This window comes from Artibeus jamaicensis, unplaced genomic scaffold (genome assembly GCF_021234435.1).
Source record: "Artibeus jamaicensis isolate MK-2021 breed Jamaican fruit bat unplaced genomic scaffold, CSHL_Jam_final scaffold_754, whole genome shotgun sequence".
NCBI classification, from domain to species: Eukaryota; Metazoa; Chordata; class Mammalia; order Chiroptera; family Phyllostomidae; genus Artibeus; species Artibeus jamaicensis.
The window spans coordinates 803,702-923,489 of record NW_026522054.1 but is presented as its reverse complement, the minus strand read 5'-3'; the positions used below and the strand labels follow the sequence as shown (position 1 = coordinate 923,489).

The window sequence follows — 119,788 nt, the reverse complement described above, 5'->3', positions numbered from 1 at the left end:
CAGTTCCGGCCAGTTTTTTTGTCGAGTGTCCCTGAACTTGGGTCCGTCTGATGTTCCCTCGCGGCAGTGCTCAGACCACACGCTGTTGGCAGTAACTGCAGGTAGGTGGCGCTGTGTTCTCCGTGCGGTGGACCAGGTGGTCCACGCTGTCCCTTTGTGTCAGGACAGGTGACGCTAGCTTTTGGTGAGAGTGGAATGGGCCAGATTTCTCCAGTGGCAGCTCCTTTTTTCCCTTTGTAAAGTTTCTTTGTAGTGAGGAAGTATCTTGTGGGGAAATGCTTGGTGATGATAAATGCACTCCAGTTTCATGTGCTAGTTTGAGCATCCACTGCTGGTCCTGGCCTGAATTGATGATGGTGATGGTGGTGATACTGATGAGGGTTGCCAAATGCTGGTGTTCTGAGTTCCTTGTTCCCTTTACAGTTATTTGTTGGTTATCCACGGGAAGGAAGCAGTTTCTTGTGTCCCGCCCCCGTCCCTGTGTACACACGTGTAGACGTGTACACGCATGTGTCTCTATGTATTTCATTATCTCCGTTTTTCTAAAGCAAAACTGTCAGCCACAAAATTAGTCATGTTAACTTAAAAAAAAATGAAGTATTTCTGCTTGTGGGTGCCCTTCCTTGGGTTCTCAGAGAGTAAACGTGTCGAGTCCTGTCCAGCGCACTGGTGTCTGGCAGGTGGAGTCGGCTTGTGGAACACGGGGCCTGAGTGGGGTGGGGGTTTGTGCCGGGCTCCGGGCAACAGGCAGAGTGTAGAGGACAGCAGGCAGGGGCTGGAGGAACTGCCTTGAATTAGAACTGTGGGTCTAAAAATATGAACAGCAGGCATTTGTGTCCCAGTGACAAAGTAGGACTCACAGCGGGAGACAGGGACGTTCCCTCTACATATTCTGGGCTGTGTAAGGGGACAGGGACCCCGCTAGCCCCTCTCAGGTGGCTGTCAGGAAGATGAAGGGAGCAGGACAGAGGCAGACCATGCCTCTGGGTCTTCCAGAGGCAACTTTGTAGGGATCTAACAGCTTATGTAAGCAGGTCCAGATGAAAACCAATTAGGAGGGAGGGGTATCTCATGCCAGAGGCTGGAGAGGTCATGGGACACTTGAGTTCCCACCCATGCAGCATTTTCAGCCTGGCCGACAGTCCGTGGAAATTTTCACTCAGTGCAATAGAGGTGGGGCTTTGTTCTGATTCAGAGCGTGGTGCCAAACTGGTGAGCTGCTCCATCTGCCAGCCTCCCATGCCTGTCAACACAATTTGGCCATTCCTGCTCACTCCTCCGTGCTTCCTGAGGGTCTGAATGGCAGAGGGACCATCTTTCTCCTCCTTAGGCAGCCCCCAGAGGGCCCGACTCCAAATTAGGCACATGCAAAAGGGACGAATGCCCCAGAAGGTTTGCTTAAAGGAGAAGAAAAGACCAAGGGAGGAGAGAGAAGGAGGTGTGGTTCCCAGTAAGCAGCATCCTCACCAAATCGACCAGTTAGCTCCCTGGGAAATAGTCCATCCACCTTTCACTTCTCTGGAGACCTGAGAATTATTCTGCCCGGCGTGTGAAGAAGTTATCCTAGAGAAAACTTACAATGGCGTTGATTTATCATAGACTCAAAAAGGACTTGAGCTCCTTAAATTACATGTCGGTGGCACTGAAGCGTCTAATCCAGCCCCATGCATCTGTCTTTAAGATGAAGAAATGGGTATCGTGTGAGGAAGCCTTAGTCGGGAATTCTGGGTGCATCTCCCACTGTGGGCGCTTTGGTCCTTTTTGTTTGGAAGCTGCTGGTGGTGCAGGGTTTTCTACCAGAGAGTCTTCACGTGAAGCTTTTGAAAACATGCCAAGATGTACATTGCAGGACAGCCATGTTCTCTGACACATGAATTCTAAGTGAATTCTTGGGACGCTTTGAGACAGGCCAGACTACACTCTTGTGGCAGAGCTGGATGGGGTCTCCAGGACCTCAGACACCTGTCCGGCCACCCAGAGAACATACCTGATCTGGGTCCCTCTTTGCAGGGCGGGGATGGGTACCGCTGGTTGATCTGCTGTCCTTGGAAACTATGTGTGTGGTGGCCTCCGAGCCCCACTGTGCACAGGTCCCCCAACCTGGGGTGGGGACTCACACGGAGCCCACGGAACAGCTGTCAGAGTCCTGTGGTGGCCAGCAGGGACCTTCCCACAGAGCTGGTACAATTCAATTTCAGTAAATATTTATTGGCAGCCAACACGAGAGCAGATGCTCTAGCATGAGAGTCTAGGAAACACAAAACAGTACCTGCCTTCCAGAGGCGGACAACCTACCAGGGCTCCGACCGACACTTGGAGAGGAAAAAGGGTGGCAAGGGAGGGGTCAGAGTCTGGGGCTGGGGTCACCCCATTTGCGTTTGGGCCTTGATCCTGGCCCTTAGGGGTCCCAGAGCCTCGGACATGCTGCTTAACCCCCGAGCTTCTCAGAGGTTCCATGTCTTCATCATAAATGGACATGGGAAATTCTTATCACATCGGCATTTTGTGCAGATTAATTGGAGACAGAACACAAACACTCAGCATGGTATCCAGCTCTAAATAAGACTCAGGGAACAAGTGCTTTCTGTTTTAATCTTCACCCAAGGATATGTTTATTGATTTTAGAGAGAGAGGGAGAGAGAGAGAAAGACACTGATGTGAGAGAAAAAATGAATTGGTTCCCTCCCCATATGTGCCCCAACTGGGGGTCAACCCTGCCCCTTTGGGTGTACGAGATGACGGGCCAACCAACTGCGCCACCTGACCAGGGCAACAGTAACTGTTTTTGAGGGCCTCCGGCATCCTGTGTGCTTTCCACCAACCCTATGCCCAGGGCGTCCTTACGACCCACTCACAGGTGTGGAAACTCAAGGCCAGAGAGTGAGGGGCTCACTGGTAGTCAGCGGTGACTCAGCAGTGGGATGGCACTGGACCAGCTGCAGGTCTGAGACTGCTTTGTCCTGACATGCCTGGTGCTTGCAGCATCCTGACCATGGATGGAGAAGAAATATTCTGGCACCTTCTTAGCAAACACACCTCAGATAACAGTGACCCCATCCCTTTCCATAATCTCTTTCGCCTTCCAAAGGGTTTTCTCATCTCTTACCATGGATTCCCTGGGCTCTGGAGAGGGTCCTTTTTTGTTCAACCTGCAAAAATCACTTCTGCCAGGACTTTTTCTGCTGGAAAGATGAACCACGGCAGGATGAGGACAGTGTGTTCTTCAGCCAGGGCAGGGGGGAGATGGCTTTCTTCTGGTTTTATTTTGGGCTTTGGGCAGCGCCCCTCGCCCCATGAAGCCCACTTCCAGCTCCTTCCTGCTTATGTCATGACTGAGGGGCGTGTTTCCTATCTTCCTCACTATTTGAAGAGCCTGAGACCCAACCTGGGGTGAAGCACAGGTCACTCTGGCAGGGTGTTTGGACCAACCACTCCTTTCTGTGTCCCTTGGAACGTGCGTGCGTGCTGGTGTGTGTATTTGCTGTTTTTCCAGTTGCTCTGTCTGTTGAATGAAGCCCAGTGAACACTGGCTGGGAAAGCTCTGTGGAAGTCTAGTCGTTCAAGTTCACGGCTCCCTCCCGGAAGCCCACATGGTGATCCTCCGCGTGTCTCCTCTTCATCTCCTTCAGTTTGGTTCTGAGGTGCTCCCATTTATATGGGTTATATTAAATAGGAACATTATAGTCCTTCTCTTTGAGTAAGGTTGTTTTTCAAACACTGAGCACAACTAATTATTCAAGGAGATCTTTGCAAAAACAGCATTGTATGAAGGCTATCCCATTCAAAATCTATTGCTTTCATGAAAAGCAGGAAATTTAGCGGTGGGGGGGAAGCTGTATTCTTTCCAGGATAAATGCATGTGTACCCCTAGGGTGCGGGGGCTCCCTAAGTGGTATGAGAAGGCTTTCCAAGCACAGCCACTTTCAGAATGCCTGTGGATGCAAGCAGCTCTGATGCTGAAGGCAAGAATGAAAGGTCCGTTTTGCTGGTTCTGAGATTTGCAGGAAGCACGGTAGAGCAAGCTGCTGAATTTGTATCTCAGGCCCTTCTCTTGCAGAATTTACCATCTGATTATTGGTGTATGTGCCCTTAGCAGGAGTTTCAATGACAAAACCATACCGGGGGAGGCTGAACAGGACATATCTGGGGTGTGGGAGCTCCCCAAAGCAGCTTGGGAGGAAATGTCTTGAGACCAAAAGCCGTCCACTGAGTAGTGTAGCTGTGTTTTATCCCTGGGAATGAAGGATCAGGAGGCTCTGGTGGAGGGGCTGTGAAGAAGAGAAACACTGATTACAATCATAGCCCCCATTTTCCAGGGCTTTCTGAGCCACAGACCTCACATACACTGTCTCACTCACCTCCAGCAACCCAGTGAGGTGATAAGCATTATTGTGCCCATTTTCCAGTGGAGGAAACTGAGTCTCGCCATGTTTATGCCCCCGTGGATAGTCAGACAGCTGATGAGTGGAGAGCCGGGGTTTAAACCCAACACCAGTGGGCTCTGCACCCCATGTTTTACCTGCAACTGCGTGCTGCATTCCGGGAACCCCCCAGTCACGAGTCCCCCACAAGGGACACCACTGTCCTGGTTTCTGCTGCAGAGATTGGCGTATCTGTATGTGCGTTTCACCCCAATGACACTATACAGTGTATGTTTTCCGGTGTGGCTTCCTTCACTCACGTCACTCACCATCCAGTTGGGGAGATTCACCCATTTTCTTAGTATTTTTGCTGATTATTTGTATGCTCTTTGCTGCATAGAATTCCATTGTGTGACCACGCCTTGACTTATTTATCCATTTTTTAAAATCCTCATCTGAGGATATGTTTATTGATTTGAGAGAGGGAGATGGTGCAGTGGGGGGAGACAGAGAGAGAGAGAGAGAAACATCATTGTGAGAGAGAAACACTGATCAGTCACCTCCCCTATTTGCCCTGGCTGGTGACCAAATCCACAACCTAGGTATGTGCTCTGACTGGGAATTGAACTTGAGAACTTTGGGTGCACAGGATGATGCTCCAGCCCACTGAGCCATTTATGCATTTTACCATTGATGGTAAAATTACTTTAAATTGTTTCTAGTTCTTGGCTATTGCCAAAAAAAATCTGTTGTGAATATATAAACTTAAATTTTTATTTATTTATTTATTTTTAGAGAGAAGAAAAGGTAGGGAGAAGGAGGAGGAGAGAAACATCAATGTGTGGTTGCCTCTCATGTGCCCCTTGCATGTGCCCTGACTCGGAATTGAACCACAACCCTTTGGTTTGTAGGCCTGTGCTCAATCCACTGAGCTACAACAGCTAGGGCATGAATATATAAACTTTTAAGGTTGTAGATAAAATACTCTATGAAGACAATCATGTCATCTGTGAATGAGAGTTTTGAGGGTTTTTTTCCCCCTTTCCAAACCTTGTATCTTTTTTTCTTTTTATTCTTGGTTTTAAAAGCCTTCTCTGTTTCATTATTAAAAATGATGTTTGCTGTAGGTTTTTATCAGATTAGGGAAGTCCCTTTCTATTCTGAGTCAGTTTAATTGTTTTTAAATTATAAATAGGTATTTTGAATTTCATCAAATGTGTTTTAATCATCTAGTGAAATAACCATACTGTTTTGTTCTTCTAATATGCTAATATAGTGAATGATAATTACGGACTTTCTGAAGTTAAGCCTCATATTCCTGGAATAAACCCAGCTTAGTTGTGGTGTATTGTGTTTTTTCATAAAGTGCAGATTCATTTTGCTAATACTTGTGTATGATTACTGCCTTTATGTTCATGGATGAGACTTTTCTATAATTTTTCTTTATTACATTTTTTTGAGTTTTAGTATCAAAGATATAGTGGACTCAGAATAAATTGAAAAGTATTTTTTTCCTCAAATGATTTGCATAAGATTAGAATACGTTTGGTAGAATTTACTTGTACAATCATCTGGTGACTTTTTTGTAGGAAAGTTAAACAATCGATTCACTTATTTTAAGGGTTATGAGCTATTTGGACTTTTTATTTCTTTTTGAGTTGGTTATATTTAAGGAAATATGTTAATTTCTTAAAAGTTAATGCATCTTTATGCATTCTTTGGCTTACAATCTTTTATAAACTCTTATCTTTTTAGTCTCAGCTGCATCTCTCATTATATCTTCTTATTTTCCTTATTATTGGCATGGCTCTCTCAAACTCTGCTAGAAGCTTGCCAATTTTATTCAGATTTTCAAAGAAGCAACTTTTAATTTTTTTGTTAATCACATGAATTCCATCTTTGTTCTCTATTTGATTAATTTCTGCACTTACACTTACCTTTAAATTTATCCTGTTGTTCTTTTTCTAATTTCTTAATTTGTGTGATGAGCTCATTCATTTTCATCATCTCACACTAATACGCATTTTAGTATGCATTTCTGTTGTGTTATCTTTCTCACTGCTATAAGCCTTGGTACATTGTGTTTTCATTATCGTCTGGTTCCAAATACATTTAAATTGTTCTTCTTTTTAAGTCCACAAAGATTTTAAAAGCATACCCGCACATGAACAAAGCTGAAGTTATCACATTGACTGACTTTGAATTATACTACAGAGTGACAATAATCAAAACAGCATGGCATTGGCAGAATACCAAAAGGCAGAATACACACACACACACACACACACACAGACCAATACAACAGAATTGGACCAGAAATAAACCCACATGTATATGGGCAAATGATTTTTGACAAAGGAACCAAGAACACACAGTGGAGAAAAGAAAGTCTCCTCAATAAATGGTGCCGAGAAGAATGGAAAGCCACATGCGAAAGAACGAAACTAGACCATAGTTTGTCCCCCTGTGAAAAATTAATTCAAAATGGACCAAAATGGATATAAGATCTGAAACAATAAATTGCAGAGAAGAAAACATAGGACCTTGCTCTTAGAGAAGATTTTATGAATTTGACCCCCAAGGCAAGGGAAGCATAGGCAAAAATAAGTGAATGGAACTATATCAAACTAAAAAGTTTCTACACAGCAAAAGAAACCAGTGCCCAGACAAAAGACAGCCAACTGAATGGGAGATGATATTTGCAAACAACAGCTCTGACAAGTGATTAATATCCAAAATATATAAAGAACTCATACAACTCAACACCAAACAATGAACAATCCCATTAAAAATGGCCAGAGGATCTGAACAGGCACTTCTAGCCAACAGATGTGTGACAAGATGCTCAACTTCACTAGCTGTTAGGGAAACGCAATCAAAACTCCAACAAGGCATCACCCCACATCTATTAGAATGGCTACTACCAACAAGACAGGTAATAACGAGTGTCGCAGAGGTGGTTGAGAAAAAGGAGCCCTCATTCACTGCCGGTGGGAATGTAAACTGGTACTTGCACTATGAAAGGCAGTGTGGCGGTTCCTCAAAAAACTCATGGACTTCGCTACCACTTGACCCAGCAACCCCGCTTCTGGGTGTCCACCCCCAAAACTTGAAAACAGTGATTTATAAAGATACGTGCACTCCTATGTTCATTACAGCCCTATTCATGGTGGCCCAGATCTGGACACAACCCACATGTCCTTTGACAGAGGACTGGATAAAGAAGACATAGTATGTATATACTGTGAAATACTATGCAGCCATAAAAAAGATAAAACACCGCTGGTTGTCACAGCATGGATAGACCTTGAGAATATTATGCTAAGTGAAGGAAGTTGGTCAGAACAAGCTAAGAACCATATGATGCCACTCATATGTGGCACACAAAACTGAAACTCATAGTCACAGACAACTGTATGGTGTTTCCCAGAGGAAAGCAGGTGGAGGTTGGTGGGTGGGGTGGGTAAATGGGGTCAAACAGATGGTGGAGGAGGATGATTTGACCTTGAGTGTTGGGCACACCATGCAATATATAGATCATGTATCATAGAAATGTATGCCCGAAACCTATACAATCTTATTAACCAATGCCACCCCACTAAATTTAATAAAAAATACATGTGAGAATGTGACTCTCACACTGATCTTTGAGCAAGATTACCTTTCATGTCATTTCAAAAATACTAATGTGACAAAAATCTTCAAGTGGGACTTACTCTATTGCTCTCTCTTTTGAAGATAAATGTTGCATTAGGGACTCTAAAAGAAAACTTCTAAAATTTTTCAATGGAGACGTCAAGATGTGGCGGGTTAAATTCTACTTGGCGTCTGGCTCCTTATTCTAGGACATCAGCGTTCTGAATCATGCACGCTCAGTCATCCATTCAGAGCTGGTCAGGTTAATTAGACACAGTGTGGGCGGATGGAATGACATCATGTACCTTGAGCCAAAGAAACAGAGGAGAAAGAGTGGGGACTAGAAGGATTCCAGTCGATTTTTGTCCAAAAAGATTGGATAGTACTGACTAAAAAGGGGGACGAAATCAGAAGGAAAGTTTGCAGCGAGCTCTTGGGCAGTGTGGCTGGGGGAGAGCCGTGAAGTGGTAGCCCCAAAGGAATTGTAAACGTTTTCTGTCCACGTGTGGAGGGAAGGCCAAAGCCGCTCACAATCTGGAACTACAGACAGCGGTATCCAGAAACATTTCACAGAACGCTCACTCCATGGGACGATCGGAGAAAAAAGAAGGGGCTCTGTTGTGGAGAACACTAGCTTCAACACATTAATTTCTTCACCGCAGGCCTTTTCAGAGCCTTGGAAATTTTGTCTGCACTGTAAACTCCCAAGGGTGGGATACAGTATGCAGGGTTCCCCAATCTGCTTGTTTACAGAAGCCCCCCCCCACCCTCCCGCCCCCTCCGCCCCCTACAACACACTTAAAAAAAAAACATTCTACAGCCCCCCACCTCGGGAATTTCTTATGAGTTCTGGGAGGGGAGATGCCAGGCACGGAAGTAGTTCTCCTCCTGGAATTTTTCTCTGGTGCCCCCAAGCTCTGCCGGGTCTGTGCTTCTCAGATTATTTGAGAGCCAAATGAATATATTCTATTTAAATCAAAATTCACAAAGGCAAGTGATTTTCTTAAAATCCCCAAACTTCTATTCCCAAGATTCTCAGCTGTCCAAATGAATCCATAAACGAGTTTATGAGAGGAAACTGCAGCTATTTTATATATTTTTAAAAATCAACGCTCACTTAATCAGATTATAAAAGGAATCACAGCTCTATCTCCTAGCTGCCTGGACTGTAAGCTATTTGCTGCCAGGTTCCCAGTAGCCCGCTCGGTGCTGGCCAGCCAGGAGCTGGGCCTTCCCCGCGGCGTGGTCAAAGGCGCTGTTGTCCCTTCTAGAGGTCCTGGAGATCTTCTGGAATTCCTTGAAGGTGGCCTCTTTCTCTCGGGAGATTTGCGCCATCCTCTCCTCCTTTTTCCTGATGGCTTCCTTGATGCCCTCAATGTGGCACTTCTCCTCCTTCTCGGCTTTCAGCTTTAGGATGTGGTGGTTCTTCTCCCGCAGGAGGTTGAGCTCTCGGAGGTACTGCGCTCTGTCGCTGACGCTCTTGTGCACGTGGCTCCTGGCCTGCTGGACCCTCTGGTTGGCCAGCTCCACCAGCAGCTGCTTGCGCACTTTCCTCTGCTCCTCCAGCTCTTCCGAGCGCAACCTGACCTGCTGGTACTGCTCCTCTTCCCTCCGGGCCTTGTCCCTCAGCTCCCGTTGACGCTCCTTCATCAGGCCCCGGTGGATCTCTTGGGACCTCTGGGAGCTCTGTTCCAGGGACAGCTTCCGCAGGAGCTCCTCCGCCTTGGCCTGGCAGTCCATGAGCACCTTCCGGGCCTGGTAATTGACTAGGGAGCTGAGATTGGCTTCCCGGACCTTCTTCTGGTCCTCGGTGGTGGGCAGCTGCTTCTTGGGACAGGCCTGCTCTAGCCTCTTCTGCACCTCCAGGCTGTCCTGCCCCCGCTGGTCCTGCAGCGTCTCCTCTTGCTCCTGGGGGCCCTTCACCTGGCCCTGCTTGGTGAGCTTGGCCTGAGGGCGGGCCCTCTCTAGCTTGTCCTGGCGCTGGGTCTCTCTGTCCTCCGATGGCGCCTTCCCCTGGTTCTCCTGCTGGCGCATGTTCTTGGCTTGGCTGTCCCGCAGCTGCTCCCCGCTCGGGCGAGTCTTGCGCTGCTCCTTCTCCAGCTGCCACTGGGCCCGGCTCTGCCGCAGGAGCAGCTTGCGCTCCCTCTCCAGAGTCATCTGGACCTTCTGGTCCGAGCGCTTGAGCTCCTCCCAGGCCACTGCCGCCTGCTGTTGCAGCTCCCGCATCCTCTGTGCCTTCTTGAGCCGGATCAGCACCAGGGCCACGATCTTCTGGTCCCTGGAAGACACTACCGCCTCTTCCAGCGTGTTCTGGAGTATCTGGGTGTGCCGGCTCTTCATCTCCTTGCTGGAGACGGAGGGCTGGGAGTGCTGGCTGGTTAACGTCCCGATACGGTCACTGCTGTCCCTCTTCGGGGTGTACACACAAGCGGACAGCGTCCCAAACTCGTGGGAAGGCGCAGAAGACTTCTCCGAGGGAACCGATGAAAGGGACCAGCGATCGAGACCTCTGTAGACTGGCACTGCCCAAGGATCTCCACTCAGCCGCTTTTCTGCCCCGAAAGTTCCTCCTAGGGGAGCGTAAGCGCCCTCGGAGGCCGGTGGGGGAGAATCTCCCTGGGCTGCAGGGTAGTGCTGGCAGAGCTGGGCCTGATGCGGCCAGGCCGTACTGTGCTGGCTTCCCCGCATGGACTGGGGCTGGGTCCTTGGCTCCCGCCAGGCATCTTTAACGCGCCAGCTGCGGGGCCTGTGCTTCCCAGTGCGGTCCAGGGGCCTCGTGGCCACATCGCTCAGGCTGCGACTTTCCCTCGATGAGTCCCGGGACCGTTGCCGGTGCCGGCGAGCCCGCGGGGTAGGCGAGCAGCGTGGGGGAGGCCAGGGAGCCGCAGTATCGCTGCCCTCGTCCGGAGAGCCGGCCCAGGAGCCCCGCGCCGGCTGGGTCTGCTGCCTGGGCCCGCGCAGCCGTGCGGAGGACACGCGCTCTTTGCTGGGCCGCGGGGGCTCCCAGAGGTCCGGGTAGAATTGGCCCATGCCCTCCATGCTCGCTCCCCGCGCGCCCAGCGTCTGAGCCAGGATGCCAGGGCCTCCAGGGGGCGCTGCGGAGACCCTCTCTGCCCTCGGATGCGGCGGCGAGCGTTGGGGCGCTTGTGACGCTGGGCCAGTTCACAATGCTCCAGGCGCGTCACCGGCTCCCGCCTCCCTAGAACCCCTCAGGGGAGCAGGGCTCAGGACGCTGAGGGTGGGCTCAGGGGATAGGGGGGCTGTGTAGGAAATCAGGGGTGAACGTTAAGGCTGAGGGTGCTTAATGAACCGGCACTAGTATTTTAGGCAGAAACTTGATCTTGCATCTGTACGCCCTAAAATAGCAGGCTTCTGAAAGAATCTGGGTGGAGGCATCATGTCCAGAAGGAAGGTGAGGGATAAGGGCCAAGTGCATGGGCAGGGAGGGGAGAGTGAGGAGTTCTCTGAGTAATCCTTGGGTGACCTTCGGGTGACCTTCGGGTCATCCACCCTACCTCTGTGCACTTCCGCAGAGCATGCAAATTATGTGGCTGTGGACGCACATTAACACACTGTTCCACACTTCTGACGTTTTAAACTACGTATTATGTTCTGTTTACTTTTTAAAAAACTTTAGAGCAGGAAATAGACTAGTTCCTTTCCCCCTCTAATAACAATTGATGATTTTGTAAAAATAGGGATATCATGTACATGATATTCCGAAACAGCATCAGCAAACATCAAGCTGAAGCTGTACTTACTGCTTTTTGTCCTTTTTCTCCAATTTTGTGGGATTATTTGTTTCCTTGCTGAGGCACCCTGGGCTAATGGGGAAAGCCTTAGATTTGAATCTCCTCTGTCCCTTTCCACCTGTGTGGTTTGGGGACATTATCTACTGGCCTTGACCGTCAGTTTCAGGAAAGATGGAACGCAGGGCTGTGTGGAGAGCCAGATGCAATCATGTACCAGGAGCTTAGCAGCTTAATGTGTTTAACAAATATTATTTTGATGTTCTGCCAGGCTTCAGTTAACAATGATAAGCTTGCGCTAGGTTTACACAAGTTTGTACAGGTTCCTAGCTTATGAAAAGAAGAATGGACTCGAGGTAAAACAGTTCAGGTACAGGGTAGCTGGCGTGCCCAGAAGGGCTGACCCCCCCCCCCCACACACACACTGTCATGTTCCTCCTGTGGATCTTTGTTAAGTCACTTCTTCCCTCTGGCGTGCAGGGAGGAACAGTTCTGGATGGCACTCTCCAAAAAGGGTCACTCCTTAAAGAAGAAAAAGGAGTATTTACTCACGCCAGTCCTCTTGACTCATCCCTCCTTGGGTTTTCACTGTAACCCCAGTTAGATGGGACCAGTAGAATTGACGTTTCCTTAGGGCAAATCTGAGACTGGCCATGTTAACCGATCTCCTCTAAGGTTCCTGGGTCAATGGTGGAGTGTTGACTTTAAATTCACTTCTCTTCCCATGACATCATGCTGTCTCTCAGAGACACACTTTGAATTGACACACATGCTATGGATTGGATGTTTGTTCCTTGCCAAGTTCATATGCTGAAACCTTACCCTCAATATGTTAACATTCGGAGGTAGGGCCTTTGATAGGCAACTAGATATAGATGAGTTCATCATGGGACCCGTGCCCTTATAGGAAGAAGAAGGCACCAGAGCTTCCTGTCTGCGATGTGAGGACACAGCCAGAAGGGGGCTGTCTCTAAGCCAGTAAGTGGGCCCTCACCAGAACTGAATGTGCCTGCACCTTGATCTTGGACTTCCTAGTCTCCAGGCTGTAAGAAATAAATATCTGTTGTTTAAGCCGCCCAGCCCATGGTGTTTTGTTACAGCAGCCTGAGCTGCCTAAGATGATGTGCTTTTAAGGAAATTATGATCCGATGTGCACCAGAGAGTCGTGGCAGCCATGTCCTTGAACCCAGGGGGCAGAGCCCTTTCCAGGGGCCCCCTCTGCCTGGTGGGACACGTTGGGCAGTCTGTGGCACCTCTACAGCTAAGGATAAGTTGTTTCTGCCATTGAGTACCACTCACACACCATTGTTAGAGAAGTTATTTTATGATTTTGTAATGTTTAGGAGGAGGCAACTTAAAAAAATTAAATCAAATTTGAAATGAAATCATTTAACTTCAGGTGAGGAACTACCTGGCCGTGAACTGAGTTGTGTGTGCTGTTACCTGAGGGTCGTACGTCTAGGTTACAACGTGCTGAAACATTTTGCACACCCAAATGTGGCTCCGGCCACTCTGTTCCGGAGAAGCAGCGCTGGGGGCGGTGGGGGTGGGGAGCAATCCGAGAGCAGAAGCAAGTAAGCATGACGTCCAAACTATGGTGTCAGAGGGGCAGAGGACGGAGCCTGAACCCTGGGGAGAGAGGAGAGTGGGAGGAGGGCTGTTTTGGGGAAAGGTGGGCACCAGGAAAGGGGGCTGCACCCAGCTTCCATTGGGCCTAAGGAACACAGGCTTCCCACTGAGGAGCCCGGTTCTGGCTGTTCCAGAAAGTCCCAGGATTCCTTGCAGCTGCCCTGGGCCTGTAGAGGGTGGGGCTGGGGGGATGTTGGGACAGGTTTTGAGGCCTCTATCTCTGCTTTTGTCTCTGTCTCTCTGTCCCCTGAGTAGTCAGATGTTATCTGTCTTATATCCTGGGGCTTCTGGAGACATCTCATTGAAAGAATTTGGGGTTCTGCTTATAAAAAAGTGGAAATCCACTATGTGGACAATGAGGGGTCAACAAAAGACCTGAAACCAGAAGAGTGACCTGATTTGGTCCATAATTTAGAAAGCTCACCCTAGTGGCAGAGTGGAGGAAGAATTAGGGTGCAAGGGGAGGGAAATTGAGAGAGTGGGACAGTTAGAAGTTTGGTTCAGTAATCCGGGCCAGCAAGCAGAAAGTATAAACCGGGACAGTGGTAGGGGGACTGGAAGGGGTAGATTCAAGGGGCAGTTCAAAGGTCAAAGGACTGTGACCTAAAGGTGAATTGGATCTGGAGAAAGAAGGCTTCTAACTTGGGTGCCTGGGCAGATGGTGAGTGGCCGTGACAAGAAGTTTCAGTCTAAGTGACATGGAAAACAGTGATCTCGGAAATCAGGTGAACAAAGCTGTAATAACAAGCGGGCCCCTCACAGAGCAGCAAACAGAACATCTGGAAGAGATGACAACCTGGGAAGACACCCTTTTCCTCAGAGGGACCAGGTGAGCAGGGCCGGTCTCCTCACCTGCATCGTTAGCACCTGATAAAGACCCCGGGAGGGTGACAAGCTGGGAAGCCACCATCAGCTCTTCCGGGAAATGAAAGAGACGGTTTTTTCAAGTGTTCGGCTGCCATGCCGCAGTCCCCTGATACTAAGAACAATCAGCCTCCTTTCAATTTGGCAGAGAAATCCTCCGCGCGCGGCACTCGGAACTGGGGCCTCTTCTCCTCTCTTGGAAAACATGGCAAATCTGCTTCCACGGTCCGATTTAACTTCTGGAGTAGAAACGTGGTCTGGGGCCTTGCTCAAAACAACCGCCTCCAACTGTGGCAGGTTCCCCTTCTATCTCTCAGCAAGGCTCCCAGGACCGGCCAGGGAGCTGCCCTGTCCAGTGGCCGTGTCCAGCGGCCACACACACGGGGACAAGCCCTCGAACGCAGGTCCAGTTGGCATGCACTATAAGTATAAAGGGCACACTGGATTTCCAAACTTATGATGGAAAAAAAAGTAAATGTTTCAGCACATTTTTCACATTGGTTACCTGTGGAGATGGTATGTTGAACATGATGGACTCAATAAAATATGTTACCCACATTAGTTTCACATGTTGCTTGTTTTAATGGGGCTGCCGGTAAACTGAAAGCCACATGGGTACGTGACATATGTCACGATGTGTTTCCATTGGCTGGCACTGCTGCAGGTAACAACTGAGTGGTCGTGACAGCTTTCAGCATCTAGGTGGTTTTTATTTCATGTACATGTATTGCTTTGAAATCGTCCTTTTCTAAGATAATATTTGAGTCAGAAGGCTTTTTATTTCTCGGTGGCTGGGTGAAAGGGTGAAGGATCAATTTTTGAAATTCAGCTTTGCAGTCAAGTTTCATAGGGGTTCAGTTCCTTCACGCCCCACTTTTACTTTTTCTGCACTTCCCAGGAAAATGGATGATGCCACGTGACAGTGTCCGAGAAGACAGAACAGGGTCCCCTCTCCAGGTGCCTATGAGTGATAGGGACTCATCAAGAGTAGCAGCCCCACAAAAGAGTAAAAAAAAATCTTATGTAAACACTCAGGGCAGCAAATGAAAAACTTATGTTAATATAGTACAAAGGATGAAAATGGTAGAGTAGAAGCTTCTTTTTCAGAAAATCAGAAAATGAGGGGGGGATAAGAGCCTGGGAAATATGGAAGTCAAGTTCCCATGGAATCAATCATTTACCCACAATGCAAATATTCCATGTGCACAAGAGTCCCAGTGTATAAAAACGGTGGCCGGCACACTTTGAGCACCTGGCGGAGTGTTGCACATGGAGTCCCCTGGCACACGGACCAGGATGGAATCCCGCCTCGCCCCCACCTCTCCATGTGTGGTCTTGTGAGCCAGGGTCACACATAGTCACGGCCGGACAAAAATCACGTGTGGACGGCGGAGCAGGAGTAGATTCAGAATATTTCCGGTTTGGCTGCATCTTAAGACTCTGGTGATTTTCCACTTTTGTAACCTCAGTGCCATTCAGATCTGGAGATGGTAATTAACCAATTCTCAGGAAGAAAGGAAGGACTCAAAACAAGTGCTTTCAGAGCTGAAAGGGAGTTATCACGTTCACCAGGAGATAACCGGATGCAGTTACAGGATCGCTCAACAGTGACTCAGAAACGCCAAATGGCACAATGAAGTTGCCGGTTTTGGAAATTTTATCACAAATAGTTTGTAATTTAAACATAAGAAGACGTTTCCCAAAAAAACCTTGAGAAAACTATTGCGCTGAATAATTGATCTCCTTTGGAGTTATTTCTTCATCATCCTCATATAACATAGATATTATATTGGATATTTTTTTAAAAGAAGGTGTTTTGCTGAAACTTAAAAAAATGTGTGAGTTTTTAGGAGTTCTGTGTTTTGTTTTGTTTTATTTTTCTGTTTTGCTACAATTGAGTTTGGAGTTTTTAACGTCCAAGGAGATCGTTTTTCGAGAAGGTGTCGGTGACTGGAGAGACCGCAGAGATGCATGGTGCGCTGTGGCTCTTCTGCTGATGCCATCGGCAGGGTGAACGCCCTCAGCCCACTCACATTCCAGCCTCTGCGGGCTTAACATGCTGTGGACATATTTTCAATGGGCATCTCAGATTGTTCTTTTCACTCAAAGCCACCCCCACAGGAGGCTGGAGTTGGAGCTTGGCAACCGTGGGTGGCCGTGTCTGTGAACCGCCTGGAATGGTGCTCTTTCTTCAAGGCTGGGTTGGAGGGAAGACTTCTCTGACCCCCCTCCAGGTGAAATCCTCCACTGTCCTTGGAGCACCAGGCTCTCTCCTTGGTTACATGGGTCTGGTGCGGGGCTCCAGTGGGGGGGCTATGTGAAGATTTGAAACGAACATTCTATATACGTCGAATGAGAGCCTTATATATACCAGGTGGTGATGTAAAAATACAGGGCCCGGCACAAATAACACCCCTTCTTTTTATTACAAAATCATAAGCATGTAATTCTATAACAAAACACTATCGCTCTCAAGCATACCATAGAGGTCATTTTAGGTAAAAGGCTCATATTGAAACTATAAATTATTATACTCATATTATTACCCTACTAATCACAGTCAAGTAGGTGATACTTCTGCTGGGCCCTGTATATCATGAGTTGCAAACAAAAGTTGTATTTCTCTAGAGGTGTCCCTTTATAGTTGAGAAGGACAAGACTGATGTCCCAGAAGCCAGATCCGTTGGTCTCTTCTCAACCTCATCTTGATTTCTCTGTCCTATTTGGCATTGAGGTCCACCTTCTATTTGAATTTCCCCCTTTCCCTTCCCTTCCCTTCCCTTCCCTTCCCTTCCCTTCCCTTCCCTTCCCTTCCCTTCCCTTCCCTTCCCTCCCCTCCCCTCCCCTCCCCTCCCCTCCCCTCCCCTCCCCTCCCTTTCCCTTCTCTTCTCAGAGCTACTTGCACCAAAAGAAATCTCGGTGTTCCCTGACCAGCGTGGCTCAGTTGGTCGGGGTGTTGTCCTGTACACCAAAAGGTTGGGGGTTTGATTCCCAATCAGGGCACGTGGCTGGGTTGCAAGTTCCAGTCCCCAGTTGGGGAGCCTATGAGAAGCAACCACTTGATGTCTCTCTCTCACACCGGTGATTTTCTCCCTCTCTCCCTTCCCCTCTCTCTAAAATCAATAAACTTAAGAAAATTATACCTATTAAGAAAAAGAACTCCAGGAGTGTAGGGACACAGGTGGCCAGCCTCCAAGTTGCCTCGGACACCCACGATTTTGTTTCCTGTTGCCTGGGCCTTCTCCTCAAACAGCTGTGTAACCAGTGGGATTCTGCAGAAAGAACCCATGTGACTTCTGAGGCTGGGTCATAGAAGACGCGGTGGTCTCCGCCTTTCTCTCTTGCATCACCATGGGATGAGGGCAGTCACCTTAGACTCAGATCCTCCAGCCCAAAGAAGCCTTCAGATGTCGGACACCTGGCTGACAACTTGCCTCAACCTCATGAGAAGCCCGGCCAGAGCCCCCCAGCTAAGCCACCCCAGGGTCTTGATGCATAGAAGCCAGGAGACCAGCAATGCTGTGCTTTGGGGTGATCTGTCAGGCTTCAGTAGATGAGGAGGCGGGTACCCTCCTTCGATTGTAGGTTCCCAGACCCCAGCCCAGGCCTACGGAATTGGGTTCTGTGCGGAGGGGTTGGGAATCTGCATGAATATCTTCCTCCTTTTTACCGAGTGGCCTCCCCTCCCCCGCCCCCACCCCGCTCCTTTTCCTACAGTGCGGTTCCCAAAATTTCTGTCCAGGGCCTCTTCCCTTTTCCCTGTACTCTCCCCAGGCAAGTGCATCTATGCTGTGACTTTAAGGGACAGCCTTGGGTGATGCATGGACCCGCTTTTCCCATTCTGATCCCTCTGCAAAATACCTGAGTTGTAATTTCAAACCATCTGCTGGATATTTCCAGATGGACTTCCCTCCAGCTACTCAAATTCAACATCACATTCATATCCATTGTCATAAAACCTCCTTTTCAATTGTGTTCCCTATCTTTATTAGCAGTTGAAGGCTTGGTCTCCTAGATTGTAAATCTTGATGTCATCTCTGCCTCCTGTCCCTACCTCCGAGCCATCCTGGCCCCTGAGGTCTGACAAACCCCCTCTTCAGAGCCTCCCATGGTCACAGCCATGGTCCCTGTATCTCTTAGGAATTGAAAACGATGTGCATGATCCACAGGTATTTTTGATCTCCATTGATTTGATGGCTATGAGAAAAGCTTTACAAAATTTACTGAGAAAGTAAATGAAATAAATATATATTCAAAGAGTAAAGGTCAGTCACAGGACTTTGGAAAAGTGGGAGGGTCCCCAACTAACACCCCTGAGCCCCAAAGTACAGGCTTTAGTCAGGAACTGGCTTGTGTTAGTCAAAATCGTAAAGTGATTTTGTGCAAAACTGCCACCTCTAATTTCATAAAACAAAAATAAATATAAATAAAATTGCTGAGTTTGATTTAGCTACTAGAAGTTAATCTATCCTGAGAATTTGGTTTTTTTTAAATTTTTTTATTGATTATGCTGTTACAGTTGTTCTATTCCTCCCCCTTCATTCCCCTCCACCCTACCCCCCCATCCCCACCATTACCTCCCCTTTAGTTTATGTCCATGTGTCTCAAGTTCTTTAGATTCTATATTTCCCATACTATTCTTGCCCCCCCATCTATTTTCTATCTACTGTCTATGCTACTTATTTTCTGTACCTTCTCCCCCCTTCTCCTCCTCCCACTCCCCTGTTGCTAACCCTCCTTGAGATCTTCATTTCTGTGTTTCCACTCCTGATCTAGCTGTCCTTTTAGTTTGCTTTTGTTTTAGGTGTGGTTGTTAATAACTGTGAGTTTGCTGTCCTTTCACTGTTCATGTTTCTTTAACTTCTTTTTCTTAGATAAGTCCCTTTAACATTTCATCTAATAAGGGCTTGGTGATGATGAACTCCTTGAATTTGATCTTATCTGAGAAGCACTTTATCTGTCCTTCCATTCTAAATGAAAGTTTTGCTGGATAGAGCAATCTTGGTTGTAGGTCTTTGGATTTCATGACTTGGAATACCTCTTTCCAGCCCCTTCTTGCCTGTAAGGTCTCTTTTGAGAAATCAGCTGACAGTCTGATGGGGACTCCTTTGTAGGTGACTGTCCCCTTAGCTCTTGCTGCTTCTAGGATTCTCTCCTTCATTTTAATTTTGGCTAATGTAATGATGATGTGCCTTGGTGTGTTCCTTCTTGGGTCCAACTTCTTTGGTACTCTCTGAGCTTCCTGGATTTCCTGGAAGTCAATTTCCTTTGCCAGATTGGGGAATTTCTCCTTTATTATTTGTTCAAATAAGTTTTCCACTCGTGGCTGTTCCTTTCCCCCTCCTGGTACCCCTATAATTCGGATGTCGGAGCGTTTGAAGATGTCCTGGAGGTTCCTAAGACTCTCCTCATTTTTTTGAATTCTTGCTTCTTGACTCTTTTCTGTTTGGCCATTATTTGCTTTCTTCTGGTCCACTCCATTGATTTGAGTCCCAGTTTCCTTTTCATCGCTATTGGTTTCCTGTGCAATTCCATTCATTTCAATTAGTTTCGCCTTCATATATTTGTGTAATTTGTGGCTATAATCAACCAGTTCTGTGAGGATCCTGATCACCAGTGTTTTAAACGCACAGTTTTGCTATTTCTTCATCACTTAGATTTATAGGCTCGGGGGCTTTGAGCTCTTCTTGAGCCATTTTTGGTCTGTTCTGGCCCTTTAAGTGTGAGAAGCGGCGCCTTGGACTCCCAGGTCGCTGGGTTGTGACGCTGTATGTGGGGGCGTGGTCAGAGCGGGGAAATGGCGGCACCCTCCGCTGTTTCTTGCCGCTGGGTGGGCCGGGCTACTCAGAGTCGCTGGGTTATGAGGCTGTATGTGGAGGTGGGGTCAGGGCAGGGAAATGGCGGCGCCCTCCCTGCCGTTAGCTGCAGGGACAGGCTGGGTCCCCGTCCAATCTTCCACTCCCTCGCTCGTCTATCTGCGCACCAATGCGCGACCACAGTCAACCCGCAGCCCTGCTCCCTCGCTGTTTCCCCGCCGTTGCTTGCTTGGTGGTTCACTCGGTGGCTCACTAGGTCCAACCCTGCACCTGGATTCTGCGCGCCTGAGTCCGTCTGACGGAGTTTTCCTGTGCAACCCCGCTCCACCAGCTGCTGGTTTCGCCCCTTACCGGTCAGGCTGAAGAATTTGTTGTTAACAGACTTCCAAAAAGTTCAATTTTCTGTGTTCTGGCCGTGTTTTCTGTTGCTAATATTTAGTTGTCTCTAAATTTGGTTGTGTGAGAAGGCACGGCACATCCACCTATGCCTCCATCTTGGCGGAAGTCCTCCTGAGAATTTGTTAAAGTTAATCCCAGTACAAGTGGACCAAGTAAAATCCGTAATTTCCAGACTACCCTCGTTTGGGAGATTTGGTGGCGATACCAGAAACACGGTATTAATAGCAGCAAACTGCTCCGGAATGAAGGGGTGCCTCTGGTTCCGAAGTGCTGCCTGCCCCTATCACTTCGTTTGCACACACCCCTTAACTACCCTGACTGGACAGCGGGCAGCCAGAGCCAGTGGGAATTCAGAACCTCACCCGCTACAGGGCGAGCGCCGGCACTGGAAACGGTAAGGAGACATCACCCAAGAGGCAAGCTCGCTCCACTAGGGGCTGTGAGGACAAACGCCCTAGATCCCCTTGGGTTCCCACTCAGGTCCCCAGACAGGCCCCGTCCCCGCAGTGAAATTTCTGCAGCGGCAAGTAGAGATCGCTCTGCCAAAGAGTCCTCGCTCAGAACGCCAGCGGTTTGCAGAAAGTCAAATGGCTAAGGAGTTGGGGAGGCGGACAAGTGTCCTTCGGCATCCGAGGGGGCGAGCAGAACCTTGGCTCTGGGGAGGGGAGAGGGATACAGTCCACAACTCCGGAAAATAGGCGTAGCCGTGGCCGCACCCGCCACCCACCTACCCCCGCTCCGGGAGGTGAGGGTGAGGGCCTGGGGACCAGCGCCCCGCGCCTCCCGCCCCAGTGTTTGGCGACGCAGCAGCCTAAGGCAGAGCGCTCTCCCACGCTGCGCCGCTGGCGCTGGGGGCACTAGACGCCGCATGGAGGCCGCAGCGGGCACCTGGCTGTCGCTCTGTCCAGGCGGGGACCGCGGTCCAGCGCCGGGGAGGGGTCCACCCGGCCCGCGCGCGTGTGGGAGGTAGGTCGCCAGCAGTTCGCGCCCCGACAGGTGCAAGCGCGCAGGCTTCCGATTGGTCGGGAGGCGGCGGCGGCCCCTTCCCACTCCCCGCCGGCTCCGGTTCCCTTCCCTGCTGCCGCCGCGCGCCTCCGCTCCGCCCCTGCCGCCTCCCTCTTTCCGCGCCGCCGCGGCGCGCTCCCGAGCTCAGGTAGCGGGAGCGCGCGCGCCTCCTCGGGGGCGCGCGGCCGGGCTGCGGTCCTCCCCCACCGCCCCGCACCCAGCGGCTCCCGGAGCCAGGGGAGGGAGAGCGCGGGCGGGGGCAGCCCGAGCCCCGCCGCCGAGGCTTCCAGTCTCTCTGGCTCGCGCAGCGGCGGCGGCAGAGGTCGCGCACAGATGCGGGTGAGACCGGCGGGGGGAGGCGGCGGTGGAGGGAAGGAAGCCGCTTGCATGAGACCCACAGGTAAGCCCCGGAGCCCCGGAAGGGGCTTTGCATCCCGGGGAGGCGCGCGCAGGCCCAGGAGGGGGAGTTGGAGCCCGGTTCTGCCCCCCGGGGAAGGATTTGTATTTATTTGTTTATTTATTTATTGTTGACGGCGCAGGGCAATATCATTGGGGACTGGGCAATAGGACTCATCCTCATCCTGGGGTAAACCAGAGAAGTATCCTGGGGGATCGGGTGCCACATGTGAGATTCCTAAGACTGACCTGTCTAGGCCCAGGAAAAAGTGTTTTTTCCGCCCCGAGACGCTGCAAGGCTTTAGACTTTCCTTCCCCTCCTGGTCACAGCGGCCGGATCCCGGGGACCGGCGCAGAGCCAACGTGCGCTACCTCCGCTCCTCCCTCCCCTCCTCCATCCCTCCCCGCACGCGCAGCATCCCGCCGCGGCTGTTACTCAGTGTACCCGCGCTGGGGGGATCTCGCTGTGGGAGAAGGGGTGGGGGAGGACCGGGGATAGAGCCTGGAGCGGGGGAAGCCGAGCTTCTCCCCCCGCCCCCCATCCCCGAGTCCCATGGCCGAGGAGCGGAAGCGTGGCCCCGGGAGCCCAGGCAGCCAGGGGTATTGTCGTGTTCGTTCCTGGTTGTAGACTCTTGCAAGCCGGATGCCCTCTGTGGATGAAAGATGTATTATGGAATGAACCCGAGCCATGGAGATGGATTTCTAGAACAGCAGCAGCAGCAGCAGCAGCCTCAGTCCCCCCAGAGACTCTTGGCCGTGATCCTGTGGTTTCAGCTGGCCCTGTGCTTCGGCCCTGCGCAGCTCACGGGCGGTGAGTGACTCTGCTGTGACCAGGGGGGCCAGGACGGCAGGGAGGAGGAGGCTGGCTGGCAGGACAGCCCTGCCACTCCCCCGTACACCCAGACTTCTGGGGCATCTGAGAACCCGAGGAGCCCCTGTGTCCCAGCCTAAGACCATCCTTTTTCTAAGCTGCTGGAGTTCCCCCCAAATTCCTCTGGAGCCCGCACAGCTTCACACCCCCAGTCTTCTGTCCGGAGCTTCCCATCAGCTGCCTAGCCTGGCTTCTCTGAAGGCAAGACAAGGCTGGCCTATTATCTCACTTTGGCAGAGAGAGAGAGAGATTTGTGGATCATGTGTGCTTGTGGACCCCTTGTCTATGCCCTCAGCAGACACAGGGCAGGCGGGTTTCAGTTGCAAGAGCCCCCTTCGTGCATGCAAAGGGTCTGAGAACAAGGCTGGGCCGGCTGCAGGACAGGTTTACTTGCAAGTTAACTTTCTCTTTCCTTGGGAGGTGGCGTGTGCGGGCATGTCTGTGCGTGTCAGGGGTGGGGAGGGGATGCAGAGGGGTTTTTTCAGATGTGTTTCTGGAGGATTGTTTGGCTTCTCCAGGCCTGAGTTACAGGGGAGCCAAGTCCAGTGCTTTTGTATGAAGTGCAGGTTGGCTGGGGTGCAGGTTAACCTCAGACCCCATAGGCAGCTGCCCTGTAACATGCTTTATTTGGGGGGAGTGGGAGAGATTGAGGTCCCGCCTGCATTTCAGAGCCTAAGAATGTCTCTGTCTCCCCAGTCCACCACTGCCCATCACTGCTGTCCTTCCCATGTTTTCTGTGAGAGCTGGCTTATGTGTCCATGTTGAAAGGACAGAACCACATTCCAGGGCCGAGATACTGTTCATATTATAAATAAGTTATAATTGGTGGATAAACAGGTATCAATTGATATGCATAAACCATTTTAGTGCATTAAGATATTGCTGTTTCGGAGAATTCCAAGGTGAAGATGGGGAAAAAAATGAGTGAAAAACTAGCAAAAGTGGGGGAGGGTAACAACAAGTTGGGACTTGAGCACGGAGCCATCAGTAACGCAGGCTCCCCATTAGGGATGGGAAAGGCACTGTCTGCAATGCACCGGGCTGAATTGGTGAGGAGACATTTGCTTTGGACAAGGGCCCTGGGTTTTTTTTCCCCCCTAAAGGTAACTTCTTTGGTGCTCTTATTTTTATGAAACTGTCTCTGAGGCAGGTTCCCTCTTCATAGAGGGCAAAATCAAATGCAGTGCCAAGACGGCACCTGTGTGGGGCTCTGGTCCGAGCCTCTGCCGAGCCCTGGACACCGGAGCTGCGCAGGTGGGCAGGGCAGCACAGAGCAGGGATGACTCATTTCCTTCCCCCTTCCCTTCTGTCTAGCTTCCATTGCCCCAAACCAGGCCCATGTGGGCTCCCCTCCTCTTGGCATTTTCTCCCATGGAGGTAGGAGAGTCATGAGCGTGCGTCCATGTGCGTTTTGAGGGTCCTTATTGGAGGTGTGAGGTCTGAGCACCGCAGCCTGGACTTGGAAGCTCTGTTTTTGGTTCTGCCACTTGCCCAGGGATCTCAGGGCACAGTGCAGCCCCTTCAGTATCACATTGGTCACCCACCAACACGTCTTGGATGCCTCTCTTCCCAGGGGAGTGGATGTCAGGCAGAAAGATCCAGAGCTTTGAGGACGAAGCTAGAAAGAAGGGTTGCTGTCCCCTCTCAGTTTTAGAGGTCTCCCTTTTTAGGTGCTCAAACTGTTTCATCTTGAACTCCTTCAGACTCAGGGTCTGATTTCTGGACGAACACTAATTATATCAGGACTTCTCTGTGAATAAACAGCTTGGGTGGGGAAGGGTGGCAGGACTGTTCTGTGGAGTTCACTGTTCAGAGATGTCTGTCTTTCTTCGGGAAGAAACCCAGATGGTGGGGGCCCCGGATGGCAATAAAAGGCAATTCACTTTAGTTCTAGATCTGTGCTTCTAAAATTTGACTGTGCATAGGAACCGACCTGGGATGTTGCTAAAAGGCAGTTTCTGGTTCAGCTGGTCAGGGCTGGGGCCTGAGAGTCTGCATTTCCCACCAGCTTGTTCCTGGCCCAAGGACCACACTTTGTTAGCAGCTCTGTAGACCGACGCTGAGGCATTCCTAAAAATCAGCCAGTCGGGCACAAGAGTTTTGGCCCGTCCCTCTCAGGCACCCAGGTGCAGATGGCCTGGGCGGGCACAGGTGTTCCCCAGAGTCTAATCTTCAGGTGATACACGGAGCTGAAAATCAGCCTTCCGAGACTGCTTGCCTTTCCTTTATCGACAGTGAAAGGTGCATATTTAAGAGACGCTGCTCCGAGATGTGGATTTTCATTTTTGATTGCTTTCAGTGGGAAAGGAACGCCACAATAGCAAACTCTAATAGCTCAGCTGGGAGGAAGAAAAGCATGTACCCAGTACAAGTAGGACAGAAAAAGCCTGAACTAGAAAGGGAGAAATTGAGAAAATGATCAGATGAAGAAAAGGAGGGGAAAAGGACTCTCATCAAAAATGAAATGCTTTGTCCTCCAACGCCAGCCATTCAATTCAGTTCTTCCAGCCCTGGGAGAGCCTTCAGGAACCTGAATTGGCCTCAGGTGACTTTGGGGTGGCTCTTCCCAGGTTGTCTTTTGTCAATTAGGAAAACAGCCTTCACCTGGGGCCACTAAGACCAAATACCCCGAGAGGACTAATAATCGGGTTGATTGGGAGACGCAGGTCCCTGCTGTCTCCAGAATCTGTGTGGAGCCTGGTTTGGCTGATTCCCTCTTCCTCCGTCCCAGTTCCTGTTCACAGAGGCAGGGTTTGGGGGAGTTTGGGCGAAGGGGAAAAGAGTATGGGTTTGCTCTACACACCAGTCCTTGCAGACGGGCTCGTTAGCACAGCCCTGTGTTCTCAGGAACCCAGGCCCATGCTGCTCTCTGAGAGCTTTGGGGCCTTTGAAAGCCCCATGAAATGAGGGTGATGCCGCCTAACTTGCAGGGTGGGTGGGAGGGGTGGAAATCACGTGGGTGCTCTCTCCGTAAACGCAGAGAGTGGTGGTGAGGAGGGGCTGAGGCAACCATGTTAATGACCCAGGCTTTTGCCTCGCTCCCTCCAGGCACAGTGAGGGCCTGTCCCCACTGTTCCAAGCACAGAGGTCTGTGATAGTCCTTTTACCTGGAAGAACCTGTCTTTATTTTTTGCCCAATGAACAACGGTCTCCTCAAGATCCAACACAAATGCCCTAGTCTGTTTGATAACTTCCCTGGTCACTGCATTCTCCCCTCACCTGGGCTCCCACTTGCGAGGGGTATAACTCTCCTTTGTAATAAGGAGAGTTATAAGACCATAAGCCCTCCGAAGGCCAAGACCCCTGCCTTCCTTTATTTTTGTGTCCCGGGCTCCCGGGACAGCATTGGACACGTAGAAGGTGCTCAGTGCTAGTTGACAGCAAGAAAAAAGGTTCCCAAATTACTGGCATGCCATTTAGAAAAGAATGACCATGGGTGGTGACAACGTGCAAGAGGGTGGTGGCACCTGAGGCCACTTGCACTTGGAGGTGGTCTCGGAGGCCGGAGGAAAAATCAGGGAAGTCTCCCTAGAAGAGGTGGTGGTGCTTAGGATGGGCTCCGAGGGAGGGGCGGCGGTTGGAGCACCTCCAAAGGTTTCACTCTACGAAAGAAGAATTTTATTTACTTTTCAATTACAGCTGCCATACAATATTATATTAGTTTCAGGGGTACAACATAGTGCTGAGACATTTGTGTACTTTACCAAGTGGTCACCCTGGTAAATGTAGAGCCCATCTGACACCATGCATATACTTACTGCAGTATCATTGACCGTATTCCCCGTGCTGTACTTGACATTGTCCATGATTATTTTTATAACTGGCAATTTGTACTTCTCAACCCCTTTACCTTTTTCACCTGGGCCCTCCTACCCTGCTCCCATCTGGTGACCACCAGTTTGTTCTCTGGATCTATGAGTTTGTTTACTTCGTTTTTTTATATTCCACATGTAAGTGAAGTCATGTGGGATTCATCTTTGTCGGTCTGCCTTACTTCATTAAACCCTCAAGGTCCATCGAAAAGGTTGACTTCGAAGTAAGAATTGGAGGTGTTCTGTGAGACTCGTTTACTCTGCTGTCCAGGGTTGGAAGGCGTGAGCCTAAGACGCTAAGTTCAAGGGGAAATTCTGGCCCGATTTCCCCTTCTTTAAAAAAAAGAATCCCATGCTACTCTAAGACGGAAGAAATTACCCGCTCAAGGAGAAAAAAACAAATAGAAATAATTCAGTGAGTTGCTCATAAACTAGAGTTAAAAGTGCATTTAAAAGAGCTTTTTAATTGAGAAGATGGTAATTGCTTTATTAATTTTAAACAAGGTAAACTGGGGACATGAGAGAAGTACAGCAAAACGATTCTTGACGTTGTTCGGGACTGACAGTGAACTTGGACACACTGTGGTGGAAAGCCACCGTTACCCCTATTGCCCCACTCCAGAGAGAAGTGCCCCAGAGGGGCAGGGGCTGTGGCTGGCACGTGTGGGAACCTGCAGAATGAATGCCTGGTCTGCAGACTTTGATTCTTCAAAGTGAGAGGGATTGCCGAGCTCCGTAAACTTGATCAATGATCATTTCATCATTATCCCATTAAACTGAGCTCTTCAAGAGAGGATGAGTAAGGTTTGCTTTTGGAAATAAAGGTTCGACCTGTTTGAAATTGGTGACTTGAGTCTCCTGGAATTACCTGCATGGGAGCCAGGCTGCACAGTGAGGGTCACCCATGGGCTATATTCCCCTTTCTCTAGGTAACAAAATCCAAGAAGACCTCATTTCTTTGGTCTGATTGGGTTTATCAAAGATATAAGTGATTGACACGGGAGAACCAGTAACAGGGAGGTTCTTTAAAGAAAGAGATGAAATCCATTCTTGCAGTGGATTATATAAAATCTGTGCGTGTACAACGTTGTTACAGTCCAGGTGGTTTCCAAATTCAGATTCTCGGTGCATGCAGAAGCCTTCGGACCTCCCGGAAGGTTTCACCTCAGAAGATTCCAGTTCTCTCCAGGCAAAAAACAACAGGTCCTGCTTGTTCAGTGGACATCTGATAGGTTTGGAGGATTGATCCTGTGCGAGGCTCTTGATTATTCTATTAGACTGCTCTGTTAACTCACTCGAGTCTCAATGTTAGAATCCCATCCAAGGATGCATTTTAACAGCTTCTTCTGGTGGGGTACGTCTGCAAATTTAAGCCATAGGATGGCTGCAGATACTGGATGGCTGATTGGAGGAGCCCCCTCTATGTTTAAATTATCCACAGACAAAATGGGGGAACAGGCTGTTTAGAGACTTGAGTTCCATCGGTATAGAACAATCCAGTTCTGGATTACTACCTGGCCCTTCAAGGGTGTGCCCAGATTTTCCCTTTGGCAGTGGGGACACCTGTTGTTTTTTCTGTCTCGTTTCTGTTTACACTGCTGTTTTGTAGGTGGGAACTGCTCATTTGCTTGTCATACTGACTTAGAGGAAGATACATTTTAGTTGCTTGAGGCAAAGAGCCAGAGAGGTGTAATCATGTCCAGTAGGAAATACACGCGACCATTTGCTCCTGTCCCTGACTGGCTACATGGCAGTTCCCAACTTCTGCCTCAGTTTTATCCTCACCATCTGCGAAATGGAAATAACATTGCACCGCCTGCCTCGAGTGGTAGCTGCGAGAATCAAACACGTTAATGGGAAAGTGTAGTTATTTGAGGTACCAGCATTGTCACCCACGAACTGGTGCTTGCTCTTTTCACTGTGTGAAGGGTTTCTAAGAGCTTCCTTTGCTCTGAAAGGATGTGATGTGACAAATGCTTCGTAAAGCCCAATGGAGCAGGCGGAGATGGATGTGTGGTGTTGAGATCATTAGGTGGTCACCGATCCTTGGTCCCCGTAGCCCCCTAGGGCTCTCTGTCTTGACATGGCATCGTAGGTCCTGCAGCGGCCTAAGAGGGTGTGACATTTGAGCTGAGTCTTTCTTATCCCCACATTTAAATCATTCTTACTTTCCCGTTATAGTTGACATACTGATACATTATTATCTTAGCTTCGGGTGTTCACCCCAGTGATTAGATGTTACATAACTTACTGAGTGATCGTCCCAATAAATCCCGCACCCACCTGGCGCCACACGCAGTTGGTAGAGTATTATTGACGGTGTTCCCTATACTGTACTTTACATCCCCATGACCACTCTGTGACAACCAAGCTGTACTTCTCAGTCCCTTCACTTTTTCACCCATCCCCCCAACCTCCCTCCCGTGAGTCTTGAGTGATAAAATCATTTTCCAGGCAGAGCAGGTAGGTGGTGAGAGGTGCTTTTTTTCAGGAGGCTCAGAATGAGAAAGGATGAGTCCTGGAGACCAGGACCAGCTCAGGGCAGCCTTAGTGAAGGGCAAAGCCTTTGGGGAGAGAAGAGAAGGGCAGGCCGGTGGGACTCACGTGGCAGCTACGTACCAGGCTCAGGTGTTTGGAGGTTACACTGCACTTGGCCGGCCGGGGAGCCTACAAAATGGTCTGCAGGGGTCTGGCATGGTGGGATCTTCGTTTTTAGGAAAGAATTTTTTAGCAGTGAGGAAGCTGGAGGCGAGATCCAGAGGCCCTTACTCATTAACAATTTCATTGTGCATCCACCTTGACTAAGTGGATGGTGGGTACAGAAACAAAAAACAAAGCCCTGCCCTTGAGGGACTTAGATTTCAGAGGGGGCCAGCTAGGAAACTCTTGCATTGGACCAGGAGGGATGTGAGGAGGGCTTCAACAGAGATGAATAAAGGCATGTGAAAAAGAAGCCAGAGCCAGCAGCTGGCTGGATGAGGGGGTAGAGGGAGAGTGGTTCTTTGAGCCTCTGCACTGGGCATTTGGAGGGAGGCTAATGAGTTCGTTTTGAATGAGGAGACTTGCGTGGCCTGCAGGACGTCCATTTGGCCACTGGGGTCCATCGCGCAGTTGAAAACGCACTTGGGTGCTCTGAAGAGTGACAGGAGCTGGAGATTTGTGTGATGTCTCTGTGGAGGGGTTGCCGGGGCCGCGGGTGGGGTGGGGGTCTCCCAGGAAGAGAGTGCAGTGAGCCAAGGAGAGGGTTTGAGGATGAGGCCCAGGAAATGTGCACATTGAAGCATCAAGGAGAGAAGCCAGTAAGGAGGACGAGCCATTGTGCTGATAATCAGTATTGGCAACAATACAACGACAAGAGAACTTGATCCTGGCTGTCATTTGCCCTCTCTGATGTGGGGGCGGGAGATTCATCCTTATGTTATCATCAGGGGGGCGTTAGTGCTTTGAGCTCAGGCTGCTCACACCACTGGACCCAGAGGAGAGCAGGGCCAGGAAAGGGCAGGGCTGTGGCCAGGAGGGTGGCGGGTCAGCAGAGAGGTGTCTGACCCTTGACTTCGAAGAGTCAGGCTTTTTCCAGCCTTCATCGGGAGAACCAGAGTTCATGGGAGGCTTCGGGTACTTCCCTTCTGGGGATGTTGAGCAGAGGGGACCCTGGGCATGAGTGTAATGACGGTGGCTGGAGGGCTTCCTCCCTACTGTGGCCCCTTCTACATGCCCGGGGCACTGGGACTTCCTAGGGGCTCACTGCCCGCACATGTCCTTCCTGCACAGGCCTCTGGCAGCCCCGTCCTCCCGTCTTTCAAAGATTTATCTTCTCGAGCTGTTGGTGATTCTTCAAAGGCGAGATTGTCAGAGAGTGATCCCTCTGTCCCCCTCTCCCTCCCCCGTGACTAGCTCGGTCACCTCTGCGGCAAGTCACTTAGCCTCTCCAAGCTTTGGTTTCTCCATCTGAAAATCAGGAGTAATGGGGCCGTCCCTCTGCTCTTCCCAGGGGGCGGGATGTGTGCAGATGGAGGAGGCAGGGTCAGGAGACCAGGCGTTTGATAAATACAAAACAATTGTGATCGCAGGTCTGGAAGGACACCTGTCTCCGCACGGCGCCCGGGGCCAGTTTTGCCCTTTGCTTCCCTATGTCCCCGGCGGGGGAGGCTCAGGAATGCCCCGCGCAGCCTGCGAACGCCTCCCCAGGTGCAGGTCCTGACCCCTGAAAGCTCATTTCGTGTGGACAGGATGTCAGGCAGCCGGAGGGGCTCTTCTGCTGCAAAATGGGATGTGCCGATCTGTGCTCTGTCCCTGCCACCTGGCGCGTTTGGTGAACAGTCTCGTCTGGAGATGGAGAAGGTCCTTGTGCTGTGGAGAGGAACTTCTCAATAGCTGTTGGGCCAAGCCCAGCCAGTCCCTTTTGTGGACTCACAGAAGCCTTGGGGTGGAGAAACTGAACATGTGAGGCAGGCGAGCGACTCATTACAGGTGCTTCAGAGGGCCGACGAGGGCGTCGGGTGCTCTGTGTCTCCCCCCTTGCCCTGGGTGGCATTTCTGCTGCTGGGAGCATCTGGGCACAGCGGGCCGGCATCTTCAGCCCCAGGTAGCATGGTGGGGTGAACAGGGAGCTGCATTTAGGTCTGGAGCATCACTAAGTGTTTTATCCAGGTTGGGTGCCTCTGCTCACCTCCAGCTGCTGGCTGTCTCTAATTCTTGGGAATCTCTTTATAGCTCTGCAGGTGGGATGCCGTTTGGGGGATTCTGTGGGCTGGAGATCTTGGGATTCCTCGTCTTCGGCGGGGATGCCTGGCAGTCTTCTGTGTTCGGCCTCCGAGCTCTTCAGGGTGGCGGCCTGCCAGCCAGCCCAGGACACCCCACGGAAGCCTCTTTGGGGCCCCTGTCTTCCAGTTCTTGGCCATATCTGGGATCCTGGAAGATCGAGGTCTGATTTGGGGAAGGAGTCCTTAAAATGAGACCTGATCATCAGGCTTTGGGTGAACAGAACAGGTTCTTGCATGGTTTTGTGAGGTAGCTGGGCATTCATTCCACACCCCTGGCCACCCCAGTCTTCCTCTGCAGACTTCACTTACATGGTAATGAGGGTGCAGAGACCCTGCCCTTTGTCATCGCCAGATGAAGGAGCCCCCAGTTCTCTGGGGGCTCCCCAAACACACAGAGGGCGTGAACCTGCCTTGTCTCTGTAGCAGTCACCTTTGTGCCTTGGGTGATTCACAGCCCCATTCAAGGGCCGATTCCCGTGAATCTGCTGTTCAGATTGTTCTCTTAGCTCCCTGCTTGCAGCGTGGTCCCCAGCGGCTTTCATCCACAGCAGAGCCGGTGACTGGTCCCTCCCTCCACTTCGCAACAAGGCTTGTGTTCCTCTCACCTCCTACGTGCCTTGGCCCTCTGATGGTTGGCGTTTTCTCTGGTACCTGCTGTGTTGATGCGGCTGCTAAATTGGGTCATGTTCCCGGTGCTGTGGCAGAAGCTGACTTCCACGGAAATGCACGAGGTTGTACCGAGCCGTTTCTCCCTGGGCCTTCAATTTACATTCAAGCTCGACGTTTCCGGTGCTGTTTCTGGATTCAGATGGACACACACATTCGCTCGTCTACAGCTGAAGGGCGAGATGGCCACACGTTCGTTCACTGCGAGTTCCAGAACGTGCCGCCCTGAGGATGGTCCGTTGACCTAGGCAGACAAGGGCAGGGGGTGAAACTCAAAGCACACCTGCTGTACCTGGTCCTCGCTTTGCCCTAAGGTGCTGGGCGGCTCCCTCCAGCTGGCCTTCACTCAGCCGGGCCTGCAGTCCCCTTCTCTCTTTTCTGCTGTCACAGAGCCTTCTTGTCCCTTATGAGACAGCTTCCACTTCACGTTCATTCTTTCTGTGACCTTGTGGGTGGCCCCTGGCTCCCCCAGCTCTGAGAGTTCTCAGAATACTGCAGTCTTAGACCGTCGGCCTGGGAGGGCCACGGGGACAGTCCAGACCAGGAGGTTGATGCAAAGCCCCTTAGCTCCTTCGCAGGATCTGCCTGGACGGGGTGGGGACTGAGGGGACCTGGCCGAGCAAGCCACCCCGGATGGAGCCCCTCCCTGCTTTCCCCGGAGCGTGCGCCTGTTTTTCACGCGGTGCCTCCTCAGAACCTTTCACCAGCCCACGAAACCCCTGCACCCAGGGCAGCCCTATCGTTCTAAAGAGGAGGAAAATGGGTCTCTGTCCCCCACAAGGCACGTCAGGGTGGCCACTGAGAACAGGTCCCCCGGGATTGAACCCTAGCTCTGCAGAGTGGTTGCTTTCTATGTGGGGCAAACTACTTAAGCTGTCTCTGCCTCAGTTTTGTCATCTGGAAAATGGGGGGAACGCCAGTCCACAGAGCTGTTGGGAAGGTTCGGCAGGTTCACACATGGAGAGCACCCAGAACAGTGCGTGGCACGTAGAGGGACTTGCATGAGTGTTGACTGTCTGTCTCCTCGTTATCTTCATCATTACTGTCTGTTTTGTGTTTACTTGTAGAAGCTCCTGGGAGGTTGGATCCACAGCTGAGTCATCTCTTTCTTAACCTGACCATGCTGTGCACATTCTAGATACTCAGGAAACAGGCCCACGGACTAACGGACGGGCTGAGATGGCAGTAACCCTAGGGTCAGACCTCCACAGTGAGTGTGGCCAGTGGATGAGTGGGCTCTGCAGCCGGTTCAGCGGCCGAGACTTGCTACTCCATGAATAAGACACTGCTGAGTGTCTGGTTATTACTAAAGTCTTCCTTCCCTCTCGTGTCTGACATCTGAGTCAGGTGGCAACAACAGCCATATAAATGGCAGGAAGGACAACGGGAGTATGGACGTCTGGCTCTGCCTTGAACCTGGTCCCTCCCCCGGTGCGTGAAACACCTGGAGGGGCTCCTTTGTACTACTGTGACCTGCTGGGGTTCGGACGTGGCTTTGACCTCCTAAGTTAGGATGAGGAAGTGGGCAGGACTTTCAGCCTCCCATCTTCCATCATCTGCTCTTATGCTCACTCAGCAGGAATGCACAAAGCCCTCACGATGTGCGGGGAGTGTGGTAGTCGGTATGAGACTAGAAATAAGGATATGATACGCTCCAGCCTTCGAGGAGCTCGGGTCTGTGTGTCGGTGTGTGTTACCTGTGCACTTGGGCGGGCGCAACAAAGTACCGTAGCCTGGGGGTCTGAAACAACAGAAATGTGTTTGCTCACAGTTCTGGAGGCTGGAAGTCCAAGATCAAGGTGCCAGCAGCACTGGCTGCTGCAGATGGCTCCCCTCCAGCTGTGTCCTCACATGGCCTTTCCTCGCTGTGTGTGCGTGGAGGGAGAGAGGGGAAGGAGAGGGACACACTGGTGCTTCTTTTTATAAGGACACCAGGCAGGCTGACTTAGGACCCCATGTTTGTGACGTCCTTTAACTTTAGTTACCTCCTTACTGGTGGGGGGGAGGTGGGGGCCTGTGTCCAAATACTCACTTCAGGGATTAGGGCTTTAATCCAATATGAATACCGGGGGCAGATTCGGTCCTTAGCAGATGCTAAAGAAAGATAAATGTTAATTCTGATGAAAAGGGACCCAGAGCTCTTACCCTAGCCAGAGGAAAGCAGGGAAGGCTTCCAGGAAGAGGTAAAAGCAGAGCTGCATTCTGAGGGGTGAGTGGCAATTAGGTGAAGAAAGGGAGGAAGGGGAAATATGAGGGAAGGTGTAGCCACAGGAACTTGCCTGTGCGTGGTGAGGGGGCAGGGTGGAGGGTGGGAGTTTATAAGCCATTCACTCACCTCTTCCTGTCTTTTGTTGAGATGGTGACCAAACATTTCCTGAGGTTGGCTGGACACAGACTCTCCTGCAGACACTGCTGGCTGGCAGCGTCCAGAGGTGATCTCGGAGCTCACATTTGCAGAGTTTCCCAAATTCAGGGCCTTACCGTTCGCTCTAACCTAATCAGCCTACTGCTAGACACTCCCATTATTCAATTGCAGCTGCTGGCCACTAAAAAATCAATTGTAAGTGGCTCCCCAGGCCACCCAGTGGGCTCACCCCTGGTTCAGGTCAGGTAAATATTGAATTATTACATGGAGTTAGTCTGCGGAAAAGTGGCTGGTTAATATCTACCCTAACAGAAGGCTATCTCTGGTTGTATTTTTAAGTTATTTCAAGTATCTCTCTTAGGGCACAATTTCTTCTCTCCTAATCAAAACATTTCCTTTGTTCCTTTTTTTTTTTTTTCTTCCTTTGCTGATATTTGAAGTTGAAACAAGCAGAGAGCCTGAATGATTTGTGAGTCCAGGTGAGGTTGTGGGGCCATTCTAAGGCGCTTGTGTTCTGAGACCTGCAGCCCTTTTCATTAAAGCAACAGTCTGGGCAGAGAGGGTGCTGGGGTCTCCCTCCCTCTGCCGACCGTCTCTGTTCCCCACATCCCAGGAATGCTTAGCCTTGTGCCATGGACCAGCCTCTGTTGCGGGGGGAGGGGGGGTCTATGGGCCTCCCCCACTCTCATCCTCGAACATGCATGCAGACTTGTGTGTGCACCTCTCTGAGGGGAGTCTACAGCTTTCAACAGGCTCTTCGATGGGTTCATTACACAGAAAGGGCTCCAAAAAAAAATCACAGGCTCAGAACCAACTGCTTGGAGTGCATCTGTGGCTAAGCGGCCGACTGAGGTCCTGTGGAGAAGGAAGCTGTTTTCAAGGGCGTGAGAAATCATTTGCCTTGTGTCTGATTGCCTTTCTCTTGAAGTTTTGGGCCTGAACACTGTGTGCTGAGGTTCAAGGTGGACTGGAGAACAAGAGGATAAAGCAGAAAGGCAGACAGGGTGGTTGACAAATTCACCTGACCCCAGGGCCATCAGACGGCTGCCCCTTTAATTTAACCCTTCACCCTCCCTGGCAAGTTGTCAACACTGTGCATTAAAAAAAAACAACACCTCTATTAAGTGAGTTTTCTATAAATATTAAAAAAAATAAGTAGATACAGAAGAGGTAGGATTTATTCAACACCATTGAGCTTTTATTATGTGTAAGACCGTGGATCGGGCAGGCGAGTCTGAGATGAGTGATAGGCAGGACCCCAAAGCCTGCGCTGTTACTGAAAATTATGTGCGGAAGATATCCATCTTTATTCCCCCCCGAAAATGTGGGCAGAATGAGGAACAGTCTTGTGCGCAGGCAGGAGCAGTGCTTTTGTGTCGATTATGCCTGGACTTCCCGGTGCTGCTGTGACGTGTTGAGGCTGGAGGGACTGCACAGCTGGGACGGGGCCAGCGTTTCCAGGGCTGTGAGCTGATGGATTCAGCGCCCGAGAAAAACGTTGAGTTGTTGTTGCTGTGGTTGTGTTAGGGTTTCACTTCTGCCGCACTGGATACTGGAAACATACACATGCCCCCGTTGTCCACATCTCTGGTCTGCCTGGTCTGGGCTTTGGGCTCGTAGAGTTAGGCTGGCTTTGGGGGTGCTGTGGGCAGGAAGACCTGGGAGGGGGATGAGTGGCCACTTTCACAGCTGGTTAGTGGCAGAGCCGAGACGGGGACCCCTCCTCTCTGGCCGGACGTTTCTGGAACATCGTTAGCCATCCTTCGGACAACTGGGGATTATAACAACAGGCTCCACCTTTCGGGAGTAATTTGGATTAAATGAGATAATATGTGGAAAAAGCACGTAGAACAAGGCCTGCCCCAAGACACAAGCTCACCGCATGCCAGCCCTTATCGCTTCCATGATTCCTTCCTTTCTCTGGATCTTGCTTTCCATAAAGTCATCTACCCCTTCTTGACTAGGTCTTTTCCCCTCTGTGTCTTGGCCAATGTATTTCATGTGCTTATAAGCTTCTAAGTGTGTCTTTCCATTTCCTTAAAATACATTTTCAGTTCCAGGGGACGCTCAGATAAGCCTTGCACTTTTTTGGAGAATTTGAATATGCCGTTGTTTTCAGACTTCCCTCCCCGGGGAAGGTCACCGTTTGTCCCTGCCTCTGTCTCCTGGATCAGACTCCCCAGGCTGGGGCCCTCTGGTCCCCTGGGGCTTGGCCAAGGGGCACTGGCGGTCAGCTGTCCGAGTGTGCGGGTCCTCGGCCAGTGGGACAGGCTCCTTTCTGATGGCAGCCACAAGACTGCTGACAGCCTCCTGCCTGGTGATGTTGTCATCCCCAGGGAACAGAGACTCCAACTGTCTGTCAGCGTGGTCCGCGGGTGGCTGGGAGCCTGTTACTGCAGGGAGGCTGTGTGGCGTGAGCTGCCGTCCCTGAGCCAGGCTCCCTCGCAGCGGACCTCTGGAGCTCGGGACCCCACGCTCGCCAACCGTGAGGTCTTCCTCTGCCTTATGGCGGTGACACCCGCCATAGCCGACACAGTAGCAAAAGTACCATGAAGCAATTAGTGATCCGTGGGAGAATATTAATTCAACACTTAACATACAAAAAAAAAAAAAAAGGCGGAGACATGGTATTTGTCATGCTTAAGACCTTGTAACCAAGACCTTAGAATTAGAAAACTTTTACAAGTCTGTGTTTGCCAAATTATCAGTATAGCCAGCACAGTGGAGGTCAAATGTTCATCTGCCTTAAAACGCTGGTCTCGGGTCCTGACTGGTGTGGCCCAGTTGCTTGGAGCATCGATTTCCCGTCAGGGCACATGCCTAGGTAGTGGGGTTGGTCCCCGGTTGGGGTGCGGTTGGGACACCTACGAGAGGCAACCAATCCATGTTTCTCTCACGTCGATGTTCCTCTCCTCCTCTTTCTCCCGCCCTTCCCCTCGCTCTTAATATGGGTAGATGAAATCTTACAAAAATGTGCTTGTCTCAGATAAGAAATCACAGTATGATAAAACGGTGGCTTAGACGAATGACTTCATTTGTGCATTCCGGTTGGAATTACAAAGCACTTACTACTTGCAGGGCACTAACCCAGGTTCCGGAGAGTGACGTCAACAATAGGACCCTTGCCCTTAGGGGCCAAGGTGTGTTTAGTTGGGAAATAATTCTGTCGCCTGTAATGGGGACAGAGGGAAGTCTGTGTTGAGGGCATAATCAGAGCACTGTGGAGTCCAGCTTGAAGAAGGTGCGATTGGTAACAGAGAAGCCATTCCAGTTGGGGGAATGGGTGTCCCCTCGCAAAGGGTGTCCCAGTGCACAGGGGGAAATGGGGCCCAAGAGATTTCGGCAGAAAGAGTGTGGCCAAGGGCATTGCCGTGGGCGAGCATGGGGTCTGCTTCCTCCCAGGGAGGGACTCACAGGGGCCTGACCTGAAAGCATGTTTTGTAGACATTCGGGCAGTGAGGCGAGACAAGCAGTAAAACAGTAATAATATTAATAATAATGCTAACACTCATGGCTAATATTTATCAGTTACTGCTTTATACCAGGCACATGTCAAGTGCTTTACATACATTAACTCATTTAACCCTACGCATCAGGTGCTGTTTTGATCCTCATTTTCAGGCGAGCAGAGGCTAAAGCACAGACCCAAGGTCCTGGAATTCAGAGGTGCAGGCTGGGGTCTCCATCTAAGCCACCTGGCGCGGGAGCCTGGCTCTCCACTGTCGCGTCCTTGACTCACTGCCACCAGAGCCCCAGATGCCAGACCCCGGGTGAATTTATCCACCACCCTGTCTATTTCCCCTCATTAGACTCTCTTTCCCCAGTACCCCTGGAACCCCAGCCCAAAGGTGGTGAAGCCCAAAACCTCAAGTGAAGGAAAATCATGAATAGGAAACATCATTTTCTAATGTCTTGGGAACCATCTCCTTCCTTAGAAGGGCGTCACCGGCGAGCCCCTGGGAGTGCTCGTGGGGACAGCGTGGCTGAGCCAGGCATTAGGGCCATGGCCCCAGCTGGGTGACTTCGCCCTTCCTGGGACCGTGGGCAGTACCTGGAGACATTTTGGGTTGTCCATACTGGAGGGGGGGGTGTGCTACCAGCTTCCAGAGTCCAGGAGTGCTGCTGACCACCTTATTACACCCAGGGCAACCCCCCAACAAGGAAGTGTCCAGCCCCAGATGTCCATGGACCGAGGGCGAGAAACCTCTGGGGTTCAGTCTGGCTGTGATGGGGTGCCCTCAAGGGGGGTGGGGGCAGGAGACCAGGAGGAGGTGTTCCAGGTGAGGGGTGCTCGGGGTCCAGAGGAAAGACAGGCAGTGGCAATGGGAGGGGAGGGAAAGTGGCGAATTGTAGAGAACAGAGAGGAAGATCTGAAGGCCTGGCAGCCAGAGGTCTCCAGTGCGTGTGCCAAAGGGAAGGGCGAGACCGTTAGCTGTCATGGAGACGTCTGAGGAAAGCTTATTTTAGCAAGATGATGACCTTGGTCTTAAGATGATTTAAATGTTGACATGCAGGTGGATTTGCCCAGCAGGCATGTGAGAACAAGAGGATGGAGTGAGAGAAGCTGGGGTTATAAATGCGGACTCAGGAGCCATCTCCTGGGAAGTAGTAATTACCATGTGTTCAGTTGTCTAGAGAGAAGCTTGAGGGACAGGGGCCGGGGCCGCTGGGGAAGAGGGAGGGTCACAAGGCCTGGCTTTGAATCCCAGCTCCAATTGTTAATAAGCTTGTGATCTTGAACATGTCCTTGAACTGCTCTGTGCCTCGGTTTCCTCAAAGGAGACCGAGCGACTGTTCAGAGAGATTGATGGGGAGTCCGGTTAGTGCATGGCTGCCAAACTTCGGGACAGGAGGGTTCAGGGTCAGGGATGGTCCGTGGTGTGAGACTCTGCAGATCTGGAGAGGGGCATGGGAACTGAAAGCAGTCCCCGTGTGAAGAACTCATTGGTGACTTTGGGGACAGCTTTCTCATGGTGGTTTGCGAGCGCCCTGCCAATGTCAGCGGGCCTCCCTACAACATCCAGTTTTTTTTTAGAGTGCGTAATAGAAGCTGTGTCTGTGTGTACCTAATAGCAAAGGACTGGTATCATCTTTTCTTTTCTCCCTTAAGTAAGAGACAAACTGTGGAGGAGAGAGAACGAGATGAATAGATGAGAAGTTACAAATGAGAGGAGAGAGACAGCAGGCAGGAAGCCATGAGTATTTCTGCAGAATTATCTTCTTTCTAACCCCCAGACTCCTAGCCTTGCACAGAAGATATAGTGCTAAATGTTCTAAACTGAGGAAACTTGTCCAGACGGACTCAAGGAAGCAATCTGCCTGCCTTCCAAGGGTCCATGTGGGCCCCTCCTGGACCCCTGACAGGCCTGCTCTGTCTTGGAGCTTAGGGAAGGGGGTGTGCCCAGCCTCACATGGGAACTGTGCATCCCGATTAAACCAGGGCCTCGGGGTCTGGAGGCGGGCCGGGCGATTTCCCCGTGTTGAGACCTCAGGCGCGGAGCTCACACAGACAAGGAGCAGGGGCCCCGTCCTTGGTGACTCTTCAAGGGGAAGCTTTTCTCAGCCGTAACAGTTCTTAAAAGCAATTTCTTCGGTGTATGAAGTGTAGCCTGGCCTGTCCTCTCTTGCAAATAAGCCGGCCAGTTTTATTCTCCAGGAAGCCCGAAGCCAGCATTGCCTTACTGTGTTAAGGACGCCAGGCAAGAGGGGAGCTTGAACTCTCACCTACTGTCAGTGGTGGGAGCCCCTCACGGGAGAGGCTGGGTCCCTTATCCCCTCCTCCCTGACCTCTGATGGCGACACTTTTGCCTGCCCGGACCTCACGCCCAGTGCATGCCGACCACACGCGGTCCTCCCACCTCTCGGAAATACCGGGCGGGTGATCTTCACCTTGAAGTATTGAAACCTGCACGTGCCCCTCCTTCCCCTGTACTAGGTGGTCAGCTGCCTGTATAGAGAGGCATGGAGTAGACATAGTTCTCCAGGCGGAGCGTAGACAGATTTCCAAAAAGGTGTGACCACGTTCCATTTGAACTGTTCTTGGGAGTCTGGGCGACTCAGTGGAAACTGAAGGTTTTCTTAAAATGTGGGGTGCTCGTCCATTTAGTTTTTATCTCCTGAAGGGGCTTAGAGGTAGGTAAACAGAGTTCTACCCGGCGCCTGGGGCTGGGCTCTGTTCTCATTCTTTCTGGTGGTGGAATATGACGAAGGGGTGAGGAAGGAGGGTCAGGGGACTCCGTGGGGAGGAGTGCCCCTGGTAGTGTCTATAGAAATTACCTACACGGGGACTCCACGGCTTAGAGTAGAAAACCGTCACTAGTTTTAATCATTTCCCCTTACTTAAAAATATATAATATATATGCTATATATATGTATCGAATTTTTAAAGAAAATTTGGATAAGCAAAATTAAGAAAATAAATGTCACGCCAGCCCTCTGTTAAAAATGTGATGTATGTGCCTTTCCTGTGTGTATACATTTTCCCCCTAAATGGCACTATAGACATTATTTTGTGACCTGTTTTTGCTGCTGAACAATACATCGTGATATCTTTTATACTCTTTTAACAGTTCGTCTTTTATGACATCACTTTGACTGTGCAGTGCTCCATTTTATGTGTATCCCATAATTATTTAACCTTTGTGGCACACATACAATGGTCAGCAAAACACAGAGAATGACAGGAATAGATGTGTGCGTGCAAGCTGGAAAGAGTGCCACACAGGATGCAACACAGATGAGGGGAACCTGGCTTAGCCTGCGCTGGGGGGGTGTTTGAAGAAGCCCGTGCTGGGGAAGTCGGCTTTGAGCAGAGGGTCCAATGGCTTTCACCAGGTGAAGGTCAAGAGAGAAGGTGTTCCCGGTAGAGGGAACCACCTGTGCAAAGATCCTGTGGTAGGAGGTAGCACTGTATGGCCAAGAACCAGAGAAGGACCAGTGTGGCTGAAATGAAGAAAGCCTCTTGTCTTTAGTGGCCATTTGCAGTTTTTGTTTTGAGTCATTGGTTCATGTTCTTTGTCAGTCTTTCTGTTAATTCTTAACATTTCTCCCTGGTCCATTGATTAAAACTCCTCAAATATTCACCCTTTTACATATATCTCAATCATCGTTCCCACCATTTCCATTTGCCTTTAAATGCATTTGTGGTCATTCTATTGGCCTCCCCCCCACCATGGTTTCTTCCATGTGGTGCTTAGAATGTTCTTTGCCAGCCCAAGGTTATTTAAATATCCACCTATCTTTTGATAGTTTATTATATTTAAACTTTTTCTCAATCTGGAAATTCCTGTGTCTTGGAAGAAGTAGGGATATAGTTTATTTTAATCTAAATGCCTAGCAGGATGTACCAATAGTATTTACTGAGTTGTTCATTTGTTTTCCACTGTTTTGAAATACCACCTTCATAATATACCAACACCACTGAGATATTTGGGTCTGTTTCCGGACCTGCTGTTACAGTCCATTGATTTGATGTCTCTCCCTAAGCATTTGCCTCACAATTTCACTCCTTGCTCCTTTAAAAAATCTGCTAAAGCCAATCTCCACTTATGACTCTTCTCTTTCAACATGTGCTCAGCTAGTCCCATGAAATTATTCTTCCAGATCCATTTTAGAATCATTTTGCTAATTTTGTAGATTAACTTGGGGACAAGTGACATCTCTTCAATACTGGTGTTCTCTGAGTAATGGCAGACCTCTTTGTTATTTTAAATCTCCTTTGGGTTATTGGGTAGAACATTTCTAAAGAAAACATCAGCCCTGAGGATACTGCCGTTTCGTCTAGAAAATATCACAGACCCAGAGAACATGACTGGAATGAAAACTAGACCAGTAGCAGGATAATGAGGACCCTCCAGTGGTTTTGTCCACCCTGAGTGCCCCAGGGGCCCCCGTCCTCTGGACCCCGGTTTCGCAGAGACTGTGGTCCACCTCAGCCGTGACTATGAAGAAGCCGTACGATGCAGGGGTTGCTGTATCCAGGTCGTTTATGCTGGGTGTCTATCTGGAGGCAGTGTATATCACCTCCTTTACCCTTCCCATGACCAGCAAATTAGTGCTCATTGGCTCTGATCTACACCAGCATGAGACCCCGAGAAATGACAGAGTTCGGCCAAGACAGAGAAGGGTCATGATGGGCCAGCAGGAGGCAGGAGGTTGACATGGGTTTGCACCCAGGCCTCTCCAAACACAAAGTCCCACCTCTTTGCACCGTGCAAGGTATTTGCTCCCCTCCTTCTGGCCGAGTGGCCCCCTTGCTGGTCATTAAGTGGGCAGGGAGGAGTTGGGAGCGCCCCCTGTGGGTGTGGGTGTACACACAATTGTCAGTATGTGGGCCACGAGGCAGGAAGGTGCATTGTCTTTCTGTTTGTGTATTTGAAACAAGATCTGCACCCACAGTCACTCGGGTGCCCTATCAGTGGATCCAGGGACCATTGGCGCTTCCAGGCTAGGTGTTCTGCCTGGGGATTGATGCATTTGCCCCTTCAGCTTCCGTCCCGGCTGTCGCAGCTGGAAGGCTGCCCCGGCGGGTGGGCGGTGGGACCCTCCGCGGGCTCTGCTGGTGGCAGCTGCCCTGCCTCGCGGGGAGCCTGGGCTGGCAACATGCAGCCGCAGCTCGGCTCGGCTATTTTTAAGCCGTCCGCTATGCTCCAGTGGAGGCTGCCTGCGTCTGGTGCTGAATCATGATCCAGCTTGCTAATTGCAGCAGCGCCGGTGGCCTGCCAAGCACCCAGACAGGCATCTGGCTCCGCGTTTCGGGTTCTTGTGATACAGCGAGGGTGGGGGGGCAGGTAGAGTGATGAACACCCAGGAGAACACAAGTTCCAGGCAGGCCTAGAACTGTCACAGTTCTGGTACACACTTTGGGTTTCATAGGTGTACAACCAGAACACATCCCTAAAGAGCTCCGGATCACTGCCGGATCTGCTTCCAGGAGGCCTTTGCAGCCAAACGTGTATTTCAGCAGTCAGGTTGCTCTGGTCCCTTCCCTCGGCACAGGTAGCAGCTTCGTGCTGGTGGGAGTAAAAGACTACACAGAACACACAGGGGGTTCGATGTATGAGGTCAAGTAGGCCTTTTTCTAGAAGCCAGCCTTGCCCGAGCATTTATTTCACTTCTGAGACAATGGCGATATAAGGAGCGTTCCCACAGGGAGTTGGCACTGTGGACACACTCTCTCCCGCCGCAGGCCAGTCTGTGCCGGTTCCTTCTCTCTCCCTAAGCACTTTAGGACTGCAAGGGCCCACCTTTCACCTCCTGTGGGGCAGAGGTCATGCTCTTGACCCCTGATCTTTTGTCTGGAACCTCTTAGACCCAACTGCCCAGTGTTCAAAGCAGATTGAGTGATAAGGCCTTCGGATAGAGGGCCCCTTTGCCTGAGCGAGAATTTAAAGGATTAAGGGCTGACAGCCCCTTCTTCCTTTTGAAGGTGGCGTGTCTGCTCTGCAAGGCCTCTGCGCAGGATGTTTTTCTTGTCTCTGCTCTAACACAAAGGGGACTGCGGTTTCACACAAAGGGACTGTGCTTTTCAGCCACAGCCCTGTGTGCTTCCCGGGCTCTGCAGTGCAAGTGGAGGTCTCCTGGGGTCAAGCTGTCCCTTTGTGTCCGCCAAGATGCCCATTCCTTCCCGCCACCCCTTGGGAAGGACTGACAAGCCCGAGGCTCTTCCGAGCCGGCAGAGCCTGTGTCCTGTCAGTCCCGGCAGGCAGGGTCAATTACACGGGAGCCCAGCTGTCTGGGGAGAAGGAGTGATGAGCACACACGTGGCTCCCTGCTCCCAGACAGGCGGGGTATTGAACTTCTGGGCATTGTTCATTGTCTTCTCAGGGTAGCAGGCCTGGCACCCAAGCCTGTGGGACAAGCCAGAGCTTTCTTCCAGGCCCAACTCTACGTGATCATCTTCAGAGAACGTGATCCCAGCAAGGTGACTGCGGGGCTCTGTCACCTGCAGTTCCTCCTAGACCGGAGGGGCCCAGGAAGATGCCTTTAAGGGGGTAAAGGGTTTCTGTGTCATTGCTCAGTCAGAGGAGGCTGGAGGATGAGAGCTGCCTGCACCCCTTCAACTTAGCAAGTCAGTGTCCGCTTCTCTCAGGGCTGTTGCAATGCCCCCTGAACCGTGTGAGGGCAAAAGCGGGGTGCAGGTGTCGGGACCCACCGGCTCTGGGTGAAGGGTGGGACCAGCTTCTGCTTCCTGTGGGCCCTTAGGTGTACAATTCGCAGGGCTTTGTTCTGTCCATGGTGACCTAGTGCATCAGAAATTGCTGGGGGATTTCTACAAAGATTGCTTGGCCTCGTGCCCGGAGGCTCTGGGAAGGTAGCTCTGGGCGCAGAGTCGAAATTGATCTATTTAACAACCACCGCGAGAGTCTGATGGGTAGCTAGTTGCATGCGGTGACTCCCTCAGCCCCACACGGGATCAGAGAGAACTTGACGTCCCCAAGTGGACGGTGGCCAAAACCTCGAGGCAAACTGGCCAGCGGGACATGCCATAGACCTGAGCAGGCACAGCAGACTGGCAGGGTGGGGAGTCGGGGGCCCTCTGGGTCACCCCACCACTGCCCCCTGGCTCCTTCTCAGCAGACGCCAGGCCGACATCTCCAGTTAAAACCCTGCCTTGATCCTGGCCCTCCCCTAATGTTCTCCTCCCTCCAAAGTCGAGCTCCCGGAGATAATAGTCCATTTTTAGCCTCGCTCCTCACTTCCAGCTCACTCTTCAACCCACCGCAATATGGTGTCCACCCCCACCGCTCCACTGAAATTATCCTGGTAAATGTCACCACCAGAAGACGCGTCAACACCACGTCTGTGCACACGGCGGAGCCTTGCCTGTCCTCTTTCTGGAGCCCTCTGCAGCACTGACGCAATTTTCTCGAAACTCTCTCCTCCGGAGACTGCCACGACGTCACTGTCACGGCCCTCTCTGCATCTCAGTCCCCAGCGTCCGTCCAGGGGAGCTCCTCCACCTGTATCTGGGTGCATTTGTCCCACTCTGATTTCTTTTCCTGGACCCCATGAGGACACGCAGCTGCCTACCGGACATCTCTACTGAATTGCCGCCCACATACCTCAAACTCGACTTGTCTGAAACTGAACGGTATTCCTCCTTCAAAGTGCTCCTCTTTCCCAGTTCCCCATCTCGGGGAACGGCACTACCAGCTGCTTGGCCCGCCACATCAGAGGCCTGGGTCACCCTGTGTCCCCGATTTAGTCTTCCCTGGCTGTGTTCCACCGTAGACTCCTGGAGTATCGCCCGCCTCCCCTCCCTGTTGCCCTCATTCCTGCTGTCTTCCTGTTGCTCCCAGACCGGACCTTAGGAGAAGCTTCCCGGCTCCGGGGCCACACCTTGGAGCGCCTCTCCTCTCCTTTCCCGACCACAGCCTGCTCTTCCGAGCAGCTCTTGCTGGCATTGTCTTACCGCTCAAGTCCTCCACTGGTTCTCTTGCTGTAGATGGTGGGACAAGGCAGAGGTGTGATGACAGAGCCCTCTACAAGCTGCACCTGTCCCTCTGTCCTGCTTCATTTTTGCCACTTGTCCCTCCTTTTTGGCTGTATTCGATGACTGGAAGCTCCCTGGCTACTCTGTGCAGCCCCGATGGCCCTGGTCACAAAGCAAAGGACTCACACATCTCCTGGAGGGCACCGGCTCCCAGCCTTCTCCCCTCTGGTCCCTTTAATTCTCTTCCACCCATGGACGTTTTGATCTAAAGGAGAAGGACCACCGTTATTAAGCTGCAGTTTCACCCCATTTTTGATGAAAGACGTACGTACATGAAAATATCTGCGTGTTCACTGTGAGCTAAGGCTTTTCACCGCATCGTATTTCCAACCCAACAAAACCTGCATTTTGACATGGGCCTGGCAGACCTGCCCTGGATAACTGTACTATTTCCACTCACCTGTTTAAAGAAAGGAAAAGTAGTTCAAGCAGCCCCTCGGAGTCCAGGGACTTTGGGTGGAACAGATGTCGTCCTGTTTGAGAAAGAGGCCCCACCCAGAGGGCTGGATGGCCTCAGTCGCAGGCTTTCTCGGCTCCTGGGATCTTCGCTAAGGGATCTGGTGTGCGTTGGCCTCATTTTCTCTCACCCTGAGCCTCCTTTGTTTTTGCCTCTGTTCCTGCTGAACACAAGGGCTGTGCCTCCTGAGCACAAAGGCTGGCCTGAGCGATGACTTTGTAAACTGATCCCACAGCAGGTGACCACGCAGCTGACGCGGGCGCAGGAGGGGAGAAGCGTGGCCTGATGGTTTTGTTCCCAGGCCACAGCGGCCTGTTTGCCTTCTGAGCAAGTGGTTTGCTCCTGTGCAATTGAAGTTCCAGTAGAGCGAGCGTGTCTCCTCCCACCCCGTCTTCAGGAGTTTTGTATTATGTGGATCCTGACATCCGTCTCTCACACCTCCAGCAACATCGAGACATGTGAGGCTTCATCCACTCGGGGCAGTGTGGGAAGGCTCTAGAAGGCATCATTCCTGCTTGCTACTCATATTTGAGCGCCAAGGGACTGGCGGTAACTAAGAGACGCAGCCTGCCCTCACAGAGCATGCAGCCTAGACTAGAGGGAAGATGACGATAGAACGGTCACAATAAATCGTGACTTCTTTCAGGGAAGTGTGCTGTCGGGAGGATGAGTTGGCAGGGAGCCGGCTGGCAGCAGGCGGCCAGTTGGAGGGCTGGTGGCAGGGGCCTTTCCTACTGTCTTAACTGCATTATCGCCAGGTTCTAGGTTCTTCGGGGGCTGTTTCTGAGCCACGTAAGTTGGACTGGAGTCCCAGGCTGTGGGACACAGCAAATGACACCTGCACAAAAACTCTCAGAATGTTTCCAGGGGGCCAGGAGTTGGGGAGACAGAGCCCAAAGAGCTGGCCTTCAAGCCCACCTGGAGCATTAGCTGCGTGACGTGTCAAATCCTTACACACATAAGGACTAACAGATACCTACGGGCTTCTGTTGGGGGGACATGGGACAAAGGCTGTGCCAAGATCTGCAAGGACAGGCTTGAGGAAGGCAAGGGGTCATGCAGAAGATGCCATTGTGAGCCACTCCTACAATGGCCCCTCCCCTCCTCAGTGCCCCTTCAGCCAGGGGGAGCAGTAAGGAACAAGGCAGGGCTAGCATGAGGGGCCCAGCCCAGGAGCACCAGGCCACGGGAGGAAGTTGTCACGCCTGGCCCCATTCCCTGTGGCCTGAAGAAGGGGAGGCTTGTCTGCTCCCATCTTCCACCACTTCCTCCAGTCACCAAGAACCACAGAATAACTCATCCGGTGAGGCCAGGCCAGGCCGTGTTTCAGCGCCCGGGATGTTTATTTTAAAGTCTTGAATCCAAATTACAGCCTTAAAAATAAGTAACGGCCTCTAGCGGACATGGACAGGCCCTGGGGAACTTTATATCTCTCTGGGCAATGAACTTGGCAGGCAGGTGGTGGGTAATACTCGCTCCTGAAAATTACTAGAGATGCCAGCAGCAGCAAATATCCGATTTTTGCAAGAGAGAAAGTCATTTAATCTTTTTGATGCTTGTTGGAATTCGGGTGCCGTGTCTGAATATAGATACGTCATTAATAAATGCATGATGACGTTTTCTGTAGATGGGTGGGTATATGGTCACGTCGAAAACAGGCTGCTCCAAGGTGGCCCAGCTATGCTTCCTAATAGCATCCTCCAAATATTTTATGAGCTGAATCTCATGTATTTTATGGCCACATATAGTGTCCCAGACACATCGCCAAGACTGCTGTTTTACTTTGTAATTGGCACTTGACCAAGCGGGCTAGAACTCAGACGCCAGCGAGAAGGGGAGCTTGTAACCAGGGCCAGGCAGGTGCCTGCATGCCCAAGACTCAGTCCTCCCACCAGGGTCCACGGATACCCTCTAGAATGGCCACATCGGGATTTCACGAAACAGGATGTAGGCGGGAGGTCGGCCAGGTGAGGGGGACGGGAGCCTGTTTTGCAAACTGTCCTGGCATTGATGAAGGCCTGTCCCTGCCTTACCCATTAGTGGTTGTTTTGTTGTCCCCTCCATTGCCATTTCCAATACAGTGCGGCCATGTCACTGTCCCTCGGTGGGATGATTTGTTGGTAAAGCACACGTGAGCACATGTCCTCTGAGGCATCTTTGTAATGGCACTGCCAGGCTGGGGCAGGGACTTGCGGGGCTCCCCAGGCTCCGGGGGCTCCTGCTTGTGGAAGCTTTGGTGGAGTCTCTCGGACAAGCCACACAAAGTCTTGTGAAAGTCTTGCACAGTGTGTGAGTCAGGCCAGTGGCTGTTGAAACGTCTCAGATCCCAAGAACCTCGTTTCTGCCTTGCGTGAATACTATCAGAGGCCTTGGAGAGAAACCAAGGGCTTTGAAGTCAGCAGTGGGGGCTGACTAATTTTCAGGCTGTGCCAGCACTGCTTTTGGGGGGCCCCTTTAGCTGTGTTCCGCCCAGCCACGTGGAGAGACAGGGTCGGCTATGTTTTGCTGGAACGATAAGCTTTGTGGGCACACAGCGTTTCTCAGCTGGCTTGGATGGGAATGAAGGGAAGGGGAAAGTTTGCCTTCGGGACCTCAGTGGCCCAGTGTGTTGGCCATGGGCTAAGGAACAGGTCTGTCTGTGACGCTGGAATTTGAAAGCAGGTGGCGAACCCTGAAGCACCACCAAAGCCAGTCCAAGTCGTTCTGACTTTTACCCTTTTGGTAACAGGCAGTAGTTGCCCCTCTGAGCCATCAGAGAAAGTAGCAGGAATCTGATGGGGAAGCAGAAGCATAGGCATTGAATAGGGGAGGATCCATTAAAGGGCCTGGGTGGGCCTGTCATAGAGAAACACCCTCCCCTGCAGCGAGTCGGTCAGTCATAGCTCTAGCTATTATGAAAATGGGGGCAGCCATTTTTATTGGAACAGATTCCCAAATCACCATTTGGCAAAACTCCTCTTTTCTCTCTCTCTCTCTCTCTCTCTCTACCCTCCGTCCGTCTTTGATTTCTGGCAGGTCAGTATGTGTGAGACAAGGAGGCCCTAGCTGTCTGCATGGCCTGCCCACCCCCAGGACTTTCCTATTTTTACATGAAACCCACCAGCTATGGCGGCTGGTACCAGGAGACTAAATGCTGCAATCAATTGTGTCTACAATCTGTTTACTTGGATTTGTCTCCGCTGTACTTGAACTCTGTGGCTCCAATTGCCCGAGGTGCTCACTGTACATGAGCTGCAGGAGGCTGGGGACGTGCAGTTTTGTTTCTCTGAATGTCAGGAGAGAGAGAAAGTTAAACGCCGTAACTAAGACAAATGGTGTTGTTATTGGCAGATCCTCCTTTCTGCTGTCACTTAACCTATTTTATTTTTCTTGCTGTGGACTTCCTTTTCTCCTCCATTGTTCTCTGAATCTCCTTGTTTAAGACTAAAACTTTGATGGAAATAGGCAGTGAGAGTCTTAGGAAGAAAGAATAAAGATATATCAGGAGAACTTGGAAAGCATATGAAGCAGGTGAGAGGAGGAAGACCTGGGGTGTTTCCCAAACAGAAACCTTTTATGATTTTTAAATACGAAGTGAGAATAGTGACATGTGGGTTGTGGTTTAGCTCTTCAAGTTTCAGACCTTTGATGGAGTTCCCCGGCCGCACCTGCAGGATGTTAATTTAGTGATGGCGGGAGAGAAGTTGCAACATTCCACAACTGAGAATGTGCTTAGGAATCTGATGAGTGTGGTAATAAAATGAGGGTGAATGCGAGTTGCTTTTCCAGAGGAAGGCAAACAGAGTTAAGTTGTAGTAGCCCAAGGAGGAGTCTCCCTTCTCTCCTCCGTTTTTCCATACATCTATCATTCAGCTATCTGTCTATCCTGCCATTTAAACATCCATCCATCCATCCATCCATCCATCCACCTGTTCATCTACCCATCAATTTATCCATTCATCCATTATCTATATATCTGTCTCTTGCAATCTATCCATCCATCCATCCATCCATCATCTGTTAGTCCATTTACTAAATCAACTTCTATTGAGTTCTACCCATGTGAAAGCCAACAGTAAGCACTTTAGGGATGCAAAAATAAATCAAGAGTATGTGCCTTCTAAACATTTAGAGTCAGAGATGCACCCAGGACACAAAAGACTATAAAATAGAGAAAGTGAAAAAAAAAAAAAAGGAATATGTAGGTGGAGTCCTGTGGGAGGTTGGGGGGGATTACAAACTTGGGGAAAAGGGCATGAATGTGACCACATGGGAAAGGCAAGGCAATTTCAGGCAAAGGCATTTTCCAGCTTTTTGGAATGAGATTGTAAATTATTAAGTCAGAACAGACAACCCACAGTCATTCTTGTTCATTTATTGATCAAGAATAGGATACTTTGGGGAAATGTAGGCCATTTGTAATTCCCGACTTTTATCTGCATGTTTTAGCCTTTCCCCTGATTGTAAATAGAAAACTGGCCTTCAAATCCTTCTTCTCTCACTCTTCCTTACCATTATAAGGCTGCTGTACTGAAGTGGAAGTCACCCCCGGAGGGCACAGAGAGCTGGAGAGGAATAGATATTAGCGGAGGGGGCACGCCGAGTCCCAGGACAGGAATATCAGCTTGACCCGAGTGAAGGTCAGTTGTCAGGACTGAACATGGGGGCTGAGTTTTGCATTCTTGGCACAACCCAGTGACAGATGGACTTGGAAGCCCAGTGGAAGGTACATGGTACTAATGGTCATTGAACTCCAGGCTGAAATAAAAGGTAGTGGATTGGTGGTAGGGGCAGATAGTTCGATAGCCAAGAGCATCCATCTGGGAACCAAACTTGACCCTGAATGGTAGAGTCCCCGAGTGATACTAAGCAGTCAGCTGGTCTACCAGCCAAGGAAGCAGGGACTGCCCCTGTGGCCCAGCTGTTGACATATGGCCCTGATGGCATTGGCAGGGTCAGGCTTATACCCAGCAAGCCTTGCAGATGCTCCTGAAGTCAGGACCTGGGGCAACAATGAGGGACCGGGGACAAGGCTGATGAATGGCAAAGGCAGCTGTATTATTGGTCTCGCTTTCCCTGGACAGGTGCATTGAGTCTTTGAATGGTGCGGGCAGTCAGGTGAGAAAAAAGCAATCAAAGAGGCACATTTCTACCAGAGAGAAGTCCCCAGTATGTCTCACAAGAGGAATTGGGAACTTTTTAAAAACAGAGTTGGTAGATTCTGTACTCAGAGCAACTCAGACAACCCAGCGCTGAGTATCTAGTGTTGAGTGCCCGGAGCAGGAAGGGGCCTGGTGCTGGTCTTACTCCTGGGGTGGCCACCTACCCTGAGACCGTGCGCAAGCCCCTGAACCTCTCAGAGAGCTCTGGTGTCCTCATGATGTCAGGGCCCCGTAGAAAGGACCGAGGCTACACCTGAGACCCCTTTGCACAACACGGGGAGTCAAAGGTATTTTTTAGTAAGTCATCCTTGGACATTTTGACACTATGATTATCATGTCTAGTAGCACAGGAATAAATGCTAATTGTCTTTAAACACTTTTCTTAGAGAACACTAATTATGTTGCTGCTGACAGATGACACCACCCCTGTCGTGTTCCGTGTCCATCTAAGCTTGAGCGTGGAGGGAAAGATTGCGCGGAGGGAAAGATTGCGCGGAGGGGCATGCCAGCTTCGGATGAAGAGGTTCGAGTCAGCTGTTGAGAACCATGTTTTCTGCTTCCCGCTCCCTGTGGACGGGAGCCAACAAGAAATTACCCCTCGAGAGGAGATATATTTTCAGCGAACTGACGCTTTCTAAATGATTAGGCAGTTTGGCCAAGGAGACTCTCTGTGCCAGTGCACTACCGTACTGAATCTTTAAAACTGGCAACAACTCCCTGAGACAGGGGTATGCAGCTGGCCCCTGACCCAGGGGTGCTAGGCGAGAAGACTCTGCTCACGGCTGGGCTCTGGCCTGGAACCCTGTCCGCCTTCCTCCAAATGCACAGAGGCCGCCTCTGGGCTGGCAGTGGCCCTGTGCCCCTCACTGAATTAGAGGTACCCCAAAGTAGACAGACTAGGGAGCTGCCATCCAGGGCTCCTCAGATTCCTGTCTGCAAACATGGCAGAGTCGCCCAGTCTGATTCGAACCCTATACAAGAAAGTCATTTTCTTTTCTCCTCTGTGGTGAATCGTTGGAAGCCGTGGGCTAAGCTGAACGTGGTTTACAAGAAACTGTTTGTGGATGAGAGCTGGGATGACTCATGAATGGTCTTTCCTTAGAATTCTGTGGCACCAACGCCAGTTCCAAGTTCAGTCTCTGCTGTCACTCCCAGTACGTTCCTGCCAGAGTCAGGTGTTTTTGGAGTGTTCCTTATGGCCAAATTCAATCCCATGATGGCATTATTGGGGGATTCTTTTATTTTTTAATTGGCTTGTTTATTTTCTCTTTTAAGTAAAGACCTCAGCACCGTGGGAGTGGGTGTCCCAGGGACACAAGGAAAAGAATCCCACACTGGAGCACAGGGAACTGATCTTGGGGTGGGGTGGGGTGGGGTGGGGGGAGCGCGCTCGTGTGTTTACAAACACAGGGTCTACTGATGAGAACAGAAATGCAATGACACGGGTGACGCTCGGTGGTCCTGTTGTGAGTGCCCAGTGCCACCTCATTACTTGTTTGCAGAGACCAGGCTCAGCCCTTGCTCTCCCAGGGGCTGATGAGGATGCTGGCTGTAGGGAAGCCTTGGTGTCGTCATGGCAACAGGGAGGGGCATGCTGGCTTTGAGTCTTCCTTCTTGTCCTCTGGTCACTGGGCATCCTGCTGGCATCCCGGGGCCGGGGGTCCACCACTGGTGTAATCCTTGGGCCTGACATCCCTCATCCCAGCCACCCGCCGACCGTGCACTCTGAGTCTTGTCCACATTCTCCATCCTGTTCCCGGCCTGGGTGGCACACCCTACAGTTCAGCTCTGAAGCCCCTTGCTTCTCCCATGGCATCTTCAGGACATTCCTGCTGGAGCTCAATTTGCAGCTACCTTACATGTCCCCCATTGGGTCCCTTCATGCCATTTGCAAGCCAAGGGACCCCTCTGGGTGCAGGCACTGGGGCCCTGACTGTCAGAACGCTGCAGGTCCCCATCGCATGTCCTGTCTGTGGTGGACATCTGCTGATGCCGATGTGTCCTTGAGGCCGCCTGCTTCATCCGGAGCCTGGAAGGGACGCAGGGCATGCGCTTTAATCTTCTCCCCTCAACCTCCCTGCCTTGCTCCTCCTCCCTCCCTTCATTCCTTTGCCCTGTGCTGAGGATCAGACCCAAGGAGAGGAGGCGCAGGTCCTGGTTCTGCCCTTTATTCCTCTCTTGCCTCTTCCTCCGGCTCCCGACCAAAGGTGGAAGGGGGTCCACTTCCTCTGCCCGCTGGGTGGCAGGTGGCAGCCTTTCCGCCCCTGTCCCCCTCCTTCCCTCTCTGTGGCCTTCCCTGTGCTCTGCCCCTCTTCCCTGGGGAATGGGCTGCAGGGAACACGATGATAAGGACATGAAAAATGTATCAGCTTAATATTTTCAAAATACCATTCCTGTTTATAAATAAAACATGGGCTGTGTCCACGCAGAGCTTGCTCTAGTTAAGGAGATGGATGCATAACCTATAATTTCAAAGTAATTTGGTAAATTCACAACTGCCATGGTAGTTTTCCACTCCTCACCAAACACACACACACACACATGCACACACACACACACACGCACACCCAGGCCACCTGCCCTTTCTGTCACCTGTACAAGCACGTATTATGGCATTTTCCAGCTTCTGTCTTGCATCACAGTTACTGTGTACAGATTTTCGCTTCTGGAGGGCATGAGCCTCATCTGTTGTGTGGCACTTGGCAAAGACTTACATTTCTTAATTTAAAAAAATAACACAGTATGTTAAGACCTTCCTGTGTATCAAGCTCTGTACTTAAAGCCAAGGTTCAAAGATAAGTAGAACAATGAACTCTTATGAAACTCACAGCCTAAATCAAGGTTCTCAAGAGAATTCACGGGCTCTGTGAACCTAGATTAGAAAAAATTACTTTTTTATTTTCACTAAAACCTAACTGAAGCGCGGCATTTCCTTTACTTATGAAGAGAGGGGGGGACTGGAGCTCTGTGTCACAGGCGTTGGTCTGCTGGTGAATTTACAGTGTATTTGGGGCGCATGCCCAGGAGCAAGCAGAGAGGTCAGAGTGTGCCTCTTGGGGGGAGGGGGTTGGGTCAGTCCCGGTGCGAGGGGCGGGGCCTGTGTGCTCACTGACCTCGCACTGGGGTGGGAGAGCGGTACAGAGCTGCTGGGACGTGCGTGGGGAGACTCCAGGCCGCCACAGCTGAGCAAACCTGGAGCCAGCGGGTTTCTGGGCCCCATGGGAAACAGTGATTTGAGAAAGAAGGGAGGGAGGGAGGGGAGGGGAGGGGAGGTCTTTTGGAAATGAAGGAAGGAGCATGAACTTTGGCAAGGACCACGTCCCCAAATTTCTCGAAGACTTTCTGAAAGGCTAAATGGAATTTCAAAGCTGAATCTTTCCAGACACAGGATGCAATCTGAGAAATTCCAAGACCCTGGCCCCTCACACATGTGGCGGGCTCCCCCCTTGCTGACGCCCTTGTTTACCTGCGCCCCCTGCAAGATCCCCGGCGCTCCCTCCCTCACCTGCTTAAACTTCCCAGGTTCCACAGGTCACAGGCTCCCAAGGTGGGTTCAGGTAGGGGGAGTGGGCTGGCCAGTCCTGGTTTCAGGTCTTAGCCTCGTAACCTCCTAACCTGAGGATCTTGGATAAGTTACTTACCCTCTCTGGGCCTGTTTTTCCTGACGTAGCTCTTCCCACATCGCCCCCACCCTCCAGGGTTCTGTCTGGCTGGGAACCTGGAGGAGGTCATGGAGCGAGCTAAGGCTGAAAACGCTATTTGCAGGGGAACCCTGTAAGCCATGGATGGGAGGCTGAGTGAGGTTGGCCTCCCCGGCAGAATCATGGAAAAGGGAGAGACATTGCCCTCACTTCTTCTCCCCTGGATCCTTGGTCGTGCCTGGTTACTGGATGCTGGGTAAACGTATCAACGGACACTCTCCATACTGTCCCTCCAGCCCCGGTCAGTTTCTAGCCCTTAAGCTTTTTGCAAGTCCTTTCAGGTTTCATTCTCCATCCTTTCCTGTCACCCCCCCCCCTTGCATGCCTACCCCACAGCCCTGGTGCCCCCTTCCAACCTCTGTACGCAGGTCTTAACACCCACAGCCACTGTGTCCAGCCTGCATGGTTGGAAGAGCTTCGTTTGTGAGTTGGAAGCATGTGGTCTGTCTTTTCTGGGGTGGCCGAGCCCTGATCCTGGGTCATCTCTTTAGCATAAATGAGCTGGGAGCCACCATGAATAATGAAGACACATGCCACTCAGGAAATTCCAAGGAGTGAGAGGGTACCTTCTACGAACCGGGGACAGAGGCCAGTCACGCTCCTTATTTTACAGCAGAGTTCTGCTTTTCTTTGCTTCTCACCCCCCTCCCCAATTCTGTTGCTCTGCATGGTCTGTGGACTCCTATCAGCAGGTCGCCACAGCTTGTCACCAGGGAACACCTCCCTGGTTTCAAGTCAAAGGTGACTTAGGAAACATACTGAGCCTTTCTTCAGCTGCCTTGTGGCTGATGGGAAACACCATGAATAGAGAGACAGGGGGAGATGCAGGCTTTTCCTTGAGTCCCTGAATGAGGGAGCCCGGCCTCTGTGATTCCAGTCAAACCCCCTGCCCCTGGGCCTCAGTTTACCTATCGTGTCATTTCTCAAGTTGCATTTGAATAGCCTTCCAGAGCACGTAGGGATCCTCGCCTCCTCAGGTGCACCCCATCTCTGAGAGATGCACAGGGTCATTCCAAATTTCTCTTTTTTTGGATAAGGGACCAAAGCTCTGGAACCTTCTGTGATTTGCTGAACACATGTGCCACTGAGGAGAAGGAGCCAGCTCAGCAGTGACGACTTCCACTGACCCTCCTTCCCGTGTCTCATCCCATCAAGGCCGGAACCACTTCGGCTCCCAACCTCTCCTATGGGACAAATCGTAGGCTCCATAACAAATTAGATAGCAGCTGCCACTTGGAGAGGATGATGACCTCATTTGCATGGCAGCTCAAGGTCTGACTGTCCCAGCCTGCAGGAACCAAGGGCCCTTAAGCGTAACCAGAATCATATGGTTTTCTCCCGATCAGCTGATATAAAATATTTTGAGTACCACCGTTCGTGCACCGAACCATTAGTGGTGCAAATGGAGCACGTGGTTGCCACTCATCCTGTCGGCTGCTAATTCATCTACCCGACAGGTGGAGATACTACCTACGCCTCTCACTGCGATGCTCGTGGAGAGATGAAATTAGAAAATGAATTGAACTTAGAGAGCATTAGCCGACAGCTGACTCCGAGAGCAGAAAGTCCTACGCTGTTCTTTCAGCAATAAGAGCAGAGACACAGTCCAGGGCCCTGTATACCGAAACCCCAAATGCGGATTTTCCTATTATACTTTCTGGACAATAAGGACAGCAGAGGCCGTGTTGGGACACGAGAGAATGAAAGACTTATTTGCTTCTCTGTCATAGAGGTTTGGGGATGTTATAAAATTTTGCAAGGAAAAAAAACAGTAGCCGAAAAACCCGAGCCTATTTCTGAGTACACAGCTATCTGCTTGCATTTTTTTCTTTGCACACATCTTCAATGTACTCATTCCTGTATTTGCTCAGAAACTCCCTCCACCCCCATTCCCACTGTAAGGTGGCATTTTAATCTGCAAATTAGGGTAGAAAGCTGCAGCTAAAAAGAGGCAGTTTTTCGATGCCCTTTAGTGACTTCGATTTTTTTTTTTTTTTTTTTTAAGTAAACTGCTCCCTGGCAGCCTAAGGCTGGAACAGCTTCCATCATCTGTAGTTTTTCTCTTTATCCCCCAGGTGGCGTGTAGATTAAGATCAGAGAAAAGGCTCTGGACAGTGTGGCTCAGTTGGATGGAGCGTTGTCCCATAGCCAAAAGGTTGCAGGTTCAATCCCTGGTCTGGGCCCGTGTGATCCCCGGTCTATTCTGGTTGTGTGTAGGAAACAACCAATCAATGTGTTTCTTTCTTTCACCGATGTTTCTCTCTCTCTTTACCTCTCTCCCTAAAAACAATGAAAAAAATGCCCTTGGGAGAAAATTTTTAAAAAATCAGAGAAAAAGATATTTGTTTTGGGAACCTGTGGAATTTCACCCAAACAGTTTTGATTCCCCTGTTTCTTCACGAACTGAATAACTCCATGGACATACTTACCATACAGTGTTTTGGAAGTTAAGTGACTTCAGATAGGATGGAACGGCTCCTTATCAACCCCCGTCAGACGGCTGTTTTATCCTGAGCATCCAGCTGCTTGGCTTCTCCCTCCCCTGGAGCCCATTTACTTCCCGCGTGCCGGTGACCCTCTCGGGGGCGGGGGGAGCAGCAAACCACACGGACGACATTCTAGACTTCACGATCCCTTAGACGGTTCAGAGTCTCCGGTGCTCAGAGGTAACGCTGCTCCTCCCACAAGGCGACGATTTAAGGAAGCCACTAAAGTGATGCTGTGTTATTTGCTGGCCTCTGTGGAATTTAACACCCACCAGAGCAGAGCTGGTCCTCAGCCCCACCCTCCCCTGGAAGATCCTCGCTGTTCTGGCCTTAATATTGGGAACTGGGCCCTCTGTCATGCACCCCCGATTTAACACACCTCAGGCTAATCCTCTTTAAAAGAAAGGAAGAAACAAAACACCCAAGTGGAGTCCTGGACTTTCTGTTCCTTGACTCAGCATGGAGTGCACTGAGTTCTAGCTGTTACTGGGACAGATCGGAGGTGACAGAAAACAGCCTTCGTGGTCCACCAGTGGTTTCTTTTCCGTTTTCTGTTCCCATGGTACCTTGCTCTCCTTCCCTACCACCAGGCCCTAGAAAAGTCCGGGTGGTACTTCAGTTTGTCACCCCCATGGTCTGAATGCCATTTTGTGAATGAACCGCTGCGGGGAGGGGCTGTGCAGAATTTCCGACAAGATTGTTTTAAAGTCAGCACTGTTAACTGTTCATAAAGTGACTGCGAAAACGAATACTCTCCAACTGTTAGATGGGTCTCATGGGGTCGTTATGCTGAACTGAGACCTTGTATGTGAAAGGCTTCATAAACTTCTCGCGGGTGGAAACCAGAGTTAGCGTTCCCCTGAAGCTGTGGCTCACAGACAAGAAAGGAGATTTGGGTTTTAAAAAAACAGCACATAGCCCTAGGCACTTTGGGACTGTGTTCTGGAAGTTTTTTTGTTTGCTTAAACCTCCCATGAATTGTCTTCCAGGCTGCGTGGTCGGTTTAAGTGTTTACGTTCTGGGAGGTTGTTCCCAATTTTTTTCAGACAGAGTCAAGAAATTCTGGGACTTAAAAGTGGAAGGAGCCTGAGAAATCACCCCGTCGTCGCCTTGCTCAGTGATGAGATGCAAAAACCCTGGAAGGTCAAGTTCTCTGTCCAGGGTCACAGAGCTTAGCTAGACAGGAAACCTCATTATTGTCGGGAAGAATTTGCTTTGGGAAAGAGCCAAGGTTAAACATATAGGTCCGTTTTGAAACTCACCCTTGCCTTCTTCGGGGCTCTGTCAACCAGTAATCCTGAAGTTCATGTCGACCGGGAAATTTCCAAGCCACCCTTTTCCTGTTGGTGGAAGAAGTCCTCAGACTTTGCAGATGAGTGGTGTTCTGTGCTTGCTTTGTTTTGGGTAGATAAAGGTTCATGTCGTTTTTCCATGTTATACTATCACAATCTGGAACGATGTTATGTTGCGGGGCGCACTTTTATGAAGCAGCGTCATGAGACAGGAGTGGAAAAACCCCATTAGGGAGTGAGCATTGTTACGAGTTTTATTGGAGCTGAAACTGAGTGAAAGGATTTAGGAATAATTGGGTAATCAAAGCGAATTAAATCAACAGGGAGGAAATATCAGCCCTGGCATCGAATGGGGAATGCTATGACTTCCACATCTGTGGTCTTTATCCATTTTAATCAAGTCTAAATTATGCTATTAAGACTTATTTTTGCTGTATTTCCTTGCTCAGACATAGCAGGCTTTCTCTTCATCTCTGGATCTTCCTTGAAACATGAAAACATCCTCACTATTTCTAGGGAACCGTTACCTAACTTGATTACCATCCAAATATTCAGAGTTGCTATTATATGTATAACTAATAAGTATAATAACATTATGGTGCCGTGTTCACTGTGCCCTGTGGGTAATAGGATCCAGGAGGCTGAGCCTTCAACCCCCATAGAAATTCCGAATCCCCCAACTCCCTGTGGGGTCTTCACAAAAAACCAAGTTCAAGTGCTCTCTCGTTAGTGTAAATTTGCTGTAGTAAATAGTAGCCCGGGCCATCGTATGGCAGAAATATTACTTAGTAATGAGCCTGGTCTTTGCTGTATTTCCCAAGGGACATTGCTGTGATAGTGAAAAACCTGTTTAGCCTAATAAATGGTAACAGTAATCAGCTCCCCTGCCCCCCGCACCACACCTCTTCAATGTGTGCCTGATAATATGCTGAATTATGGAATGACATAGCTCACTGAGTTCGCAAACAAAATTAATTTAGAAACCTTTGGTTTCCTTTGTCGAGTGTTTTGTGTTCTCGCCTATGGAAAAATTTGTCTTCATCTGGGTCTTTTGCTCTGAGCTCTTTCTCCACGAGTCCTTGAATTCTTGGTGTTTTCGGTTTGGTCGGTTTTGGTCTGACTCGGTGGTGGTGACCGGAAAGGCGCACATTCTTGTGTCTGAATTGGGGGTTCCACAAAGCTCGACCGGTTACCCTAGAGAGGACACTAAAGAGGTTTCTACCAGGAGCCGGCTGCGGTCTTCGTGACAAAGACCAGCGCTCTTGCTGAACTAAAATCTGGTTGCTGGCCCCCCGAGTTCCCCTCCGAGCTTGGGTCTTACGTTAAAGGTGTCAGGGTTCATTCTCTGGTGCTACCCTTGACCGTCTTAGAGCCTAACCTTTGGCCAAGAGAAAGACTCTGTTGCTATTCTTAAATTCAATAGTCATTTTCAAAGACACTTACTTCTAGGGCAACTTAGGAAAAAAAATGAACTTGAATATTTGGGGGAATTAAGGTAGCTCTAGGAATTTGGGGATTGCCTCTTTACAGAGTTTATATTCTTTGTTCTTTAGGGCATTCGTTGAAAATTATTAACATAAGCACTTAGGACATACATTGAGAGTGTGCCCACCACAGGTCACGCTTTGCATGTATTTACATGTCACTGAAATTCACAGTCGTCCTAGAAATAGGCGCTAGGCTGATAATACTCATTTTATATGTAAAGAAACCCAAGATGCAGGGAAGTTAGGCACCATGGCCAAGGTCATGCAGCTGGAGAACGCAGTCAGCCTTCAAAGCGCTGGTCTCCCTCCAGAACCCGGGCCCTTGGGCATCACCCACATCATTGGAAGTAAATTTATGTTTTCACACAGAACGACGAGGTGCGGTCTTGGAAAGCAGGGTTCTCAAACCTTTCTGGCTGGGAGCCGCTGACAGAAATATATTTTACGTTGCAGACTAGCACTCGCGCCCACAGAGGACTAATAAAACCTCACAGAATAATACTCTTACCACGTGGATGCATTTTGTCATTTCCTCTCGATTTCATCTGTAGAAAGTGCTGGTCGTGACCCTTCGAATTGACTTCATGACCCACTTTAAGGTCACAGCTTGTCCGATGAACAAACGGCGGCAAGTCGCAGGTGCGGCTCACCTGTCGGAGGCCCGGGTTCACGTCCTTGTTGAGTGAACACCTGTGAGCTCCTTTCCCCCAGCGCCTGGCACTGTTAGTTGACTGAGTGAATGTATAAGGAGATTATTACATTTTTAGTAAATGTTTCCTCCCATCTCTATTTTTTAAATGCCCTTCTCCCCCTTTTCTCTCTTCTTTTTAAAAACAAAGAGGTGAAATTTTGCCAAACAGGGAGATGATTTAAGCTGGAACTGAGAAGGTCAAGAAACAATAATGATCTTATTATGGAACTGTGGGTTATAAATGAAATCTCTAAAAGAAAATCACATTTTCCCATTGATTTTAATGGTAATTTTAACAGTTATAAATTGCTGTTTCTACCACATTCCGATTCTGGGACTTCTCTTGCCTCCTCCATCTCTACAAGAGTTGAGGCATTCTGTGTGGCCTTGGGCTCTGCTTTACTCCGTTCTTCTAGAACTTTCTGGAAGATATTTGGCAGCTCGTAAGCTCTCTGTTATTGGTGGGGAGCAGGAGGAACATCCTTATGTCTGAGCTTGACCTTGGCTCAGGACAGGTTTCTAGTGAATGTAGTACTTCTCTAGGAACTCGAGTGCAGACACCCACTTAAAGCAATGACAAGAGCCTCTGGTAGGTTGGTGGGCAGAGTGCGGACCAGCCCAAATGTACGGTACTGCTGGCTGGAAACTTCCAGCATGAAAGGTAGCTCTGTGTTATCAGAACACCAACAGCCAGAAGCACTCTTTAAAATATTGGTGTCGGAATTGTTCGATTGTCTATTATTCGAGAAATACTTGATTCTCTGTGTAAGGAAATATTGGTGTTAGAGAATTATTTAAGCTTATTTGCTGATAGGTTTTGCCTCATTTGATTTTAAAAAATATTGTCTCTTTCTTCCTCCTCTTTTTGTTGCCGATGCCTTGTTAGAGATACAACACCAGCTCAGATAGTTTGTGCAATAAGACAGGATAGCAATGTACATGTTCATTAAAAAAAAACCAGTTGCAGTAGTTCTGATAGGAAGGGATTTTGAGGTGATAGGGAAGCTCAAGGTGGCGGAAGGTGAAGTGTGCATTGGAGATGCTCAGAGGACCCGTTATCAACCGATGCTGAGCACCTGCGTGATTCTAGTTTGCGCTTCCAGCTCAATGAGTCCAGGTGACTAAGCTTTTAGTCTTTAAAAATAGGGAAGGTTTGTGAAGACTTTTCTCTAGTGCAACGAAAGGGTTCCCTTCCTGATATAAAGGCTTATGGAGGCACAGTGTTTTTTTTTTTTTTACTGGTTGTAAGGGTTTAAAATAAATTTTATCTGCGTTGCTGGCGATGAGAAAAAGGCGGATTTTGGCCCAGGCGCAGCTGGGAGTAGAACGTGCAGATCTAATGGAGGAAAGCCCTGTGTGTGGGTCCAGGGGACTTTCTCAAGCTCACCTGCAATTCTTCCGTCTTCATGCTTCACCCACAAGGGCCGTCTGCCCCACTGTCTCTAGCACCGCTTCTGTTTTGTGAAACCAGCATCTGAGGTCCGACCGTGATTTCCCCGGGAGCCTCTCTCAACAGCAGTGATGCTCGACAGAAGGGTGCCCTTGTCAGTGGCTGCGGGTGGCCGACTGCCTGGATTCCTGGATGTGCTTGGTGGCAGGTCAGGTGCCCCAGCCCCATGCCACTGGGACCGGGCGCTGGGGGGTTTCCTGTGGAACCATTACATGTTTCACCTTCACGGTGTGAGTGTCAACAGGTACCGGGACTCAAAAACATTTACAAACGTTCTTTCTCATTTATCTCCCTATCTGTTTATTTATTATCCTCACCTGAGGACGTGCTTATTGATTTTAGAGACTGGGGAAGGGAGGGGGAGAGAGAGGGAGAGACACACTGACATGAGAGAGAAACATCGATCATTGCCTATCTCAGGCACCTTGATCGGGGACCAAACGGGGAGTCGAACCTGTGACCTTTTTGTGTACTGGACCATGCTCCAACTAACTGGGCCACGCTGGCCAGGGCCAAAGGTCCTTTCTCTGGAAGGGTGCATGACGTCATGAAGATCTGTGGCGTTCTGAGGCTGAGCTGGGACAGGAATCAGCTACAAGTGAATGCAACACTTTAAGAGGCGAGGTTGCTGGGAGGCACGTTGGAAGGTCCAGGCTTGCATTTGAGCTTTGTCATTAGCTGTCAGAGTGACTGGAGGGGCCACGTCACCTCTCCAGGCCTCGGTGTCCTCCTCTGGGAGACAAAAGGGTCATAACAGAGACCTCCAAGGTGACTTTAATGCCAGCTCGATGAGACTGACAATGAGCACTATGGGGAAGCGTCGGGGGGCGAGACTTGGGGCCTTCAGTCAAAATTTGCAAACACGTCTGTTTAAACTTTAGTGAGGATGAAAGCCCAGGACCCTCTAAGTAAATGCGAAACAAATATCTGTTTTCCTGTCTTTAGCCCATTTCTTTCCCCAAAGACTCATGGAGCAGTTTACAGAGAAACTGAAGCCCAGCCCCCGTCCTAAACCGATGTGGCTACATTTGATACACTCTTCCTTTCTAGAATATGACTTTCCGGTGATAAGCCAATAGATGGCTTTCCACGCCTCTTTTGTTTTGCTGACTCTTTTCAAGGATGCCTGCAGTTGCTCAGAGCAGAGCTGTCTGGCAGGTTTGGGCAGACTCCAAAGTAACCAGCCGGCAGTGTCAAGACCCCTAAGGAGACTGAGGGTTTGGTGAGTCCCTGCGTGTGAGGACAGGGCCACTCTCACTCCCTGTCACTGCCCCAGCTTTTGTCTGGAGAAAGGGAGGAGGGGATCTTGCCTACCACCAAGGACCAGAGTTTTTCCTGGGGTCACAAACACTGGGCAGGAAATTCACTGCCAGTGACAGGGATGCCAGGACCCAAGAGGGTGACACAGGCCAACGGAGCACCAGAGGAGACCAGTGGCTGGACTTTCCTCAGGGCTGTGAAGACTCTGGGGCCTGAGCACTGCCTCCCCCACCAACAGCCTGTTTATGTGAACTTGGGAATGCAGGGAGACATAGTGTCCTCAGAGCAGGGGGACAGTGAGTGGGCATTCATGTCATTTGCATTTTTAAAGTGCCTGAGTACATTTAGGAAGACTGCATTTAGCCTAAAGTCTTCAATAGAAGATTCTCTCTCTCTCTCTCTCTCTCTCTCTCTCTCTCTCACACACACACACACACACACACACACACATTCATAAAAAATTGGCCAATGCAATTATGGAATGCTGAGAAGTCCAAGGTCTGCTGTCGGCAAGTGGGAGACCCAGGAGAGCCGTAGGCTCCATCTGAGTCTGCATCCGAAGGCAGGGGGAGATGGATGTCCCTGGCTGGGAGACAGGCAGACAGAGCGGATTCTTCCTGAGTCCACCTTTCCCTCTGCTCAGGTCTTCAACGGATTAGGTAAGGCCCACCCACACGGAGGAGGGCAATCTGCTTTACTCAGTCAGCCAGCTCAGAGGTTTATCTCCTCCAGAATAACCCTCACACACACACCCAGAATTCTGTCTGACCAGCTATCCATCTGGGCATCGCTCAGCCAGTCATGTTGGCACTGTAAAATGAACCATGACAAAGACCATCTCTTGTCTAGAAGCGCTGCACTCTGAATCGAATTCAGGAGGGAGTGCCAGCGGATGCCGCTTCAGCAGACTCAGTAAAATGAGATGTCCCCTCCTCCCTCTCCCCGCCGAAACAAGCATGTTGGAACTCACCCTGCAAACCCCTTTCTCTTCTCCAGACCATGGCTTCTCAGTTCCAAAGAGTACACAGCATTGGAAGAATGGGAGGGATATTAGTTGGGCCTTCAAGACAGCAGGATCCTAGGATAAGGTTATTTAATGGGCCAACATGCAAGTTAGTTTCTGCTTCTCCTCCTTAACACCTAAGCCATCCCTGGATCCCTTATCAGATGGGGCTGCTCATGGATGTGACCGAAAGACACGGAGAAGACCTCTGCAGGGAAAAGGGCCCGGGCTGGGAGCTGATCCGCTAGGGGGCCATCTGAAAAGTGGAATCCCAAGCTCTGGTGAGCCCTGGAAAATTACGGCTTTCCTCCATGGGATTAGTTGTCCCACAATGAAGAATATCTTCTTTTATGCCGCCCTGCCTTCTGATTGCTTTCTTTCTCCTGCTTGTTCTCATTCCCCTCTTTTGTGCCAGCGGCCAGATCCCATGGCCAGCAGCATCCTGACCGTCAGCACAGTCCCAGGCCTGGGCACAGAGTCGGAGGGTAGTTGTGGTTACGTGAACGCAGAGAAACTGGAGGGGGATGTTCTTTTGAAGGAGGAGGACCATGTAAAAGAAGAGAGCGGAATTGGATGCATGAGGAAATTCTACTGTTTCCACATGCTGCTTTTCACGATGCTCTTATTATTTGTTTATTAGTGCAGGGGGCATTTTTCTGATGGGTTCGGGGCTGGATCTTCATCTCTCCCTTGGATTATGTCCTTCTCTGTGAGAAAATAGTTTTGTGGCTCAGGGTGGGGAGGTGTGACAAGCGGAAGGGTCTGTGCCTAGGACTCAGCAGTCAGCATGGCCCATGTGTTAGCAGGCTGTGGCTGCTCTAACAGGGTGTGTTGGGGGGGGCAGGGGGAGACACAGATGTCTCAGCCAAATCCCTAGCATACACCTGGAGGTCAGGGAGCTCAGTCCCGGCACAGCTGCTGCCCCATGTGGGAGCAGGCTCACAAGGCTGGACGATGCTGAGTGAAAGCGTTCTCCCATGTGGAATCTGAAACACAACACAGAACAGAAACAGACTCACAGACACAGAAGACGGACTGGTGGTTGCCAGAGGGGAGGGGCTGGGGGTGGCTGGGTGCAAAAGGCGAAGGGGAATAAGAGGTACAAACCTCCAGTTATAACAAATCACGGGGATGTTAATATACAGCACGGGGAATATAGTCAAGGTTAAAATAACTGTGCAGTGACAGATGGTTACTAGACTTATTGTGGCGACCACGTCGAAAGGTACATAAATGTTGAATCACTATGTCGCACACCTGAAACTACAACGATATTGCTTACCAATGATACCAATCCAAAGCGTCCTCCATTTGATAAACTTATCAGGCCCACTCCTACTCAGAGGTGCAGTCAAGTCGGAGGTGGGTGCTGTCTGTTCCTCCTGCCTCCCTCCTCAGCTGTCCACTTGCTCCCCACACCTCATGACCTCTGCACAGAGTGTCCATGAGCATGGCTTTCAGCACAACATCACTGACCAATGTCAGGGGTCATGAGGCCACTTGGGGAGGGCAGCAAGTGAGTCTTCCAGGGGGGCACAGCAAGTCCAGGCGAAGCCCCACCCACCAGCTGAGCACATCTCCCGAGCTCAGTCTGTGAGAGGATCAGCCCGCTGATGAGTCCGATGTCTGGGTGTTACCTGAAAACCAGGCAAACCCTCCCAGAGCCCCAGGGATGCTGCCTTCCGGGTCTGCACCGGGATTTTATCAGGTGGTCCAAACTGTTCCTGCTTCTCTCTCACATCTTGCTGGTATTCGGTCCCATCTGGCATGAGTATCTGTGCCGGAGAAGGAGCAAGGGCCCACTGCCCCCCATCCGGTTGGAGTCAGTCACGTGATTCTGTTCTTGGTACCCACTCAGCGAGGATGTGTCCAATGATTTTGTAATACCTCAGAGGTACCCTTACCTCCCTGCCCTTTGGGAGTGCGTTCGCATTACTTGGGGCACACAGAGAACCCTTCCTTGTCCTTGGCTTCCCCAACCAGCCCCTGACGCATGTTTGTGTCAAAGGTCTGCCTTCATCCCAGCCTCACCTGTTGGCCCCCCAGTGCCCACTGGCGTGCCCACTGGCCTGCCCCTGGCTCTACACCGGCCTCCTGCTTAGCCTGGCGTCTTGAGGTCCCTCCAGCATGACTTCGCCTGCCTTTTCCAACTCTGGTTGTTCATTCGGCAAACATTTATGGAGCACTTCCTGTGCAGGGTGTTGAGAGAGATTCTGGGGATGCAAAGGGCACAAGTTCCAGAACCTGGCCTTGAAGGGCCCACAGCCCAGTATGAGAGACGGCCATTCTCCAACCTGTTCACGGCAGGACTGTGTTCCCGTTGCAGTGGTGGGGCACAGTGGTGGCTGTGTGGGGGAGCGTGTGGTTAAGGAAGGTCCCCCCCCAGTGAAGGGCGACCTTGGCAGAGGCCCGGCAGATGCAGGCGAGGACCAAGGGCAGGGTCGGGGGAAGGTCGGCATTCCCAGCATGCCTCTCCCACGCGCCAGTAGAGCTCTCATGCCCCTGTGCTGCTCCCCAGACTCGGACGCTCGCTCCAGCCCCCGGCCATGGGTCCCGCCATTCCCCTCAGAACGCCACCTCTGCCTCCCTCTACAAAGTTAATTTGACCGCGGAACCCTCACCCACCTTTCAAGGTCGTGCTCAGATTCTGTGTTACCCCTCAACCCTCAGGTTTTTGCCCACCACTGAGGCTCTTACCCTCTTCTATTCCTTTTGTGGTTTACTTTTCTCATCTCCTTGAAAAACTAACTTGGCCTTGGGACAGGAAACCCCAGTGAGCACTCTTCTAAGCAAGGAGCAAAAAGCAGAGTGAAACATGCCCTCAAACACGAATCTTCTCAGCTGTGCGGTCGGGGTGGTTGGGTGGGCCACCCACGGTGTCAGAAAGAACACAGTGCCCGCCATGTACCTTGGCAGCCCTTCCGTGCTGGAATATGTTCAGAGTCGCCTTTTCTGCTCTCTGTCGATGTAGGGCTGGATGAACCTCAGGTGTGTGCTGACCCCGGCATCCCCGAGAATGGCTTCAGGACGCCCAGCGGAGGGGCTTTCTTTGAAAGCTCTGTCGCCCGATTCCATTGCCAAGACGGCTTCAAGCTGAAGGGCTCTCTGAAGAGACTGTGTGTGAAGTTTTTTAATGGCACGCTAGGCTGGGTCCCCAGCGATAAACCCGTCTGCGTGGAAGAAGGTGAGTGCTTAAACCCGCTCCCTGGGCCCCTCCCCACGGAAGCCTCGCATGTGGCCCCCTTGCGCTGCATGGCTGCGGGGGCACAAGGCTGTGTGGGCCAGAGGGGTCGGTGCCCTGGGCTGCTGTCACTATTTCAGAGCCAGACCTGCACAGAAAATCATGCCTGTGTCCCCAAGGGCTGGGGGAGATAAATTCATCCCGGCATTAGAAGTAATCATCTTCCTTCTCTATCTCAATTACCGTCCAATTTATCACCGTTTTTTGTCAGTGCGGGAGAGAAACTCAGACAACATGAGGGCTATTTATTATTGAGCTGCCAACGCCACACTCATTTCCATGTTACTCAATAAAAAGCGCGGTAAATATATTGGGCAAAAACCACCCAGAATGATACAGGTGATGCCTGTTACTCAGAGGATTAAATCAGTTACGCTTATCAGTTCTGTTAGATGCAATTCATTTAGGGGAAGAACTGTGACGAGCAGTGACAGGTTGGCAAGGTAGACATTTATTCTAGCAATCATCCCTACATTTATTGGTCGTGACAAGGTATTCTTTTACTTCCTGCAATTATCCTTTAATCTGTTGGTTGAAACAACTTTATACATATCGTTTTTACTCTTTGTAGATACTTTTGGAGTTTAAAAAATGCATTGAGTTTAACTCGTTAGAACACCGAATTGTTGGTGATGTATGTCTGAGGATCGGCAAGCCAGGAGTAGGCATAGGTGGGAATCAAGAATTAATTCTATCTTCTAATTTCCATGAGGCATAGAACTTATATTTTGATGAGTCCATTAGAAATGAGTTTCAATTTCTCTTAACACCATTATTAGTTTTATTTTGGGATGGAGCTTTTGTAACAAGGAGATATAAACTCTTATTCTGATTTAGTATATATCCGTATGAAACTTTTAAAACAATTTATATTTGAGAAGCATTTATTATGATCTTCCTGATGGAAATTTTACAGGATGGATAAGATGGTGTCTTCTCCTTAAAGTATGTGCTATCTTTGCTTTTATTTTTAAGGTATTTTTATTAAAACCAAAATTAATAGAAGGAATTAAGATTTCAAAAAATAAATTCAGCTCTTCTCTTATTATATGCTGCTCATACAAACTGTGGTTCCCATAGGATTCTATTAATTACAAGGTTATTTGGTTGTTATATATGTCTACTTCCTTGCCTAATTCTATGCCCTCAGATACCCAGTGTTCAAAACCCAGGGAAGCTCAAAAACATCAGAGAACAAGGAAACCCAACAGCCCTCCTGGACATTACCCAGAGGGGAAGCCCCTCTGTTATTTTGCCATCCTGGTAAAAAAAAAGAAAAAGAAAAGGAAAAAAGAGGTTTGTCCCTTCCTAGATGAGAACCTTTGCAACCCTGTGTATAACTAACTAATATAGAGGTATTCCAACAACAGGAGTGAACAAATCACCTTGGAGTGGGAGGCTTGGGCTATACAGGTCTGTGTGCATGAGCCTTGAACTTCACCCCAACAGTTTGGTTAGGGGCTGTGTAGGTGGGAGTCGCAGGCCAGCACTTTTATTCTGCAAACTGAAATAAGAGCGCCTGTTTTCAAGGGAGGGTCCAGGGCCCTGCATTCTGGACTCTGCATGATGGTGTACTCTAAGTGCGTGTTTTAGAAAGTGTGGAAGAACAGGCATCGCCTTTCTAAGTATGATGGTAGATTGATTTTTAATATTAACGGTCCTTGTGTTGATGTTTGAAAGATCAGGATAAAGAGAGGGCCTTTGTTGCTCCGATGGTGGACAGAACCACATGCCCCAGTAACCGTTCTTTCATCTAAGTGGCTACCAGGGGGTGGGCGACCCCTAGAAGTCTATACCTGAAGGTCATGTAGCAGTGAGGAGCCTGCCCTGCTCCCCGCCCAACTTGTAAATGGCCTTTACCCCCTGCTCAGGCTTCACGCCGGAAGCAGTAAGGGCTGCTGTATTCATTTCTGTCCTTTGTCCAGCAATTCTTAGGAGGCTGATGAATTTTTATGTAGTGGTAATACTAGTAACAGCAATAAAGTACCCCCTTTTTATAGGTGATTACAGGTTAAAATTTTGTATTCACTATCTCATTTCACATGCACAGCCACGCCACAGGATGAAGTCCTGTTGTTCTCATCCTCTCCTTAGGAAACTGAGGCTCAGAGAGGTTCGTTTACTTTGTTAAGGTCACACAGCTGATAAGAACTAGTGGAGCTGGAACTCCTCAGCCAGCACTTTTTCCCCTACGAGGTTACATGTAACCTTCTTGGTGTCACAGAAGCCCTACCCTGGTCAGTTGTGACGGCACAATGTGACAGTAGGTGGCCTCACTGAAGCGCAGGGTTGAAGGAGCTCCCGGAAATTATAAAACCCAAGCACTTGGGCTGGTTTGGTTTTTGTTTGACCAACAGAGAAACGTAGTCTCGCAGAAGTAAAGAGCCTCCCAGAGTTTAAGGGCAGTTTAGGGACCGGCCCGTTCAGCCCCAGGCCTCCTCACTGTCACCTGGACTCCTACCAGCCTTTCACACTGTCAAAGTTCTGCCTGAGATGCAGATTTGAAAATAATAAGTTTATGTGCATTGAAGTGCTCTGTAATAAGAAAGCGCTCTACCAAAGCCAGGTAGTTAGGAGACGAGTGTTTCCTTGTTTGTTTACGCAGATTTCCTCTCTTTCATTCTCCACTTCATTCTGCCACATGACTCAGCTGTGGCCCGATCTGAGTGTTTTATTCCAAGTACACTGAATGTATAGAAGTGATAATACAAGCAATGAATTAATTTCAGGGCCCCCAAGGCTCCGACCTAGAGGTTATACAGGGAGATGTATTCCTTGCTTCTCTGAGCTGCTTTCCCTGTCTGTCCCTGAGCAGGGGAGAGAATGTTTGTGTTCCAGGGCCCAGGGAAGGCAACCAGAAAGGTGGAGGGGAGGCCCTGGAGACAGCAAAGGCCGGAAAATAGTTCCCTTGGGCACCCTGCTCCTGATGTAAGAACAGTGACTCCAGGCCAGGGTGGCAGCCACCGTCTGGGCCTCTTCCTCCCCCAAACCACTCAAGCAGGTGCCCTGGGGATCACTTTTCCTGGGTACATACAGCTCTTTTCACATTTCGTAAGAAAGGGTGGACGTGAAGTAAGGTCAACTTGACATAAATCCACTTTACAAACACTTAACACGTGACAAATCTGGCTGTGTCCCAGCCTGCACACCTTAGTGGGGTTCAGGACAGCGTGGCGGTGATACAGACTTAATTTACATGTATAAATTAGTAGTATTTAAAAAAAATCAATATCCCAAAGTGACAAAGGCAAAATGAATTCAAATCCGTTTCTGTTAGGAAGAGCCCAAACGTATTTATTATCCGTATTAATGGAAAGATTTCATTACTCACCTATCCCTGGGTGCAGCTGGGATACCGAATACATCTCAGCTTTTGGGGCATTACTCTTACTGGCTACCTAGCAGTTTGGGGGGGGGGGTTTGTTTTTTTAAAAGAGACAAAATAAATAATGGCTCACAGTTCCTGGGTTGGGCTGGAGCCTTCCTTAGGTGACAAGATGATGTTCTGTGCCACCCAGGTCCCTGCTGCCTCGGGATGGGATTCTCATTCCTGGGGAGGGGGGTTGGGGTGTTTTTAAAGGTCAGAGGTCTCTAGCTGGAGCTTCAGCTTCTGGGTAGATTCAGGTATCCCCTGAGCACCTTTGGGCATGGGGGACCTCGCGCAGCATGGAGTGCATTGTCTTTGATTTCCCTCTTGGGGTATGGCCCTGAGGAGGGACGAGAGACTGCCCCGGGGCTGTGGCAGACGTCGTCCGCTGTCATGCCCCGGTGTTTTATACTGTAGGACTCTTTCCACAGAGCGAAGGGACCTTTCTCTTTTCTCCTCGCCTTCCCCCTTGAGTTGCTCTGTGAATAGTCACTGGCCGAGTTGGTTAGTCAATGCAAAGAAACTCTGGGTAGATCCATGCTAAGCCACTAAAAAAGGATTTGTGGGGGGAGGTGGAGTGCGGTGGGTTTCACAGCCAGCCTTGGTGTGACTCTTCCAGAGCAGGTTCTAGACCAGCTTAGGACCGCTGGGATGCCCCTTGAACAGTCCCAGCAGAAGGCTGTTATTACAGCTTAGGTTGTCCCTGCAGAGTGTGCTGGCTTGAGAATGAACTGGCTGAGCTGAGGGCTGTTCCGGAAAATCCTCCCTCGGACTGGTGGTCGGCTCCTTTCGGGCAGGCGAGGAGCTGAGGGGCAGAGCAGGAGGCAAAAGGATTGTGTAACTCTCACGTCTGATGTGCCCAGGCAGCACAGCCCTGTAAGAAGATGGTTTTCCCTGCTCTGAGAATCTCCACGGCCATGGTAGCTCCTTGCTTGATATTAACCACGGCTGGCAGGACCATGGGAAGATCCCGGGTGGAGGGAAGTGTGTGGCTGGAACCCATGAACTTGGCCTGACCACCCAAAGAACCACCTGTCTGGCCCTTCTGTCCTTCTGGGCAGAAAGACCCCATTATCTAGAAGGGTGATGTGGGTACCAGGGACACACTGTGGTGGTGGCACATGTGATGGCCAGCCCACCCACCACCTGTTGTCACTTACTGCCCACATGTCTGAGCCGTACTTGTCACCACGAGGCAGGCGAGGGTGGCCCAGGGCACTGCCCACTGTTTCCTATGGCTGCTTTCTGGCCTGTCCTCTTCTGTCACTTGGCTGTTGGCCTGCCCGTGCCCTAACCTGATACCCCTTCAGACAGGTGGTCTGGTTACGATCCCTCGGTGCCGGGGAGGGGAGCTTCGCCCACATGTGCTCACACCCAGCTCCTTCAGGAGTGGCTGCTTTTATTCCCTGGCCTTTTCTTTGACTGCCTTCCCCGACGTTTGGGCTCCCAGTGCATGCGGTTGTCTGCAGCTGATTTTAGTTCCGCACACACAAGGAAAGGGTGCAGGCGTTCTTTCCTTCCGTAGTCCTGGAACTTCCTCCTGGCTGTGCCCACAGTGCTCTCCAGAGGGCACTGGGGATTGAGGTGCCTGTCCCAGGTCCCGCTCTCTGGGGGTCCAGAGAGGCAACAGTGGGAGAAGGGGAAGATTCCTAGACATCAGCCCGGAGCCCACGCCCACCCCCGGCACTGAAGGCAAAGGCTCGGTGGGGTGCGGCCCGCCCACCCCCAGCGTAGACCTGCTTCCAGCCTGCACTTGGGTTGCCTTCCTTGTCTCTTCTCAATGAGGCTGCAGTGCTGGGAGGAGGTGTCTGTCTATGTATCGGGTACCACGTGTGGTGTGCGTTATCGACTGATGCCTGCCGCAACCCTACGAGGTAGGTTCTATCGCCTTTCCAGGTGAGGAGGTGGAGGCTCAGACATGTGGAGTTTCCCACGGTCTCCCAGGCAGCCAGTGGCAGAGTTGGGGCTCAGGTCAAGGCCTGTGCTTTCCGGTCTCTTTCTCTCACCTGAGCCAAGGAGGTTTTTCCCAGGGAAAGGGTGGGGAGCAGCTGACACATCCATCGAGGACCGGGCCCAGACCCCACGGGGCAGGCACCTGGCTCAGACCCGCAGGAACCTGTCTGTGCAAGGCTCTGGTTCCCCAGATGTGTGCCAAGGCGCACCCGCACCCGGGGTGTGTAACAAACACACACTCAGACCTTGTGCACTAGACGGTTAGGAGTGAGGCCAAGGACTACATACATTTTTTTCAACTCTCAACTGGTTCTTGTGTGAAAAAAAAGAGTTTGAAATCCAGTCATGCAGGGATATGTTCTGATGTCGCTATACCCTGGGAATGAGATTGTCTTCCACCTTAAACGGAGCTCCTGAGGGACCATTAGTCTTTCGAGTCCGAGAAGGTTCGTGTGTCATTTCACAGGGAAGAGACTCAAGTCTCCGGAGCTTAAGCGACAGACGCATCATGTGAAGAACCAGCGGGACCCGGACCCACGTTCCGACTCCCTGTTCAGTGCTCTTCCCACTCTGCTGGCGGCAGGCACGCAGCCCAGGCTGCTTGTCAGCGTCGCCTGGGGAGCTCCGAGAGGTGCAGGAGCCTGGCACTTCCCCAAGAGCTTTCATGTTAGTTGTTCTGGGCCTTGGGGGCTGAACATGGGCATTTCTAAAGGCTCCCAAGGGAATTTCAGTTACCCCGGCTACCTGCCCCCTTGTGCTCTCTCTCACTCTCTGGTCGTGGCTGAAGGTCACACGCGGCACAGGAGAGTTGACCCTGTCCCTCCCCAACGTGCCACATCTCCATGCCGACCCGCTCGGTCCCCCAGTTCCTTGCACAGAGCAACAGGGAAACAAGTGAATGTGTTCAGCCAGCATTATTGTTAAGCGCTTACTAAAACTCTGTGGGGCTTGTAGGCCTGACGGGGGTGGCTGTAAAAGGTGAATAATTCGATGCTAAGACATTTCTTTGAGCTTCCTGGGGGAAAAGGTGCCATGCGGGTTTAAGCTTTATTATTACATTATGAATTTTTAATTAAAAGATACAACTTGTCTCATGAGCTAAAGGTGGCGGTAAAGATGGACGCGAACTCCTGTATTCACTGAAACTGCGGGGTGCAGGCAGTTTTCAAAGGCAGGGCAGGCGTCCTCATTTTTCACCATCGCTCCGTATTTAAAGTGAGGTGTCTCCCAGCTCCAGAGACTTTGCCAAGACATGTGGACGCTTTAAAAATGTTTTATTTAGAATCCGTTTCGTCTCGGGCGCATTTTCTGTCATCTAAAATTTCTTTCTTGTTGCCTTAAAGTCGGGTTATCAGAGACAGCAGCCTGTGCCCACAAGGGCAAATATTTGCATGTCTTCCCCTAAGACAGTCTCTGGTTTCCCGTCTTCTCAGATAAGCAACAGGGAAGGGGTGCCCCTCCTTGTCTCCGGGACCATTGTCGTGTCTTATTTATGCTTCTTGTAACAGAAGTCACTGCTTTCTGCTCTCCCTCCCTTGTGGCTTTGGTGTGAGTTTGTTTTTTCTTGAAAAGGTTTCTTTAACTTAAATGTGGTCATGACTTGAAAGGGAAAAAAATATCCGGAGGAAATAAGGTCAGGTCAGCGGGGGGGCTCGGGGAAGGCAGCTGCAGCAAAGATAAGTGACAAAAATGATCAGCTGTCATGGTGGCAAGGTGACAGCCAGACTGCCCCAGACAGGGGTTCTCGAGCCTGCACAGCCAACCCCCCTGTCCCTGCCGAGGGAAAATCTGAATCAGAGCAGCCTTTACCAGCTACCTCCTGCCATCTCCCAAGTCACATGAGCGCCCTTCTTATACAGGGGCCCTGGAGGTAGTTGCTTTAAGTCACGGGATTATTAGGCAAATGCAGAACAGCAGCGTCAGCACACGGAGAGATCCTTGTCAGGTCACACGTAACGGCCATGATGTGATTGTTCGCAAACCCTGAGCATCAGGCCGCCTGTGGCAATTTCCCCAGAAAGCGGTTGTGCATTTCACAAGCTTGCAGTGGAAACTACGCAGAATTAGGTTGGCTGTGTATGAAAAATGCAGGGCCACCCCATGGGTGTCCTTCCAAACCCGTTGCGGATGAAATTCATCGTCCCTCGTGGCCGTCCCGAGCAGTTCAGGGCCAGCCAGGGCTCCCCGGTCAGCATCTGAGAGCCCCGTGACTAAGGCAGAGCTCGCGGAACCCCAGGTGCAGAGCTGCCCCCCAGCCGTAGCCCGAGAAGATCGGGATCTGCTCTTTATTAGACACAGATGCTAAGGCGTGGGCGGGGACTTGTTAACTCCCAGCCAGCCACTGCATTTGGATGGTCGTCTGCAGTCTAGTCCAGCAATTTTCAACTTTTTCCATCTTGTGGCACATCTAAAGTAATTACTAAAATTCTGCAGCACACCAAAAATATGCTTTTTTCCCCCACTGGTCTGACAAAAATATACATATGATTTTGATTTACTTACATCAGATGGCTATTGTATTGGCTGTTGTCATTTTTTTATTTGACAGTCAACAGGAAAAGAGGTCACCAATCCTGACTAAATAGATTTGCATGTTTTAAAAATTCTTATGTGCCCTGGCTGTTGTGGCTCAGTGGATTGAGTGCCAGCCTGTGAGCTGAAAGGTCACTGGTTTGATTACCAATCAGGGCACATGCCTGGGTTGTGGGACCTGGTCACAAATAAATAAATAAAATCTTTTAAAAAAGATTCTTGTGGCACACCGATTAAAAATCACTGATCGAGCCAGTTGCCTTACCTAGCTATTAAGTGGTGGTTCTCAATGTTTGACTTTGTGGAAATTGCCCAAGGGGCATGCTAAAGATGCGCATTTATGTCCAGGTCTCCTGTTACCGGTTTTTGTGGGAGTCTGTACAAGTTCAGACTGGGAGTCTGAATTTAGGAGGCACCTTGGTGATACTTGCGATACTTGCCATAGGCACTTGAAAAGTAGAACATCAAGATGTAAGGTGGAACTTTGGTAAGTTGTCAGCCCATGAGAATGACATTTGAAATGCCTTTTTAATTTTTCTTTTGAGCTCAGTTCTGGCAACCAAGTGCTTTCTGGCACTTCCTTTTTGTTGAAAGAGAAAGCTCCTTTAAGGGTAAAATAGTTACAGTTCTGTTTATCAAGAAAAAGCAGGAAATCAGGAAGATGTGTCTTCTAGGGCAAAACTCTCTGAACTAAACCCAGTTTCTCCAACAAACTGGGTATCTCTACAAGAGGCCAAGTTGCCTCCAGAATATTTCCTGGAAAATAATCAAGGTTTTATGCTTTTGGAAATGTAACTGCAACCCCTCAATAAGTTTAGTCACTTATTTCCTCAAATTCTGTGCAGCGCACTGTACTTACAGGCCAGAGACTCCAAGTTTAGTTGGGAAAGATCACACCATTTTCAGTGAGTTCCCTGACTCTTCTTTCTGGATTAATTCTGTTGTTGTTATTGTTGTTTAACCTTTTAAAAATTCATGCACTATAAGAGGTGTAGAAGCACACAAAACCGAACAATCCAGTGAATTATCACAAAGCCAACACCCACAGCACCCCTGTCCTGGTGAAGGCCTAGAACACTGCTGGTGCCCTGGGGGCCCATCGCCTCTTCCCACCGTCTCGGCGGTGACCTCTCTCCAGAGGCACGCTGACCACTTCCCACGGTGGGAAGTGCACGGTGACCACTTCCCACGGTGAGCACTTACCCGGGGACTGTGCACTCCTAAACATGCCACGATTGTAAGTTTAACTTACCGTGGCCTCGTGTGACAAAGAGTAAGGTTCCTGACTTTTTCTCTACCCCCAGCACCAGGAACATCCCAGGCCTAGGGAAGTGCTCAGTAATTGACTGAATGAATGAACCCATGGGTGAAAAAATAATAAGCTTTACAGATGCTGACTTGAACAAAAGCTGTTCTTTGGAACCTTTCCTATGCTATTGGAATTGTGTGTCTCAGCGTGTCTCAGGTATTCCAGTTCCTGAGAACACTTCTTGGGGAGGATTGATGTCCCAAGTTGCTATTTTTAAGGAATCAGATTTGTATTCACATATAACATTTTTTTTTTTTAAGAAAGCAAACCTATTACATAATACCTATTCCTTAAAATTTCCTTTACTATTTCTGCTTCATCCTTTAGGACTTTGCTCTCTGCTGACTAATCTGATCAATTAATTTGCCCTGATCTGTAAATGTGAAGTAGTGACTTAGGACCTTTTTTTTTTTTTTACTGGCCCCCCTTTATTTATTTATTCTATTAAGTCCCCATTGTTACTAGAATAGAATACAAAAAAATAATGAGAGTGGTAAGCTGGCGAACATATCCCCAAAGAGCCCACTGGCGCCCTATCTGTGTAAGCTTGGATTGTTGACTAGAATTGACCTGACAGAATGGAGCATTAATAGACCGTGTTTTTCAAAGTCCTTGGTAACAATATTTTTTAAGTGGCTTCTAAAAATTCTTCCTGGAAACCAGATGAATTTGCGCTATAGAAAATCGTGTTCTTTCTATTGGGTACTTTAGAATGGATGAAAATGATGCATTTCTTTTTAGAGACTAAAGCTCCTGGTTTCTCTCCGTCCATTGAAATAAAGTCCATGGTTTTTCACTGCTGCCGACAACCTCTTCCTCTTTCACTGGGGGGATTAGGGGCCAGCACTGTGGATAAAAAGATTGTCAAGGTTTAGTTTCAGGTTTTGTTAGCGCTGGCCTGTTTCAGTGTTGTCCTGGTAACTGGGGCACGGCCCCTCCTGGCCGCCCTACCTTGGTGGAATATTGACTCTGATGTCTGAGTTCCCACTTGAGACATAGCTCCTTTTACACAGTAAATTGGTCCTGTGTCACTCATTCCCTCTGGTGACTCTTCTTAGCCAAGTGCATGGTTACTGCGATTTGGGAGGCTGTGAATTCCCTTTGAACCTTATGTGACAGGCTCTGTGGTCATGTCCAACTCCTGCTTCTGGACACAGAGTTCTAATGACAAGTTCAAAGCATCCTGTATTGGAGACCGTGATGCAGAGATGGCCCGGGGGCTTCTCCTCCTGGTCAGCTACTCTTCACATGTTCCCCACGTCCAAATAAGCATTTCCGCCCATCGAATTTACTCACTATAGCCAGCCGCCTCCTGAGTATTCTGGTTAATTCTTGAATACATTTTAAATCAATCATGAAAACAGTCAGTCGGTCATATAAATTACTGCCATAGGAATTATTCACAGCCAAGATTTTACGGACGGATGCCTTGATAAATGTGTTTTTATTTGCTGTGAATCATTTCTGCATAGTGATACTGAAAAAAATGGAACCCACCTCTTCCGTCATGAAGGGGGCAGCCCAGGGTGGGCACAGACATGTCAGTTATCTTGTGGCTCCAGGCAGGAATGTCCTGGGAGGGACTTGGGGGGAATTCAGCTCGTCTAGTGGAAAACCTATTGTCTGAACGTGACCAGTTAGAAATCACCTTTCCACATCCTGAAACTCAAAGATGAGAGAACACAGTTCTCCAGTCATGGCTGCCCCTGCTGAGGTCCAGAGGCAAAAGGCTGGCTGCTCGTGGGTTTCCTCAGCGGGAGGGTTTAGCTCCAGGAGCTGCCCCAAGGGCCCATTCATCAGATTCTTGCGGGGCCAGGTGCTTGAGGTTTCTCGGGCAGAGAGCCCCACGGCGCCCCTCAGAATCTCTTCTGTGCCTCCTGTAAGAGGCCTGGGGGCCTGGGAGGAGTGCTGGGGAGAGGGTGGCTGCCCCTGCTGTCAAGCTAATGGAGGTGCCCAGGGCTGAGCTTAAGGCAGACCTGGGCCTGACAGCGTCTGGTTGATTGATAGATTTATAATCCTCACCAGAGGATATGTTTATTGATTTTTTAGAGAGACAGAGAGGGACATGGATGGGTCACCTCCTGTATGCGCGATCAAACCCGCAACCTTTTGCGTTCAGGATGACGCTCCAGCTGCTCCAACTAACTGGTCAGGGCAGCACTTGACCTGTGACAACCGATGCAAGACAGAGGATGGCCACCACCGCTTGGCCCCCAGCTCTCAGGGTCCTCCCCGGCCAGGGCGGCCCCCTCTGTACCAGGCTTTCCCACCACTGACGTTCCATTTTCTAGAGCCTGTTGTTGTTGGATTCTTCTTTGCTCCCAGTCAGCCCAGCCCCAGCCCCTCATCAAAGCTCCTGGGACAGGCTCCTTTTAGAGCTACCCAAGTTCCCAGCCACCAGAGCCACCCAGCAGCCGGGTACTGCTCCTTCCCATCTGGTCTCTTTGCGTGCGGGTTCCCAGGGGCTCAGCACCTCGGAGCCGATGGTTCAAAGTCCAGAGGAACATCATCAGGATACTCTTCCATCCATGTCATGGATTCTGTGGGCTTCCATGGTGGCTGAGAAACCTACAATCTTTTAGAGCGTTGGGAAGTTTCTCGAGGAAGTTTCTTTGATTGCCAAAGTGCTGTCCTTGGATTTTGCCTTGTTTCAAAAAGTTTAGAAGCAGCAAAGCTGGACTGTAACTCATTAGTAGGTCAGGGCCATCCGAATCTAGCAGTAGAAATACATACCTCCAGCTGACAAGCCCACAGGCCTGGAAGATCAGATATTATATGGAGATGTGCCAGTAGGAGATGGAGAGACACGTGGTGGACCAGTGCGACTTAGATGGGATTTGTTGGATGGTGTTTAGGGCGGGAGTGGGCAGAGGGAGCAGGATGTGTCCTTGGTAGCACAGAACGGAATGGCCTGTGTGGTCAGCTGGGCGTAGAGAGAGTTACAAGGGGGTAGTTATAATGGGTCAGTTTTGTTTTATCCTCTGCCCATTTTGTTGCCTCCAACCCTCCATGCCCGTGCGGGTGCCCAGCCTCGCCTGCACTCCGCCCCCCATCCACAAGCATCCTGCTCTGACTCCACCTGCGGGCAGCAATAGTTGCTTGCTCTGAGCCTTGGCCAGATTGGCAGGGGTGGTGCACTGCTCTGTTGAGTATCTTCTGCAAAACAGGTGAGGGGGATGGGAAATGCTGAAAGCTAATGAAACCTTGGCTCACCCCCTGCTGTTTAGCAAAGCACCTTTTCTTATGAGGCCCAGGCCCTCACCCCACTGGCAGTGACTAGGGGGAAGAATGGTGGGGGGTGGGGAGCAGCCAAACAAGCCGCCCTGTGCTGGGCCCTGTTCACAAACACAGCCAAGGCTGGAACCAGGTGGACAGTTTGGGTGGGCCCCCAACTCTGGTGTTTCTTCACGTATTTTCAAAATCGTCCATAAGCTCAGCTGTGCAGTATGCGGTGTCACAGGTGGGAAACCGGATTCCTGTGGTGGCTGGATCCCTGCCCCCTCGGTCCCTCTTTCTGAGCTTGGCGTCCTGTCGGTTGGACCTGAGCCTAGGGATCAGTAAGGAGCCAAGTATCAGAGGGCTGTGTGCGTCGAGACCAGGTCTGAAAATCACAGCTTTCTCTCAAACCCATGAATCACAGCTGTTTTCAATGCCCAAAATTGTGTATGCTGTTTGCACCACTGCAGTTTGCCGTATCCCTCAAATCGAAGATGCTGAGATCCATAACAAGACCTATAGGTACGGAGATAAGCTAATCATCGCTTGTCGCGACGGGTTCAAGATCCGTTACCCCAACCTGTACAACTTGGTGTCGCTGTGTCGCGACGATGGAACGTGGGACAACCTGCCCATCTGTCAAGGTATGAGATGGAAGCCGGCATTGTCGGCTGTTCTTCTCGCAGAGCGTGTTGTAGGGTGTGCGTGCCTTCCTCTAATAGACCGGGAGAAATGACGGAGGGGAAACAAGGCCCCCACGCTGCCCCGGGTGGTCCAGCTCTACCTTCCCCTGGGTCCCCGAGCTCTGTGCTTGTAATGGTCACCTCACTTCCTGGGTTTTCTCCAGCTCCGTGCATCCCATTTCAAGGCATAGATGGGAACTCCCTTATTCTTTAGCCTGTTCGATGTCTCCTTTACTGAGAAGCCACAAGTAGGGGAAGAATTAGGAGACTCATAACTAGGCTGCGGACGCAGTGATGAATGACTGTGTGCTTAATGGGAATAACAAAACATTCGTTCTCATTTCAGCCGTGCCGAGAATATATTTCAAGCTGACCTTACAGTGGCTATTTTCTCTTAATAATGGTATCTCATTTTATGATGCATGAGAAACAGAAAAATAATCAAATTCAAATTTCACCCAGACCCCATGGTGAATAGTTATCTTTTAAAAAAAAAATTAGCCCGGGATGACATACAGAGCCCCGTTTGTGTTCCCATGAACTCTGATCATATCTCTCAACAATGCAACTTGGACCAGAGGACCCAGGAGCCATTGCATCATTCAATGCCAGGGAGAGGGAGAGCGGGCTCATTTGCACAGAGAAAGCACTGGGGCGGTGAAGTTGAGACGAATGTTAACACTGTGCTTGGAAATCATAGCCGACAGACTGCTGTTACCTTACGTGCCCTGTAGTTAGAAATAAATCATTTCCTTGTGCGAGAGCCTAAGAGTCATGGCCCCCGGAAAGAAAAAAACAGAGCAGATCAGGACAGAGGCAGTTCGGCCCCCTCCCACACCTGTGTTTCTCCCCTGAAACTTCCTGTTATATGTGACATTTTTCAAGGAGACACGTGATTCATTTACACTTTCAGAAACAGTCCACAAAATCAGCAGCTTGCTCTTAGGTTGGGCTATTTATTCAAATGAACTTTATTAGTCACTAATTCCTTCCAGTCCCACGGGCCTCTCCAACTAATGGTGGAGAAAATGACCTTAGTATCCAGCCACTTCTTGCCTTGATATTTTCTATTTATCCTTTTGTTCTCCTGCTTTCTATTTCCTTTTATGTCACTTAAGTATAGTATGCTTCTTTAGGAGTATTTTGTTTGTCCCAATGACTTTGTGAGAATTTACCCCATGGCCCTGGCTGGTGTGGCTCAGTGGATTGGGTACTGGCCTGCTAAACAAGGAGTCACTGGTTCAATTCCCAGTCAGGGCACTTGCCTGGGTTGCCCGCCAGGTCTCCAGTAGGGGGTGCATGAGACCTGGCAGGCAACAACAAAGGAGCTGGCCGGCTGCTCTTGAGAGGCATGTTTTTTCAAACAACAGCATGGCCCAGCTTCCTTCCTCCTCAGAGTCCCCCTCTGTCCCCACAGAGGAGGTGCCCCTGGTCCATGCCTTGTCCTCCTCTCCTCCCCGCCCCCCCATGCCCCAGCTCCCTCAGGCTGCCCGCCCGCCTGGGCACAACAGGAGCAGCAAGAAATCAGGTTGCCTTAGACGGCCTCCTGAGTCCCCAGGGGGAATATAATTGGCCCTCAGGGTGACATTTCATTCTGTAACTTTTATCGGCACCTGCAGACCAGCAGCTAAAGCCTGAGGAGTCTTCTCTCTATTCTGCAGAAGTGCAAATAGAAATCACATTGAACTATTGAGTGCAAGCCAGTTTTCTGCTGTTATATTTAGAACGGGCTGCCTCCAACCACGAGTGAGCATATCTTTCCTTCTCGGATTAGCCGCATGAGTTATAACCCCTTTCATCTCCTTTTGGGGCGAGGGCAGAAGGGTGGTTCCAAGGCCGTTTTTTTCCCCGGTGGGAACTTTGTGTTTTGGAGAGTGGCATCCTGAGGCCTCCTGCTCGCTAGGAGTCAGTTTGTCTTTATTTAGGGGAAGCCAATTTATCCAGATGGGGAGCTCAGAAATATGGTGTGCACTGGCCTTGGTTCATTTTATAAGGGGCCTTGAACAACCACAGATTTGGGTATCTGTGGATTTTGGTATCTGTAACGGGTCCTGGAACCAATCCCCCATGGGTACCGAGGAAAGACGGAAGTTTCGTTTTGTTTTTTAAAGATTTTATGTATTTATTTTTCAAGAGAGGGAAAGGAATGGAGAAAGAAAGGGAAAGAAACATCAGTATGTGGTTGCCTCTCACGTGGCCCCCACTGGGGACCTGGCCTGCAACCCAGGCATGTGCCCTGACTGGGAATCAAACCAGCAACCCTTTGATTTGCAGCCTACACTCAATCCACTGAGCCACACCAGCCAGGGCAACACTGAAGTTTTTCAGGAGGCAAAAGTTATATGCCAATTTTCAGCTGTGTGCAGTTCACTGCCTCAACCCCAATGTTGTTCAAGTTCAAGTTCAAGTGTACATTTCTCAACAGGCAGCATGGGCATAACCATTGTGCCAACTTACTTGAACTGCGCCCAGAGGTTCTAATACATTCACTTGTCCAAATATTAATTTGCTTACCTTCTTCTCCACTATTGATTTTATTTTTTCCTAAGTCCTAACCTCCTCCCACACATTTCACTTTTGCTGTAAACACTGTCAGCTCAGAAAAAAACAGTCACGTAAGGGCAAAAGGCATGGCTGAGCACCACGCTTGCGGACACGGTCCATCCTCATCCTGAGCGTTGGCTGTTCTGGGTGGTGGCCGACTGGGTTGCCCGAGCTCCGTCACCCAGCACAGCAGGGCCAGCCCTGGCACCCCAGAGTGAGCGCCTCCCTGCATTCTGCCCTGACCCACAGACCCCGCACCCTGGGGCGCTGGCTGATGCGATTGGTCAAACACCCAGCTCTTCTTCGATACTTAGGATGATATCTAGCCAAGTCGGCTTCGGAGAAGGGCTCAGTCATCTGGTCTAACTTGTCCCTGCGGATCGGAAGGGAAACTAGGTATTTCCATTATACATTATTTACTTCGCACACAATTAGTTCTCCCCGGGAGAGCGCCAGCTCGGCGGGGTCATTACACCCTCCAGTGAAACTGCGGAGACCAATAAGACATTCCACAATCACAGTGGCAGCTGCACTAAATGGGACTCTGTGTCAGTGGGGACGTCCCCCTGGGCTACACGGGCTTCAAGACCAAAAAGGAAGTGGCCGTTTTCAGAGTAGGAGTGAGCCGTCCTGGCTTACTTCCTCTCAGAGACCCCTCGGACTCCCGCGGAGCTCGGCCTCACGGAGGGAGGGGTTTGGGGGCCCGGTCCCCAGACCTCTGGCAGCTGCGGCTCTACTGCCCCGAGACCCTAGTCGTGCAAATCCTGGGGCCCACGTGGACCCATGGGGCCGGCAGCTCTGTGTCATAGCAGACCCTCCTTCTGGATCATTCTCAAGTTTGAGAGCAGCTGCACCCCAGGTTTCCTTACCTATTCCCCCTGAAACACAGCTGGATTTTCCAAAGTTTAACATCATCACATCACGCAGGCCACCTGTCCTGTATTCCGCGACAGAGGAACAGAATTTGTGCAGTAACCTTCTCAAGACCTCACCTCTGTTGTCCAAATAGTAGGGTGTCTTTTTCCCCTGTGGCACCTCGGTGGCTGTCAACCCTGATGGCTTCACTTGGGGAACTAGAGGAGGTAGAAAAAATAGGGGAGCCTGGGCTGACCACCGACCCTGGGTACCGGGCCAAACTTTGTTGTTTTGTAAAAGTTCCACCAGCTACACTCTCCCTCACAGCTCCCTACTTCCGACCCTCAAATGCTATTCGCTACTGTAACATCAAATTAATACATTGCAGATAGAATAGGGAAGTCTGCAGGGAGTCTGCACATTTAAGGTGTTCACGCCTCAGAGGGCATGGTCGGAGGGTGGGAACCCTCCAGAAGTTCAGTGCTGTGTTTGTCTTTTCAGAGTGCAAAGGTGACCAAGCGAGACTTCCCCCTTTTCCTTTCCCTCATCACAGGCTGCCTGAGGCCGCCGGCCTATTCCAACGGCTACGTGAACATCACCGAGTACCAGACCTCCTTCCCCGTGGGGACTGTCATCTCCTACCACTGCTTCCCTGGGTTCAAACTCGATGGCTCGGCGTATGTGGAGTGCTTACACAACCTCATCTGGTCGTCCAGCCCACCCCAGTGCCTCTCTCTGGAAGGTAACACATATTATTCTTTTGGAACTTGAATTTTGGACGATGCCGTCTGTTTCCGTAAGAGGTGAAGAGCAGAGAAGTGTGGTCGGCAGTCACTTGTATTCACTGTAGACGCATCGCTTGCCTCTGTCCTGGGCAGGGGCCCAGGGAACCCTGTCTTACAACCAGACACAAAACCCACTTCTGCCCTCTTTCAGCTTAAGGGATAAAAAAGAAAAGTTTCCAGCATTAGAGATCCAACTGAAAAATATTGCAAAGTTAAGTGACATGTCTTCAAAAATTCATTTTCTCTGCACCAAACGTAAACAGGTTGGGTTACGGCTTCATTCACCTCACCCCCTTGTTTCATTATTGCTCCATGTGTCTTCCTGTTTCTGAGCATTTTTATGGCTTCGCGGTAAGTACGTTTGCTACAAGCACACACGCGGAAGCTCTGTCCTCCCTGCGTTTGTTAAATCTATGGGATTACCTTACAGTGGGGTTCAGCAGTGGTCACCAATCAGCAGTGAGGGCAGCAGGCAGGCCCGCGTCTGTGGGTGCAGCGCCCCTGACGACTCCCACCAGGCAAACTGCGCATGCCGGGCTCAGGCCTCACGTGAACTTGGGGTCTTGAAATCATGGTGGAAGAAAACCAACACCCACTTGTTTCTTGGTGTCTCTTGAATTCAGGGGGTGGGAGGGGGTCTGTGTGGAGAGATAAGGAGGAAAGGAGGCCTCAGGTCGGGAGGCCCTCCCAAGCTTTGGAAGCCTTTCTTGGGAAACAAAACGAGACACAACAGGATGTGGAAACAGGCAGATTTTCACAAGCAGCGTTTCTCCCCATGCACCTCAGGGCGGGAGGAGGTTGGATCAGGAGGTGTGTCGTGGAGGGGACGGCCAGCGGGATCAGAGAAGGCGTCTCTTACGGAGACTGGATGGGTTGGCTGGAGCCATCTTGGAGACCGGGTCGGGGGGCGTGGGGGGCCTGGTGCTCCCAGGAGCCAGAATCCCCCCGCTCAGCCCTACTTCTCACCCATCCCCGAACCCCTAGAGGATCCGAATCCACAGCCGAAATGTCAGATAAAATACAGGAGGCCCGTTAAATCTGAATTTCCGATAAACAACAAATAATGTTTTAATATAAACATGTTCTAAATATCGCGTGGGACTTACTTCTGGCCAACCATTATTTTGTGTTTATCTCAAATGCAAATATAGCCAAGTGTCCGATGTTTTTATTTGGGAAATCTGACAACCCTAAATCCAGAGGGATAAGGGCAGCCCCTCTGTTTCCGTGGAAACGGCTGTTCTGTTGTCTGGACACAGCCGGCCTGCCTGACCCGGTGAGCAAGGCCCACTGGGGCGAGGGGCTTCTGGCAATGCGCAGATTCCGCCGGCTCAGATGACCGGGAATCCGGGGTTGGTTGAAGGGGATCATTGTTACCCTAGACGATGGAACTGCCTACTTGAAAATCTTCTCGGATTTGGTTTAAATGCCTTCCATGCAATCCTGTTCTGATAAGCTTCCTTTGGAGACTTTGAAAGCAGTTTCTATGGTGCCTGGAGAAGGTGATGTGAATCGATGTCACACAAAGTCGAACTGCACGGGGCACTGAGCTGAGGTTCTGAACCACGGAGCTGTAACCGGCCTCAGACTGGGATCCCGTCTCCTGGGTCCCTTTGCTCCTGCCAGCCCGGGGCTGTGCCCGAGGGACGGATACTGACAAAGCAGGTGACAGCTGCTTGTACCAAGACAGTCACTTAACGCGTTTTTATCTCACGTTTTTTAAAAAAAAATAGTCTTTACATCTTCATTTTCAATCGCCGTCCGTTTACATTATCTGATGGGCTTCATTCGTGAGGCCTTCATGTGCTGCAGTGGGTGAGGCCACCAAAGCCCGACTCTGAACTGAGAGGCACAGAGCGGACTAAGGCGTTTTTGACTCAAGAACGGACAGAAACTGTGTGAAATTAAGCAATGGGTTAAAAGAAGAGATAAGGGTCACAAAACACTTACCCAGGGGCCCCGGGTGTTGGTATTTCTTTAACTCTTCCTCGAATGCCATGTCATCTTTTTAAAAATCGGGGCCTCGTTTATGCAAATTGTCACAGGGCATTCAACACGGAGGGGCCATTCTAAGGGAATCTGACTCTATTATTTTTTAAAGATTTTAAAAAATTTATTTATCTTGAGAGGGGAAGGGAAGGAGAGAGGGAGAGAAATATCAATGTATGGTTGCCTCTTGTGCGTCCCCTGCTGGGAACTGGCCTGCAACCCAGGCATGTGCCCCGACTGGGAATCAAATCTCAGTCCTTTGGTTCAAAGGCCCGCACTCAATCCACTGAGCCACACCAGCCAGGGCGAATCTGACCCTTTAATGCGTCACCCACACTGGTTTCCCCCACTTTTCAGTTTTTCCTGGCCCACGGTGTGGTTTTTCTTGGTTGCATTCATGGACCTTGTTGCACTGTGCTGTGGAATGGAGATGCTCTCCGTGGCTTTCAGGTCCACGGGGCTGTCCTGACCCCTTCAGTGGCCGGGCGTGGCCAGCTGTGCTGGGGAAACCCTTCTCCTTCAGCAGTTTATGCCTTTCTCTCTCCCGTCTCACTGCTCAGCCATCCGTCCGTCAGCTGTTGCCGTCCCTGGCTCTGCAGCATCCCCCGCCCCCAACCCCGGTTCCTCGCCTGCTGTGAGCCGGGCGATGGGCTCAGCGGGGTGGTCGTGGAGCCGGAGTGGTGTATTGATTAGGACTGTCTGGGCTCACGTCCTGGTCTCCTTCTTAATCATTCTGACCCGGGGCAAGTCACCGAGCTCCCATTAGCCTCTATCACCTCAGTTATAAAGTGGGGGAGGTGATCGTCCTTACCTCATGGGACTGTGAGGATCCAGTGTGATGACAATTATAACACAGTTAGTGAAGTGTGGGGCACATAGTAGGTGGTCAGTCACGCGTCCATCATTATCCTTGGTCTAAAACTGTGTCCAAAGTCACAATAAATAAGGGAGCACCCGGGCTTCTGTGCACACACATTGGGGTGCTGTTTTGGCTGTTCAGATGCTGTTTTGTTTTTTGTGTACTTTTAGCTCTGTTTGTCTACGGTGAAGCCCAGATAATGGGAGGCAATACTGAACAATAATAATTGCCCTTCATTTTGAGGGCTTAGTATGCATCAAAATGCTTGACACAGAATGTGTTGCCCTCGGGCAGCCGGTAATCTTTTTAACCCCATTTTGCTGGTGAGCAAACCCTGGCTTCTAGAGGTTCAGCCATTTGCCCAAAGTTGCGCAGTGAGTAGGTGGGGGAGCCGGGACTTGAACATGAGTCTCTGTTACTCCAAAGCTCATGCACTTAATTACCAGGGTCCATTATCTAATTCACTTGTTCCGATGGCTTTACAATTCAACAGGGAAACAATTTGATATGTTTACAGTTATTTTTTAAAGAGTCAAAAACATTTTAAAGGATTCTCACCAGGGAGGGAAGCAGGGAATCTGTCTTTCTAGTCTAGTTATTCTCCCTGTAGAAATCCCAGCTTCTGGGGAACTCCCACTGCCACCAGAGGCCACATGACTGCCGCTTTGAGGCAGATTGGAAAGGCCAAGGGGACAGATAGCTCAAGTCACAACTTGAACTTGGAGGCTCCCCACCCCCAGAGATGCTCCTGTTTGCTCAGCTGTTACATTAGAAGATGAGACCCTTTCACTGGAAGTCCTGTCCACACATCTCTCAGGGGAAGGAAGGGCTTCCATCTAGAAAGGGCCAAACATTTCATGACAGCGGAGTTTGAAAAGACACCAGGGTCTGTGTGGTGTCCGTGTCGATAAAGGCCTGCGAGGTCCATTTAGTCATTCAGTGGACGTTTTTCAAATGCATGTAGGCTGAGTGTCTTGCAAGGTGCAGAGAATACGGAGGCAAACCACGGACCCCTGTCTCCCCGCCCCGGGCTCACAGACGGACTGCGTGGTTCCTGCAGTCTCACTCCTGCCCGGGGGACTCGGGGCCGAATATTCCACATGGAAGTTACCCAGCGCTTCTGGTGGTGAGAAGAGGCTTCCGTTCTCTGATGCTACCCAAAGGGCTCTAAAGGGGGTCTCTGTGGGGCTTTTTTAAAATATTTTTAAAAAATTTTATTTATTTACCTTCAGAGAGAGGGGCAGGGAAGGGGAAGGAGAAGGAGAGAAACATCAATGTGCAAGAGAACTGGGGACCTGGCCCACAGCCCAGGCACCTGCCCCGACTGGGAATCCAACCAGCGACCCTTTGGTTTGCAGGCTGGCACTCAGGGATCTATGCGGTTTTGAAAGAGCCAGGGGATGGGGTGCGGGGGTCACTTGGCTGTGTCGGGTTGGCCCTGTGACGGGACAGTGTTCGGTGTCTCCTGGGAAGGCAGCAGGGACACAGACATCTGGGAGGCGTCGGCTGTGGACATTCGGCGTGGGAGTCTGTTGTGCTCCGCTGTCTCCCTTTTCCAAGGGGGGGCGACAAGTCAGTCCAGGAAGCACAGGCACCGCACGCTTCATTGGCGATGACTTAGGCAGTGCCTCCCGGGACGCTGGCCTTTTCAAGGGTCTCCCTCGGCCTGCGGGGCTGGCCTTTCTCCCAGCAGCAAACAAATCTGACCCGCCCAGGAGCTGAACGTGGGCAGCTCTGAGTGTAAACCCGACCAGACCGTCCCCAAACTCAGAATGCCCAGGGCGATTCCGCCCCTTCCCGTGCATTTCAGAGCTCACGGCGCAGGAGATGGAAGTTTAATCAGTTTCCGATTCAATTCCAGGAAAGGCAGCAGTGCGATTTCCTAGGAACCTACCAGCGCTCAGCGGTCCTTTTCGGCCTGTGCCTTTATATAAGAAAAGGAGAAAAATAGGAAACTGCAAAGCCCTGTTTGGCCAAATGTGAAATGACTTGAAAGGTTCTAATTTAGGATCGAAACTCAAAGCCAGTTTGGACGCGGAGGCTTCCCGGCTCCCAGACTGCCTTGGCGGCGGGCTTTGTTCCCCAGTCAGGTACAAGATGCGGCACCGGGACTTCTCCCTCTGGGAGCCCTGCCTTCGTGAAGAGGTACCTGGGGACTTCAAAGCAAATCCTCTGCGGGGAACAGCAAATCAGGGCCTCCTCAGATTTAAGACCTTAATAGCAATGACAGCCCCTCGGGGACATGTCTCTGCCTTCTGATCGGGACATGTCTCTCTGCCTTCTGAATAATCTGCCCAGCTGCCCATGGGTGACTTCTGAGTGGTCCCTGTCGCTGGGTCTTTAACACACCCTACAGTTCGGCCGAAGCTGCCCTGCCTGTACTGGGAGACGCAGTGGGAATTCTCCTTTCTTCCTTCCCTACCTCCCACCTGCCCAGGTAGGGCTCTGGTGGCAGCCAGAGATGTCCCCAGGGCATGGGGGCCATTGCTCTTAAGAATTCAAGTCCTGCTCACCTCCCCTGACGTGACAATAGCAGTGACCAACTAGTCCCCCACACTGCCCAGGCCTCCCACCCTTCAGAATGGACCACCTGGCCAGGGTCATGGTCTCATTAGCCGTCAAGTGCCCTGTAGACTCGCCTGTGATCCTGTCAGCAGCCGGCTTCAATAGGAAATTAAATCAGCAGAAAATGGAGAAAAGAGAAATGAATGCGCCTTTCCCTCTCTGTTACCCATTGTGGCAGTGGGGCTTCTGTAGCTGGGAAGAACCAGGGGGCATTGCTGCTTTATCTGCCTGCCCAAGCCTGGGCCCTTCTCTCTTCTTCTCAACCTGATGTGAGAGGTTTACACCAGGTAATACTTGGCCGGGTGGGTGGGGACTCCTGCCGTCTGGGTCCTGAGGCCCAAGGAGCTCTGTGGGAAGCAAAGAGGCCCAAGGTAGCTCGGTTGTGGTTCCGGCTGCCTCACCCCCAGGGGCTCTGTTTTGCCACTCTGTTTCCACTTCAGGAGTTTCTGAAGGAAGAGCTTGCCATTGTCAAGGATGAAAATCATTCATCTAGTTCCACCTGCCTAGGCACTTGAGACCAGAGCAATGAAATGATTTGCCGCATCACAGAAAAAGTTCCCCCACCTCCTTAGACTCCCAGCCTTCGAATAAGCAGGTAGACAGCCGATTTAGAACCGTAATAAAGAGCCCAGTTTACACCAAAGCCTTACGGGATTTTTTGTGTGTGTGTCTTACTCTCAAAAACTCAGAATCTTCCATTTCCTTTGCAGGCAGATATGTGTTCCTTGGGACTGGGGACGAACTCCTAGGTGCTCCCCGCATTGTATGGTAGTGACGTTAACTAGGGGAAGCCCTGTCTTGAAGAATGCGGAGGTCATTCTGCGAGCAGAAAACGCGTTCTACCATCTTGGCATGGATGGCAGCTCATAACATCCTCTGCCATTGTGTTTCCTGTAAACATTCATTTCCGGCAAATTCCTCGGCCTGGTACTGTTTGTATTATAACCACCTTGGCTGTGACCCAAGCCGTTTCAGGGTTTTTTTATTATTATTATTGGAGGGGAATGCAAACTAGCAAGCAGTCTTGTCAATGTATTGTTCACACGCAATAGTAAGTTATTGTAATACCCTATTCACGCACCGTTCATACATCACAGTGGAGTGATTACGGAAAAGTAACTGCCTGGGTGTCCTATCGGCCTGTCTCCAGGATCACTGTGCTTAATTTTCTCTCCCTCTCTCTTTTTTTTTTTTTACAATAAGTAATTGCCACTGTAGCTTCTTCCTCTTCCCAGTCACACATTGCTCTTGTACTTGAGAGGAGACTGTGCTGCAGCATCAAGCAGCTTCATTATTTTTTCTCTACATTGAGTCTAGAAACGTTGATCTTCCCGTGCTAAGGAAGGCAAGAGGCCTTCTTCCTGTTTTTCCAGGAGGACCAAGCCTTCCCTGCTATTTCTGCTCAGCCTCTTTCTCTCTTGGGGTTTGTGCGCCCTGGCGTGACAGACAGTCCCGCACTCGCCTCCCTTCCTCCCGCTGTGTCCCCTGGTCACTAGCCTTAGCCCCTTGGCAGACCCTCTGAGCGCCTCGCCTTCCTTTCAGCCTCATGGAAACATGAGACCATCAACCTTCCAGCTCTCCTGGACTCCTAGAAGTATTTTTTTCTTACCTCATTCAAATGCAGAGGTTTACATTGACATTGAAAGAAGAAGGGAGATGATTCTTCTTCCCACCGAAGGAAGCAAAAGTGGCAGAATTCTGGAGTGGTTTCTCCCACCAAATCAAGAAATGAAGACAGTGCCAGCGGAGGACTCAGATGGCCCCTCCCCCCCACACACACTCACTGTCAGAGACGGGCTCCCCCCAGGCTGCTCTGCTGCTACTCCCCAGCCCTCCCCCCTGGGCTGTCCCTGGTTGGGGACACTGAATCCGGCCCCAGGTGCTACCAGTCACGTCTCCACGGAAATGTCTCTTGGAGCTAAGGCTGTTGACTCATTAACAAATCTAACTGAAAACCCCCTGTGCCTCCGGAGCCCTTTGGCAGCTTGTGTCAGTAGGAATGTGGCAGGTGTTTTGCAGAGACAGCCGATGAGAATCCCGCGTGCCAGCTTCTGCCGGGGCGCACACCCTCCACGGCGGCGGCGAACTTTCCTCCGCTGGGTTTGTGGTTCTCACCGATAGACAGAAAATCTCACCGATGCTTGCCCTGGCCAGTGTGGCTCAGTGGGTTGGGCGTCGTCCTGCAAGTTGAAAGTTCGTGGGTTCAATTCCAGGTCAGGGCATACGCCTGGGTGGCGGGTTCAGCCCCCAGTCAGGGCACATGCAAGAGGCAACTGATCGATGTTTCCCTCTCTCACTGATGTTTCTCCCTGTCTCGTTCTCCCTCCCTTCCCCTCTGTCTAGAATCAGTAGAAGAAAAAGTAGTAAATAAACATCAGCTCCCTCAGAGGGACAAGCTAAGCGCTGCAAAGCGGTGACCAGTGGTGGGTCTGAGCCCCTAGCTTGGGCCGAGAGAGGAACTTCGTGATGCTCAGGAAGCAGGTGACCTGTATGAAGGGGAAAATCCCCATGTCCATCCTGAAACTCTAGGACGTCTTCTCCATCCCTGCTCCAGGCACAATTTATTTCCTTCTTTCCTCTCCGGGAAGTTAGGGAACTTGTATTGCAAGGCCATAAAACCTCTCGCAATCAGGTACAACACGAAAGGTAACAAGCCCTGTAGTCGCTCCCCGAGCCCCTTTTCAGGGGGAATTACTTGGAAGTATTTGGCAGGGTGATTTGGGGGCAATTTCCTCCCCGGCTTCCAGCCCATCCCCGCTTCTCTTCATAAACGATCGCCCACATTCTCTGTCTTTTTCCCCCAAAGTATTTAGGCCTGTGGACTGATCAGCAGGTAAAACATTCACACCTTCCTGTGTCCATCTTGCTGTCTCATGTCATTCATTTTTTCCCCTAGGACCTGCCCCATAATGCTCACGTTCACAGTCATGTCCCTTTTTTGTACCGGAGGAGGGCTTTTAGTTGCTCTGGGGTTTGTTTTTGCAAAATGCCCGTGTGCGAGGCTCAGTCCCCCCGGATTCCGGCAGCGTGAACGTGCTCAGCAGGCCGGCGTGTCCCACAGCTCACCGTTTTCTCAGGAACTGTGGTTCCCGTGGAAAAGGCTGGGACGGGGCCCCGTCCATTCCGGCCAGTTTGCTCTTTGATGGATGAGAAGCCAGTGTGTTTCCTGACGCCGTCTCTTCCGCTCCTGTGAAGCGGTGTAATCGGCCCAGGTGTGAAGGAGCTGGAAAAACAGCTGGAGTTATAAAAAAAAGAAGCCAATTGTGTTGGAATTCAGGTTTTAAAACCGGCCCTTACCTCAGTGATCACAGGTGAACAGCTGTGCCTACGTCCGCCTGTATTTTCATACCATAAATATCATATGCAGAGGAATTTATTTTTTTAAACTGGGAAGAAAAGCAAATTTGTAGGAAGCCAAGAAGCCAAGAATTCTGGAGGCCACTGCGGCTAAAGTAGCCTGTGAAAGGAAACCTCTGCCATCATACTGCTTCACATGTTCAGGGATCCTGTGGCCCTTTGAGTTAACTGAGGGACACTGCGCTGTTCCCTAAGCATAAGATTCCCCAACCTGGTTTCTGCTGGCATCGCCCAGAGAGAAGAATGGCTGGTATGTCCGCAAGCAACTCTTAGGTTCAAGGCCTGGGGCTTCAGGCTTCCTGTGTTTCTTTACTCCCCCCACCCGCGGCACCGTGTCTCATGAATTAACCACTGTAATGTCTCACTGCTGCTTTTTGCCTCACTTTGAAAAAACCTCTGTGTCTCATTATCTCAAGCAGACACCTTGTGACCCTGATTTTTTTCCCTTCTCAAAAAACGAAGATGCTCCGATTACCATCAGAAAATCCAGCAGCGGGGGAATTCTCTTTTATAAAAGGTGCAGACATCAGGACACTTTGGCACTGTAGACGTCTCATGGTTTATCGTCACCTTGCAGTGATGAAGGCTTCACTGGACTAAGCTGTTGGCTCTCAGGTCCCAGCAGAGAAAGAGGAGCAGACTGGTGAGGACCCAGAGACACCTGTCAGCTTCGGATTCCAGCATCTTGCCTGGCTGCGAAAACACCATCCCGGCCAGCCCTGGTTTTACACTGGCTCCCTCCCGCGGCGCCCTCCTGTCTCCAAAACCAGGTGCTCTGCAGAGTTCTTGTGGGTGAAGCTGTTATTTTCTTCTTTGCACTGAAGTGTCGCAGTTGTCATTGGATGCATGCCAAATACCTCCAGGGACACCCTGATGTGGTGATTCCGAGATGGAAAACAGATCCCAGCTCCTCCCTCAGGGCCGCTGGGTAAAACCGATCTTGGAGTTGAGCCATCAGCCCACCTCCCAGCAAGTAAACACCACGCTCCCTCCAGCCTGGGAACAATCGAAGCCCCAGGCTTGTCATCATTTGCTTCCTCGGTGGACACATTGACTGTCCTGTGTTGTTACAGCAAAACCAAAGTGGACAGTGTCGGGTGCTGTATAATGGTCATTGATTTTCCCTGAGCCGAAAGCAAAGTTTCACATGTAGCCTCAGAAACACTGGGGCTCTGCATGGAGGGTTCAGTCCAGCTTCCTGGAATCATACCCAAACTGAGATGGCACTGGGGACAGCTGGCACAGTAGCCGTCACGACTATTAGAAGCCAGCAGAACTCTGGGGGCAGGGGTTTGGATGGCTCTGTACTCCTGGTTCCTAGGATCACTGCTCCAAGCACGCTCGGGTCGACCTTGAAATGATGCTTGTGTACTCGATACTCGGACTCGCTGGCTTGTCCACCACTTCCCCGTGCTCTTGCAGGCCAGCCGAGGTGCACGTTCCGGCATCAAGAGTGAGCTTTCTCCCCACATCACCACCGAGCTCAGTTACAAAGTTGTCTCTTAGTCAACACTGGGGCAGCCCTTCCCAAACTGCCCCACGAGCGTGATCCACTGCTGGGACTCTTGCTAACAGAAGTTTCCCCTTCTGCACGTCTGGGGTGTGGCTTGAAGGTCTGCATTTTAACAGGCTCCCAGCAGATGGAAAGCTGATGGTTCAGGGGCTGGAAAGCAAGGATCTGGTGGAAAGTGAGGCCCGGACCAGATACCATGGCCAGTTGGTTCTCACTCTGGCTTCACCGATGGCTATGAGTTATCCACTCCAGCAGGCAGAGTCTCGCTTTTCCCAGCTCCCTACTGCAGTGACCTGAGGGGGGCGCTCTATACTCCAGGACTCGTTAGCATCCCCCGGGGAGCTTGGGAGACAGCCCAAGCCCAGGACCTGCCCCAGGCCAGAGCCTGTGTTAGACAAAGCTCCCCAGGGGATGATGATGGGCGGTAGCTGCTGCTGGGGATTGCAGCCACAGCCGGAGCGTGGGTGCCAAGCTGCGGCACACTGTGTATGGTGCACCCCGCCCCTGTAAGGGGGTCCCCAATGGTGTGTCATGGCTCAAATGAAACAGCAGTTTATTTTTGTGCAGCGGGGTTCACAACTGTGGGTCAGTTCCTGCCTCGCTTCCACGCACCCATCCGGGGGCATCAGAGCGCTGCCATCTTCCAGGTGTGGCTTCTGAGGACCCCCTGGCAGGTGTCTCCATTCTAGTGAGCCAGAGGCTGGGAGGGTTTCGTGGGTCGGGCCCGGGGGTAGGATTGGTCACTTCTGCTCACACTGCTTTAACCAGCACTTAGAGGAACAAGGGGCGCTAGCGATTCGGGCAGCTCTGCGCCCAGGAAGAAGAGGGGAACCGGCCTGTAGCAGGCCTCTGGCACTACCCCGTGGGGTAGATTGGGGTGCAGAGACTAAGGAGCAGCGGTTTCCTGCATGAAGAGTTAGTTCCCAGGGTGCTGCACGAACCTGTAGGAGACTAAGGATGGGAAGATCCCATCCAAGCACCCGGGCCCGTGCCTCAGAAGGATTAACAAGAAAAAAATAGAAGCTATAAGTTATAATGTTCTACATTCCTCTGTCTCCCCAGGATAATTTGTGTGAATATTCACAAGGCACATAGACTATATTTAAACCTCATTTTCCTCTCTGGCACAGAGCGAAGTATATAAATGGGTTAAGGGCTTCGATAAGGGATAGGTAATTCTCCACACGAAGCTTCTCCCCCACCTCCCCTCACCCTTCATTCAGAAAGTGAAAGCCTTCAGACAGCGACTCACCCACCTCTCCACCATCCTGGCTCCAGATCCACCCGTACCCGCGTCCAGGTCTACTGTCCCTGCACCTTCCTCCTGCACCTGTCGAAGGCCAGTCTGTTCACTCATGTCCATGTGACTGTTCGCCTTCTCGTGACTTCCTCTGTGCTCATGGCTCCTGAGTTCTGTTCCCACCGCAGATGTTTTCTCCAGCTGCCTGGCTGGCTCGGAGGTGGCTCTCACTGGCAGTGCAAACAAGACTGATGCAGAGCCAGACTCGGGACCACGCCCTCCCCACAGACAAAGGACACAAACCCCTTACCTGGTGAACGGCACCACCACCTACCCAGGTGCTAATGCCGGGAATCGGGGGCCATCCTTGATTCTTCCCTTGGATCTCGAATTGCATCTTCCAACAGATCCTGCTGCAGAAACTGAAGAGTCTAAAATATGTCCCATCACCCTCTCGGTTCTATTGGTGGCTGCCACTGTCCTGGCCCAAGCCACCGTGCTTCCTCGCCTGGTGGTGGCAGCAGCCACTTCCGTCCCTGCAGTCCGATCTCCGTACCGCAGCCAGAGCCGTCTTTGGAAAACGTGGCCGTGCCTGCTCTTCTATGATGACGTCCCTGCTTCTTGCCACGAGACCCAGGCATTGCCCACACACGGCCCCCGCCCCAGCTCCTCACCATGCCTCCAGCTTGCCTTCCCATGTCGTGCCCCGGGCCTGGGGCGTTCCTCCCAACACGGCCCTCGACCGGGTCCTTCCTAGTCTTCATCAGGTGTTTGTGTGCGCAGCCAGGGAAGTATCAGTGCTTCTCATCCATCTGTAGAGAAAGAACCAGTGGCTGGGGTTTTTATCTTCCAACACATTACAGACCATTAACTGTATAATCTTCCATAAAAATGGCTTATGGACAAAATAAAACAAGGAGACAGACATAGTGAAAGTCCCATTTTTTTATTATTTGACTCGAGAGTAGTAAAATTGGGTGTTAATAAACAGAAGTCAGAAACACCTCTGAATGTCGTGACATGGTCAAAATTGCAACAAGATGCTGTGAACAGCTCCTCTCGGCCCCTCTGTTAATGTCACTGTGGGCCCATAGTGCACTGTGGTCGCGGCGTCAGTCCTGGCGTGTGGGCCCGCTGGGCTGGGACGGCTCCAGATTTTGGTTCAAGGGCAACCTCCCCCCACAACAGCTCACTGAGATCCACCCTGGCACACGCACCCCCGACACTGTTAGCACAGCTGCTCTGCCCCCCATTGGTCTCTGTCATGGCCCAGAGACCTCGTGACCGAGTGCTGATCGAGCAGTTCTTGGTCTTGAAATTGGTCTGTCTCACAGCAGATGGTGATTTCTCGTGATTGTCTCTCTGGCTGCCATGCTACCCGTCGAAGATGCCCCTGGCGCCTGCCCATGCTGGGGCTTTGGGGAGGGGATGAGGAGGGAGCGGCTCTTTCTACCTGCTCTCAGGGAGCAATACCCGGCCCTCCAGCAGGGCAGCAGCAGTCTGAAACCCCCACTTGCCGCTGTGGAATGCGACCCGTAGTTCCAGGGTGGGGTTGGGGACGCGGGTGGGGCAACTGTGTGAGTCAGGGCTCTCCAGAGGCAGGAGATTAGACAGGTGATGGAGAGAGAATGAAAGAGGATTTCGGTTTTGGAGTCAAGAAAGGTTTATTCATCAAGAAGGCACCGAGAAGATGGGAGAGCTCTCGATGCCTTAAATCCCTTTTGATCGCTAGACTGAGTGTGGGCTTTGAGGGGTTGGGGGAAGAGGGATGTGGAAGCCTTGGAGGAGCAAGTATTAGGTGAAGGACTTCGGAGCTTGGCCATTTATGGTAAAGGGGCATCAACACCACATTGTCCCGGCTACGTCTGGCTACGGAAGGGATTCCGGGGTTAAGTTCCAGCTGCGTCCTGGCCCTCTGGTTGGGGGGGGTGGGTGAGACTTCGGCTCCGGGTGCAGCCGGAGGTCAAAGTTCTCTCCTCTGTGCGTGCTTGGCTGTGCGGCTTGCAGTTTCGGTCTGTTGTCCCTGAAAAAGCAGCTTGGCAGCTCGGCATCTTGTTCAAAGGCACAGGGACGTTTTGAGTTGGTTCTGTGGTTACACACCCTCCCTTTGTTGTTCTTTCCTCAACCTTGAGTGAACCAGGGCGACCGGGTTCGGGTTCAGTGAAGAGGGAGGAGTCTTACAGCCTCACACGCCCGCTTTCTCAGCGGTCCCTGAGCCTCGGAGGGGGCGTTCCGAGAGCTTGGTGTACGAGCAGAGACCACAGCAATGGCAGAGGTACCGTCTGCACGCCGGAGGCCCAGGGAAGCCAGGGGTGTGACCCAGTCAGAATCTGCAGGCTGGAGAACCAGGGGGCCGATGGCCGAGGCAGGAGAAGAGAGGGTCGAAGCTCCAGCAGTGAGGGCGGTTTCACCCTTCCCCTGTGAGCTGGAAACTGTGTCATCAGGGCTCTGGGGCAGGGGCGTGATGAGGCTCTCCTCTCGGAGGGTCTGAAACGCAGCCTGTCCGGGACTCATCAGCTCCCTCTTCTGTGCCGGAGCCACTGCTCCGGTGCTGCTAACGCAAAGCGGGGAGAGACGTGGAGGGATCGCGCTTTTCCACTTCGCCTGCATCAGGCTTCCCTCCAACTGCTTCACAGCGGGCACCAGGGCTGGTCACCTGCTCCGTGTTCACACAGTGGGCGTGGGGTCTGCGGGGCGCAGGAGAGAGGGGCGCTGAGCTCCGACCACACACTGGTGTGGGGACAGCATGGCTTTGTGTTTCCGGTGCCCCCCAAACACAAGGTGGCATTTGCTGCCTGACCCTGGGGTCCTTGGGACGCCCACTCCCGACCCGGACCCCGTGTCATGAACAGCTCGCACCGAAGAGGCTGGGAGTCCCCAGCAGAAATGGTCAGAGGCTGAGGGGTGGGCGTAGTGATTGGGTGGGAGGGGCAGCTGTGTGTCCCCATCAGGGCAGAGGGGCCGGGTTAACTGTGTCACAGGGAAGCCCCATCGATGGAGAGGGTGGTGCCGTCCAGCCCCCAGAAGCAGCCAGCCGGGTGGCAGAGGGTGCGGTGGGTGGCCCAGAGCCTCTGCCTGTAACCCACCTCCTGAGAGCTAGGGGCGTCCATCTCTGGGGAGGGTCCCGGTGCAGGAATGACCACGGAGCCAGTGTGCTCTGGAGGGGACATCTGGCCGGGGGGACACTTCTGACTGGACCAAGTTCTTGCTGAGGGGCAAGGAAAAAAAATCTACCCTGAGGCATGTCATTCAAGAGGCAGGGATCAGCACGGGGACACCTGGCCCAGGTCAGGGGTAGACCACAGGCATGCAGGATCCCAGGCACTGGGCAACCGCTTTCTTCCCCACACTGCCCAACAGCTCCACCTTGTGGTGGGAAGGGTGGGGGACACAGGTCCCCAACACCAGCCACAGTAGTACCTAATGGGCAGGCCACTTCCTTGGTGCCCTTCGCCCAGAAATCCTCACAGCACCTCTGGGTAGCGGGGTCTGTTCTCTCCGTGTGGCAGATGAGGAAACCAGTGATGGGGGGGTGGTAACTTCCCTGAGGTTATTCAGCCAGTGAGAGCAGAGCGGCCCCATCCCCTGGCGCCTGCCTCTCCAGCCACCACTCGGCATCGTGCCTGCTGGGCACACAGGGCTGGGCCTCGGGCTGGAGCTGAAGGCGAGGGACAGAGAGGTTCCAGGGGTGGGGGATTCTAGGGGCCTTGAACACATCCAGGAGCGTTTGGGGAGGGGCTGCTGGTGTTTCCCGGACCACCTGGGGATGTGGATACCCCCCGTGCTACACACAGTGTCCAGTGACCGCCCCACAGATGGAGCCACCACGTGCCCCAAATGCCACCGCACCCTGCGAGGGCCTCCTCAGGCTGAACCCTGGCCCCATAGAAGGGACACGGTGGAGTGTCTTCCCTCGGGACCAGTCTCCAGGGCTCTGAGGGGCACGCCTGCCTCTCTTACACTGGGCAGCAGTCACGCTGAACGGGGTCCAGTGTGCAGGGTCGGCCACAGAGCGGCCGGCCAGCCCTGGACCACGAGGTCAGAGGTCACTGTCCACAGCCCTTGCTGATCTCAGCCTGTGAAACTTCAGTGGTCCCTTGAAAAACCTTTCGGGGTTTTTCCCAGGGAGAGAACTAGAATCTTGGTATGGTGTTTTTTTCCCCACACTTTTTTTTTGCAGGAGGAATATCTGCCCTTTATTTTTCACACCTCAGAGTGGCAGCTGCTGCATTTTCTTTTCTCTTTAAATTTATTGATTTGAGAGGGAGGGAGGGAGAGAAAAAGAGAGATTTGTTGTCTCACTTATTGATGCACTCATTGGTTCGTTCTTGTATGTGCCATGACCAGGGATCGAACCTGCAACCTTGGCATATTGGGACGACACTCTAACCAACTGGCCTACTGGGCCACAGCTGCATTTTCTTTCCACACTGTGTTGATGTGCCCCTGCCCCAACACTCACCTTTCTCTCAATGAGCACCACACACGTCTCTGCTCCGCCATCAAGCAGGGAGCAGAGGGGACAGCGACAATGACCCCTTTCTGGCTAAGTCTCAGCCGAGCCTTCCTGGGACGCCAGTGTCCAGGCCCCGAGCCTCACCCACAACTGTCGCTAATCATTTCTAAGTGGCAGGAAACATTATTTAAAAACAGCGTTGCAGAAGGATTTCTGTTCACGCCGCCCTGCCTGGGTCTTCACGGCATTATTCTGCTCAGCACTAGCAACTGCTTGGGTCTGATTCACCGGTTGAACCCCAGGGGGTTCTGGGGTCAAGCGGCTGCACCCGGACCAGCCAGAAGTTCCAGGATCTTGGTTAGGGACATGGCCGGGGGATCTGGACAGTCCACAGCCACGGGAACAGGTGTGGGTAGCTGTTCCTTCCAGCAAATGTCTTGTCTGTAAATATCTCAGTTTTATTTACTACCTCGCCTGGCACAGAATGCCATGTATTATTCACGGAAGAGCGTAATGCTGCCCATTAAGCAGGCAGCCTCTTTGCGATGTAAAGGGAGCCTCTCTTTAACAGTGCGCTCGGTGAGGCCATGTGACAGCAGCCTGTGCTCAGAGTGTCACAGGCTCCCGTGAGAACACAGAAGCGGGGACTCTGTCTGGGGCAGCTGGCCGGCCTGGCGATGGGCGTGTGGGCAGGACTCTCAGGCGAACGGTCTCCTGACCCGATCTGTGCGCGGAGGGCTCCGTGCAGGGTGAGCGCGTGGTACTGAAACACTTATTCTTCCCCACAGGCCAAGTCTGTCCGCTGCCTCCGATGGTGAGCCACGGCGACTTCATCTGCCACCCGCGGCCTTGCGACCGCTACAACCACGGCACCGTCGTGGAGTTCTACTGCGACCCCGGCTACGGCCTCACCAGCGATTACAAGTACATCACCTGCCAGTACGGGGAGTGGTTTCCTTCCTACCAGGTCTACTGCATCAAGTCAGGTGAGCGCGGGCCTCGGCCTGCTGGGGGGCCCGGGGCCCACAGAACGGCACTGCTGGAGGTAAGACGTGCTTTTGCCTATAAAAACATAAGCCGTGGGCAACTATAAGTGCTTCCTAGTTAACAGTGAGTTCCCAGCAAACCAACCTCACCGCTGGCCTTGGGGCACCAGGGTAGTGGCCCCACGACAGAGACCTGAGCACCAGTGAGCTGCCCACCGGCCCCCCACTCACCCCGGTGTTCTCCAGGTGTGCCCGGGGCCACCCACCCGAGCAGTGGCATGGCTGCAGTCTCTCCCCCTGGGCACAGCGTGCGAGGGGAGCGCTCGTTGACGGGCACCTGGAGGCCCGCAGGCGGTCACGTGAACCAGCTGGAGGAGGCTGTGGAGGAGGTCTACAGGAATGTTCCTGAGCCAGGGGAGGGGTGGGGGAAGGGGCTTCAGCAGCCGCAGAGGTGACGTGTAAGACACAGGGCGGCTTGTGTCGAAAGGACAGGACCCTATTTTGGAAGGGTTGCCTTGCCCGCCTGGTACCTGGCAGACATGACCCCCACAGAGACATGGCCTTTCTGGCCTTCTGCGCCTGTCTTCACCCACAGTCTGTTCTGGATCACTCACAAAGGCCCTTAGCTCAGCTCCCCTGCCCCCATCTCCTGGCCCATCGCAGGACATGACTTCTGCAGGGGAGAGGGACCCCTCTTTCCTGCTCCGCCCCAGAAGCAGGCACTTACTTGGCCCCGGTTCTCACCCCGGTCTACAGTGTGAACCTGCAGGTCTGCCTTCAACCTGGCAGAGACCCCATGGGGGCGGATGTTAGCATGGCGGGATCCTGACGCCAGCATGCGGGGCAGAGATGAGCGGCTCCAGGGCCAGACTCCTGCAGCCCGTGGGCACGTGGGAACCTTCGAGCCGCCACAGTCTGGGAGCCTCATGATCCCCTTTGTTCTCTCTCTCCGCCCCCAACTCCCTCTCTCGGCAGAGCAAACGTGGCCCAGCACCCACGAGACCCTCCTGACCACGTGGAAGATCGTGGCGTTCACGGCCACCAGCGTACTGCTGGTGCTGCTGCTCGTCATTCTAGCCAGAATGTTCCAGACCAAGTTCAAGGCCCACTTCCCCCCCAGGTCAGTACCACCCACAGTGGCCGATCGGGCTCAGTGCAGCCGCCTAGAGCAGCAGAGAGAAGAGGGAGAGCGGGACCCTCGACGAGTGCGGAGCTGAGGGTCTCACGGAGAACACAGGGGGAGCTAAAGTTTCCTGGGACATTTTGGCGGTGTCTGGGAGTCAGAGCTCCAAGCTGGAGACAGACCTCCTTTCCCTCTTTGGCCCCCGCCCCTGCCCACCATGAGCCTGTGTCTCCTCTTCCCTGGGTGGACGTTCTCCGGGGGCACCTTGGGTGTGGGAGGGAAGCACAGACAGGGCTGCACGCTGTGCCTGTCCCCCAGGGCCGCCACGTCCGTTGCCACCTGCCTGCGTGTGGCCCTGGAGCTGTCCCCTGGGGCACCCAGTCCAGGGGAGGACAGGAACTATACAGGAGACACGGTGTGGCCCAGCAGAGGTGCAGGAACAGCAGGTGGCGATGAGAAGTCTCAGGAGGGGACACTGGATAGGATGTCACGACAGGGCTGCCCCTCCCTCTCGGCTGCACAGATGAGCTTGGCTTGGCCTCTTCATCCTCCCGGCCGTCATCCGCAAAGGGGAGACTGTCACGTTGTCACATTCCCTCACAGGCAGGTCCGGTCCCAGCACCTCCCAGCGCCACCAGCAGCCTTTGGGACAAAAACCTGCCCCCAGCCCTGCTGCTGGCAGGTCACACTGGTCAGGGCACCAAATGTCACAGGACAGGCGCCAGGCCTGTCCCTGAGAAGTCATCACTTCCTTGGATTCTGCAACCCTGTCCATCTTCTCTTTTAGGGACCTTATGCATCAGAAAAGGGCACTTGTTTTTTGCCCGCAGGGACAGCCCAACCCCCAGGGCGGCGCCCACCACCCCCTGGAAAGAGAGCACTGCCCAGTGGAGCAGGAGGCTGCCGTAAGCTCGGTGTGCCGCCACCTGCCTCCCTGGGCCCAGAGCATGTCGCTGCCGTGCATGGTGCCGGAGCGAAGCTTTGCTGACGTGCCGGAACCTTCTTTCCTCTTAAACCTGCACCCGCCCTCTCGGTCCTCAGCATTACTATTTATGAACCAAGGGACCATGCTCTCTCATTGAGCAATTACACTATCCAGAAAAAGGCCTGAGGATCACAGAGAGCTAAACCACACACTGTGATTCATGGCACACTGGAGTTTATTCCAGTGGCCCGGGGAGCTATTCTTCTACATCTGCTTGGAAGACAAGTTATATTGACTAAATATTAAGATTTTTTAAATCCTCACTGAGGATATGTTCATTGATTTGAGAGAGAGAGAGAGACATATTGATGTAAGAGAGAAACACCAGTTGGTTGCCTCCCACACACGCTCTGACTGGGGATAGAACCTGCAACTTTTCCATTTGTGGGGCGAGGCTCCAACCAGCTGAGCTACCCGGTCAGGCCTAGTCATGCATACTTTTTAAAAACCCTGACAATTGTTTCTCTGACAGTTGAGCTCCACCTGGGCTCAGCTCCACTGGGCTCAGATTGTGACAATGTGCGAAGGGGCAGCAGGGCCAAGAGCTGCACGGGAGCCACGTCAGGGCCCACCTACAGAGAGGGCAGACCGCGGGCCCAACTCCCAGCGTCCCTCTCGGCAGGCCGCACGCACGTAGCTCATGTTCAAGTGGCCGCTGGGTCAGCAGGTGGAGGTGAGGGTGTAACTTGAAGCAGGTGGTGAGATGGTGCTCAGAGCTCCCTGCTTGTTTCCTGTTGTTGCTTTTCTGTCTTGACGAAATATTAGTGATTTTTATGCCGTGACGGGAAGCAGAAAAGCATAAGAATCGCAGGGGCCAGCCTTTGCCTGTGGCACATAGGGTCCCAAGTTTCCTCTACTCTTAATGCTGTTTTTCTGTCACCATGAGGGACACCAGGGAGGCAAGCTGACACTTGGTTGGAATGGGCCACAAGGCCCCCTGCCCATGAAGTCACTGCCATAAGGCCAAGCCCAGAGGTCAGAGAGGGAGGCAGGAAGCATGAGGAGAGGGCAGAGAGGACAAGCTGGAGGGCACAAGACGGGACAAGAAACCCCCGCTCCCCTGAGCGGCAGTGATGGCAGCACCACCTGCCCCAGGTGGCCCAGGTGGGAGGTTGGTTCCTCCACGTCCCTGAGGGGCTCTGCTGTCCACCATGGGCCCTGAGCACCTCGGCTGTGGTGGGGTCCCCGGGTGGCTTCACCCCTGGGCTGGCATGTCACTCTGACACGTCAGCACCGCTTTTCCTCGCCCAGGGGGCCTCCCCGGAGTTCCAGCAGCGACCCCGACTTCGTGGTGGTGGACGGCGTGCCTGTCATGCTCCCGTCCTACGACGAGGCTGTGAGTGGCGGCGTGAGTGCCTTAGGCCCCGGGTACCTGGCCTCTGTGGGCCACGGCTGCCCCTTGCCAGTGGATGACCAGAGCCCTCCAGCATACCCCGGCTCAGGGGGCACGGACACAGGCCCGGGAGAGTCAGAAACCTGTGACAGCGCCTCGGGCTCCTCCGCGCTGCTCCAGAGCCTATGTGCATCTCCCACGTGCCAAGGGGGCCCCGCCTCTGAGCACCCTGACTCAGCTGCCCGCACGTCGGGGGAGGTGGCCTCCAGCAGCCCGGGCATCGACATCGCGGATGGTGAGTGTTTGCCCCGAGACCTGAGCACCCTGCACACCCCTCTGCACCCAGCATCTTCAAGGCAGCACGGCACGAAATCCATCTGTTTCCCTGTCACTCAGCTTAAACTGCTCCATGGGCAAGGCCAATTAGGAGGAGGAGGGCTCATCATCTCACAAGTGATGAGCCCATTAACTGAGATTTTAACAGGCACACAGGGCACTGAGCCATCTGCAGCAGAGGGGCTCCAGTAGCCTGCACTTGGTTTTCATGGCATCTTTATGATCCAGGTTGCTCATCTCATGTGTCCCTTCATTAGGCAGGACCTTTGCAAGGGGTGCCCAGCGCGGGAGTGACACTCAGGCAGGCCAGATGTGTGCAGAGGGGCCCAGCCCTGGAGAAGTCCCGGGTCCATGCAGGTTATTTTCACTGGGCGAGAAGTAGAACATGCATGTCTGCCTGTCATCGGAAGGGCAGACTGCAGCTCATGGTGAAGTAGGAAAAAGTGCATTCGACGAAATGGGGCTGTTTCCCTGGGCAGGGACTACCGGCTCCACTTTTCAAATGAAGACACTAATTCCAGCTCGTGGCAACAGTAAGTGGCAGTAATGATAAGGAAACAGGGGTCTCCTGGTCCCGGCCGAGCTCCTTTTGTGCAGCTCCTGCTGCCTCTCAGCCCGAGAATCTGTCACCTCTTGGCTTGTATGACCATGAGGGGCCATGGTTACAATCTAACATCTCCGTGTATATGAGCTGGGTCTGAGATCTCCCATCAAATAGGCGTTAGACAGAGGAGTCGGTGCGTTTGATTATTAACCGACAGGTGCAGCTGAGTCCAGGACTTGCAGGTGTTCTAACAGTTCGTAGTCACAGGCGGCGGCGGCGTTTCCGAGGGGCGTGCTGACCCATGCCCGTCTCTCCTTGCACAGAGATCCCTCTAATGGAAGAAGACCCGTAGCCAGGCGGGGCTCCGCGACGCTGCCGCCCCTCTGGGAACGGGGACCTTGTACCTTGGAGTGAGGCGTAGGAGGCCAGAGCATGGAGCCTGGGGGAGGTGTAGCCTTTGTCTCCGCAGGGACAGTGACTTACTCAGTCCATCACGGACTCAACAGTGGGTGGCAAACACGGACAAACTGCGGTGGCAGATGTTTTCAGCGGGACCTGAGGATTTGCCAAGACCCAGGGGAAACCCCCGTGTGGGCCTGGGGGGCCGGCGTCCGGCGCGTTTCGTGCTGTTCCACGTACGCGCCGCTGAACCCTGTGTCCCACTGACTTAAGTCATGAGTACTACCTGCCTCCTCCAAAAGCATGTTCACATTATGTAAATTTGCTTCCCAAGTCTGCTTCAAACTGTCTCCGGATTCCAAGTTGGGCTGGATCAGCCTGTGCGGAAAGTCTGGCCTCAGCTGCAGGGAGCGCAGCAGAGCGCCCCCTGGAGGCCCCCAGAGGGAAGGTTCTCCTACGACTATTGGGCGATCTTCCCCGACCTGGACGCTTGTACTCACGCAAAACTAAACACGGGGTGTGGCAGTCCCGGCGAGAAAGGAAAGACTCAGGCAGACTCTGCTTTCTGGAAACTTCTTCAAAAAGCAGAGCTCGTGTACTCTGTGCTGTCCTCTGGTGAAAGAGCGTGAGTATTTGTGTTCTTGGTCTGGCACCTGGATTTGCAGTGTTGGATAAATCCTGTGACTCCACACATGGTCAGAATGTGTTCTGCTACGTCTCACGGTGGAGAAAGTGGCCACAGTAATGCGCCGTGGCGGCATTTTAAAGAGGTGCCATGTGACAAGTGATCTCTGCGTCACCGGCCCTCCCCAGTGAGCTATCACGGATGTTGTTCTCACTTCCAAACTCAGCCATATTTTATTTCCCCAAACAGAAACTGTTTCTGTAAACACTCCCTCCTCCCAATAAAGTGTGAGGCTAGATTTATTTATTTTTCCCTTTTATTGTTGTCCTGCCAAGTCCACAGGCCGGCCTCGCAGCCCAAGGACGGCTCTGCCCTCCCACTTCTGGGTATGGTTTCTAAGAAAACGACGGATAAGAAAAGTTCTCCAAGTCCGGGAGGGGCTCTTCAGACACACGATGCTCCTTGGAGCTGCTTCTGTCCCTCCTCTGGGTTTGGGATGAGTGTAAACAGAACTCTGGCCCACACCATCGCTACGCTGCGAGAGCCGAGAAAGCTGGAGGTGTGACCAAATCCTGTTGTTTCCCGACTCAGACTGATTAAAAATGTGAGAGGAAATGTCAGTTCGAAGCGTGACTTTCATAGTGGAGTGGAGCCGGCTGAGCAGGGAGGGGCGGTGGCAGTGAACAGGGGTGACAGAGGTGACTGTCGGGCTAGTGCCCGAGGCTAGACAAGGCGAAGGGAAGTGCCAGCCCAGCCCCGTGCCCTGGGACCTGAGGGGCTGGGCAGTGCCAGGCGCAGGGGTCGCAGGCAGTGTCTAGTAATTATAACTTTGTTCACTGATGGCCTCACCTGCCAAGGGCACCACTTTGTACCTCGAGCCTCACAGAAGGAGGTGGTTTTCACAAGTGTTTGTGCTTAAACGCCACCTCGGCGGTGCAGAGAGAGGTGATGAGGGCGGCTGGATGGATGGGGGTGGGAGCGTCCAGGGCTCACTTTGGGCTGCCGCCTCCAGGCAGCCTTCCCAGCTTCTCCCTGCCTTCTCCATGCCTACCCCTGTCTTCCCCCCCAGGCCCCCTACATGGAGGGCGTGTCTCCGAGACCACCATGTCAGTGCCTCATTTCCCACCAGACAGGCAGGAAGATGCCTGTGAGGCTGTCCCCATGCCTGGCCTCCCCTCATTCCAGAAACATTCTCCACCCCAAGTGGACTGCAGTGGCCCGCTGCCCCCCACCCCCACTCCGAGAGCCGAGCACCTGCATGGACACCTGTGTAGCCCTCACACCTGAGGGACAGGTACCACGTGTGTCAACACGGTTCTGAGAATCGAGGCTGGTAGGAGGAAAAGACCCGCCCACCGGCCCCAGCTGTAGACAACGTCTCTCCAGGTCACCTGGACACCCCCCCTCGGTCCTTTTCGTTTTTGGCCACCCACCAATGTCGTGTGTGATGGTGTCTTTATCTGTTTCATTTGAGTGGGCTGCCCCGTGGCAGGAGAGAAACCTCATGATGCCCAAGCAGGTTTGGATTCTGGCTCTTTATTCATTTCAGAGTCTCAGGAGGCCCTCTGGGTATGAACAGAATCAGCCTTTCTCGAACTGCCTCAGGAATTAGTTAGTGGGAGTGCGCACTCCCTGGCTCTATTGTCCCGAGTGCCCAGAGGTGCGGTGAGGAGAGAGGAGCTGCTCCCGGCCCTGGGGGTGGGGGCGGGGGAGGCACCTTCAGTGCCAAGGTCGGAGCCTGCGGTAGAGAACCCGAGGGTGCTGTCCCCGACCTCCGCCCGTGCTGTTTATGTAAGCAGGTCAAGGAGCCAGGAAGCGGCAGTTTTCTGGCTGGTGTTCTCCTGTCGCAAGTGCTGCAGAAGTCACAGTACGTCTTCACCCTTGGCTTTCATGTAGCCTTTTCTCATTGCAAGGCTGGCGTGGGTTCGTTGGGGCCACAGCACCCTGGTTACAGCCGTCCCCACAGCTGGCACCCGGACAGCCTGCCTCCCATTCCTGCGGAACTACTGTGGCCCTGGCCTCACAGCAGGGCCAGGCCAGTGGGCATCCAGTGCAGAGGCTCCTGGGCTATACCTGGGCCCAGATGCCCCGCTACTCCTTTGCTGGGCAGCCCTCCACAAGTGGCCTGGGTCCCACAGAGGGGGACCCACTTGGGAGAGACGGGGCTTTATAATGGGCAACACCCGACTTCAAAACCCGCCTCTGCCACTAACCGGTGTGTCCTTGGACAAGCACCTCCCCTCCCTGGGCCTCCCTTTCTTCCTGCAGAAGTTAGAGGTAATTCCCTCTGATTTCCTCATCTGTCTGTGGTGAGGATGACAGCTGCTGGAAGTCACAGCACACAGTAGGTACTTGGTAAGTGGCAGTCGGTCTCCACTTGTTGCCCAGTGTGAGGGAGGGCGTCATGTGGGTGATCAAGTCACACATGTGTCCCTAGACTCCTCCGACCTGCCTGTGTCTCTGACACATTCACAGGCGAAGCTTGCTTCAGGGCTGCCCCACGGGGACCTCCTCCCAGGAGCCCCTCCCCGGCTTCTATATGCTAAAGCCGTCCTGCAGAGGGAAATTGTCAGTCTGTGGCCTTTGTCCCTCCGCCCTCCCTCCCCCGCTCAGTCCTCTCTGAATGCTACAGATGATTCTGCTCAGGGAGAGCAGGACAACCTCAGCAACGTCCCCAAGGACTCAGGAGGACTCAGCTCACCTCCACAGGCAGCCTGGAGATTTACATTAACCTGCTTCCCTGATTTTATTGTCTAGTTTGGATTTAAAGCATCAAAGTTTCTGCCCATGCATTTCCAAGGTGATAAAGAGGGAGGGCCACGGTCAAGATGCCTGGTCTGGCAGCACAGGACTTGGGAGAGCGGAAGCCACTGTCAGGCAGGGCAGCGCTATGCACGGTGACCTTGAAATCATAAAATTTAACACAGAGGGCGGGGTGTCGACGCAATTGTGTATAACAGCCCCCGGCAATGCATCAGCTCCACGTGGGCAGAAACCAGGCCCCAGGGACTGCAGGGCACAGCGTGGGTGGCCGCAGTACCAGAGTAGGAGCCTCACCCGCGTGGTCAGAGCCTGCAGGGACCCTGGGCCCTGGTCCTCCAAGGCCTTGAAATAAAGAAACCAAACGTCAGCAGATGCGTGTAGCGTTATGGGACCAGCGGGGATGAGATGGAGCCAGAAGGAATAGCGAGACTAATACTTTCTGCTTGGAGCCTGTGAGGAATATTTATAGACCCAGTTACAGTCGATAAATAGTTATTAAGCACCTGCTGTGTGCCGGGCCCTGTCTGTGTCCTCTAGACCAGTGGGAAGTGAGGGCTGGTGAACAGAGCTGCAAACGGAGAGCCATGAAGCACAGGTCCTCGGCCCCAGGCCCGAGCTCTGGGGAGGTGCCCTCAGGCAGCGGCAGGGAAGCTGGGAGCAGGGGGTGTGGGGGTGCCTGGGGGTGCAGGGAGAGCTGGGGGCAGGGAGCACTGGGAAAGGGAGAGTTGGTCTGCGCTTCCTTGGAGCCTTGAGGTCCCAGGCGAAGCGCAGGCTGCAGGGAGGGGCAGGTGGGTGGCACGGGAGAGAGATGGAACTGGAGAGGTGACCCAGGGCCGGGGCTTCGGGGCCTGGGGGCCACGCTCAGGAGGCCAGTGGTCTCCTTAGAGCATGAGAAGCCAGGAGGGTGAGACGGGGAAGTTAGTGAGCGGGAGAGCCATGCTGCCCACTCAGTTTTGTGGAGCATGGGCCTGGGTGTCAGGGACACCTAACCACAGCTTGGGGCTGCTGCTGGGTCTCTAGGGGACCCCTCCGGGTCCTGGGGTCCACATCAGTATGGTCAGAGGCACAACAGATGGTCTCAGGGGCACCGAGGGGCTGCCTTGTGGCATCGCAGGCCAGGAGACCAGTCCCTCTGGACCTTGAATTTACTGAAATGTGATATCCTAATGCAAACAGGATTAAAAGAAAAAGCCTCCTTGATGGAGTACCCAGGCATGGGGGCACGGCTGCTGTCAGCCCCAAATAACACCCTGAAGTTTTGTGCACCCTCCCCTCACCCCCAGGAGACATTTTGGGTTGTACCCGTGGTGGGGGGCACCCTACTGGCACCCAGTGGATGAAGACCAGGGATGCCCAGCGGAGCCCCACCCGAGGGCTCACCGGCCCTGCCGTCAGAGTGCAGAGGCGGAGAAGCCCTGAGGCAGGGTGTCCTGTGGCTGCCCAGTGGGACGTGTGGGGTGTGGCTCAGCCCCCTGCTCTGGATCTGGAAGCTTCGACAGCCCAGGGAGGTCTATGGGACCTCCGTCAGAATAGTACGTTCAAATGCACAAAATAAATTCAACCAGTGAGTTCTATGGAAGCACCGTGATCAAACCATTTTTTTTAAAGATTTTATTTATTTATCTTTAGAGGGGAAGGGAAGGAGAGAGGGAGAGAAACATCCATGTATGATTGCCTTTCGTGCGTCCCCTGCTGGGAATTGACCTGCAGGGAACCGGCCTGCAACCCAGGTATGTACCCTGACTGGGTCAAACCATTTTTTAAACTAATATGTAATATAGTTGTTTTTTTTCTCACCATGTGAGAAGGTCCAGCAGCCGATCTTACAGCTACCTCGAACGCACACAGCCAGTCTCCGGCCCTGTATTCTCTGTAAACGCCGTCACGTGGTATGGAAGTATCTGTAGCTTCTTTTGGTGACAAAGTCACAGGCACAGCTGATACTGCGGTTTATCACTTACATGATAGTGACGGAAACACTGAATTCTGTTAGAGGTGAGTGCGGACGAGATGCAAATGTCTCTCGTCCAAGTCCATGGTGCCCAGGTGGTCCACCCGCAAACCCAGGTTTAAACCCTGGCCCTGGAGCGCCTCTTGCTGACCGGGAGCGTGCCCCCACACTGGTTCAATTTCTCCTCCCAGCGGGCATGAGCTCGGGATCCCTGGAAGGCACTGTGGGGTCTCGGCAGCTGTCATTAGCCTTGGGCTTTCCCCTGTCATTTAGTCTGTAGCCCAGGGGGGAAGCAGGGGCTTTAGAACAAGCAAACGTGAATGCCTGTCCCAGCTCTACCGTTCGCGGCTGCGGGAGCCTGTCTTAGTGACTAACGCCTCGAAGCCGGTTCCTTCACCTGTGAAGTGCAGAGCACCACCTGCACATGTATTCGGGGTCGAAGAAGACCAGGTACCTGATGCAACGTTCAGCACATGGGTGAGCGGGATTCAGAAACCGGTGGTTGTTATTCTTGAGGGAAGTCAAGGGTGAAATGGTATTCTCAGGGAGATTCTAGAAAGTTAGAACCACAATGACATGGTCTCTGGTCTCTATCCAAGACGTCATCCATGTCTTCCACCTGGCTGGATGACTTGTCACCAGTTCCACAAGCAGCCCTGTCACTGATCAGCACTTGGAGTGCCCCAGCCGCCTCCACTGCCCTGGAGGCAAAAATTCCAGAGGCTCAGGTTTGGTGATAAAGGAAAGGAGTCTTTATTCAAAAGCAGTTGCTTAAGCCTATCAATTAAGGCTAAACTTTAATACCTGAGTCCTCCTAGCTTTCCCCTGTCAGTTTCTTTAGCACTGGTGGCAAACACGAGGCCCGAGGGCTGAATCCGGCCCTCCGCCTTGTTTTATCCGGCCTGGCTCCTTGTTTCTACCCCAAGGCAGCACCCAGCTCCTTGCCCCTAGTTAAGGAGTGGTTACGCGTACACAGTCCTAAGTTACATCTGGCCTTTTGAAGGCAACCTCAGGGCTGATGTGGCCCCCGGGGAAAGTGAATTTGACACCCCTTTTCTATAGGGTTAGTTTACAAACTAAAACAACATCATGCACAAAAGCTACACAATTTCAGAAGAATGGCAGGCCCCTGCCCCAGAGCTTGTTCCCTGCAGGACACCCAAAGAATGAACTACCACCCTCTGCCGGGCCCACCTCTCCCAGGGCTGAGCCTGGAGCTCCTTCCCAAACAAAATGCCCTTGCTGGGAACGCAGGCAGCTGCAATACGTCCATCCGCATCCTCCGGGAAGAAGAGCCCGAGGGCCAGAGCCTGAGAGAGCCAGCCCTCTCATTCCCATCGGTCCTGGAGGCTGTCACCTTCTTAGCCAGTCTCGTCCTAGACTGCACCCCATCGCCTTGGCAAACTCCTCCTACGGCCCCTGCCGCCTTTCTCCCCAGTGGTTGGAGTTATCTTAATCATATCTCTCCAACTCACTCCTGCCGCGGCCCCTCTTCTCTGACGCACATATACAGCAACTGCTTTCGGGTTATTTCACCCTCCAAGCCGCGCATTTATGGGCAAACGTGTGTCTTCCACGCCTGCCACTTTCCACTTCCTGGCAGGCAGGCCTGGCGCCTCTGATGAAGCTCAGCCACCGGGAGTCAGCCTAGGGACGGCACTGGCACCGTGTCCCTGCTCTGTCTCGACAAATGGCATCTCCCAGTGTGTCCAGGACACCAGGCTGCCGGGCTGGCTGTCACTACATGCTTGACCCACAGCAGGTCTTCCTCCCTCTCGGGGCTGAGGGCGGGCACCTGTCCGATGAGTGAGCTGGAGCAGCCTGGGCACCCTGCAGCGGACATAGCCCTGGTTGTAGAGTGTCACTGTTCACGCCAGTGTTTCCAGGGCAGGTATGTACTTGAAGGCCCCAGGGTGCCAGCTCCCCAGGAATGGGGCCCCTCCTCCTCTCAGGCCTGTGTGCCCAGGGGCCTCTGCGTGATAAAATGCTTTGCAGCCGCAGGGCCTGGGCCTCGGTGAGTGCACAGGGGGTGCTGTGGGTGCTCCTGGCTCCCTCTGGAGACCACAGGGTCCTCCTCCGCAGCCAGCTTTTCTGAGAACTGCCAGCAGCATCAAGCTCTCTCCCCACTCTCAGGGCAGAGACTGGCGAGAGACTGTGGGATGGTCCCCAAGGAGGGGTGCCAGGGTGGCCTGCAATCCAGTGGTCAGCCCTGGGAAGCCCTGAGCTGGGGGGACTGGGCAGGACCCTGAGCCAGGAGCCCCCCCTGCTTCTGACTACCTGTGGGAGCCTACTCCTTCCATCAAGCAGTCATTCAACAAGCACAGAGCCCCTCGGTCCCAGGCCCTGCACTGCCCCACCCTCTGACCAGGGCCTGGCCCTGTCCCATCCAATCTCCTTTCCTCCCGGTCAGCCACTGGGCTCCACTCCCTCTCCTCCCGTTCACTCCAAGTCCTGAAGGCCCCTTCTCCCAAAGGGCCCCCTTCCCTGTTCCAGCCTCTACACAGGGACTCGGAGGGCCACACGCCTCTCAGGAAAGGATGGGCAGCATCAGAGGGTCCCCAAAGGACGGGGCTCAGAGATGCAACCCAGTATTTACCATGTGCTCCAGGTTCTGGGGTGGAAATGGGGAATGGGAGAGGGAAGGGAAGGGGAGTCAGCGAGAAGGAAGAGAACAGGGCGGGGTGGTGGGTGTGAGGAGGTGGGGGATGGGACCTGGCGGAAGGGAGCCCCCAGCCCTCCACCGCACCCCAGGGCTGTCCCACCATCAGTGGACAGATGGCCTTGGCCCCCTCCTGCCCCTACCTGCCCACCAGCCTGCACACCTGCTCTGTATTCCAGTCAGGCTGGACCTCGGGTCTGACTATGAAAGCAACGCCGTCCCCAAGACTCCGCTGTCGGCTGTAAGGTTGACTCCCTGCCAAGTCCTTCGGCCTCATCAACAACCCAGCGCCGCCGCTCTGCCTGCTGTTGGTGCACTCAGGAAAGGCTCCCAGCCGCTCCTGTTGGACTCCTCGCAGCTCAGAGACAGCCCAGCCCCACCTGTGTGTCTGTGGCGTTCCCTGCCTCCCAGCTCCATCCAGGTCAGGGCAGGCCTCGTCTGTCAGAGGGAGCGGTGAGGTGGGCTGGGCTGCAGGGAACGGCAGGAGTCCCCACCTTGGCTCACCTCTCTGGGCCTCAGTTTCCCCATCATTCAAGACAGGGCGAACACCGACAATCCCTAGGGTCCCCTCTGGCTCAGATACCCCTGCTTCCACTCCATTCGGCATCTGCAGAGCCCCAGGTCCAGCCTCCGGGGCACAGGGACACAAAGAACAATTTCTAAATATTCAGGAGCCAGCTGCTGGGCACGGGAGCGGAGGGTGGTGACGGAGAAGGCGCCACGCACCCGCTGAGCAACTTGGCTGAGGGCCGTGTGGCCAGCTCGAGCCCCCACCCACCTGGGTCCTGCTGGGGCCCAGGTGTTCGAGGGATACGCACAACCTTCTTTCAATACTTAGGCTTTTATTTTTTTAACCTTCCACTTATGGGAAGCGACAGTGGTTTTTCATTATCCTGTCAGCCATAAGAATACATTGTCACTGGGTGAAAGAAGGTGAAGGGATTAGGCAAAGGACAGAGGTGACAAAGGACAGCGATGCATGACCCATGGACATGGACCCCAAAGGAGACATTGCCTCAGGGAGGGGAGGGGGCGAAGGGAGGAAAAGTGGGGACAACTGTAAGAGCAGAAACAATTCAATAAAAATAAGTCTTCCAGAAAATACATTCCTCTTTTTAAGTCAGTATATTTAATTTTCCATTGTTCCACAGAGAAAATGTCACCAAATAACAGCACATTCAAACACAGAAGGTGAGCGTGGGGAGTGACATCTGGGAGCCACCCCCACCCCCTGGCATCGCCCCCAGGCCATCGCTCGCTGTGTCTTTAGCTCCACGCAAGGGCCACCTGCTGCCCACAGAAGACAGTCCCCTAGCCTTTAGTGAGACAGCAAAGGCCACCTTCTGAGATGGGGTGTCACTCGCACCCAGGTAAGGAAGGTGGGCTGGGGAGTGGTCCTGGCACAGAGTAGCTGACCCAGCATCCCCATGAGCCCTCGGTCTTAGCCCAAAGGGACACAGTGTCCAGGACGCTGGGTCACAGGGACACTGCCCCAGGCCGGCTTGCTCAGACCACCGGATGTGGGTTAATTCAGGGCCCCACTGAATCTCACCTGTTCTACTCTGCAGGTGCTGAGGTCTTGGTCCAGCTCTGGGCTCAGAGGCCCTTGACTGACAAAGCAATTCCACAGCCTCTGCCTCCCCACACTGGCTGGGCAGGGGAGGGAGCCAGCACCGGGGGCCAGCAGGGCTGGACAGGGGCCTGCGGGCCATGCTGAGAGGCCCGAATGCCAGGCCAGCAGGTGCCAGCCAGCAGCCGCTGCTTCTGCTAATCAAGGGGCACCTCCTCACCAATTTACAACCTGTAGAACCGGCCTTGCAGTTACCAGCCTTGAGCCTCGGGGACTTCCTATTGTCTTCCGTGTGTCCCACTCTCCTTCACCCAACCGAAGGACCCTCCGGGCAAACCCAGCCCTTGTCCCTCCTCCTCACACTCTATTTCTCCTGGGTTCCCACACACCCCTGGCCCCTGAACCCAGGGGCCAGTCCTGCAAGCTGTCCCTCTGCCCTCCCCTTTGCCTGGCTCACTTCCTTCAATCTTCGAATCTCAGGGTGGGCAGCACTAAACACCGTCCCCGTCCTCTGGGCCCAGAGCACCCCTCCGCCATCAGAAGGCTCACCCCATTTCCTGTCACCTCCTGTCCCATGTCCTCTCCCCCTCTGTCCTGGAAGCTGCTGGAACACAGGGCAGGTCTGCCTCCATGACATCTAGTTCCCTGGTGCCCAGCGCTGTGTCTGTCATCTGGTGGGCGGGGGTGGGGGGGATGCTCTTGGAGTGAATGAATGAAGGAGTGATCATGTAAACAAAGGTATTTGCTCTTCTTTTCCAAAACGTCCTGTCTTACTCTATTAGTTGAAACCCCAGAGCCATGCTGATCAATAGTGGTGAGAGAGGGCACCATATCCTGTCTTTGATTCAGTAGAAGTGACTTCAGCATTTTTTCCATTTAGTTAAATATTTGATCTTGGGTCTCAGTAAATAGTCTTTATCATGTTTAAGTAGTTCTTATTCACACTCAACAACTTAGAGGAGAAAAATAATGTATACTTGTCAGATACCTGGGTAAAACTACCAAATATCTATGAAGTTGGTTACATAAATGGTAAAGCGTAAATCGTATTTGATTTTATCTGCAACACTATGAAACTCATAAATTATTTGTGGTTAGAAAGTTTAAAACCACAGAAAACTTAGGCCATTTTGGAAGCACCTAATTCCACCATCTTTTTTTAAAACATTTTATTTATTTATCTTTAGAGGGGAAGGGGAGGAGAAAGGGAGAGAAATATCAATGTATGGTTGCCTCTCGTGGGTCCCCTCCTGGGAACTGGCCTGCAATCCAGGCATGTGCCCTGACTGGGTATTGAACCGCAATCATCTGGTTTGCAGGCCCATGCTCAATCCACTGAACTACACCAGCCAGGGCTAATTCCACCATCTTGTAGAGAGAACCCCACAGCCACACACGCCAAGCATTTTATTTTTTTATTATTGTTTAAAACTTCTTAGTTTCATCTGACCCCAGTTATTCATGCTGTGTTCTGTTTTTAGAACTGTAGTAACAGATTACCACCAACATGGCTGTTTGAAACTACAGAATCGGACCCTCCAACAGTTCTGGAGATCCAAAACCAAGGGACCGTCAGTAACACAGGCCCCGAGCATCTGCGACACCTTTTGGATTTGCTGGCCTCAGGGCTCAGTGGCCCAAAGACCACCCACACAGTGGGCCTCCAGTCCAGGTGAGTGGCAGGCGGAGGTGAAGGGAGGGGCGTGGGCACCAGGTGGGATGTAGCAGAGGGAACGCAGGGAAGTTGCCAGTGACCCAGACAGGGGCGGAGGCTTAGAGAGGAGAGGATGAAGGAGGCCGGACATCACGTGACAGAGAGGGGACCGAATCTGGTTCTTTGCAGCTGTCCCACCTGCTGTCCGCCTGGTATGTAAACTCTCTCACCCCCGGGGGGCTATGGAAGTCAGTCTCCCATCGTGCCGAGAGACCTCTCAGGCCTCGTAAAAAGCCGGTTCACAGCTGCCAGGAGGCCCCACTCCCACTGAGGTCCCAGAGTGAGGCTCAGTGTCCACTGTCGATCTGCCACATGGGGAGAGAGGTTGGCAGCCCTGTCTGCTGGGGACAGGTGTCAGAGCACTCCAAAGGTGACTCAGGAGCACACAAACATTCGGCTTGGGGGTGCCTGACTCAACTGCAAGGTGGTGCCCCCAGCCCCCAGCCAGGCGAGCTCCTGCCCTTCTGCCACCTGGCTGCCTACTGCTCAGATCTACCAGAACCATCATCTTTCCCTCCCCCCCACCCCTGTCCCACCAGTTATCCACTCCCCTCAGGGGAGGAGGTGTCAAACGAGGTGTGGATGGAAAAGCATCCCTCTTTCCCTGCCTCTTCCCCTGCAGTTTTTCGCAGACTGGCAAGGCCTCCATGGTTTAAAAGAGCAGGACACTTCCTCCAAGAGTCCGAGTGTCTGCAGGCCCTGTGGGGATGGACTGAGTGGGGACTGTCCCGTGGAGCCGGAGTAGCGCATGGGGAAGGGAGCCAGGATGGAGGTAGGAAGCAGTCCTACCGACAAGGCGGGTCTGGAGCCGCGCACGGGGCCCTGCAGGAAAATCTGCAGGGAGCTTCCCACCTGCCCGTGGTCGGGGCCCCCAAACCCACTGCCTGTCTCATGGGCCCCGACTTCTTTTCTCCTTGCTCCCTTCCTCCTCCTCTTCTCTCTTCCTCCTTTTTTTCTCCCTCTGTCTTTTCAGTTTTCCTTCTTCCTCTATCCCTTTACCACCTGCTGTCAGGATTGACAGCTATTGCCTCTCCATCCGCCCGCCCACCTTCCTAACAAATATTTATCAGGCATACATGGGGGACATTGCTCTGCGCACAGGAGACAGAGCCGGGCGGGCCCCACTCCCACCCCCACCCCCACCTCACAGGGATACTCCAGGCTCAGCCATTGCTTTGGGGAAATCAGCCATCACTTTGGAGAAAGCAAGAGGAAGTTCGAAGGTTGCTTTTCCACCATTTTCCAGGTACCAGGCCTGCAGCGAAGCTGAGGTCGCAGATTTGAGACTTGCCCACGCTTTTCTCGGGACTCGATGTAACCTGTTCTGTCCTGCTCCGAGTGATGTCCTCAGGTGTGGTCGCTCCATGGACCTGGTGCTTAGAGACTCAGCGTCTGCCCCTGGAGTGCCTGCTGGGTTTCTGAAGGGGAGACCCAAAGTGAACAGTCTTCATTTCTCTAACAGCCAGGAAACAAATTCCTGCAGGGCAGATATCTGCGCAAAAGAATTAGGCGCTACATTGCCCTAGCTAAAGGGGAAAGGCG

At 51.9% G+C, this 119,788-nt stretch overlaps 2 protein-coding genes across 2 annotated transcripts; one reads left to right on the top strand and one right to left on the bottom strand.

Annotated features, from left to right (window-relative positions):
• Positions 1-9,150: 9,150 nt before the first annotated feature.
• On the bottom strand, positions 9,151-11,036 carry CCDC185 (coiled-coil domain containing 185). Its single transcript, XM_037128363.2, is given in 2 exon segments — positions 9,151-9,173; positions 9,176-11,036. Coding segments are annotated over 2 exon segments (1,884 nt in total).
• Positions 11,037-21,637: 10,601 nt separating this feature from the next.
• Positions 21,638-107,891, top strand: SUSD4 (sushi domain containing 4). Its single transcript, XM_037128329.2, has 9 exons — positions 21,638-21,859; positions 22,484-22,666; positions 67,766-67,978; positions 80,883-81,056; positions 85,048-85,236; positions 102,047-102,244; positions 103,220-103,364; positions 105,604-105,980; positions 106,889-107,891. The coding sequence occupies exons 2-9, from the start codon at positions 22,519-22,521 to the stop codon at positions 106,915-106,917; spliced, it is 1,473 nt and encodes a 490-aa protein (XP_036984224.2). The 5' UTR covers positions 21,638-21,859; positions 22,484-22,518; the 3' UTR covers positions 106,918-107,891.
• Positions 107,892-119,788: the final 11,897 nt, after the last annotated feature.

Coding starts and splice junctions, on each gene's coding strand:
- SUSD4 (XM_037128329.2), top strand. CDS start 22,519: ATGTATTATGGAATGAACCCGAGCCATGGAGATGGATTTCTAGAACAG. Junction 22,667..67,765: donor CCCTGCGCAGCTCACGGGCG/GTGAGTGACTCT, acceptor CTGTCGATGTAG/GGCTGGATGAACCTCAGGTG. Junction 67,979..80,882: donor ACCCGTCTGCGTGGAAGAAG/GTGAGTGCTTAA, acceptor GCACCACTGCAG/TTTGCCGTATCCCTCAAATC.